This window comes from Moschus berezovskii, chromosome 6, assembly GCF_049115385.1.
Source record: "Moschus berezovskii isolate FMDL1 chromosome 6, NW_MosBer_1.0, whole genome shotgun sequence".
Lineage (NCBI taxonomy): Eukaryota > Metazoa > Chordata > Mammalia > Artiodactyla > Moschidae > Moschus > Moschus berezovskii.
In genome coordinates, this window is record NC_142465.1 from 61711662 (window position 1) to 61828116 (window position 116455).

Consider the following 116455-nt stretch of genomic DNA (forward strand, 5'->3'; position numbering starts at 1 on the left):
ACACAGAAGAACTGTACAAAAAAGATCTTCATGACCCAGATAATCACGATGGTGTGATCACTACCTAGAGCCAGACATCTTGGAATGTGAAGTCAAGTGGGCCTTAGAAAGCATCACTAAGAACAAAGCTAGTGGAAGTGATGGAATTCCAGTGGAGGTATTTCAAACCCTGAAAGATAATGCTGTGAAAGTGCTGCACTCAATATGCCAGCAAATTTGGAAAACTCAGCAGTGGCCACAGGACTGGAAAAGGTCAGTCTTCATTCCAATCCCAAAGAAAGGCAATGCCAAAAAATACTCAAGCTATTGCACAATTGCACTCATCTCACATGCTAGTAAAGTCATGCTCAAAATTCTCCAAGCCAGGCTTCAGCAATATGTGAACCGTGAACTCCCAGATGTTCAAGTTGGTTTTAGAAAAGGCAGAGGAACCAGAGATCAAATTGCCAACATCCACTGGATCATGGAGAAAGCAAGAGAGTTCCAGAAAAACATCATTTTCTGCTTCATTGACTATGCCAAAGCCTTTGACTGTGTGGATCACAATAAACTGTGGAAAATTCTGAAAGAGATGGGAATACCAGACCACCTGACCTGCCTCTTGAGAAACCTGTATGCAGGTCAGGAAACAACAGTCAGAACTGGACATGGAACAACAGACTGGTTCCAAATAAGAAAAGGAGTACGTCAAGGCTGTATATTGTCATCTTGCTTATTTAACTTCTATGCAGAGTACATCATGAGGAACGCTGGGCTGGAAGAAGCACAAGCTGGAATCAAGATTGCTGGGAGAAATATCAATAACTTCAGATATGAAGATGACACCACCCTTATGGCAGAAAGTGAAGAGGAACTCAAAAGCCTCTTGATGAAAGTGAAAGAGGAGAGTGAAAAGGTTGGCTTGAAGTTCAACATTCAGAAAACGAAGATCATGGCATCTGGTCCCATCACTTCATGGGAAATAGATGGGGAAACAGTGGAAACCATGTCAGACTTTATTTTTGGGGCTCCAAAATCACTGCGGATGCTGATTGCAGCCATGAAATTAAAAGACGCTTACTCCTTGGAAGGAAAGTTATGACCAACCTTGATAGCATATTAAAAAGCAGAGACATTACTTTGCCAGCAAAGGTCCGTCTAGTCAAGGCTATGGTTTTTCCCGTGGTCATGTATGGATGTGAGAGTTGGACTGTGAAGAAAGCTGATCGCCGAAGAATCGATGCTTTTGAACTGTGGTGTTGGAGAAGACTGTTGAGAGTCCCTTATACTGCAAGGAGATCCAACCAGTCCATTCTAAAGGAGATCAGTCCTGGGTGTTCATTGGAAGGACTGATGATAAAGCTGAAACTGCAATACTTTGGCCACCTCATGGGAAGAGTTGACTCACTGGAAAAGAGTCTGATGCTAGGAGGGATTGGGGGCAGGAGGAGAAGGGGATGACAGAGAACGAGATGGCTGGATGGCATCACCGACTCGATGGACGTGAGTTTGAGTGAACTCTGGGTGTTGGTGATGGACAGGGAGGCCTGGTGTGCTGTGATTCATGGGGTCGCAGAGAGTCAGACACGACTGAGCGACTGAACTGAACTGAAGCCCTAGCACACTCGTTGACCTGTGTACCAAGCAATCACTGCCTGCCTATTCCAGGTTCCTGTGGGTCCCCGCTCCTTCTAGTCCCTCCCAGGGGGGTGATCAGACCCCCTCTTCCTCCCTGCTGGCAGAAGACTCCCTCTTCCTCACCTGAGCGCTCAGTTCCCCTGCTGCCGTCCACTACCTGCTAACGTTAAATGTCTGGGCGTTGAGAAGCAGAATCCTTCCAGAAGGGTGAGGCGCCTTCCCCGCTCTAGAAGATTCAAGCTACAAAGCCTTGGGGTGGCCTCAAATGAGACCTGTCTCCTCAAAGCGAGGAGTTTCCCGGCCAATGCACCAAATGTTATAGCCACGCGTTCCGGGAAACAAACTCACTCAGAAGGACAATGCAGATAGTGGAGTGCAGTTTATTACACCAGCGGACTCAAGGCAGAGTCTCCTCTTAGCCAAAGACCCCAACTACCATTTGTGAAAATCTTTTATACCCTATGTGTACCTCGAACCCACCACCCCTATTTCCTTGAGACTTACATAAAACAAAGGAAGGGTAAATATAATCACAATAACCCCATCATTCATGTGTTAGGTGTTCAAACAGTTAATAATCAATAAGCCTGTGATTACATTCCAATAGACATGGAAAGAATTTATGACCTGTCTGGAGGCAGGGGTGATTAGAATATGTTTTCTCTTAGGCGATGAGTAACCTGGTTGTGATCTTCAAGATTCCCCTGTCTAGAGGGGTTCTTATCTTTCTATTGTAGTTTCCATAGGCACTAAGCACAGAGTTCAGAGTCCATTGGAGAGGTGGCCAATGAACAGGCCTAAGATGGAGTCCAGGCCCTATGAATTCCCTCTTCAGGAGTAGGGGTGGCGAGGGGAGTTGTGGCTGGAAGGAAATAAACAGGAGTAGGAAAACCTGGAAAATGAGATTGGGTAAACTATTGTCATGCTTAAAAGCTTGTTTTGCAAGTGCTAAGTCATGTGGTAGAAATGGGTCAAGTGTATTAAAAAAAATAAAAAATATGTGTTGGGGCCAGAATTTATATTAATAATAGTCACCAAAGAGAATGAACAAGATAAGCCTGAGGACTCCATGCCAGATGGCCTGGAGCCTGACTGGCCAACCAACATAATATGTGTTCTTAATTCCTCCTGTCTGAACACTAACCAGATTCTAGTTTCATCCCAGCCTCTGGAGGTCTGTCCCCTGCAAAGCCATGTGGCCGAACCTGGTGGTGTTGATGGCCTGTGCTACCTGCCCTGGTACCAGGAGAGACAGATGGTGAGCCAACTCCAGAACAAGTTCGTCTTCATCAAGGGCTGTAACTCGGGCTTCAGGAACCTGCTGGCCAGGCATTGGACCTGTGAGGCTTGAGGGTCCTGGCAGCATGTATCATGGAGTCTGGGGTCAAGCAGCTGAGGAACCTGACATCAGACAGGCCAGAGAAGGGGATCCACCACATTACAAAGACAGAAAGCAATGCTGCAGCAGCCCCGTGGGTGAAGGAATGTGTGTGGGACAGATGGTTCCTGTCTCTGTGAAGGGGAGTCCACTTGACAGCTTCCAGGAGAAGATTCCAAGGTGTTTCTCAGGATGTGAAGTCTTACCTGCCTTCTTCACCTCACTCAGCTGACCAGAGGAGCCTCTTCCTTCCCCCCCCCCCACCTTCTGCCCTGAAGTTTCTGTAGTTTGGGGGAGTTTTCCCTGATGGGAATGTGCCTTGCAGACTTCCTGTCTGGTGTCCCCTCCTCTCAGCAGAAGGTCTGAGTTTCTTGAAGCTGAGTGAGCAGGGTGAATCAGGGCAGACTTCCTGGAGGAGATTCTGGTTGGAAGGTGCATGACTGGCTGGGGGCAGGGCTGGAGCTGGGCTGTGTTCTCAGCACATGATCATGATCTTGCTGGTGACTCGTAATCATCCTACTTGTGTCTCAGTGTCACCCAATTTCAGTGATGACACTGAGCTCTCAAGTCTTCATTAAAGAAGGTCATAAAACTACTGTGGGGTCACTTTCTCTCTCTTTATGTTTTTTTCTTTGTGTGTGTATGTTTGCATTTTACCACAATTTTTACGTATCATAAGAGAGTGAGAAAGAACTATGATTTCTTTCATTCTAGAATACATGTTAAACATGATTACTGTGGAAAATGGGAAAAGTACACAGATTAAAAACTATGGTCACACCAATCACACCACGACAGATATGAACTGATATTGTTTTTCACGTCTATGTTACATTCTGCCTATAATGTGTAATCTAATTTTCCATGGAGAAAGTAAACAATTTTACACACCACAAAAATTTCTTCAAAACAAAGTAAATAATGATTAAGAATATTATGCACTTTAGAATAGCACTGCTTAGTCACAAGTACGTCATGGCATGAATGCAATTTGTTCCCACATGTTATTCACTGTATTCAACATAAATGATATCATGGTAAACTTCTTTATAACCATTTCCCTACACTCTAATCACAAGTATTAACTTGATCTTTGGTCAAATATGATAAGAGGATATACATTCCTCCAAGTGCAGGGTTGGAACTGAGCAGCAGAGAGACTACATCTGTGTGCTAATAATTCCAACAGATTGTACCCAACTCCCATGACTCTGCTCTTGGTTCTGAATTCTGTTAGTTGTTTAATCTTTAAGCTCTTGGTATTTGTCTTTGTGTCTCACAGACAGACACATCTGGGTGACCTGTGAACTGTGGGTAAAGGGGCAGAGTGGCCTCCTGTGGGTGGGAGGAGAGGGTGGATTTTTCTAGGGCAAAGTATAAATCAATTTTCGGGGAGGCAGGTTAATAGAGGCAAGTGTGCACCCCTGACAGATTACACTTAAATCCCCAGATTCCTATAGGAGTAAGCTCAGTTTTGATGTGGTTGTTTCAAGGCCAGGCCTAGAGGTCAATACCAGTCCTGTCAACAAGTTCCCCAAACCTGAGATGTCAGGTCTGCTCTACCAAGCCAATCTGCACTCAGCCTTTACTCATCTTTTGGTTTTGTCTTTTAGCCACTATTTCTTTTCTTCCTCTCCCTTCTTCATTGTCTCTCTCTGTTTTCCTCTCTTTCCCTCATATTAGGTGTTGTATACTCAGTACTGAAGGTTGTCAGATAATCTGAAAATGCAAGGTAATATTTATCAGGACTGCAAAGACAACATGAACTGCGAAAAGCCAGAACGTCACCCTCTGAGTGTCAGAATATGGACTCACTAGGTTTCCTCATCTTCATCCCCCACTTTCATCCTATTTGGGGTTCTTGCCCCTTGTCACCAAGCAGTGGGCTTGGCCTTGAAGACAGAGTCAGGAGGGAGGCACATCTTCTGTCTTCCCACTGTTCTCAAGGTCTGGTCTCCCCAAACCCTCAGGAGCATGGGGGTCTCTGCTCTAGCTGCTCCCTTTTCAGCCTCTCTTCTAAAGTCCTGTCTGGGTTGGAAGGTGATTTTGCACCAAGACTGGGTCCTCTCTCCTGGACCCAGCACAGTGTTCCCTCTCACCCTCACTCTTCCCAGGACTCTGGGATCTGTTGAATAATGCCATCATTTCCACGCCAACTGCACCCAACCAGTGGCTGATCAAATGGGACTTTGTGAAGATTCTGGACATGAACCTGTTGGGGATGATTGACATGACCCTGATGCAGAAAGTGAGGGGCCATGTGGTCGATTTCTATAGTATCCCAGTAAGAGAGTTAATACTTAGTTGGGTTGATGAGGAGTCCAGGGCTCTCAGGAAAGAAGAGGACAAAAATTTTTTTCTATAATGTTTTGTCTTAGTCACATGAAAATTATTTTCTTTAAGCCCAGAGCTAATGATTACAAAGTGCAACCAGAACATACCCAGAACTGGGGAAACAGACTCTTGGAGGGCACAGACAAAACCTTATGCACACCAGGACCCAGGAGAAAGGAGCAGTGACCCTACAAGAGACTGACCCAGACTTGTCTGTAAGTGTCCAAGAGGCTCTGGCAGAGGTGTGGGTCAGTGGTGAGCTGCTGCAGGGTCAGGAGCGCTGACTACAGCAGTGTGTGCATGGGACCTTTTGAAGGAAGTTGCCATTAACTTCATTACCTCCACCATACTTTGGTCTCAGGTCAAACAAAGGGAGGGAACAGAGCCCCACCCATCAACAGAAAATTAGATTAAAGATTTACTGGGCATGGCCCCACCCATCAGAACAAGACCCAGTTTTCCCCTCAGTCAGTCTCTCTCATCAGGAGGCTTCCATAAGCTTCTTATCGTCATCTCTCAGAGGGAAGACAGAATGAAAACCACAGTCACAGAAAACTAATCAAACTGATCACATGGACCACAGCCTTCTCTAACTCGATGAAACTATGACGCATGCCTGTGTAGGGCCACCCAAAACAGACAGGTCATGCTGGAGATTTCTGACAAAATGTGGTCCACTGGAGAAGGGAATGGCAGACCACTTCAGTATACTTGCCTTGAGAACCCCATGAATAGTATGAGAAGGCAAAAAGATAGGACACTGAAAGATGAACTCCCCAGGTCAGTAGGTGCCTAATATGCTACTGGAGATCAGTGGAGAAATAATTCCATAAAGAATGAAGAGACAGAGCCAAAGCAAAAACAATGCCCAGTTGTGGATGTGACTGGTGATGGAAATAAAGTCTGATGCTGTAAAGAACAATATTGCATAGGAACCTGGAATGTTAGGTCCATGAATCAAGGTAAATTGGAAGTGGTCAAACAGGAGATGGCAAAAGTGAACATCCACATTTTAGGAATCAATGAACTAAAATGGACTGGAATGGGTAAATTTAACTCAGATGAACATTGCATCTACTATTTGGGGCAAGAATCCTTTAGAAGAAATGGAGTAGCCCTCATAGTCAATAAGAGAGTCTGAAATGCTGTACTTGGGTGCAATCTCAAAAAACGACAGAATGAATTCTGTTCGTTTCCAAGGCAAACAATTCAATATCGCAGTAATCCAAGTCTATGCCCCAGCCAGAAATGCTAAAGAAGGTGAATTTGAATGGTTCTATGAAGACCTACAAGGCCTTCTAGAGTGAACACCCAAAAAGATGTCCTTTTCATCACAGGAGACTGGAATGCAAAAGTAGGAATTCAACAGATACATGGAATGACAGGCAAATTTGGCCTTGGACTACACAATGAAGCAGGGCAAAGCCTAACAGGGTTTTGCCAAGAGAATGCACTGGTCATAGCAACACCCTCTTCCAACAACACAAGAGAAGACTCTACACATGGACATCAACTATTGGTCAATACCGAAATCAGATTGATTATATTCTCTCAGTATATAGACAGTTGTGAACCATGAAACCAGAGATGTAAGGTTCTAATGTATAGAGGTGGGGGTGGAGAGGGGAGAATTGGGTAGAGGAATCCTGGAGGAGAGAGAGGACCAGGCTTAGGTGGTTGGGAAAGGTATTGTCATCCTTAAGAGATTGTGTTGAAAATACAATGGCATAGATTAGAAAAGGGGTAATTGTATCAAAGAGTGTTGTAGTGAGAAGGAAAAAAGAGGAATGGGTTTTTCTCTTTTCCTTTCCTGAGAACAAAGAAGATAAAGAAAACAGTGAGCAGACCTCAACATTCCTAGCTTTTTTATCACTTTAACTGTTTCTATCCCTCTATGTCTGTAACTAAGTTTGCTTTTCTGCCCCAGAACTCATGAGGAGCTACAATTCACATGTTCTCCTTTGACTCTATGCTAAACACATCCCCTACTTGCTGTTTACCCTTAAAACATCCTTTCCATTGCAGTTCCATATCAGAAAGAAGGTCGCAGAGCCATCGAACTGTTAGACTCAATTACTGGGATACTGACGCTAGTTTATGACTATCTTTGAAATAATGCAAGAGGAAGAAATCAAGATCCTATTACCTTTGTTCCTCATCACTGACTCCTGACTGTGAGCCTTTGCCTTATGTAAGCCCCTACACTCATCGGAGAAGGCAATGGCAACCCACTCCAGTACTCTTGCCTGGAAAATCCCATGGACGGAGGAGCCTGGTAGGCTGCAGTACATGGGGTTGCGAAGAGTTGGACACAACTGAGCGACTTCACTTTCACTCTTCACTTTCATGCATTAGAGAAGGAAATGGCAACCCACTCCAGTGTTCTTGCCTGGAGAATCCCAGGGACGGTGGAGCCTGGTGAGCTGCCTTCTATAGGGTCGCACAGAGTTGAACACAACTGAAGCGACTGAGCAGCAGCACACTCCTTATGGAGTGGGAGTGGGAGGGCACAGTACTTGAGGCATGAGCCTACTGTGTTCCCCTCTCCACTGGCTAAGAATAAAAACCACCTTTCTATTTCCTCTAAACTCTGTCCGAATTTTTCATTTGGCTTCTGTGGACAGAGAAGGGCAAGATTTTGGCTGGAGATGAGAGTATGCTTTGGGGTTCGAGTCAGTAATACTCACTGAAGAGGGTAAACAGGAAAATCTTGAAAACTCCATGCCAGAGAGCGTGGAAGCTGGTTGGCCAACCATAATCCTGTATGTTCTTAATTCCTCCTATCTGATCACTAGTCAGTCTATTCAGTCAGCCTGAACGACTAGTCAGTCAGCCTGCATGTATCTGTCCCCAGCAAAGCCATGTGGCTATATCTGGTGGTCCTCGTGGTCCTGTACTACATCCTGCGCTGGTACCGGGAGAGGAAGGTGGTGAGTCACCTCCAGGACAAGTTTGTCTTCATCACAGGCTGTGACTCGGGCCTTGGGAACCAGCTGGCCAGGCAGCTGGACCTGAGAGGCTTGAGGGTCCTGGCTGCATGTCTGACAGAGCAGGGGGCTGAGCAGCTGAGGAACCAGACATCAGACAGGCTGCAGACGGTGATCCTGGATGTCACCAAGACTGAGAATGTCGCTGCAACCACCAATTGGGTCAAGGAGAGTGTGGGGGACAGAGGTAACACCCAGATTTCTTGTTTGTTTACTTCTTCTCTCTGTGTGAGGGGCACTGGTTGTCAGCTCCGTGGGGAAGATTCCAAGGTGTTTTCCTGGATTTGAAGTCCCACCTGTCTTCTTCACCTCACCCAGCTGACCAGCCGACCTCCTCCACTCTCCACACCCACCTCCTGACCTTGAGGATCTGCAGTTTGGGGAGAGATTTCCCTGATGAGACCATGTCCTTGCAGACTACCTGTCTGGTGTCCCCTCCTCGCTCAGCAGAAAGTCTGGTTTCTTGCTGCTGAGTGAGCATGGTGATCAAGGTAGACTTTCTGGAGGAGGAGTGGAGGAGGAGTCTGGCTGAAAAGATGCTTGAGGTGGAGGAGGGGTGTGTGGATGAGGGGCTGGAACCCAGGATTGGAACTGGGCTGTGTTCTCAGCTGTTGATTATGTTCTTGCTGGTTACCCTTTGTCGTCTCACTTGGGTTTAAATGTCACCCATTTTGACGGATGACACTGTGCTCTCAACACTTGTCAGAAAAAGTCAGAAATCTACTATGGGGTCACTTCCTCTCGCTCTCCTTTTTCAGTTTTTCTTCTTCTGTATTTTCTTCTTTTTTTTTTTTAACATTTATTTTATTGGAGCCAAATTACCTTACATTAATATATTGGTTGGTTTTGCCATACATTGACATGAATCCGCCCCGGGTGTACATGTGTTCTCTTTCTTGAACCCCCCTCCCACCTCCCTCTTCCCCATATCCTCCCTCCATGTCATCCCCGTGCATCTTCTTATTATTACAATCATCCCAAGTTTTGCAAGGGAAGAAAATAACTTTAATTTCTCTCATCTTACTACATGATCATTGTGGAAACTCAGAAAAGTGTAGGGATTAAGACCAAACACTCTGAAACACGTTCATCTCCCAAAGATAAGTAATGCTAACATTTTGACTTACATAGTCTTCTGTTTTCATGTTTTAGTATCTTTTTCTTTCCTCTGAATAAGTATATGTAGATTTAGAACATTTCAAAAATTTCTTCAAAAACATCATAGGTTATGATTGAGAAAATACTATACTTTTAAATAGCATTACTTATGAAAAAGTACTTTGTGGTATGATACATAATCATTTCCTAACTTTTATTCACCATATTCAACATAAATGATATCTCAGTAAACTTTTTACCCAAGTCCCTACACTATAATCATGTATATTAATTGTGTCTCTGATAACAAGCGGTTGGAGAATATTCTTCTTACAAGGCAGGCGTGTTTCTGACCAGAGGAGGAACTCAGCTCTCTGTGTGGATATTTCTGGCAGTCCTACCCCAGCAACCCTGAATGCCTGTTCCTGCTGCCCTGAGGCTTATGGTTCTTAAGTGTTTACCCTAAATAAAACCTTGAGATTGTCTCGATTCGTCCCACCCTCTCCTTCCCCACTGTTTTCTCAAGTCTGTCCTCTCTGTCCCTGTCTCCATTGCTGCTGTGCTAATAGGCTGATCAGTACCAATATAAATTACCATATGTCAAGTGTGAAGCCAGTGGAAATTTGCTGTATGATGCAGGGAGCTCAGATCAGGTGCTTCGTGGCCACCTAGAGAGAGGGGATAGGATAGGATGTGGGAGGAAGCTTCAAGAGGAAGGGAACTTTTGTATACCCATGACTGATTCATATTGAAGTATCGCAGAAACCAGCACAATATTATCCTTTGATTAAAGAAATTATCCTTCAATTAAAACTTAAAAAAAAACAAACAAAGAGCAAAAAAGAAATCCTTAGGATTGTGTCTTTGATTCCAGCAGTGTAGTTTCCTTCCAGTTGATGAATCTTTCCTGAGGAGATAGGCTAGAGTGATCTCTTATATGAGTGGGAGGACAGGTGGGGTTTTCTGGGGTAGAGGGTGAACTCTGTGTCCTTTGGTTGATGGGTATAGAGAGGGAGTCCAGCCTCCCCTCCAAATACCCCATGTAACCCCCCAGATTCCTGCAGGGACATGACTCAGTATTGATGGGGGTGTTTCAAGCCCAGGCTCTAGAGGTCAACATCAGGCCTGTCCACAATTTCCCCCGAACCCAGGATTTCAAGTCTGATTTATCCACACAGTCTGCATCCATACGATACTCGTACTTCTTTCTGTCTTTTATCCAGTGTCTCTTCTTTGTCTCTCTTGCCCTCACTCTCTCACCATCTCACTCTGTTTCCCTCTCTTCCCCTCATAGTAGCTGCTAACCACTCAGTCCTGAAGGTGGCAGAAAATCTGAGCAGCTAGGGAATATTTATCATGTCTGCAAAGACAACAGGGACTGTGAAAGACACAACTTCACCCTCTGAGTTAGAGACTGTAGACACACAAGAGTTCCTTAAGCTCAATACTTGCCTTCGTCCGCTCTGGGGTGCTTGTTCCCTGTCACCAGGCAGTAGGCGGGGTGTGAACACTGAGTCAGGAGAGAGCACACCTTCTGTCCTCCCACTGCTCACAGGGTCCGGACTCCCCAAACCCCAGGAGCGCGTTGGTCTTTGTTCCAGTCTCTCCCGCTGCAGCCTCTCTCTTAAAGTCCTTCTGGGTTGGGAGGTGACTTGGCACCATGGCTCAGTCCTCTCTCCTGGGCCCAGCACATGTTGTCCTCTCATCCTCACTCTTCCCAGGACTCTGGGGTCTTGTGAATAATGCCGGCATTTGCACACCCACGGCACCCAACGAGTGGCTGACCAAACAGGACTTCGTGAAGATTCTGGACGTGAACCTGTTGGGGGTGATTGATGTGACCCTGAGTCTGCTGCCCCTGGTGCGGAAGGCGAGGGGCCGTGTGGTCAACGTCTCCAGTGTCTTAGGCCGGGTGGTCCTCAATGGTGGAGGCTACTCCATATCCAAGTATGGCGTGGAGGCCTTCTCAGACTCCCTCAGGTAATGGCCTGGGGTGGATACCCTTCTTCTCTTCTGCTTCTGTGCTCTGAGTCCGGGGCGGGGGGGGGGGGATGGGGATTGGCGGGGAGTGAGGCAGAGATTGTGCAGAGGTTTTCATACATCACAGACCTAATGGCTCTTCCTTCTAGGTCCCTCTTCCTTACTCTGTGTATGTCTTTCACTGGAAAGCTGGGAAGCACCTTCCAATGTTTCGCATACCCAGTTGTTTCTAGACCTGTAGAGTTTGATTCAACTTATTCCTGTCTTACAGGAGGGCCCATGGTCAGAAATTATTGGAGGCACAATAATGGGTAGATTTGACTGTGCAGGCCTTCCATGTACTCGGCTGCTGTGATATTTAGATTCAGGGAGCCCTAGGGGGAAGTGTACCCTTTGAAACAATTAGTTAAGGGAGCCACCTAGTCAAATCAGTGGTAGAGACCACTGGCTGAGGAGAGAGGGTGGCTCTGATGTGTAGAAGCTCTGTCCACAGGCAGGGGGATACGCCTTAGAGGACAGAGGGGTAACGGGTGGGTGAGGGGAGACAGGAGGTGTGCACTATGGAAAGACACTGTGCAAATGTGGTGATTGATTGGAGTGAGAGGAACAGGAGGAGGCAGCATTTCAGTGATGCTCTGCAGCACAGTTGGTAGGATGTAGAGCTGATAGGCATGGGGTGTTAAATACTTGGGAAAATGGTCAAACTCTATAGAGAAGAGGTAACATCACCATGAGCTTCTCTCTCTGGCTTCTGTGCCACTCAACTTCTGAGAGCTCCCAGCCCATCTCACCCAGTCCTTACTGGTGTCTGACCATTCTTTCATGTTCTACTTGCATGAACTCTCATTTCCTTGCCCCTCGTCCTGTCCACAGAAGGGAGCTCTCCTACTTTGGAGTGAAGGTGGCTATGATTGAGCCCGGTTACTTCGTTACCAATATGACCAAAGGTAAGGGTTTTATTGGATACCTCCAGGCATCGTGGAATCAGGCCAGCCCAGAGGTGAAAGAACTCTATGGAGACAATTTCGTTGCTGACTGTGAGTGAGTTGTGGACTTTGGGGAGAGAAACCAACTCTTGTCTGGAAGCCTGGGTCCATCATTAATGCCTTGTCCAGTCTCAGGTCCACCCTCTAGACTCTGAGTCCCCCCACACTGTGGGGACTTGAGCTCATCTCCAGGGTCCCATGTGGTCAACTGATGACAGAAGGAAAGGATCCAGGCTTGGCAGACCAGGAGACCAGTTTCTCTTACAATACTCTTTTATTTGGGAAGGTAACTGAAGTCACAGAGGGATGCCACCCATGGAAACATGGCAAGCTGGTGTTAGAACCACTTTGTTTCAGATGCCTCAATTTCTTATTTCTAGTGTTTGTAGAGATCTTCAGATTATGTTGTATACCTACAGGATGAGCTCTAGAATGGGCTTACTTAGTGTGGATAGAAATATGGGGGTGTTGGGACACTTTCCAATGAAATCGGTTGATTTAATTTGGAGGATGATTTGGGGAGAGAAAGGAATTTTTAGAAACTTTCAAGTTGATCTGGAAATGGGAGGGTTGGAAAATGGGAATAACTTAGATGTTGTCTCCTTCTGGGCAGTCTTGAAGACAATGAATTTAATGAAACCACCGTGGGCTCAGAATCTGTCCTTGGCAACCGACTGCATGGAGCACGCCCTGACCGCCTGCCACCCCCGCACCCGATATTCACCTGGCTGGGATGCCAAGTTCCTCTATCTCCCCATGAGCTACCTGCCCAGCTTCCTGGTGGATCTCTTGGTGTACTGGTGTTTCCCTCAGCCTGATAAGGCCCTATAACCCAAGACTGGGGTGCATGATAGGTAGTTGGGTACTGGGTGGGGAGAGGGTGCATGGGGGGAGGGAAATAGAGTGGACAGGAGGCTTCTCATATCACCAGGACACCCATCTCACCTCGCTCACCACCTCCACCCCAGGCTTCTCTTGGGACATTGCTTGGGATTCAGGGGTATTAGGAAGAAAGAGACAAGTTTTGTGGCTGAGTAGCTTGAGTCAGGAGTTCGGTCTCCATTCTGTTCCTTGTGCCTTATGACCCACATCCAGGTGTGCAAAGCCATATTTTGGGGAGGGTATGAGACACTGGGGATTCCAGTCCCCCTTGCTTTGCCTGTGTCCACCTCTTCACATGTATTTTTTCCTGTATCCAGTCTCCTTCTTCCCCAGGATAGAAATGGGCAGGGGAGATAAAGACCCTCTTGCCTGAAGGTGTCTGTTGACAATGGAGGGTGACCAAGCCCAACCCTTCAACCTAGTGCCAACTCAGTAGCCCTCAGCCGGAATAGGATCCTGAAGAGGAAATAAAAGCAAGAATTTCCATTGATTATTTTTTCCTCAAAATTATAGTCGAAAATTTCAACTACTTGAATGCATGCTAGAGCTTCATGCTTAATCTGAAGACTCCTGATTTTCAATTTATTATTGACACACACACATACATAGCCAGTCTCACAAAACCAACTGACATCAGATAAAGCATCATCGATTCACTTTATGCCTTGGGATATGTGTTCAGGAAGTTTGGACTCACCCCCAGAACTCCTCCCTGAAATGTAGAGAGCTTGTGAGGTTACCAGGCCCTGGTCATCCTGCTGGTCCTACAAGTGGTGGGGGCAGGGCTGCACTGAGATGGGTTCCATAGCCAACTGTGTGGACTGTCACTCAAGGGCCCTCTCTCAGACAAGGCAAAACAGCACATGCATCGAAAATGAAGTGCAGGCCTTTTCTGGTGGTGCCGTGGATAATAACCCATCTGCCAGTGCAGGTGACGGGTTCAAACCCCGATGAATCCACATGCCACAGAGTGACTAAGCCCATGTGCCACCACTACTGAGTATGGGTTCCTAGAGCCCTCGAGTCACAAATACAGAGCCCGTGTGCTATAATTACTGATGCCCATGGGCCTGGAGCCTGTGCTCCACAAGGGAAACCACAGCAGTGAGAAGCCCGTGCACCGCAACAACGAGTAGCCCCTGCTCCCTGCAACCAGAGAAAACCCATGGCAAGCAAGGAAACCCAGATCAGTGAGAAAAACAAGTGCAGTGCACACCAGCCAAGTCGTCAGCCTGGACCCTCAGAGATCACCAATCCTCCTCCTTCCGGGATGCCTTCCTTGGGGGCAGAGCCAGGTCTGGTCTGATGGACATGAGCAGCGGCTGGAACCCATGCCAGAGTCCACACAGCACTCTCCAGGCAGTTTCCCTCTCCTCCCTTGGCTGTCCTGGTGGTTTTGGAGAACAGGTTCAATGGCTCCCCACCACAAATATCACCTCTTCCCAGAATCAGACACTTAGGCCCTGAAGGCAGACTTTGTCTGTCCATTCTGGACACTCACTCCAGTAGGGGGACAGCAGACAGGTAGGGCTGGAAACAAGGTTGCACAATTAGCCCTCACTCGTGGCCCCTTCCAGCCCTGTTTGTTACTGAAGCCTGTCTCTCTTCAGAGGACTCATCCTGGGAGGAGATGAGGGGATGGGTGTGGAATGCCCTGGGTCTTGACTGCGGTCCTCCTGAGACTGGGAGAGCACCACCAGGGTGAGACTGCCCCACTCCTGAGCATGTAGGCTTGACAGCTGCTGACTTGGAATGTGGCCCCCCTGCAGCCCCCAGGAAAAGGATGCAGAGATTTTTGTCAGTGAGTCTCCCTGAAAGATTTCTAGTTCTGGGCCTTGCAGCTCCCAGGTGAGTGAGAGTCACTCCAGCCTCCTGTCTCTTCCTACTCTCTTCCTACCTTCCTGTGGTTGTTTCCACCTGGAATGTAGCCTGAAGCTCCTGAGACCCCCACAACCATCATACTACTTTCAGGATTCACGAAAGGAAAGCTAATCATGTGGGGGCTGGGACATGTCTGCTGCATGGCCCCTTGGGAATTTATGGTTGAAGAAATTCGTGTTCACTAAGAAAAAAATCTCCTGTTTCTTTCAAGTAATAAAGTCATGACTCTACCCCTGAGTAGGGTTTGTGTTTGTCTAAGACTTTCACGGCTCCCTGGCTTCCTGCCAGTTTCCAGGGCATATCCTTCATCCTTGATTGTTTCTGCATTACTATTTTCAACTCCCACCCTAGGGACAAAAATTTCAGGAAGACTCTCTGCCCCTTGCAGGTGGCAAAAATCACTAAATGCTGAATCTGTCTTCCTCTCAGAGTTTGTTGGTTGCTGGGATGGGCTCCAGGGGCATCTGAGCCTCTGTGTCTTTGGGGAAGCCTCTCCTTCCACCCAGTTCCCATCATCTTTCCTGACTTGGCAGTTGGAGCTGTGATAAACGTGGGCAGTGAGTGTGATAAACGCACTGACCCCAACTCCTTCTTCCCTGCCTCTCTCACCAGGTCCACACCCCTGGTGGCCCACTCCCGTTCCTGGATGGTATCCTCCCTTCATGCACAGATGTTCTGGGGTCCAGTCTCGGGTCCTTTCTTCAGTCCTCTGAGGGGTCAGCTCCTTTCTCCTCTCCACCATCCCTTATAGAATTTCACTTAATTTCAAATTTTGGGGGTTTACAGCCTTCCCTGCTTAAGAGAGGTGAACACTCCCCATCCCGTGGTCCCTGTAAAAGTTTGTCTTTACTGTCAGTCTTTTCTCAGTGTCTGAGAGTATGGATTCTGGGTGTGTGCTGGGGAGGGCAGGGTCTGAGCACCCGAGGTGCAAAGGGCAATGGAGCCATGCACCGGGTCTGTGAGCAGGGCATTTTCATGGAATAAAAGGGCCACAACTGTTACAGCACTTTGTGTGAGTCCTTCCACCATCCGTCCCAGCATCTGGAAGTCTCACCATTGCCTGTGTCCCCTCCTTCCCTTCGAGTTCCCTCTCTTTGCCTCAGACACTCCCCTGCTCTTCTGAACACCTTTCTGGGCCAGAGAACCACTTCATCAGGAGAGAATTATTCTCTTTTGCATTTTCCTTCTAATCCTAGAGAGGTTGAGGGGACTTAGTCTTTCAGGAGAAAATTCTGTGAACAGGCTTCAGCAATATGTGAACCGTGAACTCCCAGATGTTCAAGCTGGTTTTAGAAAAGGAAGAGGCACCAGAGATCAAATTGCCAACATCCACTGGATCATGGAGAAAGCAAGAGAGTTCCAGAAAAACATCTATTCTGCTTCATTGACTATGCCAAAGCCTTTGACTGTGTGGATCACAATAAACTGTGGAACATTCTGAAAGAGATGGGAATACCAGACCACCTGACCTGCCTCTTGAGAAACCTGTATGCAGGTCAGGAAGCAACAGTCAGAACTGTACATGGAACAACAGACTGGTTCCAAATAGGAAAAGGAGTACGTCAAGGCTGTATATTGTCACCTTGCTTATCTAACTTCTATGCAGAGTACATCATGAGGAACGCTGGGCTGGAAGAAGCACAAGCTGGAATCAAGATTGCTGGGAGAAATATCAATAACCTCAGATATGCAGATGACACTACCCTTATGGCAGAAAGTGAAGAGGAACTCAAAAGCCTCTTGATGAAAGTGAAAGAGGAGAGTGAAAAGGTTGGCTTGAAGCTCCACATTCAGAAAACTAAGATCATGGCATCTGGTCCCATCACTTCATGGGAAATAGATGGAAAAACAGTGGAAACAGTGTCAGACTTTATTTTTTGGGGCTCCAAAATTACTGCAGATGCTGATTGCAGCCATGAAATTAAAAGATGCTTACTCCTTGGAAGGAAAGTTATGACCAACCTAGATAGCATATTAAAAAGCAGAGACATTACTTTGCCAACCAAGGTCCATCTAGTCAAGGCTATGGTTTTTCTAGTGGTCATGTATGGATGTGAGAGTTGGACTGTGAAGAAAGCTGATGGCCGAAGAATTGATGCTTTTGAACTGTGGTGCTGGAGAAGACTCTTGAGAGTCCCTTGGACTGCAAGGAGATCCAATCAGTCCATTCTAAAGGAGATCAATCCTGGGTGTTCATTGGAAGGACTGATGCTAAAGCTGAAACTGCAATACTTTGGCCACCTCATGAGATGAGTTGACTCACTGGAAAAGACTGATGCTGGGAAAGGTTGGGGGCGGGAGGAGAAGGGGATGACAGAGAATGAGATGGCTGGATGGCATCACCGACTCGATGGACATGAGTTTGAGTGAATTCCGGGAGTTGGTGATGGACAGGCAGGCCTGGTGTGCTGTGATTCATGGAGTCACGGAGAGTCAGACACGACTGAGCGACTGAACTGTACTGAACTGAATAATGAATGATGTTGAGCATATTTTCATGTGTTTGTTAGCCATCTGTATGTCTTCTTTGGAGAAATATCTGTTTAGGTCTTTTTCCCACTTTTTCATTGGGTTGTTTGTTTTTCTGGTATTGAGTTATATGTGTTGATTCTATATTTTGGAAATTAATTCTTTGTCTTTTTTTTTTTTTTGCCATTATTTTCTCCCATTCTGAGGGTTGTCTTTTCACCTTCCTTATAGTTTCCTTTGCTGTGCAAAGCTTTTAAGTTTAATCAGGTCCCACTTGTTTACTTTTGTTTTTATTTACATTACTTTAGAAAGTGGGTCATAGAGGATCTTGCTTTGATCTATGTCATCGAGTATTCTGCCTATGTTTTCCTCTAAGAGGTTTATCCTTTTTGGTCTTACATTTATGTCTTTAATCCATCTTGAGTTTTTGTTTGTGTACGCTGGGCTGGAAGAAGCACAAGCTGGAATCAAGATTGCCGGAAGAAATATCAATAACCTCAGATATGCAGGTGACACCACCCTTATGGCAGAAAGTGAAGAGAAACTCAAAAGCCTCTTGATGAAAGTGAAAGAGGAGAGTGAAAAGGTTGGCTTGAAGCTGAACATTCAGAAAACAAAGATCATGGCATCTGGTCCCATCACTTCATGGGAAATAGATGGAAAAACAGTGGAAACAGTGTCAGAGTTTATTTTTTTGGGCTCCAAAATCACTGCAGATGCTGATTGCAGCCATGAAATTAAAAGACGCTTACTCCTTGGAAGGAAAGTTATGACCACCCTAGATAGCATATTAAAAAGCAGAGACATTACTTTGCCAACAAAGGTTCATCTAGTCAAGTCTATGGTTTTTCCCGTAGTCATGTATGGATGTGAGAGTTGGACTGTGAAGAAAGCTGATCGCCGAAGAATTGATGCTTTTGAACTGTGGTGTTGGAGAAGACTCTTGAGAGTCCCTTGGACTGCGAGGAGATCCAATCAGTCCATTCTAAAGGAGATCAATCCTGGATGTTCATTGGAAGGACTGATGCTGAGGCTGAAACTGCAATACTTTGGCCACCTCATGCGACGAGTTGACTCACTGGAAAAGAGTCTGATGCTAGGAGGGGTTGGGGGTGGGAGGAGATGGGGACTACAGAGAATGAGATGGCTGGATGGCATCACCGACTCGATGGACACGAGTTTGTGTGAACTCTGGGAGTTGGTGATGGACAGGGAGGCCTGGCGTGCTGTGTTTCATGGGGTCACAAAAAGTCAGACACGACTGAGCAACTGAACTGAACTGAACTGAACTGAACTGATGGTGTTAGGAGGTGTTCTAAACTCATTATTTTACATGTAGCTCTCCAGTTTTCCCAGCAGCATTTATTGAAGAGGCTGTCTTTGCCCCATTGTATATTCTTGCCTCCTTTGTCAAAAATAAGGTACCCATAGGTGGATGGGTTTGTTTCTGGGTTTCTGTCTTGTTCCATTGGTCTGTATTCTGTTTTTGTGCCAGTACCATATTGTCTTGATGACTGTAGCTTTGTAGTATAATCTGAAGTGAGGAAGGTTGATTCCTCCAGCTCCATTCCTCTTTTTCAAGACTGCTTTGGCTATTCGGGAATTTTTGTGTTTCCATATGAATCGTGAAATCTTTTGTTCTAGTTCTGTGAGAAATGCCATTCATAATTTGATAGGGATTGCACTGAAACTGTAGATTGCATTTGGTAGTATAGTTTTTTTCACAATATTGATTTTTCCCACCCAGGAGCACGGAATATCTCTCCATCTGTTTATATCATCATTGATTTCTTTCATTAGTGTCTTATTATTTTCTGTGTACAGTTCTTTTGTCTCCTTAGGTAAGATTATTCCTAGATATTTAATTCTTTTTTGTTGCAATGGTGAATGGGATTGATTCCTTAATTGCTCTTTCTGATTTTTCATTGTTAGTATATAGAAATGCCAGTGACTTCTGTGTATTCCTTTTGTATCCTGAAACTTTGCTAAATTCACCGATAAGCTCTAGTAATTTTCTGATGCTATCTTTAGGGTATTCTATGTACAGTATCATGTCATCTGCAAACAGTGAAAGCTTTACTTCTTCTTTTCCCATCTGGGTTATTTTATTTCTTTTTCTTCTCTGATTGATGTAGCTAGGACTTCCAGAACTATGTTGAATAATAGTGGCAAAAGTGGACACCCTTGTCTTGTTCTTGATCTTAGAGGGAACGCTTTTAGATTTTCACCATTGAGAATAATGTTTGCTGTAGGCTTATCGTATGCTGCCTTTGCTATGTTGAGGTAGGTTCCTTCTATGCCCATTTCTTGAAGAACTTTAATCACAAATGGGTGCTGTATTTTGTCAAAGGTTTTTCTGCATCTATTGAGAGTATCATATGGTTATTATTGAAGGAGGAAATAGAACAGGCTCCATCTTGAAAGCAGGACTCCATCTTGGTGCGGACTGTGGACTTTGAGCTATATGCCCAGTATCTATGGAAACAACATACTGACTGGAAAACCAGAACCCCCGTCCCCCCACTCCGGATGGAAGAGTCCCAGGGCTTGTACCTAGACTCTCCTTGCCTAAAAGAATACCCTAATTATCTGTGTAACCGAATAGAATCATAAATTCTATTATGCTTATTGGGGTATGACCCCCGGCCTATTGATAATTGTCTCCTGTTAACTACCTAGGCTTTAGGCATATGAATCACAGGTTAACTTTGATTGTATCCTTTTTTTTTCCTTTGTTCAGACTAGTTTCAGAGAATTTGGGGAGGTGGGTTTGAGCACGTACCCTTGGGGTATATAACGTTTCCACAAAAACTGATCGGAGTCCTTGGCTAGGAGGAGACTCTGCCTTGGGCCCACCGGTGTAATAAACTGCACTCCACTATCTGCATTGTCCTTCTGAGTGAGTTTGTTTCCCAGAACGCATGGCTACAATATTTGATGCACTGGCCAGGAAACTTCTCATTTTGAGGCGACAAGTTCCATTTGGGATTACTCTGAGGCCTTGTGGCTTGAATTTTCTAGAGGGGGGAAGGCGCCTCGCCCTTCTGGAAGGATTCTGTTTCTCAATGCCCAGACCTTGCACGTTAGCAGGCTGTGGGGCAGGTAGCAGGTAGTGGGGAACTGAGCACTCAGGTGAGGAGGAACCCACCCATCAGGGTGGAAGAGGGGGCCTGATCACCCCTCTGGGAAGGACTAGAAGGGGCATGGACCCACAGGAGCCTGAAATAGGCAGGTGGCAGCGATTGCTTGGTACACAGGTTGACGAGCATGTTAGGGCTTAGGAAGGAAATTTGTGAAGGTCATTTAGGAGATGATATCCACGCCCTCTTGAGGAAAATTATTACCAAACAATTGCCAGGGGATTTTTAGGAAAAGAAACTTGGTCTTTGCGTGCTCGTATTCTGCCCTCCTCAAGGAGGTGTCCCATCTGCTGTGAAATTCTTGGTCCCCTTGGAATTGTCAGGCTAGAAGAAGGGGAATACATAAGTGAGTATGAACTGGCTTTTCCGGAGATGGCCTGGACGTGGGATATTTAACCCATCTGTGTCTTCATCTGCACCTGATCAAGCCCTCCAAGGCAGAACGGACTTTAAAAGTTAAGGGAGAAACAGTCTTGGACCACGTGGTGTTCTGGTTCGGCTGTGCTGACTGGCAGGTGAAGACATGCCAATCCCCCTTCTCCCTCTGTGATCTGGCAGGTAAGGCTCTTCTCACCCCAATTAGGAAGGAGGTAGAATGGCAATTTAATTGTTTCATTGGTTGGAAATATCAGAAATTCATAGGGTACTGAGAACTTCGTAGACAGAATGAAAAGGAAAAGTAGAAGAAGGTCCAAGAAGGTAAGCCAGATGGGGGGAAGTGAATCTAAGGCAACTGTATTGGAATGCATGATTAAAATTTTAAAGAAGGGATTTGGAGGAGACTATGGGGTGAAGATGACGCCTAACCACCTCCACATACTCTATGAGGTCAAATGTCCCCCTGTGGGAGTAGGATGGCCACCAGAGAACACCATGAATTTAAAAATAGTGGAAGCAGCCTATACAGTAGTCACAGGAGAGGCAGGACACCCAGATCAATATCCATATATTGACTCATGGCTAGGGTTAGTGCAAGACCCTACTACTGGACAAGGTTCTGTATCCAGAAGGGAAAGGGAAAAATATTAATGGCACAAAAATTGACTGATGATAAAAAAGGAAATTCTACAGGATTTGGACGGGGATGACCTGACCCCCTCCCCCATACTGGATAATGACGCACCTGCCTCCCAGTACCACACCAGGACCGGAGGCTGCCTTAATGCCTGATCCAGGGCCAGGTGAAGTTCCTGCAGCAGCTGCTGCTCTTCACCAGCTCGCCCAGAGATCGTAGAGCCGCTGTCCCGGCAGGCTCTGATCCCAGCAATGGAGACCTCTGGTCAATGCCCAGAATTCCACCTGAGCCTAGATTGTATACACCTCTCCCGGTGAGTACTGATGGGAAGGGGGAAGAAAACACAGGAATTCGACAGAGGCTGCACTCTGCCAAGGAACAGGGGGAAAGAACCCCACTACACATGCCCCCCAGAGAGCTACAACAGCCTCCGGTTCAGGACACATTGGGCACCACCATCAGCCCCCTGTAGCCTATTATTACCAGACACTTTCCTCTATGTATATATTAAACTGGCCGAGACACACTCCATCATACTCTGGGGAGCCACAAGCCATGATTAGACTAATGGAGACTATTTTCCAAACACACCACCCTACATGGGATAACATAATCCAACTACTAGTCTCCCTCTTCAGCACTGAGGAAAGATGCAGGATCCTAACTGAGGCCAGAAAAATGGTTAAGAGAAATGGCACCTGAGGGTACTGCAAACCTGCAGCGGTGGGCAGAACTAGCCACCCCTGTTGAGAGCCCCAATTGGGACTGTAACACAGGGGAACGGAGGGGCCACCTGGAGAGATATCAGGCGGCTATTTTACAAAGTCTCGAGAAGGGAGCCCAAAAACCTATGAGTATGGCAAAACCCTCCGTAGTAACTCAAAGGGGAAGCAAATCACCCTCTGAGTTCTACAAAAGGCTGTGCGAGGCCTATAGACTTTATACGCCAATAGATCCAGAGGCTACTGGGTCTCAGATGGTGATAAATGCAGCCTTTGCGTCTCAAGCCTACCCTGAAAGTGTCAGATGTTGGGGGGGGGGGCACCAAGTGACTCATGAATTGTTATACATCCCTCAATGCCCAGTACCTTTGTTTGGAAGAAAGAGACTTACTGTCTAAATTGGGGGCACAAGTGATCTTTCCCCCTCACGAAAGACCCACTCTTCAAGTGGGCTCAACCACCTATTTACTCTTCCTCTTGGTAACCCCTCAAGATGGATGGAGGTTACACGATTTCCTGGAAGGGAAACTGGTTGGGCTACACAGTCTAGAGAGAGAGTTAACTCAACAATTCCCTGAGGTCTGGGCAGAAGACAACCCCCTCCCAGGATTGCAAAACAAGTCCCACTGGTAATAGAACTCAGTTCAGTTCAGTTCAGTTGCTCAGTCGTGTCCGAATCTTTGCGACCCCATGAAACACAGCACGCCAGGCCTCCCTATCCATCACCAACTCCCGGAGTTCACTCAAACTCACGTCCACCGAGTCAGTGATGCCATCCAGCCATCTCATTCTCTGTCGTCCTCTTCTCCTCCCGCCCCCAATCCTTCCCAGCATCAGAGTCTTTTCCAGTGAGTCAACTCGTCACATGAGGTGGCCAAAGTATTGGAGTTTTAGCTTTAGCATTAGTCCTTCCAATGAATACTCAGGACTGATCTCCTTTAGAATGGACTGGCTGGATCTTCTTGCAGTTCAAGGGACTCTCAAGAGTCTTCTCCAACACCACAGTTTAAAAACATCATTTCTCAAACCCAGTACAATTACATCAGCACCTTAGGCCTGCCAGACCTTGCAAGCCACTTACTCTTTACGTGACTAAAAATGACAAGGTGGCTATGGGAGTGTTGTCCCAGACTATGGGGACATGGGACAGACTCGAGGCTTATCTCCTGAAACGGCTGGACAATGTTGCCACTGGGTGGCTGTAGGGCAGTTGCCACAGTTGCCTTATTGGTCCGGGAGGTAACCAAGCTGACTTTGGTCCAAGATTTGATTGTAAAAGTCCCTCATGAGGTCAAAACTCTCCTGTGAGCGGACCCCGGTAAATGGCTGTCAACATCCCAGATTACTCAATACCAGGACTGTTATGTGAGAACCCCCATGTTACTACTGAGCCTTGTCAGGCCCTGAATCCAGCCACTCTCCTTCCTGTGGGAAAAGGTGGGCCTCACATGATTGTAAGGAAAAGTGCCAGCAGACCTGACTTGAGAGACCAGCTAATCCCAGACCCAGATTTGGTCCTGTACACCAATGGCACCAGCCTGGTGAAATGAGGACAACTTTTGGGATATGCAATAGTCATGGAAGAAGCTATCATTGAAGCTAGCTCTCTGCCATCACACTGGTCTGCTCAGTGGGCCGAACTATATGCTCTAATCTGGGTCCTCCAGCTGTCAAAGGTAAGATGGAAAATATTTATACAGAATCCAGGTATGGTATGTTTTTGCCACACTACATGTACACAGGGCTCTGTATAAGGAGAGAGGCATTTTGACAGCTAGTGAAAAAGATATTAAAAATAAGAAAGAAATTAAGACCCTATTAGATGCTGCCTGAGGAGAAGGCAATGGCAACCCACTCCAGTACTCTTGCCTGGAAAATCCCATGAATGGAGGAGCCTGGTTGGCTGCAGTCCATGGGGTCGCGAAGAGTCAGACATGACTGAACGACTTCACTTTCATGCATTGGAGAAGAAAATGGCAACCCACTCCAGTGTTCTAGCCTGGGGAATCCCAGGGATGGCGGACCCTGATGGGCTGCCATCTATGGGGTCACACAGAGTCAGTCACAACTGAAGCGACTTAGCAGCAGCAGCAGCAGCAGCAGATGTTGCCTGGGAATCAGAAAGGGTTGCGGTCATACACTGCTGAGGACATTAAAAAGAGAATACCCCCCGGGCTTGGGGAACAAACTGGCAGATAAGACCACTAAATAAGCAGCTGAGGGCTTGGGGTTGACAAGTGAAGCCCCTAATTAAAGCTCTCGTATTGGCAGAGCTGCCTGAGCCAATGCTGGACTCTCCAAAATACACTAAGCCCAAAACCAACTAGCCAAAGCAGAAGGGGCATCAAGACTGAAACAGGATGGTGGGAACTTCCAGGTGGCAAATTATTGGTACCAGAGGAGCTGGCACCCACTCTGGTAAGCCAAACACACCAAACATCCCACCTAGGCCATGATAAACTGGAAGAGCTCATTCGAAAATATTTCTTGGTTCCCCGCCTCTCTTCCCTATGCAGGACAAAATCTCAGAACTGCACTGCCTGCTCACAGGTCAATGCCACCTCTCGGCACAGACAGAAACCTCCAGGGATTCAGCAAAAAGATATGCTGCCCTCTGAACACCTGGAAGTGGACTTCACTGAAATGAAGTCCACTCACTGACACTACCGTTACCTGCTGGTCATGGTATGTACATTCTCGGGATGGGTAAAAGCTTTTCCTACCCGGGCTGAAAGAGCATCAAAAGTAGCCCAGTGCCTGCTTCAGGAGATAGGTCCCAGATTTGGATTTCTTACTAGCATCAGAAGTGAAAAGCAAAGGAGAAAAGGAAAAATATAAGCATCTGAATGCAGAGTTCCAAAGAATAGCAAGGAGAGATAAGAAAGCCTTCCTCAGCGATCAATGCAAAGAAATAGAGGAAAACAACAGAATAGGAAAGACTAGAGATCTCTTCAAGAAAATTAGAGATACCAAGGGAACATTTCAGCAAAGATGGGCTCAATAAAGGACAGAAATGGTATGGACCTAACAGAAGCAGAAGATATTAAGAAGAGGTGGCAAGAATACACAGAGGAACTGTACAAAAAACACCTTCACGACCCAGAAATCACGATGGTGTGATCACTGACCTAGAGCCAGACCTCTTGGAATGTGAAGTCAAGTGGGCCTTAGAAAGCATCACTAAGAACAAAGCTAGTGGAGTGATGGAATTCCAGTGGAGCTATTTCAAATCCTGAAAGATGATGCTGTGAAAGTGTTGCACTCAATATGCCAGCAAATTTGGAAAACTCAGCAGTGGCCACAGGACTGGAAAAGGTCAGTTTTCATTCCAATCCCAAAGAAAGGCAATGCCAAAGAATGCTCAAACTACCGCACAATTGCACTCATCTCACATGCTAGTAAAGTCATGCTCAAAATTCTCCAAGCCAGGCTTCAGCAATATGTGAACCGTGAACTTCCAGATGTTCAAGCTGGTTTTAGAAAAGGCAGAGGAACCAGAGATCAAGTAGCCAACATCCGCTGGATCATGGAGAAAGCAAGAGAGTTCCAGAAAAACATCTGTTTCTGCTTCATTGACTATGCCAAAGCCTTTGACTGTGTGGATCACAATAAACCGTGGAACATTCTGAAAGAGATGGGAATCCCAGACCACCTGACCTGCCTCTTGAGAAACCTGTATGCATGTCAGGAAGCAACAGTTAGAACTGGACATGGAGCAACAGACTGGTTCCAAATAGGAAAAGGAGTACGTCAAGGTTGTATATTGTCACCCTGCTTATTTAACTTATATGCAGAGTACATCATGAGGAACGCTGGGCTGGAAGAAGCACAAGCTGGAATCAAGATTGCTGGGAGAAATATCAATAACCTCAGATATGCAGATGACACCACCCTTATTGGCAGAAAGTGAAGAGGAACTCAAAAGCCTCTTGATGAAAGTGGAAGAAGAGAGTGAAAAGGTTGGCTTGAAGCTCAACATTCAGAAAACAAAGATCATGGCATCTGGTCCCTTCACTTCATGGGAAATAGACGGGGAAACAGTGGAAGCAGTGTCAGACTTTATTTTTTGGGGCTCCAAAATCACTGCAGATGCTGATTGCAGCCATGAAATTAAAAGACGCTTACTCCTTGGAGGGAAAGTTATGACCAACCTAGATAGCATATTAAAAAGCAGAGACATTACTTTGCCAACCAAGGTCCATCTAGTCAAGGCTATGGTTTTTCCCGTGGTCATGTATGGATGTGAGAGTTGGACTGTGAAGAAAGCTGATCGCCGAAGAATTGATGCTTTTGAACTGTGGTGTTGGAGAGGACTCTTGAGAGTCCCTTGGACTGCAAGGAGATCCAACCAGTCCATTCTGAAGGAGATCAGTCCTGGGTATTCATTGGAAGGACTGATGCTAAAGCTGAAACTCCCATACTTTGGCCACCTCATGTGATGAGTTGACTCACTGGAAAAGACTCTGATGCTGGGAGGGATTAGGGGCAGGAGGAGAAGGGGGCGTCAGAGAATGAGATGGCTGGATGGCATCACGTACTCGATTGATGTGAGTTTGAGTGAACTCCAGGAGTTGGTGACGATTAGGGAGGCCTGGTGTGCTGTGATTCATGGGGTCACAAAGAGTCAGACATGACTGAGTGGCTGAACTGAACTAAACTGACTGACTAGCATTGGATGGGACAATGCCCAGCTTTTGTATCTGATTTAGTATAACAAGTAAGCAAAACTTTCAACATTAAGTGGAAATTACATACAGCATATAGGCCCCAGATTTCTGGGATGGTGGAAGGAACCAACCGGACACTTAAAGAGACTCTCCAAGTGGATCATAGAGACTGACTACTCCTGGGTGGACTTGTTTCTGATGGCTCTGCTCAGACTCAGGATGACCCCACAGTCCCATGGCTATTCTCTGTACAAAATTGTATATGGATGGCCCCCTCCCATAATAAAACAGGTGTCAACAAATTTGCCTCAGGTAAGGGGAGATGAGATTTCACAGCAGATGGAACAACTGGATAAGGTAATAAATCGGGTAACTAAGTTTGTACAAGAAAGGTGCCATTCCCCCTTGGGGAACAGATTCACCAATTTGTGCCCAGGGATCAGGTGTGGGTCAAGGACTAGAAACATGACTCCTTGGCCCCACATTGGAAGGGTACATATACTGTTGTTCTAACCACCCCTTCTGCAGTTAAGTTGCAGGTGTCACTCCCTGGATCCACCACATAAGGATGAAGAGAACATACCATGCAGACCCAGAAAACGCTGAGTGGAGTGTGCAGAGGGACCCCACTGACCCCTGAGAGACCAAGATCATCCTTAAGAAGGAAAAAAAGATCCCAGTCGAGCTTCTTCAGGATGAAGCCGCATGAGCAACTCCTTCTGCTTGGCCTCATCAACGTGATTTTGAATTTAATTTCCGTTTCAACTCAGGACAATGTTTTCATCTCATGGGCACATTCCTACACGGACTTCCACAACACCTCCAACTGCTGGGTGTGTGGGGCTATGCCTCTGTCTGTGATGGATGGACTTCCTTGGTGGGTGTCCCTGCTCCGTCAAGGAGATTTTTAAACCACTCTGCTCTTTTCTGGGATGACAAAAACAGACTTTCCTTTCTCTTTTCAATCATAATCTCTTCCTGCTTTCTTGGTGTAAGCCAAGTCTACAGTCAATAGACTCTGGTTATGGGGTTACATTTGATGTAAACACCAGTTTCATAGGAGTAACAAAAGCCTATACTTCATATTTAAAGAACAAAAGGAAAAAAGCTCCCTGGCCAGCAAGGGAGGACAGGTCTTTAGGTTTATTGAACAATTCTACCAAGTCTGGGATGAATATTTCTGGATAATCCCAGAAAAGGGTCAATTAATTACTCCCACTGCTAAATGCTGGGAACAAAGTGTAGGGTTTGGTAACCTCCATTAGACCCAAAAGAACTAAAATAAGTGGGATACCTGCTGCTGCTGCTGCTGCTAAGTCACTTCAGTCATGTCCGACTCTGTGTGACCCCATAGACGGAAGCCCACCAGGCTCCCGCATCCCTGGGATTCTCCAGGCAAGAACACTGGAGTGGGTTGCCATTTCTTTCTCCAGTGTGTGAAAGTGAAAAGTGAAAGTGAAGTCGCTCAGTCGTGTCTGACCCTCCCCCCAAAAATGTAAATGAACATTCGAGGTTACATACCACCCCAAACAGTCCATCCACTGGCCAGGCTCTGATTGGAAATATGACCCTGGAATCCACTGGACGGTGTCCAAGGGAACCCAATGGTTTTGTGGGCCTAAGCTTTGGCCTTGGTTACCAATCAGCTGGGTAGGCTGCTGCACACTGAGATTCACTTCTGTCCATGGCTGCTAAAGCCTAACCTACAACAAGCCCTGGTAAATCTACCTTATTTACATGCTAGGTGGACAAAGTCTGTGTTTCAATGGTATGGTATGGTATATTTCTGCCTTATTCGTACCTTCTATAGGGACAACAGATATTATGATTAAAGTAGAGGCCTTGAGAGATGGCCCTAAGATGGTGGAGGAAGAGAACGAGGAGACCACTTTCTCCCCCACAAATTCATCAAAATATCATTTGAACGCTGAGCAAATACCACAAAACAATTTATGAACACTGGCAGAGGACACCAGGCACCCAGAAAGGCATCCCATTGTCTTTGAAAGGAGGTAGGACAAAATATAAAAGATAAAAAGAGAGACAAAAGAGTTAGGGACAGAGAACCATCCTGGGGAGGGAGTCTTAAAAGAGAAGTTTCCAAACACTAGGAGACACTCTCTCCAGCGGGTCTCTGGGGAGTTTTGGAATCTCAGAGGGCAACATAACTGGGAGGAAAAAATAAAACCAACAGATTACAGGTCCAACTACAATCCTAGTGGAGAAGTAGCCCAGACGCTCGCCTCCACCACCAGCAAGCAGGAGCTGAACAGGGAGGCGTGGGCTGCACCGCTTAGGGTAAGGACCAGGCCTGAATGCCCTGAGGGCAATCTGAGGGAGCTAATGTGAGACAGCAAACCAAACTGTGGGATAAACAGAGATGGGGGGAGAAAAGAGGCAAGAGAGAGAGAGAACTTTCCTGTGAAAAACTCTAAACTAAGGCACAGCCAGCCCGATCACAAAACAAAGGACTGAGCAAATACCAGAGGACAGCTAGCTGGCTGCGGGCTGGCTCATCCCCCTCCAGAGGCAGGGAGGCAGGCAAGCGCCACCCAGAGCCGGAAGGAAAGGGGCAAACTCAACCCAGAGACAGCATCCCCTACCAAACTGTGAGCAGGCTCTCAGTCGCTAACCAAGTTTTCCTGGGATCTTGGACGGTTAACATCCATCAGGAGGGTCGCAGCCAGAGATCAGCTCCCCAGAAGAGACACAAGGCACACCTGAGACGCAGCTGCACACCCAGGAAACAGACAGGCTGGGACGGGGAAGTGATAAGATGCACTGAACCTGGGGAGTGTGCGCTCGCCAAGCACCTGGTCGCCTGAGCTGCTTGGACCTGGGAAGGGCACAAAACAAAACGCAGGCCCAACTGAGTCTGTGCCTTTGTGTAGTACCCAAGAACCTGAACCTGAACAGTGTAGATCTGGGAAATGCATGCAACCCAGGGCCCGCCTCAGACAATTCCCAGCAGAACAACCCAAAACCTAAGCATTGTAGACCGGGAAAGCACACACACCATGAGCAGGGACAAACCCAGTGTGATCCAGATACTGTGAGCAGTCCCCACACACGCCAGTGATATTTCTATGCAGTGTTCCTCCCTCCCCGCAGCACAATTGAACAAGTGAGCCAAAATAAATGACCACCTTCACCCGCTTGTTTCAGGGTGGAAGTTAGATACTGAAGAGACTTGCAAACAGAGGAAGCCAAAATAAACAAAGAAGAGGGAATGCTCTTGAAGTGACAGGTGCAACAGATTAAAACACTGTAGTTAACACTGACTACATTGGAAGGGACCTATAGATCTCGAGAAGAAGTATAAGGTGGAACAAGGAACTGTCTGAAACTGAACTGATGACACACTGCCCTCAACAGCTTCAGAGAAATTCCTAAATATATTTTACTATTATCATTCTTAATTTTTTTTTATATTTTTTATTTTTAAGTTCTTTATTAATCCTTTAATTTTCATTTTTAAAACCTACTATTACCTTGGGAAAAAAGATCCTATTTTTAAAGCAAATTTCATATTTTTATATAACTTTTGCGATTTTGCTTTGTTTTTTATATTGTATTTTTGAGAGTCTAACCTCTACTCTAGATTTTTAATCTTTGCTTTTTGGTATTTGTTATCAATTTTGTACCTTTAAGAATTCAATCTTCAGTACCCATTTTTACTTAGGAGTGTGATTACTGGCTTGATTGCTCTCTCACCTTTTGACTCTCCTTTTTCTCCCCCAGGTTACCTCTATCCCATCCCTCCCCCTCTCTTCTCTACTTAACTCTGTGAATCTCTTTGGGTGTTCCGGGCTGTGGAGAAAACATAGGGAACTGTTCACAGGCTAGATTGGTCTCTCTCCTTTTCACTCCCCCTCCTCTCCTCCTGGTCACCTCTATCTCCTTCCTCCCTTTTCTCTTCTCTATGGAATTCTGTGAACCTCTCTGAGTGTTCCAGACTGTGGAGAGCAAATAGGAAATTGATTACTGACTAGACTGCTCTCTCCCCTTTTGATTCCCCCCCCTTTCTCCTCCTGGTCACCTCTATCTCCCTCCTCCCTCTTCTCTTCTTCATGTAACTCCATGAACATCTCTGGGTGTCCCTCACTGTGGAGAATCTTTTCACCATTAACCTAGTTGTTTTGTCATCAGTGCTGCATGGATGGAGAAGTGTTGAGGCTACTACAATAATAAGACTGAAAGCCAGAGGCAGGAGGCCTAAAACCAAAATTTGAGATCATCAGAAATCTCCTGACTCTAGGGACCATTAATCAACAAAAGCTCATCCAAAAGCCTCCATACCTACACTGAAACCAAGCTCCACCCAAGAGCCAACAAGTGTCAGACCAAGGCATATCAAGCTAATTCTCCAACAAAGCAGGAACATAACCCTGAGCACAAAAACACAGGCGGCCAGAAGTCACACCAAACCTACAGACACTTTAAAACTCACTATTGACACTTCACTATTCACTCCAGAGAGAAGAAATCCAGCTCCACCAACCAGAACACTGACGCAAGCTTCCCTAACCAGGAAACCTTGACAAGCCACTCATCCAACCCCACCCAAAGGGAGGAACCTCCACAATAAAGAGGAACCACAAACTTCCAGCATACATAAAGGCTACCCCAAACACAGCAACCTAAACAAGATGAAAAGGCAGAGAAATATTCAGCAGGTAAAGGGACATGATAAAAACCCACCAAACCAAACAAAAGAGGAGATATAGGGAGTCTAACTGAAAAAGAATTCAGAATAATGATAGTAAAAATGATCCAAAAATTTGAAAACAAAATGAAGTTACAGATAAATAGTCTGGAGACATGGATTGAGAAGATGCAAGAAAAGTTTAACAAGGACCCAGAAGAAATAAGAAAGAGTCTATCAATAATGAATAATGCAATAGCTGAGATCAAAAGCACTCTGGAGGGAACCAACAGTAGAATAACTGGGGCAGAAGATAGGATAAGTGAGGTGGAAGATAGAATGGTGGAAATAAATGAAATAGAGAGGAAAAAAAGAAAAAAGAATTAAAAGAAGTGAGGACAACCTCAGAGACCTCTGGGACAATGTCAAACACCCCAACATTCGAATCATAGGAGTCCCAGAAGAAGAAGACAAAAAGAAAGGCCATGAGAAAATTTTTGAGGAGATAATAGTTGAAAACTTCCCTAAAATGGGGAAGGAAATAGCCACCCAAGTCCAGGAAACCCAGAGAGTCCCAAACAGGATAAACCCAAGGCAAAACACCCCAAGACACATATTAATCAAATTAACAAAGATCAAACACAAAGAACAAATATTAAAAGCAGCAAGGGAAAAACAACAATTAACCCACAGGGGATCCCCATAAGGATAACAGCTGATAGTTCAATAGAAACTCTTCAAGCCAGAAGGGAATGGAAGGACATACTTAAAGTGATGAGAGAGAAAAAAAAAATCCCAGATTACTGTACCCAGCAAGGATCTCATTCAAATATGAAGGAGAAATCAAAAGCTTTACAGACAAGCAAAAGCTGAGAGAATTCAGCACCACCAAACCAGTTCTACAACAAATGCTAAAGGATCTTCTCTAGACAGGAAACACAGAAAGGGTGTATAAACTCGAACCCAAAGCAATAAAGTAAATGGCAATGGGATCATACTTTCAATAATTACCTTAAATGCAAATGGGTTCAATGCCCCAACCAAAAGACAAAGACTGACTGAATAGATTAAAAAAAACAAGACCCCTATATATGCTGTCTACAAGAGACCCACCTCAAACCTAGGGACACATACAGACTGAAAGTGAAGGGCTGGAAAAAGATATTTCACGCAAATGGAGACCAAAAGAAAGCAGGAGTAGCAATACTAATATCAGATAAAATAGACTTTAAAATAAAAGCTGTGAAAAGAGACAAAGAAGGACACCACATAATGATCAAAGGATCGATCCAAGAAGAAGATATAACAATTATAAATACATATGCACCCAACATAGGAGCACCACAATATGTAAGGCTGCTGCTGCTAAGTTGCTTCAGTCGTGTCCAACTCTGTGCGATCCCATAAATGGCAGCCCACCAGGCTCCCCCGTCCCTGGGATTCTCCAGGCAAGAACACTGGAGTGGGTTGCCATTTCCTTCTCTAGTGCATAAAAGTGAAAAGTGAAAGTGAAGTCACTCAGTCATGTCTGACTCTTTGCGACCCCATGGACTGCAGCCTACCAGGCTCCTCTGTTCATGAGATTTTCCAGGCAAGAGTACTGGAGTGGGGTGCCATTGTCTTCTCCAAATATGTAAGGCAAATGCTAACAAATATGAAAGGGGGAATTAACAGTAACACAATAGTGGGAGACTTTAATACCCCACTCACACCTATGGATAGATCAACTAAACAGAAAATTAGCAAGGAAACACAAACTTTAAATGATACAATGAACCAGTTAGACCTAATTGATATCTATAGGACATTTTACCCCAAAGCAATGAGTTTCACCTTTTCTTCAAGTGCACACAGAACCTTCTCCAGGATAGATCACATCTGGGCCATAAATCTAGCCTTGGTAAATTCAGAAAAATCGTAATCATCTCAAGCATTACTTCTGATCACAATGTGGTAAGATTAGATGTCAACTACAGGAAAAAAGACTATGAAAAATACAAACATATGGAAGCTAAACAACACTCTTCTGAATAACCAGCAAATCACAGAAGAAATCAAAAAAAGAAATCAAAGTATGCATAGAAACAAATGAAAATGAAAACACAACAACCCAAAACCTATGGGATACAGTAAAAGCAGTGCTAAGGGGAAGATTCATAGTAATACAAGCCTACCTCAATAAACAGGAGCGAAATCAAATAAATAATCTAACTCTACACCTAAAACAACTAGAAAAGGAAGAAATGAAGAATCTCAGGGTTAGTAGAAGGAAAGAAATCACAAAAATTAGGGCAGAAATAAATGCAAAAGAAACAAAAGAGACCATAGCAAAAATCAACAAAGCTAAAAGCTGGTTCTTTGAGAAGATAAATAAAATTGACAAACCATTAGCCAGACACATCAAGAAACAAAGGGAGAAGAATCAAATCAACAAAATTAGAAATGAAAATGGAGAAATCACAACAGACAATACAGAAATACAAAGGATCATCAGTTCAGTTCAGTCGCTCAGTCGTGTCCGACTCTCCGCGACCCCATGAATCACAGCACGCCAGGCCTCCCTGTCCATCACCAACTCCCGGAGTACACTCAAACTCATGTCCACAGAGTCGGTGATGCCATCCAGCCATCTCATTCTCCGTCGTCCCCTTCTCCTCCCGCCCCCAACCTTTCCCAGCATCAGAGTCTTTTCCAGTGAGTCAACTCGTCGCATGAGGTGGCCAAAGTATTGCAGTTTCAGCTTTAGCATCAGTCCCTCCAATGAACATCCAGGATTGATCTCCTTTAGAATGGACTGGTTGGATCTCCTTGCAGTATAAGGGACTCTCAAGAGTCTTCTCCAACACCACAGTTCAAAAGCATCGATTCTTCGGCGATCAGCTTTCTTCACAGTCCAACTCTCACAACCATACATGACCACGGGAAAAACCATTGCCTTGACTAGACGGACCTTGGTTGGCAAAGTAATGTCTCTGCTTTTTAATATACTATCAAGGTTGGTCATAACTTTCCTTCCAAGGAGCAAGCGTCTTTTAATTTCATGGCTGCAATCAGCATCTGCAGTGATTTTGGAGCCCAAAAAAACAAAGTCTGACACTGTTTCCACTGTTTTTCCATCTATTTCCCATGAAGTGATGGGACCAGATGCCATGATCTTTGTTTTCTGAATGTTGAGCTTCAAACCAACCTTTTCACTCTCCTCTTTCACTTTCATCAAGAGGCTTTTGAGTTCCTCTTCACTTTCTGCCATGAGGGTAGTGTCATCTGCATATCTGAGGTTATTGATATTTCTCCCAGCAATCTTGACTCCAGCTTGTGCTTCTTCCAGCCCAGCGTTCCTCATGATGTACTCTGCATATAAGTTAAATAAGCAAGGTGACAATATACAACCTTGACGTACACCTTTTCCTATTTGGAACCAGTCTGTTGTTCCATGTCCAGTTCTAACTGTTGCTTCCTGACCTGCATACAGGTTTCTCAAGAGGCAGGTCAGGTGGTCTGGGATTCCCATCTCTTTCAGAATGTTCCACAGTTTATTGTGATCCACACAGTCAAAGGCTTTGGCATAGTCAATGAAGCAGAAATAGATGTTTTTCTGAAACTCTCTTGCTTTCTCCATGATCCAGCGGATGTTGGCAATTTGATCTCTGGTGCCTCTGCCTTTTCTAAAACCTGCTTGAACATCTGGGAGTTCACGGTTTACATATTGCTGAAGCCTGGCTTGGAGAATTTTGAGCATGACTTTGCTAGCGTGTGAGATGAGGGCAATTGTGCGGTAGTTTGAGCATTCTTTGGCATTGCCTTTCTTTGGGATTGGAATGAAGACTGACCTCTTCCAGTCCTGTGGCCACTGCTGAGTTTTCCAAATCTGCTGGCATATTGAGTGCAGCACTTTCACAGCATCATCTTTCAAGACTCGTAATAGCTCAACTGGAATTCCATCACCTCCACTAGCTTTGTTAGTAGTGATGCTTTCTAAGGCCCACTTGACTTCACATTCCAAGATGTCTGGCTCTAGGTCAGTGATCACGTTATCGTGACTATCTTGGTCGGGAAGATCTTTTTTGTAAAGTTCTTCTGTGTATTCTTGCCACCTCTTCTTAATATCTTCTGCTTCTGTTAGGTCCATACCATTTCTGTCCTTTATCGAGCCCATCTTTGCATGAAATGTTCCCTTGGAATCTCTAATTTTCTTGAAGAGGTCTCTTGTTTTTCCTATTTTGTTGTTTTCCTCTATTTCTTTGCATTGATCACTGAGGAAGTCTTTCTTATCTCTCCTTGCTATTCTTTGGAACTCTGCATTCAGATGCTTATATCTTTCCTTTTCTCCTTTGCTTTTCGCTTCTCTTCTTTTCACAGCTATTTGTAAGGCCTCCTCAGACAGCCATTTCGCTCTTTTGCATTTCTTTTCCATGGGGATGGTCTTGGTCCCTGTCTCCTGTACAATGTCACGAACCTCCATCCAGAGTTCATCAGGCACTCTATCTATCAGATCTAGTCCCTTAAATCTATTTCTCACTTCCACTGTATAATCATAAGGGATTTGATTGAGGTCATATCTGAATGGTCTAGTGGTTTTCCCTACTTTCTTCAATTTAAGTCTGAACTTCGCAATAAGGAGTTCATGATCTGAGCCACAGTCAGCTCCTGGTCTTGTTTTTGCTAACTGTATACAGCTTCTCCATCTTTGGCTACAAAGAATATAATCAATCTGATTTCGGTGTTGACCATCTGGTGATGTCCATGTGTAGAGTCTTCTCTTGTGTTGTTGGAAGAGGGTGTTTGCTATGACCAGTGAATTCTCATGACAAAACTCTATTAGCCTTTGCCCTGCTTCATTCCGTGCTCCAAGGCCAAATTTGCCAATTACTCCAGGTGTTTCTTGACTTCCTACTTTTGCATTCCAGTCCCCTAGAATGAAAAGGACATCTTTTTTGGGTGTTAGTTCTAAAAGGTCTTGTAGGTCTTCATAGAACCGATTAACTTCAGCTTCTTCAGCATTACTGGTTGGGGCATAGGCCTGGATTACTGTAATATTGAATGGTTTGCCTTGGAAACGAACAGAAATCATCCTGTCATTTTTAAGATTGCATCCAAGTACTGCATTTCGGACTCTTTTGTTCACCATGATGGCTACTCCATTTCTTCTAAGGGATTCCTGCCCACAGTAGTAGATGTAATGGTCATCTGAGTTAAATTCACCCATTCCAGTCCATTTTAGTTCACTGATTCCTAGAATGTCGACGTTCACTCTTGCCATCTCCTGTTTGACCACTTCCAATTTGCCTTGATTCATGGACCTAACATTCCAGGTTCCTATGCAATATTGCTCTTTACAGCACCGGACCTTGCTTCTATCACTGGTCACATCCACAACTGGGTATTGGTTTTGCTTTTGCTCCATCCCTTTATTCCTTCTATAGTTATTTCTCCACTGAGCTCCAGTAGCATACTGGGCACCTACCGACCTGGGGAATTCCTCATTCATTATCCTATCATTTTGCCCTTTGTCACTGTTCATGGGGTTCTCAAGGCAAGTATACTGAAGTGGTTTGCCATTTCCTTCTCCAGTGGACCACATTCGGCTGTGGTCCATGTGATCAGATCGGCTAATAAGAGACTACTATCAGCAACTATATGCCAATAAAATGGACAACTTGGAAGAAACTGACAAATTCTTAGAAAAGTATAACTTTCCAAAACTGAACCAGGAAAAAATAGAAAATATTAACAGATCCATCACAAGCACAGAAATCGAAACCATAATCAGAAATCTTCCAACAAACAAAAGCCCAGAACCAGATAGCTTCACAGCTGAATTCTACCAAAAATTTAGAGAAGAGCTAACATCTATCCTCGGAGAAGGCAATGGCAAGCCACTCCAGTACTCTTGCCTAGAAAATCGCATGGACAGGGGAGCCTGGTGGGCTGCAGTCCATGGGGTCGCTACTAGTCAGACACGACTGAGCGACTTCACTTTCACTTTTCACTTTCACACATTGGAGAAGGAAATGGCAACCCACTCCAGTGTTCTTGCCTGGAGAATCCCAGGGACGGGGGAGCCTGGTTGGCTTCCGTCTATGGGGTCACACAGAGTCGGACACGACTGAAGTGACTTAGCAGCAGCAGCAGCAGCAACACCTATCCTACTCAAACTCTTCCAGAAAATTGCAGAGGAAGGTAAACTTCCAAACTCATTCTATGAGGCCACCATCACCCTAATCCCAAAACCTGGTAAAGATCCCACAAAAAAAGAAAACTACAGGCCAATATCACTGATGAACATAAATGCAAAAATCCTTAACAAAATTCTAGCAAACAGAATCCAACAACATATTGAAAAGATCATACATCATGACCAAGTGGGCTTTATCCCAGTGATGCAAGGATTCTTCCATATTTGCAAATCAATCAATGTGATACACCACATTAACAAATTAAAAGATAAAAACCACATGATTATCTCAATAGATGCAGAGAAAGCCTTTGACAAAATTCAACATCCATTTATGATATTAAAAAAAAAAACCTCCAGAAAGCAGGCATAGAAGGAACATACTTCAACATAATAAAAGCCATATATGATAAACCCAAAGCAAACATTATCCTCAATGGTGAAAAATTGAAAGCATTTCCCCTAAAGTCAGGAACAAGACAAGGGTGCCCACTCTTACAACTACTATTCAACATAGTATTGGACGTTTTGGCCACAGCAATCAGAGCAGAAAAAGAAATCCAGATTGGAAAAGAGGAAGTAAAACTCTCACTGTTTGCAGATGACACGATCCTCTACATAGAAAACCCTAAAGACTCCACCAGAAAATTTTGAGAGCTAATTAATGAATACAGTAAAGTTGCAGGATATAAAATTAACAAGATATAAAATTAAAATTAACAAGAAATCCCTTGCATTCCTATAAACTAGCAATAAGAAAACAAAAAGAGAAATTAAGGAAACAATTCCATTCACCATTGCAACGAAAAGAATAAAATACTTAGGAATAAATCTACCTAAAGAAACAAAAGACCTATATATAGAAAACTTAAAACACTGATGAAAGAAATCAAGATGACACAAATAGATGGATAAATATACCATGTTCATGGATCAGAAGAATCAATATAGTGAAAATGAGTATACTACCCAAAGCAATCTATAGATTCAATGCAATCCCTATCAAGCTACCAAGGGTATTTTTCAGAGAATTAGAACAAATAATTTCACAATTTGTACGGAATTACAAAAAACCTCGAATAGTCAAAGCAGTCTTGAGAAAGAAGAATGGAACTGGAGGAATCAATTTGCCTGACTTCAGGTTATACTACATAGCAACAGTCATCAAGACAGTATGGTACTGGCACAAAGACAGAAATATAGATCAGTTAAGTTCAGTTGCTCAATAGTGTCTGACTCTTTGCGACCCCATGAACCGCAGCACATCAGGCCTCTCTGTCTATCTCCAACTCCTGGAGTTCCAAACTCATGTCCATTAAGTCGGTGATGCCATCCAATCATCTCATCCTCTGTCGTCCCAATGGAACAAAATAGAAAGCCCAGAGATAAATCCACGCACCTATGGACACCTTATCTTTGACAAAGAAGGCAAGAATACACAATGGAGAAAAGACAAGCTCTTTAACAAATAGTGCTGGGAAAACTGGTCAACCACTTGTAAAAGAATGAAACTAGAACACTTTCTAACACCATAAACAAAATTAAACTCAAAATGGATTAAAGATCTAAATGTAAGACCAGAAACCATAAAACTCCTAGAGGAAAACATAGGCAAAACACTCTCTGACATAAATCACAGCAGGATCCTCTATGACCCACCTCCCAGAGTAATGAAAATAAAACCAAAAATAAGCAAATGAGACCTAATTAAACTTCAAAGCTGTTGCACAACGAAGGAAACTATAAGCAAGGTGAAAAGACAGTCTTCAGAATGGGGGGAAATAATAGCAAATGAAGCAACTGACAAAGGATTAATCTCAAAACTATATAAGCAGCTCATGCAGCTCAATTCCAGAAAAATAAGCAACCCAATAAAAAAATGGGCCAAAAAACTAAACAGACATTTCTCCAAAGAAGACATACAAATGTCTAACAAACACACGAAAAGATTCTCAACATCACTCATTATCAGAGCAATGCAAATTAAAACCACAGTGAGGTATACCATCTCATGCTGGTCAGAATGGCTGCTATCAAAAAGTCTAAAAACAATAAATGCTGGAGATGGTGCAGAGAAAAAGGAACCCTCTTACACTGTTGGTGGGAATGAAAACTAGTACAGCCACTATGGAGAACAGTGTGGAGATTCCTTAAAAAACTGGAAATAGAAATGCCATATGACACAGCAATCCCACTGCTGGGCATACACACCAAGGAAACCAGAATTGAAAGAGACACATGTACCCCAATGTTCATCGCAGCACTGTTTATAATAGCCAGGACATGGAAGCAATGCAGATGTCCATCTGCAGACAAATGGATAAGAAAGCTGTGGTACATATACACAATGGAATATTACTCAGCTATTAAGAATGCATTTGAATCAGTTCTAATGAGTTGGAGAAAACTGGAGTCTATTATACAGAGTGAAGTAAGTCAGAAAGAAAAACAGCAATACAGTTTATTAACACATATATATGGAATTAGAAAGATGGTAATGATGACCCTATATGTGAGACAGCAAAAGAGACACAGATATAAAGAACAGACTGTTGGACTCTGTGGGAGAAGGTGAGGGTGGGGTGATTTGAGAGAATAGCATTGGAACATGTATATTATCATATATGAAATAGATCGCCAGTCCAGGTTCGATGCATGAGTCAGGGTGCTCAGGGCTGGCACACTGGGATGACCCTGAGAGATGGGATGGGGAGGGAGGTGGGAGGGAGGGTCTGGATGGGGAACACATGTACACCCATGGCTGATTCATATAAATGTATGGCAAAAAGTATCACAATATTGTAAAGTAATTAGCCTCCAATTAACATTAAAAATAAATAAATAAAGTAGAAGCCTTGACTAATTTCACAAAACAGGCCCTCCAAATGGTGCTAAAGCCATCCAAGCCTTAAATGAAGAACAAATCCAAATGAGAACAGCAGTAACTCAAAATAAAGTGGTTTTGGACGTGCTCACAGCTGCTCAAGGAGGGACCTGTGCTATAATTAAGGTTGAATGTTGTGTATATATTCCTGATTTATCTGGCAATGTATCAGCTGCTTTAGATGACATGAAAAACCAGCTAAAAGCAATGTCAAATGAAAACATTCCTTTCTGGACTTCAGTCCTGTCTTGGGTGAAGGGTGATTGGCGGAAAACTATTTACCATTGTTACAGTTGCCTCGATAGTTCTGCTTTGCGGATCACAATGTATTATGAACTTTGTAAACCGAAGGTTGGTGTCGTTCTCCCAAATTGGCAGTCAGAGGGCCAGGGTGCAATATATCCCTATGAGTGATGCTCATACTATAAGTTAAGAGCATCAGGAATGGAGAATGAAGGAGGAAAGAGACAGAACAGGCTCCATCTTGAAAGCAGGACTCCATCTTGGCCTGGACCACGGACTTTGAGCTATATGTCCAGTATCTATGGAAACAATATACCAACTGGAAAACCAGACCCCACTCCCACCATGGAAGAGTCCCAGGCTCATACCTAGGCTCTCCCTCGCCTAAAAGAATACCCTAATTATCTGTGTTACGGAATAGAATCATACATTCTGTTATGCTTATTGGGGTATGACCACAGGCCTATTGATAATTGTCCACTGTTAACTACCTAGGTTTAAGGCATATGAATCATGAGTTAACTTTGATTGTATCTTTCTTTTCCTTTGTTCAGACTAACTTCAGATAATCTGGGGAGACGGGTTTGAGCATGTACCCTTAGGGTATATAAGGTTTTCACAAAAACTGGTCGGGGTCCTTGGCTAAGAGGAGACTCTGGCTTGGGCCCACTGGTGTAATAAACGGCACTCCACTATCTGCATTGTCCTCTCAGTGAGTTTGTTTCCTGGAACTCGTGGCTACAACATTATCTTTCAATTTGTTAATATGGTGTATCACATTGATTGATTTGCATATATTGAAGAATCCTTGCATGCCTGGAATAAACCCAACTTGATCATGGTGTATGAGCTTTTTGATATGTTGCTGAATTCTGTTTGCTAAAATTTTGTTGATGATTTTTGCATCTATGTTCATCGTTGATATTGGCCTGTAATTTTCTTTTTTGTTGTTGTTGTCTTTGTCTGGTTTTGCTGTCAGGGTGATGGTGGCCTCATAGAAGGAGTTTGGAAGTGTTCCTTCCTCTGCAATTTTTTGATAGAGTTTTAGAAGGATAGGCATTAGCTCTACTATAAATGGAAAATACTGTATTCTTTACAACAGCACTAGTTAGTAAAAGGTACTAATGGTGTGAATATAATAGCTTCCCACATTTTATTCATTGTAATCAACATAAATGATGTCTTGGTAAACTTCTTTCTACCCAATTCCTTCCTCTCTACTCATGTATATTAATCTGATCTTTGGTCAAATACGGAGAGAGGATGACCATTTCTACAAGGGCAGACTTGCTGCTGAGCATTGGAGGGACTAATTATGTGTGTTAATAATTCCGACACCCTGTTCCCAACTGCCCTGACCCTGCTTTTCTGCCCTGAGTTCTGTTAGTTGGTACATCTTTACATTATTGGTATTCATCTTTGTTTCTCCTAGACAGGTTTCCATGAAGCTGGGAAACTGTGATCAGAGGGGACTGATCAGCACTTGAAGGAGGGAACTGAAGCCTGAGTGGCTTCTGATGGTGGGAAGGAGGGTGGATTTTCCTAGCGCAAAGTGTAAATTCCAGTTTTGGTGATGGTGGTTAATAGAGGCATGTCTGCCTTCCTCTGAAACACTACCCCTTGAAGGAATTCCTCAGATTCCTTCAGGAATGTAGTTTAGTGTTGATGAGAGTGTTTCAAGCCCAGGTCCAAGAAGTCAATACCAGGCTTGTCAACATGTTCCCCCAAACCTGGATTTCAGGTGTATTTTACTGAACCAACCTACACCCGGACTTTACTCACCTTTGGTTTTTTTTTGCTTTTATTCAATATTCTTTCTCTCATCCCCTCTTACCTTATTGTCTCTCTATGTTTTCCTCTCTTCCCTCTTACTAGCTGTTGAGCATCATCCTGAAGCTGTTTGAGAATCTGACTATGTAATGGGATATTTATAATGTCCAGGAGGACAACATGGACTATAAAGTTTCTCACACCGACTTCCTGACTATGGATCTATCTTATTTCATTTTTGTCCATCCTTGCTTTCATCAACTCTGGGATGCTAGTTTCTTGTCACCAGGCAGTGGACTGTGCTGTAAAGACTGAGTCAGGACGGAGGCACACCTTCCGTCCTCCCACTGCTCACAGGGTCCAGGGACTTATCTCCCCAAACCAGCTGGATCATGGTGGCCTCTGTTCTGGCCATTCCCCCTGCAACCTGTCTCCTAAAGTCCTCCCTGGGTTGGAAGGAACTTGGCATCACAGCTGGGTCCTCTTTCCTGGGCCCAGTACAGTGTTGTCCTCTCATCCTCACTCTTCCCAGAACTCTGGGGTCTGGTGAATAATGCCAGCATCTCCACGTCCACCCCCACTGAATGAGTGGCTGATACTTCATGAAGATTCTGTACATAAACCTATTAGGGGTGATAGAGGTGACCCAAAGTCTGCTGCCCCTAGTGTGGAAGGTAAGGGGGCCGTGTGGTCAATGTCTCCAGTGTCATGGGCTGGGTGAACCTTGGAAGCTACTTCATGTCCAAGTACAACGTGGAGACCTTCTCAGACTCCCTCAGGTAACGGCCTGAATGGATGTCCTCTTCATCCTCCTGCTTCTGTGCTTGCAGGGCACTGTTTTTCAGGGGTTTCCTCTCTCTGGAAACTGTTCCTTCCAAGTGTCTCTCTCTTGCTCTGTGTAGGTCTTTCACTGGGAAGAAACTTTTTATCTATTTAGTGTCCAGTTGGGTCTAGGACTAAGGAGTTTGATTAAACATAATACTGCCTACATGAAGGCCCACAGTCACAGTTTTGGAGGCAGAATTGGAAATGAAATGATTTCAGTGTGCAGTCCTTCCATGTGCTTAATTGCTACATATATAGGTTCCAGGAGCCCTGTGGGGAGGGTCCCCATGAAATAACTAATCAAGGGAGCTGCTGCATCACAACTGTGGGTGAGATTCCAGAGGCTGCACTGAGAGGGCGCTTCTAAATGTGTGGGAGTTGTGTCCATGGGCAGGGGGATGTTTCTAGAGGAGAGATGGCCAGGGCATTACCAGGGGAGGACAGCAGAGAGAGGATATGTTTGAAGTGTCTGAGTTCTGAGTGTTTGGTGTCAGACAGGGGAATGCTGAAGAGTCAGCATGAATAAGAAGATTCTCAAGAGTCTCTGAGTCCTCCAAGGCTGCGGTGTCAGGCCCTCACATCACTCCATGTCCCCTACTCAGATGCAGACCTAGAAATTCATGCTTGATCTGAAGACTCCAGATTTTCATATTGTTATTTACACACACACACACACACACACACACACACAGAATGCCAGACATATCAAACCAACTGAAGTCAAATAATCATTGATTCACTTTATAACTTGAAGGTATGTGTTCAGGACCTTGGGACTAACCCCCAGGAATCCTGTTCAGATCATAGAGAGCTTGTGATGTTAAACCACATGACCCTCCTTGCTGATCCTACAGAGGGGCCAGGGTGGGGGGTGATGGCTGCACTGAGATGGATGTCATGGTGGACAGAGTGGACTGTGACTCAAGGGCCCCAGTTCAGACAAGGCAGAATAACAGATGCATTAAAAGGAAGTGCAGTGAACACCATTGCACATTCTCAGCCTGGATCCTCGGAAGAGCCCTGTTCCTCCTCTTTCCTGGCCGCGTTCCTGGGGAGGGAAGCAGGTCTGGTCTAATGGACGTGTGCAGGGGGAGGGACCCATGCTATGAACATCCACAATAGTGCCATAGGAAGCTGTGGTCACTTTTTCCTTGTGCTGTCCTGGCCCACTGTGAGTGGAATGTGGTCAGTAACTCCCCACTCCCAATCCTCAACTGCAGAAATTCAGCACAGGAAGGCAGTGTTATGTCTCCAGGTAGAGGGACAGCATCCATGGGGCGAGAAATAAATTGCACAATTAACTCTCACTCCAGTCCTACCACCTCCCATTGTTACGGATGCCTTCCCTTCTTCACAGGACCCTTCCTGGGTGGATGGAGGAATTGTGTGTGGCCCTGACTCTGGACCAGTGCATCTCATGACACCCTGCAGGGTGTCACCAGGGGGCAAGCCACATCTATCCAATTCACAAGAAGCTCAAACATGTGCTGCCTTAGTACCCAGTGCAGCTGTCCCTTGTGGGACTTCCTGCAGAGATTTATGTCAGTGAGTCTCCCAGCAGGGTTCACGATTCAGAGATTTCTTGTTCTGCCCTTTGCAGCTCTCAGGTGAGTGAGTGTCACCAAAACTCCTTCTCTCCTCTCGCCTGACTTTTTTGTGGCTGTCCCACCCAGAATGTTGTCTGAAGTTCCTGAGACCACAGTGTGTCATCACATTACTCTCAGATTCACAAAAAGGAAGCAGATGGGGTGAAGGCTGGGATATGTCTGCTGAATGACTCCTTGGTAAGTTATGGTGGTGGGATTCGTAATTATTGAGAAAAAAATCTCATTTCTTCCAGTAAAGAAACTGCAAGCTTCTCCCTTAGCAGGGTTAGTGTTTGTATAAACTTGCATGTCCCCACAACGTCCTGACAGTTTCCAAGACACCACCCTACATCTTGACTTTCTTCCTCCTCCCTCTTTGGGGAGCCCTGTAGGAGGGTCCTGCTGGTGACCAAGGAAGCATGCACAGGCTGGTTTCTGCAGGACTATCCTTTCCATTACTGCTGCCGACTCCCACCTGAGGGACAACCCCTTTCAGGATGACAGTCAGCTCCCTGCAGGTGGCAATGGCTGATCTGTCATCTCCTCTGTGTTTGTTGGCTGCTGGGGTGGGTTCTAGGAGCATCTGAGCCTGTGTGCTTGGGGAAGCCTCTCCTTCTTCCCAGTGTCTGTTTTCTTTCCTTACATGGAGTCGGCGCTGTGATAAACGTGGTTGGTGAGATGCCCAGGGCACTGACCCTGGCTCCTTCTGTCCCTGCCCCTCTCTCCAGCCCCACGACCCTGGTGGTCCACGCCTGTTACTGGATGGTATCCTCCACCTCTCCATGAACTCCTCCATGCACAGCTGTTCTGGGGTCCAGTCTCAGATCCTTTCTTTAGTCTCCTGAGGGGTCAGCTCCCTTCTCTTCTCCACTGTCACACCAATACAAACTGCAATTATTCCATTCCATCATTGTGATTTATAGATCTTCCTGCTTGGGAGAGTTAGAACTCCAGTTAATGCTTGCCACGGTTCAAATCAGTCTCTTCTCAGTGTCTGATTGGTCAGGATTCTGGGTGTGGTGCTGGGCTGGGAAGGGGCTGAGCACAGAAGGGAGAGGCCAATGGAGCCGGGCACCCAGGGCTGTGGGCAGGGCATCTTCATGGAGTAAAAGGGGAATGACTATTAGAGCAGCTTTGTGTGAGTCCTCCCAAGAACCATCCCAGCATCTGGGAGAAGTCTCACCATTGCCTGTGTCCCTCATTCCCTTTGTGTTCCTTCTCATTGCCTCAGACACCCCCACTGCTCTTCTGAACACGTTTCTGGTCCAGGGAACCAGGTGAGACCTTATTCTCCTTTGCCTTCTCCTTCTAAACCTAGAGAAGCAGAGGGTACTTAGTCTTTTAGGAGGGAATCCTGTGAGCTGAGCCAGAGGAGGAAACCAGGTCAGAGTCTCAGCCATTTGCCTAAGGTCACACAGCTAGTTGGCAGACGAACTGGGTTTTGAAGCCATGTGTTTCATGAATCTAAGTATATTCCCCTCTGAAGAAAATTCTTTAGATCTGGGAGACTCAGGTCCCAGACTTGAAAGGGACAAAGGGAAGAAGATAGTTGTGAGCCATGGAACCATGCCATGTGTGGGTTCCGATGTGTGGGGTGGGGGTGGAAGGGAGAGGTGGGCAGAGGCAAACAGGGAGGAGTGAGAGGACCAGACGGAGGTGGTTGGGAAACCTGTTGTCATCCCTAAGAGACTGTGTCGTAATTACATTGACATCTATTAGAAATGGGTGAAATGTACCAAAAAGCACACATTGGGATTAGAGTAAGTCATACTCACTGAAGAAGGTGAGCAGGACAATCTTGAGAACTCCATGCGAGAGAGCTTGGAACCTGGTTTGCCAACAGTAATCCTGTGTGTTCTTAATTTGTCCTGTCTGATCACTAGCCAGACTCTATTTCACCCTAGTCTGTGTGTGTCCGTCCCCTGCAAAGCATGTGGCTGTACCTGGCAGTCCTCCTGGTCCTCTACTACCTCCTGTGCTGGTACCGGGAGAGGCAGATGGTGAGCCACCTCCAGGACAAGTTCGTCTTCATCACAGGCTGTGACTCGGGCTTTGGGAAACTGCTGGCCCGGCAGCTGGACCTGCGAGGCTTGAGGGTCCTGGCTGCGTGTCTGACGGAAGAGGGGGCTGAGCTGCTAAAGAACCAGACGTGCGACAGGCTGCAGACAGTGATTCTGGATGTCACCAAGACAGACAATGTTGCTGCGGCCTCCGAGTGGGTGAAGGAGTGTGTGGGGGACAGAGGTACCAACCAGATTTCTTGTTAATTTCTTCTCTCTGTGTGAGGGCACACTGGTTGTCAGCTCCTTGGGGAACATTATAAGGTGTTTCCATGACTTGAAGTCCCACCTGCCTTCTTCACCTCACCCAGCTGACCAGCCAAACCTCTGCCACCACATAACCCCACCTCCTGAACTTGAGGCTCTGCAGTTTAGGGGAGAGTTTTCCCTGATGATACTGTGTCTTTGCAGACTACCTGTCTGGTGTCCCCTCATCTCTCAGCGAAAGTCTGGTTCTTGCTGTTGTGTGAGCAGGGTAATCAGCGCTGACTTTCTCGAGGAGGGGTGGAGAGGGGGACTCTAGCTGGAAGGCTGCATGGGTGGCTGGGAGCAGGGCTGGAGCTGGGCTGTGTTCTCAGCACCTGAACATGGTCTTGCTGGAGACCCATAGCCAGGCTATGAAGGTTTCAGTTCAGTTCAGTTCAGTCGCTCATTCGTGTCCGAATCTTTGCGACCCCATGAAACACAGCACGCCAGGCCTCCCTGTCCATCACCAACTCCCGGAGTTCACTCAAACTCATGTCCATTGAGTTGGTGATGCCATCCAGCCATCTCATTCTCTGTCATCCCTGTCTCCTCCTGCCCCCAATCCCTCCCAGCATTAGAGTCTTTTCCAGTGAGTCAACTCATCGCATGAGGTGGCCAAAGTATTGGAGTTTCAGTTTTAGCATCTGTCCTTCCAATGAACACCCAGGATTGACCTCCTCTAGAATGGACTGGTTGGATCTCCTTTCAGTCCAAGGAACTCTCAAGAGTCTTCTCCAGCACCACAGTTCAAAAGCATCCATTCTTCGGCGATCAGCTTTCTTCACAGTCCAACTCTCACATCCATACATGACCATTGGAAAAACGATATCCTTGACTAGCTGGACCTTTGTTGGCAAAGTAATGTCTCTGCTTTTTAATATGCTTTCTAGGTTGGTCATAACTTTCCTTCCAAGGAGTAAGCATCTTTTAATTTCATGGCTGAAAAAAAAATAATAATAATTTCATGGCTGCAATCAGCACCTGTAATGATTTTGGAGTCCCCAAAAACAAAGTCTGACACTGTTTCCACTGTTTCCCCATCTATTTCCCATGAAGTGATGGGACCAGATGCCATGATCTTTGTTTTCTGAATGTTGAGCTTCAAGCCAACCTTTTCACTCTCCTCTTTCACTTTCATCAAGAGGCTTTTGAGTTCCTCTTCACTTTCTGCCATAAGGGTGGTGTCATCTACATATCTGAGGTTATTGATATTTCTCCCGGCAATCTTGATTCCAGCTGGTGCTTCTTCCAGCCCAGCGTTCCTCATGATGTACTCTGCATATAAGTTAAATAAGCAGGGTGACAATATACAGCCTTGACGTACTCCTTTTCCTATTTGGAACCAGTCTGTTGTTCCATGTCCAGTTCTAACTGTTGCTTCCTGACCAGCATACAGGTTTCTCAAGAGGCAGGTCAGGTGGTCTGGTATTCACATCTCTTTCAGAATTTTCCACAGTTTATTGTGATCCACACAGTCAAAGGCTTTGGCATAGTCAATGAAGCAGAAATAGATGTTTTTCTGCAACTCTCTTGCTTTCTCCATGATCCAGCGGATGTTGGCAATTTGATCTCTGGTGCCTCTGCCTTTTCTAAAACCTGCTTGAACATCTGGAAGTTCAAAGTTCACATATTGCTGAAGCCTGGCTTGGAGAATTTTGAGCTTGACTTTACTAGCATGTGAGATGAGTGCAATTGTGTGGTAACTTGAGCATTCTTTGGCATTGTCTTTCTTTGGGATTGGAATGAAGACTGACCTTTTCCAGTCCTGTGGCCACTGCTGAGTTTTCCAAATTTGCTGGCATATTGAGTGTAGCACTTTCACAGCATCATCTTTCAGGATTTGAAATAGCTCAATTGGAATTCCATCACCTCCACTAGCTTTGTTCGTAGTGATGCTAAGGTCCACTTGACTTCACATTCCAAGATGTCTGGCTCCAGGTGAGTGGTCATGCCATCGTGATTATCTGGGTCATGAAGATCTCATTTGCACAGTTCTGTGTATTCTTGCCACCTCTTCTTAATATCTTCTGTTTCTGTTAGGTCCATGCCATTTCTGTCCTTTATCGAGCCCATCTTTGCATGAAATGTTCCCTTGGAATCTCTAATTTTCTTGAAAAGATCTCTTGTTTTTCCTATTCTGTTGTTTTCCTCTATTTCTTTGCATTGATCGCTGAGGAAGGCTTTCTTATCTCTCCTTGCAATTCTTTGGAACTCTGCATTCAGATGCTTATATCTTTCCTTTTCTCCTTTGCTTTTTGCTTCTCTTCTTTTCACAGCTATTTGTAAGGCCTCCTCAGACAGCCATTTTGCTTTTTTGCATTTCTTTTCCATGGGGATAGTCTTGGTCCCTGTCTCCTGTACAATGTCATGAACCTCCGTCCAGAGTTCATCAGGCACTCTATCTATCAGATCTAGTCCCTTAAATCTATTTCTCACTTCCACTGTATAATCATAAGGGATTTGATTTAGGTCCTATCTGAATGGTCTAGTGGTTTTCCCTACTTTCTTCAGTTCAAGTCTGAATTTGGCAATAAGGAGTTCATGATCTGAGCCACAGTCAGCTCCTGATCTTGTTTTTGCTATCTGTATAGAGCTTCTCCATCTTTGGCTGCAAAGAATATAATCAATCTGATTTCGGTGTTGACCATCTGGTGATGTCCATGTGTAGAGTCTTCTCTTGTGTTGTTGGAAGAGGGTGTTTGCTATGACCAGTGCGTTCTCTTGGCAAAACTCTATGTCACCCATTTTCGGTGCTGACACTGAACTCTCAGGAGTTATCTAAGGAAGGCCTAAAAACTACTGTGGGGTCACATTCTCTTTTTTTTTGTTTGTTTTTCTCTATGTGTGATGTGTCTCTTTGTGGTACTACAGTTGTGCCTGTGTTTTATGGGAGAAGGAAAGAACTTTAATTTCTCTAAATACAGCTTTAAACATGACATGGTGGACAGTGAGAAAAGTAGGTCGATGAAAACCAAATCACCCCTACCACCCACAGATAAGTACTGATAAAATTTTGACATACATGATATTACATTTGTGACATAGTCTCTTTCCTAATTTTCCAGTGAAAGAAGGTGAACAATTTTGCAGGTAACAAAAAAGTGTTCAAAAACATAATAAATAATGATTGAGAATATTATATTCTTTAGAATAGCTCTACTTCATGAAAATTACCTCATGGTATGAATGTAATTGGTTCCCATATTTTATTCATTGCCTTGAACATAAATGATGTCTAGGTAAACTTCTTTCTACCCATTTCCTAAGCTCTAATCACTGGTGTTAATTTGGTTCTCAAATTCCAGCTATGGGCACATTAGATCTCCTGAAACTCAATACCCGCCTTCATCAAAACTGGTTCCTTATCACTGGGTTCCTTGTCACCAGGCAGTGGGTGGGTTGTGAGGACTGAATCAGGAGGGAGGCTTGCCTTCTGTCCTTCCACTGTTCACAGGGTTTGGTCTCCCCAAACCCCCAGGAGCATGGTAGTCTCTTCTCTAGCTGCTCCCACTGTGGCCTCTGTCCTAAAGTCTTCACGGGTCGGAAGGAGACTTGTCACCATGACAGGGTCCTCACTGCTGGGCCCAGCACAGTGTTGCCCTCTTGCCTTCACTGTTCCCAGGGCTCTGGGGTCTGGTGAATAATGCTGGCATCTCCACGCCCACTGCACCCAACGAGTGACTGACCAAAGAGGACTTCGTGAAGATTCTGGACGTGAACCTGTTGGGGGTGATTGAGGTGACCCTGAGTGTGCTGTCCCTGGTGCGGAAGGCGAGGGGCCGTGTGGTCAATGTCTCCAGCATCATGGGCCGGGTGGCCCTCTTTAGTGAGGCTATTTCATGTCCAAGTATGGTGTGGAGGCCCTCTCAGACTCCCTCAGGTAATGGCCTGGGACAGACTGCCCTCCTTGGTCCTCCTGCTTCTGTGCTTCTGGGGGAGTCTTTCACAGTGTTCTTTTCATCATTGACTGGAGCTCTTTTTTCTGTAACTGTCTCTCTTACTTTACCAGGCATTCCTTGGGAAGCTCCTTCCTAAGTTCTTGATGTCAGGATGGGCTCCATGACTGTAGAGTTTGAATGAACTTACTTTGCCCTGGATGATGTCCTACTGTCTGAAAGTGAGGCAGAATTGTCACTAATACAATTGGCTACAGCATGTTCCACATTTATTGATGCTATAATATTAGATACGGGGAAACTTGTAGGCAGTGTAACCTCATGGAAGCAATTAATCAAGGGAATCAATTAATCATATCAGCAGTAGAGACTCTACCTTCTGCAGGGCTTAGATAGCTCCAAATGTGGGGGAAGGGTGTACTCAGATAACGAGATGATATTTAAGGGATATATAAGTTAGAACAGTCCAGATGATAGATGGCCAGGAAATAGACCAGTTAGGAGAGGAAGAGAGGAAATTGAGGAGTATGGAGCAGATTAAACAGAAAAAGGTTGGTGATCAATTGGATGTGAGGGGAATATGAGGAGATGGTACTTAAGCGGTACCTTGGAACACAACTGGTAGGATTTAGAGGTGTAGGCACATGTGTACAAAATATTTGGAAAAATATTCAAACTCTATTCAGAATAACAGCATCATTAGATTTCTCCCTTTGGCTTTCTGTACTTCATAACCTCCCAGCATTTCCTGCTTATCCCATTGCATTCTTTCTTGGTATCATACTAATTTTGGGTGTGTTTTTGTGTTTATGTTGGAAGACCTCTGAAGTCCTTGCCCTTCTGCCTGTTTGCCTTGCAGGAGGGAGCTCTCCTACTTTGGGGTGAAGGTGGTTATGATAGAGCCTGGTTATTTCAAGACCACTGTGACCAGCCCTAAGGCACTTCTCAGGGCCTCCAGGCATCATGGAATCAGGCCAGCCAGAGATCAAGAAACTCTATGGAGAGAAGTTCATGGTTAACCATGAATGAGCTGTGGACCATGGGGAGAGAAGTAAACCCTGTCTGGAAGCCTGGGTTGGTCATTAGCGCTTCCTTCAGTATCATGTCCATCCTCCAGGCTCTGAGTCATCCACACAGTGGGGACATGAGCTCTGTCCCCAGGGTTCCATGTAGTCACCTGGTGATCTAGAGAAAGTCTCCAGGCTTAGTACACATGGGGACCAGTGTCTCCCTGAACCCCTTATTATTTTGGGAGGACACTGAAGCTAGAGAGGGAAGACCCTGTGTAGTCATGGCAAGCTGGTATTAGAACAGCTGTTTTTCATGTCCTCAGGTTTATTGTTTGTAGACACCTACAGTTTCTGTAATCCTGATTTTCTCAGAAATGGCGTTAGAGATGACTTCATGTGGAACTATTGCTCCTGGTGTAAGAATTGGGGCACTCGTTTGAGAATATAGGTTGATTCAAGTTAGGTGGTCTAGGGATTCTTAGGAACATTGCTCCATAAGTTGATCCCTAAGTCAGGATGGACGGAGGTGGAAATATATCTGGATTCTTTCTCATTCTGGACAGTCATGAAATCATTTGACTTGTTGGAGACAAGCTGCTGCCAGGATCTGTCCTTGGTGACCGACTGCATGGAGCACCCTCTGACCTCCTGCCACCCCCACAACCAATACTCACCTGGCTGGGATGCCAAGTTCATCTACCTCCCCATGAGCTACCTGCCCATCTTCCTGGTGGATCTCATGGTGTACTGGAGTAACCCCCAGCCTGCTAAAGCCCTGTAACCCAAGACTGGGGTGCATTGTAAGGGGGAGTTGCATACAGAGTAGGGAGAGGATATGTCAGTGGAGGGAAATATAGTGGAGAGCAGAGTTCTCATTTCACCAGGATTCCCTTCCACCTCACTGCCACATCCTCCCCAGTCTCCTCTTGGGACATTACTTAGCTCTCGGGGATAGTAGGAAGAAACATGTTTTGTTTCATTCAGTAGCTCTCATCCATGTTCTATCCCGTGATTAGCCTCTCAGGGCTCTGAGCCTCATGGCCTCCTGCTACCCTGAGGAACCCACACTCAGGGAAGGGCTGAGCACCTGGGAGGGTCCCGGCCCCCACCCTTTGCCCCTGTCCCCCTCTCCCAGCAGTGCCTTGGCCCTGGCCAGCCTCCCCTCCCACTGCAATGCACACGGGAGAGAAAAGCCCTTCTTCCCTAAAGATACTTAGTCAGGGCTGTGTGTGGAGGGTGACCACCAGCCTAACACACCAGCCCAGGTGCCAACTCAGCCAATCTTGGCTGGAAAGTGGTATCTTCAGTGGAGGTCCTGACAGAGAACACAGAACCCAATTCTTGTTTTGTCTTGAAATCATGAATTTCCATTGGTTATATTCCCTTAAAATAAAAATTGAGCCTAGCCAGGCCCAGTGACTGTGACCATGGCCTTGGGCAGTGATGGGTGTGTGTCTATGAGAGAAAGAGTCAGGTGACCTTGTGGAGGTGTAGGGGTGAGTGGGGTGACCTGAGGAGGATTTGAAGAAGGAAGTGAGGTCATCCCTTTATCTGCAGAAGCGAGGGGCTAATGTGTCTTTCTGGGGCTTATCATGTGACCTGGGGTCCCAGCATTAACACAAGGACGGACAAACAAGGAGAGGTCTGTAAGGGAGAGGCAGGGTCTGAACCCTTCCCTGGGGACATGTAGCCTCTCTCACCAGAACCCTCCCTGCCGTCCTCCCTGTGTCCCCTCCTATAGAGTCACTACCCTCCCTCCTTTGCCACCTGCCAGGTCCTCCAGCCCAGATCCCCTTCCCCCACCCTCCAGTGGAGGAGAGTGGGAGTCACTTCTGGAGCCTGGTCTTATGTTTTCTACTAATGCTTACTGAGCACCTCCTGTGTGCAGGGCAGGAATTCCTCTGATGTCCCAGTGCTTCCAGAGGCCCTGGCTCTCTGTGTCCTCTGCTGTCATGATGATCTGAGTATGGACTCAGTGGAGAAGGCATTTGTACAGAATCATACAGATTTCTTGACTGAGTGCAAAATGAAGTGGGAGGTATCTCCCAGTCATCTTAGTTCACCTTCCTGATTATAAAAATGAGGTTATAGAGACTTTGGGGGATTTTATCCCATTGAACAATATATTTTAACTAAGTCATATCTATATCATAACTAAAAAGGGCTTCCCTGGTGGCTCAGAGGTTAAAGCGTCTGCCTCCAATGCGGGAGACCCGGGTTCGATCCCTGGGTCGGGAAGATCCCCTGGAGAAGGAAACGGTAACCCACTCCGGTATTCTTGCCTGGAGAATCCCGTGGACGGAGAAGCCTGGTAGACTACAGTCCACGGGGTCGCGAAGAGTCGGACACGACTGAGCGACGGAACGGAACAGAACGGAACTTAAAAAAGCATTGAATTCGGATTTCCCTGGTGTTTCAGTGGTTAAGAATCTGCCTTGCAATGCAGGGGACGCGGGTCCAATCCCTGATTGGGGAACTAAGATTCCACATGCTGTGGAGCACTGAGCCTGAGGGCCACAGCTACTGAAGGCCACATGACACATCTACAGGTCCATGTTCCCACTGAAAGACCTCACACAATGCAACGAAGATCCTGCATGTTGCAACTAAGACCTGACACAGCCAAATAAATAAATAAATACTTTTTTTTAAGATGCATTGACTTATTGAATCATTTGGAATGTAACAGAAGTAAACATTTACTGAGTGGAGTTGACATAAGCACAGACAGTTTGAGCTATAAGATCTAGATCAGAAGGGACTCCAGTATGAATAGGAGGATATCTGAGCACTCCATAGCAGAGAGTGCTGGAACTCTAGTTCAACTGTAGCCTTTAGGCACTGTCCCCTGCAAAGCCTTGTGGATGTACCTGGCAGTTCTTGTGGGCCTGTGCTACCTCCGGCACTGGTTCTGGGAGAGGCAGGTGGTGAGCCACCTCCAGGACAAGTTCATCTTCATCATGGGGCGTGACTTGGGCTTCAGGAACTTGCTGGCCCAGCAGCTGGACCTGCGAGGCTTGAGGGTCCTGGATGCGTGTCTGACAGAGCAGGAGCTGAGCAGCTGAGGAACCAGACATCAGACAGACTGCAGACAGTGATCCTGGACGTCACCAAGACAGAGAGCATGACTATGACCACCCAGTGGGTGAAGGAGGGTGTGAGGGACAGAGACACCACCCACATTTCTTTGTGTTTGTTCATTTACTTGGGAAGGTCCCCAAGGTGTTTTGTTTTTCAAAGCCTTGATATTGCCTAGGAATTGGTGCAGATTGTTGCAAAGCTTGTCTCCTGATGCGCAATGCAGGCCTGTTCTCTAAATTCTCCTGTCCTGGGTTTTCAAGTGTGTCTTTCCCAACCAGCTTGCAGAAAGTGATTATTCATGTTTTTTTTTTTTCTTTTTGGCATTTCTTTTTTCATTCATTTCCTTTATCTTTTCTCTTTTCTAATTTCCCCTTAATTTCTGTTTCTTACCATTCCTCTCTCCTAGTCTCTGTCTCTCTCCTCTGATATCTGTGAGCATCACTCTATTTTTCCAAACTCTGTCTGTGACCTTAATAAAGGGGCTTATTGCCTACTGATGGGCAGAAAAATGAGTAGGACCATCCCTGCCTTCTAACAGCTCAAAGAATATCCAAACCCTGACAGCCCTGCAGCCACCACACCCTTTTACTCTCCTGAACTCTTTCCCCCTCCTGAACTCTTTTCCCTCCTGCCTCATGGCACGTTGTTGTTGACTCAATTAAAACACTCAGTTGGAAGATCATTTGACACCATGGCTGAGTCCTCTCTCCTGGGCCCAGCACAGTGTTGTCCTCTTGTCCTCACTCTTCCCAGGACTCTGAGGTCTGGTGAATAATGCCAGCATTCACACACCCACCACACCTAATGAGTAGCTGACCGAACGGCTTTGCATGGTTGCTAGAGGTGAACATGTTGGGGGTGATCGAGGTAACCCTGAGCCTGCTGGCCCTGGTGTGGAAGGCAGAGGGACATGTGGTCAACACCTCCAGTGTCATGGACCGGTTGAGCCTTTTGGCTGGAGGCTCCTCCATGTTCAAGTACAGCATGGAGGCCTTCTCAGACTCCCTCAGGAATTGGCTTGACACGGAGACCCTCCCTTGTTCCTCTTACTTCTGTCTTACACTGGGTGTAAGACACCACTTACACCCAGTGGTGCCCGACTTTTATAGGGGTTTCTTTTCTTCACGGACCTTCCAACCCCTCTTTCTTGCTCTGTGCATTGGGAAGCACCTCTCTAAGTTTCGGGTGTCAGAATGTGCTCCAGGACTATAGAGTTTGCTTCAACCACTCCCCACCTTTGATGTGGACCCACTCTTAGAAAGTATCTGAGGCATAACTGGAATCTGGATTACTTGGCTGCAGAGCCCATGTCCATAACCCCTGAGATATTCAGCTTCAGGGAGCCCTTGAAGCGGGGCATGGAACACTTAAATCAACAGATACTTCTTGGGCACTTCTGTGAGTCCTCAAAAACTGTTCCCGGTTCAAGAAGATTTGGTCCTTTACCTAAAGTGTCTGACAGCTGAGAAAGGAAAAAGAGATACAGTAATGCCATTGTCATCACTTTTGCTGCTTGTGACTAAGTTAACGAAGGTAGGTAGCCTTGGTAGCCAGTGAAATGAGGTGAGGGTTCAGGAGATAAGGGTCTGAACTGAGGACTGAAGTACTGAACTTGAGACCCTGGCAACCGGGCAAAGTAGGGCAGGAAGGCTTCAGGACATGGGAATGGTACCAGCTCAATGAGTGACTGTGGATGGCCTAACCTGTGGGGCCCACCAGGGACAGGTAGGCATTGGTGGGCTTGAAGAAAGATATAGGCCCTGGAAAGGTTGGGGACCATCTTTCTGATGGCAATGGAACCCCACGGAAGAGATTTAATCAGGGGAGTTAAAATAGTCAAATCAGCCTCTAGAGCAAGGGGTGGCTTTGAATGTGAGAGAGCTGAGACCACAGGCTGGGAGGTGCTCCTTAGAGGACAGTTAAAATAACCCAGCTGACAGATGGCCAGGTTGTTGGCTAGAGAGAGGGAGAGAGGGAACTGAGGAGTATGAGGGAGTATGAAGGAGGTGATATGGGCAAATTCTGATAATTGAATACATGTGCAGAGAATAGGAGGATATAGCTTGTAAGTGGTGCCTTGCACCACTGTTGGTAGGATTTAGAGTTGATAAGGGACTTCCCTGGTGGCTCAGCCCATAAAGAATCCACCTGCAATGCAGGAGACCCAGGTTCAATCCCTGGGTTGGGAAGATCCCCTGGAGAAGAGAAAGGCAACCCACCCCAGTATCCTTGCCTGGAGAATTCCATGGACAGAAGAGCCTGGTGGGCTACAGTCCATGGAATCGCAAAGGGTCAGACATGACTGAGCAACTAACACACACACACAGAGTTGATAAGCCCATATAAATAAACTATTTCAAAAATTATTCAAGCTCTATACAAAAACAGTACCGTCATCATAAATTTTCTCTCCCTGGCTGCTACACTTTACAACTCCTCAAACTTTCAATCTTATCCCACTCCACTCTGAACTGAGATTCTATTGTTTTCTGTTTATTTCCTGAGGTTCTGAGTGCCTTGCCTCTCTGCCTCTTGGCCTTGAGCAGGGAACTCTCCTACCACCTTTGGGGTAAAGGTGGCTAGGATCGAGCACAGTTACTTCAAGACCAGCATGATGTCAATGGACAGCAAAACCAATACAATATTGTAAAGTAATTAGCCTCCAATTAAAATAAATAAATTTTAAAAAAAAGAAAATGGACAAAACAAAAATAAAAGATACTTAAAACATTAAAAAAAAAAAAAAAAAAAAGACCAGCATGAGTAATCCTGAGGTTCTAGATGGGAGCTTCCGGAAGGCATGGGTTTGGGCAATTCCATAGGTCAAAGAACTCTGTGGGGAGCCATTCCTGGCATCAGGTAAGTGAGCTGTGGACCTTGGAGTGAGACGCAAACCCTTGTCTGGAAGCCTGGGTTCATCATTAGCACCTCCCCTAGTCTTAGCTCCATCCTCCAGGCTCTGAGTCATCCACACAGTGAGGACATTAGCTCTATCCTCAGGGTACCATGTGGTCAATTGGTGACAGAGGAAAGGATTCAGGCTTGGTAGACCTGGGGACCACTGTCTCATCTGAATCCCTTGTTGCTTGGGGAAGAAACTGAATCTAGGGAGGACAGAGACTTGTGGACTTAAGACAAACTGACATTAGAGCAGATGGTTTTCATGTGCTTAGATTTCAGCGTTTACTGTTGTTTAGTCACCAAGTTGTGTCCAACTGTTTGTGACTTCATGGACTGTAACCCTCCAGACTCCTCTGTCCATGGGATTTTCCAGGCAAGAATACTGAAGTGGGTTGCCATTTCTTCCTCCAGGGGATGCTCCCCACCCAGGGATCGAACACAAGTCTTGTGCATTGGCAGGCAGATTCTTTACCAGTGAGCCCAAAGAAGCCCACTCTAGTGTTTAGAAATATCCAATTTGTGTATTGGATATTCTCAGGAATAGAGCCAGAGGTTGCTTAGTGTGGAACAGTTATTCCTGGGATAAGAGTTTGGGTGCTTCTTGGGGAATTTGAATGATTAATTTGAGGTATGGGTTTACAGGGGAGGGAAGGGCAGGAATTCTTAGAAATTTTCTCCCTGTGTTAGAGCCATGAGTTGGAATGGAGGGAGGTGGAAACTTTCCATATATATATATATACAGAAACTTTCTCATCCTGAATAGACATCGAAATAACTGAAAATATAAAAGCTGAATCTCTGTGCTTGGTCTGAACTGCATGGACACACCCTGACTGTCTGCCACCCACACACCCGATACTCACCTGACTGGGATGCCAAGCTCATCTACTTCCCATGAGCTACCTGCCCTCCTTCCTGATGGATGCCATGGTCTACCAGAGCTCCCCAAGGGCCAGGGCCCTATCAAGTCAAGACTGGGGGATACAGGGGTCTAGTTGGGGTGCTGTGTGAGGGATGATGCTTCAAGAGGAAGGAAAGAAGGTGGAAGGAGGGAGCTCCCCATTTCTAAGGTCAGGTAGCTCATCCTCCTCCTCATCTCTGCCCCAGGCTTCTTCTGAGGCTCTGGGATATTGGGAAGGAAGGACAAAGTTTTGTGGCTGAGGAACAGGGATCCAATAGCACACATCTGTGCCCTGTTTCTTGGGCAGCATCTCAAAGCTCTGAGCCTCACGGCCCTCTTGCCACCCTGAGGAATCTGCACTGTCTGAAGGGTGAGCTTCTGGGAAGGGGCTCAGCCCCACGTGCTCTGTCTCTGGTCACCTTCTCAGGGCGTGCCTTGGTTTTCCCATCCCATGGGATGGAAATGACCTGGAGGAGTAAAGGGTCCTGTCTACACTGAAAATACCTATGGGCAGGAGTCAAGGATGCACAGGGCACCCAGCAGCCTCATCTGAGTAGGAGGGCTGCTCATCAGAGGGGGCAGCATTCTCAGTCCTGGGAGAAGAGCTCTTTGTGTTGTCCTGCAGCCCCCCAATCTCCCATTCCACAACGTGCCTTTTCTGATGTTGGAAGTTTGAGTCCAGGGAAGCGCTATGTGTGCTGGAAATCAGAAGACAGGCCCGTGAGATGGTAAGTCATGCCCAGGCCTGTGTTGGGGCAGTTCCAACTCATTCTTTTTCAGGTTTAGAGACAAAACCCTGGATTTCACCATCTGGGACTGTCTCAAGAACTGGGACATTCCTGGGCCTGCTCAGCCCTTGAGTGACATTGTCTGACTTCCCTGAGCCAAAACTTCCTTGTTCACTCAACGAGGAGGCAGACAGAATTCTGAGATTCCTCCCACATCAGTTGTAGGCGGTGCCTTGGGGTGAGTAGGAAGTAAGTGAGGTTTGCCTCCACCTCCAATCTTCCATCTCCATATCCTATAGGCTTTGGGTCTGCTCCCCAGGACCGGGTCCATGAACTGTTGCCCCCCCCACCAAATCCCAGCACGCTTTGTATAGAATGCCCAAACTCCCTGTGATTTCCCAAGATGACACCTGCTTTATCTGATTCTACAGCTAACCAACCTTGGTAGAGAGTGCAGCATACCAGCATCCTTGTCCTTCACTCTAGGGGACTTCATGGCCTCATTTCTATGTCAGACTCTGTAGACAAGGAAGGCGTAGGCAGTTGGTCCTGGGTCCTTCAGGCTGGTCACCAGGATGGTCCTGAGGAATGATGACCCTAGAGGTTTGTCCAGAGGACCAATACAGACTCCAGCATCATTCTGTCCCCATATTTTTGCAATCCTGGTGTGGGATTACTCACACCTCTGTCTCATTTCCTTGCTTCCTTTGCTTTACTGACTTCCCTTCTACCTCTCTGTGAGTTCTTTGCCCCATAGCCTAGAATGTCTCCTTTCCCTCAAAGACCTGACACAGAGAGTTTCCCAAGCCCCTGACCTGCATCCTCAGTTCTTCCTACGTCACCCCCCTCTCAGAGCGAAGGATCTGGCCCCAGGTCCTTCCTACAACTGCCCAGGGCACCCCTCCTCATCATCTGGCTGAGCCTCGGTCTCAGTGACGCTTCTCTCAGAACTCTCTGTTCTCCTGCCTCCCCTCCCTGTGCCCCAAGCATCTCCTCCTAACTTTTCTTGCCACCTGTGGTTGGACATGTTATCAGCCTCATGCTCTACAATCACTTTGGTTCCTGGCCTCCCTTCCCTCTGCACTTTCCATTAAGCACTGTGTCAGCTGACTTTATAGTCATTTGCTACCACTTTATAGTCCCTTGCTTCCCCTGACATCACCCCCTCTTCAGGATACTCAACTCAGCCTACCAGGTGCCTGGACCTGGGGGTAGAAGAAAATGCCCACTGGGGGCCCTGCCTGGGGAAGTTGATGTGTCCTCGATCCTTGAAGCCCTCTGCTTGTCCAGTTGCTGGAGGGGTGCTAGGCTTGCTTGGAGTGAAGTGGGGACTCCTCATTGATGACTCAAGATTCATCTCCCAAGGGTCCAGGCCCTGAGCCCCTCAGGAGTTTCTGCTTTCTGGGAGTTGGGGGTCTCACATAACCAGTTTCCCTTAAGGAGGCCCTGCTGACTCTGACCTCCAGACAATGGAGGTGCATCCACCCTGGAGCAAACCCTTTATTTCTCATCCTCTCTCATCAGGGGAGACTCACCTAAGAACAGAGAATTCCAAAGAGCTGATACACGAACTCATTTCCCTTGGGGTTTGAAGGGCACAAAACCAGTTCTGTTTGTTTTGCAATAACAGATTTGTCTTCATCTTTCCACTCAAAATAACAATTACATTTCTTTACATGCCTGCATTCATAACAAATGATTTTGATCCCTGGGCTTGAGGTGGGGGATTGCCAGGATGGGTCTTCTGGGCTTAGTCCTCCTTGCTCCTTCCCCTGCTCAGGCCACCCAAGTAAGCCACCTTTCAGCACCAGCATCACCACTGTGGTTTGTCCCATCCCTGGCACCTTCGCCCATTAGGGCTGGAGGAAAGAGAGAGGCGGCCACCAGGGCGGTCGGAAGTAACAAAGCTTCAGGTTGAACTTGAATTTCTTGCCTCTGGCTAATTGGTGTGGTGATGCATCCACCTATACAAATTACACAGTGGCTCATGCAGGGGCTGTGCATCTGTTGCTGGCAGCCGAAGGGAGGAGAGCTCTTCTCAGCAGGCTCCAGCAGGTTGTGACTCAGAGGGCACGCCTCTCCTGCTGTCCCCTGACTCCGATACTTTTTGGCCATCACTTCTCATCACTGGCCCCCCCATACAAACCATGGCAGCTATCTCAGACCTCTCCTTTATGTACCGCTGGTTCAAGAACTGCAATCTGGTCCGCAACCTCTCAGACAAGTACGTCTTCATCACAGGCTGTGACTCGGGCTTCGGGAACCTCCTGGCCAGGCAGCTGGTTGATCGGGGCATGCGGGTGTTGGCTGCTTGCTTCACTGAGGAGGGGGCCCAGAAGCTTCAGCAAGACACTTCCTATCGGCTGCAGACCACCCTATTGGACGTCACCAAGACGGAGAGCATCAAAGCGGCAGCCCAGTGGGTGAGAGACCAAGTGGGTGAACAAGGTGGGACAGATTGCATTCTTTGGTTTTCTCAGTGTATCCCTCCTTTTCTCTCTGTCTCCCACAGGCATTTGCCAGCTATCAGGGACCCTGTTCAGGTAGGGTGGGAGAGAAAGGGACTGAGGCTGTAGCTTAGTGGGATTGGAAACTGCTGTGTGGTTTGGACTGTTCACATGCATACATGCTAAGTCGTTTCAGTAGTGCCTGATTCTTTGAGACTCTATGGACTGTAGCCCTGTGGATAGGCTCCTCTGTCCATGGGATTCTCCAGACAAGAATACTGGAGTGCATTGACATGACCCTCTCCAGGGGATCTTCCCTGGAGACTCAAGGATCAAACCCACATCTCTTGTGTCTTCTGCATCAGCAGGGGGGTTCTTTACCACTAGCGCCACCGGAGAAGCGCACTGGACTGTCCACATGAAGAGATGATTTTCCAAGGAAGTTTTCTCTCCCAGAAACTCAGAGGGGTGGCAGGGTTTGGTGGGTAGCTGCACTAGAAGATCAGGAAGGGAACATGTGTTCCGAATGTCCAAACCTTTAAATGTCTCACTGGGACTTCGGTTGTTCTAATCATCAGCTCCTGTAGAAATGTAAGCATATTACTTGTTGGGATCAGGCTGGAGGGAGGGGAGAGGGAACATGAGGTTGGACTCCCTGAGTCAGGGCATTTGTTATCCTTGACTATATCAGGCTAGATTGCAGGGTAAGGAGGGAGACCTGTCCTCTTTCTCATATCATGATGGATACTGGGTTGACTTGAGGGTCAGTGTCTATGTCAGGAGGGCTGCTCTTATTGAGAAAGGAGTCTGTGGGATAGGGCTAGACTAGGACTGCATGAGGACCAGCCCAGGGAGTTTCCCACACACAACACGTGGGTGTAGGAATGGGAGGAAAGCATGGCCCAGTTGTAGAAGCAGCAGTCTGGAGGAAGTCCTGCCTCCTGAGGGAACTAAACTGGGGACTATGCACACAAGTCAGAGCAGAGACCTCTGGGGTCCAGCAGGGGCAGACAGTGACTCTTGCTTGATTTCCCTCTTTGGCATTTACCACAATTCAATACTCAATGTTTTATTTACTTAGTTTTCTTACTTATCTATTTCTCCTGCTAGAATAAAACTTCTGGGGTTGGTGTGTATGTTGGCGGGGTGTTGTTCCTTTTATTTACTATATATCCTGAATACTTACTTGTGTCTGGCATCTAGTAAGGTGCTCAGTAAATATTTGTGAAAAGAACTAAGTAATGAATAATTCAGCAAAAGTGAATTTCTTTCTTCAACATGCTGTCTCGCCCCAGTACCCTACATTCAATTTAAGCCCCTTGTGTTAATGATTCACCAGGTAATACTAGTTTCCTATGGTTTCCCAGGCAACTCAGTGGTAAGACTCTGCCGGCAATGCATAGATGCAGAGGGTTTGATCTCTGGGTCAGGAAGATCCCGTGGAGAAAGAAATGGCACCCCACTCCAGTATTCTTGCTGGGATAATCCCAAGGTCAGAGGAGACTGGGCTATAGTTCATGAGGTCACAAAGAGTTGGACATGACCTGAAGCAATTGAGCACACATAATAAATGCTATAATAAATGCACACAAACTTAGAGGCTTAAGGGAGCACATACTTATTATCTTATAGTTCCGGAAGTCAGAAGTCCAAAACGGGTCTCCCCAGGCTAAAATCAACGTGTTGACAGAGCTTTAGGGAAGACTGCTTTCGTTGCCTTTTCCAGCTTCTAGAGGCCGCCTGCACAATTTGGCTCATGACTTCTTCAGCACCAAGGCCAGAAAGGCTGGGCACAGTACCTTTCATGCTGCCGTCTCTCTGGCTCTCTGTCTTCTGGCTCCCTCTTCCATTTAGAAGGACCATTGTGATTATATTGGGCTCAGCAGGCTAATCCAGAATATATTCCCCATTTTAAGGTCAATTCTAGTCAAGGCTATGGTTTTTCCCGTGGTCATGTATGGATGTGAGAGTTGGATTGTGAAGAAGGCTGATCGCCGAAGAATTGATGCTTTTGAACTGTGGTGTTGGAGAAGACTCTTGAGAGTCCCTTGTACTGCAAGGAGATCCAACCAGTCCACTCTAAAGGAGATCAATCCTGGATGTTCATTGGAAGGACTGATGCTAAAGCTGAAACTGCAATACTTTGGCCACCTCATGCGATGAGTTGACTCACTGGAAAAGACTCTGATGCTAGGAAAGGTTGGGGGCGGGAGGAGAAGAGGACGACAGAGAATGAGATGGCTGGATGGCATCACCGACTCTGTGGACATGAGTTTGAGTGTACTCCAGGAGTTGGTGATGGACAGGGAGGCCTGGCGTGCTGTGATTCATGGGGTCACGGAGAGTCGGACACGACTGAGCGACTGAACTGAACTGAACTGAGTTAAATTTTATCTGCTACTTTAATTTCTCTTTCCCATGTAATCCACCTCACACAGCTTCCCGGAATTGGTACAGGGTCTAAGCAGCACTGGGAAATGAGGGGAAGGGGTCTTCATATGCTTTCTTGTTGCCCCTTAGAGTCTCTGGACATGACAAGTTGACCCAACCCTGAAGTTGTTCACAGAGTTATGAAAGTTCTCTAGACATTTTTACCACTATTCAATAGAGAAAACAAAAGTGTAAGGCTGTGTGAAGAAGGCTGATCGCCGAAGAATCGATGCTTTTGAACTGTGGTGTTGGAGAAGACTCTTGAGAGTCCCTTATACTGCAAGGAGATCCAACCAGTCCATTCTAAAGGAGATCAATCCTGGATGTTCATTGGAGGGACTGATGCTAAAGCTGAAACTGCAATACTTTGGCCACCTCATGCGACGAGTTGACTCACTGGAAAAGACTCTGATGCTGGGAAAGGTTGGGGGCGGGAGGAGAAGGGGACGACGGAGAATGAGATGGCTGGATGGCATCACCGACTCTGTGGACATGAGTTTGAGTGTACTCCGGGAGTTGGTAATGGACAGGGAGGCCTGGCGTGCTGTGATTCATGGGGTCGCGGAGAATCGGACACGACTGAGCGACTGAACTAAACTGAAGGCTGTCCTGGTTTACTAGCAGGCAGAGCTTTTTATCAGAACTGCTCGGGTTTTAAATCTTTGGGTCTCAGGGGCTCATGTTGTTCACTGCAAGGCAAGAGAGTCTCCTCTAGCTGGGAATTTCTGAGTGCTGCCAGCCAGGGGTCTCCTGTGGTCTCTACTTGGAGGAAAGCAGAAAGAGAGGGTGGGAACACAGCTTGTGTGGGGAAGGGGTGAAACAGGATTGGTTTGTACATCCAGACCTGCCCATGTGTGCATGGAAGACTGTCTTGAGTCTACATAGCCCAAGTAGGGTAGTGAGACAGGGGGAGGGGAAGGGAAGGAACCCCAAGCCCCTCCCCAGGTGGAATTTTACCTGGAACCTCAGTATGTAAAACAAATGAAAACTAACATTCTCCTTAGAACGTTTTCATTTCAAACTCAGACCACTGCTGAGTTTTCCAAGTTTGCTGGCATCTCCCTTCTTTAGCACGTTATGGGATTCAGCCTGAAATCTCTCAGGACTGCAAACCATAGGCTGGAAACGACTGTCCTAATCCAGCCAGCAATGAACCTGAGGCCCAGGAAAAGGAAGTGATTTCAAGGCTGGAGTTAGAACCAGGACTGGAACTTGAGGCTCTTCAAGTCTGGCCCCTGCAGAGCTAAATGATAATACCTAGCATTATTTCTCTCCATTTATATTAATACCAACTCATTGAAATATTTCAAAGAGAGCTCTTTTCATATTTTTCCAAAATTATTTAAATGTTTTATGTATTTGTTTATAAATCTTATTTCTTTTCTGGTTTGTGAACTCCTAGAAAAATAAGACCCTGTTTTGTTCATGCTGTGCCTCTAGTACCTTCCTCTGTAACTGACAGATGCCTGAAATGAATGAATGTGTGAACAGATGAATGAATGGAGCAATTTCGGTAATGTGTGAAGTAGAATTGGTTTCTTATACTCAGATGAATAGAGAGGGGGAAGTATGATGGGGGAAGGAATTGAAACATTAATTCACTGGTATGAAAATGAGATCTCTTTTTCTTTGAGCTAATAGCTTAGATCCTATTAAGCCTGGATCATAGCTGGTACAGCACACAACTAAGCTGGTTGACTGTGTGAATCAGAAAAAGTGCCCCTCTAGGTATATGTTCCTCTGGGCTGTCATAGCTCCCCACCCCACACCCCAGTCTGGCTGTCGTGTGCTTTGTGAACATGCTTAACCATCCTCAGAAGACCAAAGCCGATGGGTAGTGGACCCTGGTGATATTCCAGAGACACTGCTGATTTCTGTCTGGTTCTCTCTCCCTCCATCTTACCCCTAGGCCTCTGGGCCCTGGTGAACAATGCTGGTGTGGGCCTGCCCAGTGGTCCCAATGAATGGCTGACCAAGGAGGACTTTGTGAAGGTGATCAACGTGAACCTGGTGGGACTGATTGAAGTGACCCTCCATATGCTGCCCATGGTCAAGAAAGCCCGGGGCAGGGTTGTCAACATGTCCAGCTGTGGGGGCCGTGTGGCTGTCATTGGTGGAGGCTACTGCGTCTCCAAGTTTGGTGTTGAGGCTTTCTCTGACAGCATCAGGTGACTGGGCCCAAGTGCCAAACCACTAGGGGTGGGAGTTCCGGGGGGGTTCACCCCAGGAAAAGAGAGCTGGGTGGAGGCAGTTATGGAGGGAAGATGCTAAAACAGTAGCAAGAAGACGACTAGCCCACCAGCGGCCTTCCCCAGGGACCTAGAAAAAAAAAGGATGAAAAGAGGTGGGGTGGTGATGGGCAGCCTTCCCCTGGACTGCTTTGGGCCTGTGTGAGTAGGAGGGAGAGTCCCCCAAAGAGACAGAAAGGCCTGGAGGCAGATGCACTGTGGGCGACCTTCCAAGGATAATGCAAGCCTTGTATAGACCCTGCATTCCTTTGCCACCTGGGTGTTGGGGGTGGTTCCGAGTGGGAGGGACCTGGTGGGAGCAAGGCGTGGTCTAGATTCCTCCGGGCTGGACTGGCCTAATATGAATTGCCCAGAGGCAGGCTTGGTAAAGGGCTTATTTGCGAGAAAGCAGCGCTGGGCCTGGGGCAGGGGTGGGGGTCGCACCCCCAGGTTCCTGATCTCCCGGGGAGATCAGCTCCTCTGGAGGTGTCAGAGGTGATTCTCTCTGATGACCGTTGGTCATCGTGGGGTGCCAGACTGAGTCCAAGCTCATCTTTCCCAGGCGTGAGCTCCACTACTTCGGGGTGAAAGTCAGCATCATCGAGCCGGGGAACTACCGAACAGCCATTCTGGGCAAGGAGGGCCTGGAGAAGCGCATGCGCCAGCTGTGGGAGCGTCTGCCTCCGGAGACCCGCGAGAGCTACGGAGAAGAGTACTTCCGGACCTGTGAGCTCCCCAGAAGGGAAAGGGGTCTCTGAGAGGGGTGGAGAGGTCTTGGGAGTCACCGACCCGATTTCATTTTACAGATATTGGGATGAAGGCTCAGAGCGGTTATGAGCCTCAGGCCACACCGCTGGTGGCAGAGCTGGGGTTAGAACTGCTGGGAGTGCCAGAACCATAGCTGCGGGGAGATGGGGTGGTTAGGAGAGATCTCCCCACCTCGGCCTCTCCCCGCGGCGTCCGCCCACCATCACCACCCCACCCCCCGCGCCAAACATCCCTATGCCGGTGAATCCGTCCTGGGTACAGAGAAGTTATTAAGAGCACAGCTGCTTGGGCCAGATTGCCTGGGTTTGAATCCCGGTCCTGCCACTTCCCAGCTAAAAGATTTTGGGAATGCTACCGAGTCACCGTAAGCCTCAATTTTCTCATTTAGAGAATGGAGTTAATGATAGTGCCCACCTCCCAGGGCTTCTGTGAGGACTGATACCTATGAAGTATCTCACACGCACTAAGTGCTTGTTAGGTCAGTAAAGAGAAAAAGCACCCAGTATTTAAAAGGAAGGTACTCTAGGCAGCTCTGTTTCTCCCTGAGCTAAGGGAATCCTGTGAATCTCAGGTCTCTTTGGAGAGTGGAGAGGGGCCCTCACAGCCAACCAAATAGCCTCCTGGCTTGTGAATCCCAGGATCAGGCCAGATATCTTGGAATGATTTGTGTGGGTGCGTGTGTGTGTGTGTGTGTGTGTGTACACGCGCGCCCACTCAGTCTTTGCAATCCCATGGGCTGGAGCCAGTCAGGCTCCTCTGTCCATGGAATGTTCCAGGCAAGAATCCTGGAGCAGGTCTCCATTTTCTACTCCAGGGAATCTTAGACCCAAGGACTGAACCATTATCTCTTGCATTTCCTGCACTGGCAGGCGGATTCTTTACCACTAACACCATTCAGTTCAGTTCAGTTCAGTTCAGTCGCTCAGTCGTGTCCGACTCTCTGCGACCCCATGAATCACAGCATGCCAGGCCTCCCTGTCCATCACCAACTCCCGGAGTTCACTCAAACTCATGTCCACAGAGTCGGTGATGCCATCCAGCCATCTCATTCTCTGTCGTCCCCTTCTCCTGCCCCCAACCTTTCCTAGCATCAGAGTCTTTTCCAGTGAGTCAACTCATCGCATGAGGTGGCCAAAGTATTGCAGTTTCAGCTTCAGCATCAGTCCTTCCAATGAACACCCAGGATTGATCTCCTTTCGAATGGACTGGTTGGATCTCCTTGCAGCCATTAGCCATACCCAAAATAGAACTGTATTGGAAATGGCAGTTAATTGCAATCTAACCTAGGCACATTCCTGAGGAGCAGCACACAGAGTCCCTGGAACAGGCATGTGAACAGGACAGTGTTCTGGTCCTCACGGGCCTGGAACTAAGCCACAGCCTGGCTTAGTTAGCATGCTTCAGAACAACATAGCCACCTGCCAAGTTTCTTCATCTCAACTTTGCCGGGGAAGCCACCCAAAATTGCCCTTTTAGTCCCCTTTCTTCCTAGGGAGGGAAGGACTGTTGGGTCCATACTAAGTGCCAAAGCCTCATCCCTGCTATTTTATAGATTTTGTGTGTGTGCTTAGTTGCTTCAGTCATGTCCAACTCTTTGCAACCCTATGGACTATAGTCTGCCAAGCTCCTCTGTCCACGGGATTCTCCAGGCGTGAGTACTGGAGTGGATTGCCATGCCCTCCTCCAGGGGATCTTCCCGACCCAGGGCTTGACCAGTCTTCCCAACCAGTCTCTTATGTCTCCTGCATTGGCAGTCTTGTTCTTTACCATTAGCACCACCTGGGAAGCCCCTTTATAGACTATTTTGCTTAATTCTCACAATACCACAAATGTTTCCTGGATGTCTGAATGCGAAGTTCGTGTTCTTTCTCACTGTCCAGGAGACTGACAGGGGCTAAAGGGTACCTCTGTCTCCCTTCCAATCTGTGTCAAGCTAGATGCTGAGCACAAAGCAGGAGCACAGTAAATATTTGAAAGACATGGAAAGAATGTGCCATAGACTATTTCCAGGTCTTAGATAGCTTCTTCCACCCCACTGCTTCTGTGGATCCTCCCTTCTTTCAGAACCTGATTCCAAAGCCATCTCATCCCACCATCCTGCCTCCCTTGATGATGGCATAGCCTTCCCTGCCTCTGAGGGAGCCATGACCCTGAGCTTCTTGGGTGAGGCCTTTGACACTCACCTGCCTGCCCGGGCCCGGTTGTGGTGGACTCTGTGTCAGATCCATGGACAGAGCACGGAGTGTTGGATTCCTAGGACATTATATCACCATAGACCTTCTGGCTTTAAGTCAGCATGGCTATTTTGGGGGACCCCATTTGGGCTTAGCTCAGATTGTAAAGAATCTATCTGCAATGCAGGCAACCCCATTGTTACAGTTCAATCCCTGTATTGGGAAGATCCCCTGGAGAAGGGAATTGCAACCCACTCCAGTATTCTTGCCTAGAGAATGGGGTGGCAAAGAGTCAGACACGGCTGAGGGACTTTCACTCTCAAAATGTAGTTTGCCTCTTTTCACTGCAGTTTTTTCCCTAGGAAAGAGAAAGGGAGTTCCTTGGAGTCGGGGTGAGGGGTGAAGGATACTTGAACAACTCTGTTCTGCCCTTATCAACCACCCACCAGTGTCCTGCATGGAAGAGGTGACTTCTCTGCTTCCTGGACCATGCCCAAAATCAGGACAGCTTTTGCTCTCTCTTTATTTTCAAGTTCTAAGTCCTTATCAGGGCTTCCCTGGTGGCTCAGAGGTTAAAGCGTCTGCCTCCAATGCGGGAGACCCGGGTTCGATCCCTGGGTCGGGAAGATCCCCTGGAGAAGGAAACGGTAACCCGCTCCAGTATTCTTGCCTGGAGAATCCCATGGATGGAGAAGCCTGGTAGGCTACAGTCCACGGGGTCGCATAGAGTCGGACACGACTGAGCGACGGAACGGAACGGAAGTCCTTATCATGAATCCTGGCTCTCAGGCATCACTTCCTCCTGAGTTCTTGGGGGCACGCAGTGAAGTATGAGTCCCATTGAGCTGTTCCTGTCTCAGCAGGGATGAGGGTGCAGATCAGGGCTACATAAGCTTATCATGTGGCTTGTCTCCTGTCTGTGTTGTGAGTAGGGCGGACTTGGACCATCTCCATATCCATGTCCAGCAGGCTAACAGAATGGCCCTCACATTCATCAGTGCCTTAGCTCATCAGAGCCCCATAATGACCTTATAACCAAAGCAAAGGCAGTGTTACTATTTTTTAATAACATCTTTTTTTTTTTCCCCTGCAGGCTTTTGTAGAAAATTTGGAAACTCCAGGAAGTACATAGGAGGAAAAAAGCCCTCTAGTGACTAGGAATTTCACCAGACCATGTTTTAATTTCACCAGACCATGTTTTTCCTTATTTCCTTCCAATTTTTCTGTGCACTTATATTCACCCGTTTTCTATCCTCTTCTTCTCCACTGTCTATCCTGCTATTAGTCGTCTTCATTATTTTCTAGGGCATGGTATTATCATCCCCATTTTACAAATGATAACAGTTTAAGCTCAAGGTCACACAGCTAAAAGTCTCATTGCTAGTCTAACACAATAGTAGGAATTCAGTATATAATTGCTGAATTGGGGAAGGGAAATAAGATTATTTATAGTTTGTTTAAGGAATGGCATGGAACTTGTGAGATCTGCCTGAAATGTTAGATCTGTAATCTAATGGAAAAGGAGCTTGGATAGAATTCAGAAGACATGATCTTTAATGAAGAATAATAGAGCCTTTGTTTTTTTTCCTGTCTTGTACCCTCAAACAGATACTGACAACTTAAAGAGCACAATGCAATTGGCAGAGCCAAGGATCAGCGAAGTCACTAACAGCATGGAGCACGCCATTGTTTCCCGGAGCCCTCGCATCCGTTATAACCCTGGCCTGGATGCCAAACTCCTGTACCTCCCCTTGGCTAAGTTTCCCACCCCTGTGACAGATTTCATCCTGAGCCGGTACCTTCCAAGGCCAGCAGACAGTGTCTGAGCTGGGGAAGCTCAGGGGGTGCTCAGTGGGGTGTAGGGGAGGGGGTGAGAGAAGTCACCATCAGGTCACAAGAAAAGGGATCAGATGTTCTGGGGGCACTTTGCTTAGCTGACACCCTGCCTGCTTCTGGCAAATTTATGGGTAACTTCTAACAGAAGATACATTCCTCTTCTCAATCACTGGGGCCCACAGAAACTTGAGGTGGCCTTTGCAGGTTCAAAGAGCTATATAGCATGAGGACTTCCTGGTGGTTAAAACTGCACTTTCAATGCAGGGAGTGCAGGCTCGATCCCTGGTCAGGGAGCTAAGATCCCACATGCCACACAATGTGGCCAAAAAGTAAAAAAATTTTTTAAATTACTTAAAAGATCTATAGTATATCTCCAAGAACATCTATTTCCCAGTCAGGATATGACTTTTCTTGACCTAGAAGTGTCAGGGAAAGGAAAACTAGCTCCTGCTGAATCATGAGCCTCCCTCAGTTATCACCACCACTGGGAAACTTTGTGGGATACTGTAGCCCACAGGAAAACCCAACCACTTCCCTTTTGTGTCTCTAAATATGCATTAGCCTTATTCACATAGCGCTTTATTTAAAGTATGTATTAGGACAGACATGGAGTGCAAGATTATATCACATAAAATTTATCATAGTATTTTCTCTCTCTTTTATGGATTTCTGTATCCATAGGTGATTAGGACTCACATAAAATAACAATTATTTATTTAATTGCCATGGATTAATTCTTCAAATATTTATTGAGGGCCTGCTGCAAACTAGCACTGTGTAGGAGCTGGAAGGATACAGTTCAGTTCAGTTCAGTCGTTCAGTCGTGTCCAACTCTTTGTGATACCATGAACTGCAGCCCGCCAGGCCTCCCTGTCCATCACCAACCTCCCTGTCCATCACCAAGGAAGGATACAAATCTGATTAAATCATGATCTTGATTTTTCACTCTTTATTTTGCAGTTTTGTTTTTTCTGTTTTAGCATAGCATCTAGTAGCAGAGATAGGACAACAATAGAAGAAACAGAAATCAGTAAGTCAAATTTTTGGAGCTGTGAGGAACCCCTAAGTGAAAGTCACTCAGTTGTGCCCGACTCTTTGCGACCCCATGGACTATTCAGTCCATGGGATTCTCCAGGCTAGAATACTGGAGTAGGTTGCCTTTCTCTTCTCCAGGGGAACTTCCCAACCCAGGGATCGAACCCAGGTCTCAAACATTGCAGGCTGATTCTTTACCAGCTGAGCCATAAAGGAAGCCCAAGGATACTGGAGTGGGTAGCCTATCCTTTCTCCAGCGGATCTTCCCAACCCAGGAATTGAACCAGTGTCTCCTGCATTGCAGGTGGAGGACCCAGGCCTCCCACATTGCAGGCGGATTCTTTACCAGCTGACCCACAAGGGAAGCCCAAGGGTACTGGAATAGGTAGCCAATCCCTTCCCCAGCAGATCTTCCCAACCCAAGAATTGAACCAAGGTCTCCTGCATTGCAGGCAGATTCTTTACCAACTAATCTATCAGGGAAGCCCAAAGGAACCCTCAGTTCAGTCGCTCAGTCATGTCTGACTCTTTGTGACCCCATGAACTGCAGTACTCCAGGCCTCCCTGTCCGTCACCAACTCCCAGAGTTTACTTAAACTCCTGTCTATTGAGTCAGTGATGCCATCCAATCATCTTATCCTCTATCGTCACCTTCTCCTCCTGCCTTCAATCTTTCCCAGCATCGGGGTCTTTTCAAATGAGTCCGTTCTTTGCATCTGGTGGCCAAAGTATTGGAGTTTCAGCTTCAGCATCAGTCCTTCCACTGAATATTCAGGACTGATTTCCTTAAGGATGGTCTGGTTGGATCTCCTTGCTGTCCAAGGGACTCTCAAGAGTCTTCTCCAGCACCACAGTTCAAAAGTATCAATTCTTCGGAACTCAAATTTCTTTATTGTCCAACTCTCACATCCACACATGACCACTGGAAAAACCATTGCTTTGACTGAATGGACCTTTGTTGGCAAAGTAATGTCTCTGCTCTTTAATATACTGTTTAGGTTGGTCATAACTTTTCTTCCAAGGAACAAACATCTTTTAATTTCATGGCTGCAGTCACCATCTTCAGTGATTTTGGAGCCCCCAAAAATAAACTCTGCCACTGTTTCCATTGTTTCCCATCTATTTGCCATGAAGTGATGGGACCAGATGCCATGATCTTAGTTTTCTGAATGTTGAGTTTTAGCCAACTTTTTCACTCTTCTGTTTCACTTTCATCAAGAGGCTCTTTAGTTCTTTGCTTTCTGCCATAAGAGTGATGTCATCTGCATATCTGAGGTTATTGAGATTTCTCCCGGCAATCTTGATTCCAGCTTGTGCTTCATCCAGCCCAGGATTTCTCATGATGCACTCTGCATATAAGTTAAATAAGCAGGGTGACAATTTACAGCTTTGACATACTCCTTTCCTGATTTGGAACCAATCTGTTGTTGCATGTCCAGTCCTAACTGCTGCTTCCTGACCTGCATACACATTTCTCAGGAGGCAGGTAAGGTGGTCTGGTGTTCCCATCTCTTTAAGAATATTCCAGTTTGTTGTGATCCATGCAGTCAAAGGCTTTGGCATAGTCAATAAAGCAGAAATAGATGTTTTTCTGGAACTTTCTTGCTTTTTCGATGACCCAGCGAATGTTGGCAATTTGATCTCTGGTTCCTCTGCCTTTTCTAAATCCAGCTTGAACATCTGGAAGTTCACAGTTCACGTACTGTTGAAGCCTGGCTTGGAGAATTTTCAGCATTACTTTACTAGTGTGTGAGATGAGTGCACTTGTGCAGTAGTTCGAGCATTCTTTGGCATTGCCTTTCTTTGGAATTGGTATGAAAACTGACCTTTTCCAGTCCTGTGACCACTGCTGAGTTTTCCAAGTTTGCTGGCATATTGAATACAGCACTGTCTCCCCTTGCTGTTCTTCGAAACTCTGCATTCAAATGGGTATATTTTTCCTTTTCTCCTTTTTGCTTCTCACTTTTCTTCTTTTCACAGCTGTTTGTAAGCCCTCCTCAGAAAACCATTTTGCCTTTTGGCATTTCTTTTTCTTGGGAATAGTCTTGATCCCTGCCTCCTGAACAGTGTCATGAACCTCCATCCATAGTTCTTCAGGCACTCTGTCTGTCAGATCTCATCCCTTGAATCTCTCTGTCACTTCCACTGTATAATCATAAGGGATTTTATTTAGGTCATGCCTAAAGGCAATGCCAAAGAATGCTCAAACTACTGCAAAATTGCACTCATCTCACATGCTAGTAAAGTCATGCTCAAAATTCTCCAAGCCAGGCTTCAGCAATATGTGAACTGTGAACTTCCAGATATTCAAGCAGGTTTTAGAAAAGGCAGAGGCACCAGAGATCAAATTACCAACATCCGCTGGATCATGGAGAAAGCAAGAAAGTTCCAGAAAAACATCTATTTCTGCTTCATTGACTATGCCAAAGCCTTTGACTGTGTGGATCACAATAAACTGTGGAAATGAGACAGAATGGGAACGTTAGTCACAGTGCCTATCACCTTGGAAAATTCAAACCTCAGACTCCATGCTATTGAGAGGGTTAAATCTAGGTCAAAAATAAATTTTCTTGTTGAAGACACAAAAATTTATGAGGGGGATTGGCCGTTCTACCTATAGCTAGGTAATAACTTTTGAGATATCAATTTATAGATTTTCATTGCTCCTTGGTTTCTCATTTCCCCCTTCCCCACTCAAGTAAGGAGCCAATTTCGTACATCTTTACTTAGGATGAGATATTTAATGGAATAAAACAAATACATTTCTTGTACTTTCTCCAGATTTAGTTTCCCTCAACCTTAATCTCTTTAAAGAAATTATAGAACTTAGAGAAAGAAGCAACAGGAATGTATCTTGTGGGTGAGAAATGGAATATTCCTGCCATATCAATAAACAAGGATGTCACAGTCATCACTGATTTTTGGCCCTCCAAATGTGAATTTCTGAGCCCTAAGGGCAACCAGGAAAGAAAACAAAACCTGAGATCCAGCAGCCATCAGGCTCCCAAACAGCTCAACTTTCAAGTTGTAACTATTTTTAAAGTTGACAAAGAATTTATACCATGCCTCAGAAAAGCAGAGCATTTCCCCTAAGACTAGAAGATTCACTCTGGTGAATTCTGATGTGGAAAGAAGTGAGGTTTGAAGCTTCCAGAGCAGGAGGGACCAGGGTTCACTTTCTGAAAGTATGATGGGGAGGTGGCAAGACTCAAGAGTCCCAGTTGCATTGTGTTTAGGCCTGTGAGACTCTGGGTGACCTCACTGTTGACTTAAAATAATGCACAACATAAGCATTGTGAGTTAAATTTTATTTGGGGCAAAATGAGACTGCAGCCCAGGAGACAGCATCCCAGATAACTCTGAGAAACTGCTCCAAAGAGACACAATAGATTCATTCTGAGGCTACATAGTTTTAAAGAAGATCAATTTTGCTACCACTGAAGAATGAGAATTTTAATGCCAAACTTGAAACAGTAACATAGTGTTACTTTTGGAATTTCTTACAGAAGAACAGGAGGAGCAGGATTTTTTTTTTTAATTGTTCATGTTTGTTTAGTCAGGGACAAGTTTCATCCATGAGATGAATATGAACTGCAACTATAAATTTTCAAATGCAGAACTGAAACTCTACATAGGAAACATTTCAGAGGGCTTTGTAGGTAAGGAGAGAAATGCCAGTTCTTCCAAGGTTGCCAGGGAAAGAGAGATCTGAATTTCCTTCTGCCAAAGAAGGAGGAGAAAGAGCCCCCCTGGCTTGTTCTCTCATCCTCTGCACTGGTATCTGAGAGGCCAGTGATGGGTGAGCCACCTCCAAGACAACTATGACTCAATTGTGACAGGTTGAGAGAACTAATCCTTAGGTAGGTTGATAAGGAGTCCAGGGCCTTCAAGGAGGAAGGGATCTGGGGCTCTCGAGATAGGGGTCTGAAGTTCTCAAGGAAATGAAAAGGACAAACTTTTTCCTACATTCCTTAGTTTTAGTCACATAAAATGTTTTTTTCTTTAAGCCCAGAGCTGATGATTACACAAAAAAAAACAACTCAGCTTAAAGTCTGTAATAAGGATTATATAACAACAATGTATCCTGCTTGAGGACATGTTTCTCCTTGAGAACCTTCTGACTAATCCAGTTATCTTAAAATGTATATTGTGGGAGGAGTCTGGTAAGACTTTTACAACCTTGAGACATTCTTTTGATTTACTGTAATAACCAATTGAGAAAGTATATAGCTCCCTTGTTAAGTGAGGGGGGCACTCTCCATCCCCTCTCTGATGTTTGTGTCAGAAGGTTTATCTGTCCCCTTTCACAAGAATAAAACTCTGCTACACCAAAGCTCTTGAGTGATCAAGCCTGGTCCCTGGTCCTGAAGCAAAACCTTCTTCAGAGATCATGAATCTGACGTGGTTCACCATAAGCTGACAATGTGATGTAGGCTTTGTGAACCTGCTGGCCAGGAAGGTGGACCTGTGAAGCTTGAAGGTGCGGGTTGGGTTGATGGGCAAGGGAGTCCAGCAGCTGAGGAGCCAAACATCAGACAGTCTGGAGACGGTGATCCTGGATGTCACCAAGACAGCATTGTTGCAGCCGCCCAATGGGTAATGGAGTGTGTGGAGGACAGAGATATGATTTAGATGTGTGTGCGTAGCCTGCTAAGTCGCCTCAATTGTGTCTGACTTTTTGCCACCCTATGGACTGTAGCCTGACAGGCTCCTCTGTCCATGGGATTCTCCAGGTAAGAATACTGGAGAGGGTTGCCATGGTCTCCTCTAGGGGATCTTCCCAACCCAGGGATCAAACCTCCTTCTCTTACATCTCCTGCATTTGGAGGCAGGTTCTTTACTTCTAGCACCACTTAGGAAGCCCATGACTTAGATATACTTCTTTTAATCTAGATGTCCTCTTATTCCAAGCAGTGGTCCCATGAGATGACGCCAGCCCACTAAATAAGAGAGAGATACTATCAAGTTATAAAATGTACTCAATGATTTACTTTGAGAGAAAAGAACAGTCATGTGGGTCCAAGACAGCAGCTGATTCTACTTAGTCATACTCCGTGGCATGTGGCCAAAGGCATCCAAACACACTTCAAATAAGTGCAAACTAACAACAAGTTATCTTTGTATAGCACTTCGCAATTTTACAAAATTCTTGTATGTACATTACTCCATGTCCAGTTTAAAGATCTTTGATTTCAAAAGGAAGACGCATAGCAGAGGTCATTGCTCATTGTTCCTGCACATGCTGGTGCAATGAGACGTGAGAGCTGAAGTCTAGATCGTTGTTGTTCAGCCATTCAGGTGTGTCTGAGTCAGCAACCCACAGCAGTACTCCAGGCTTCCCTGTCTTTCACTATCTCCCAGGGTTTACTCAAACTCATGTCCATTGAATCAGCAATGCCATCCAATCATCTCATCCTCTGCCTCTCCCTTCTTCTCCTGCCCTCAATAGTTTCCAGCATCAGTCTTTTCCAATGAGTCAGCTCTTTGCTTCAGGTGGCCATAGTATTGGAGCTTCAGCTTCACCATCAGTCAGTCCAATGAATGTTCAGGATTGATTCCCTTTAGGATTGACTGGTTTGATCTCCTTGCTGTCCAAGGGACTCTCAAGAGTCTTCTCCAGCACCACAGCTCAAAAGCATCAATTCTTCAGCCCTCAACCTTCTTTATGGTCCAACTCTCACATCTGTACATAACTACTGGGAAAACCATAGCTTTGACTTTGTCAGCAAAGTGATGTCTCTGCTTTTTAATATGCTGTCTAGGTTTGTCATGGCTTTTCTTCCAAGGAGCAAGTTTCTTTTAATTTCATGGCTACAGTCACCATCCACAGTGATTTTGGAGCCCAAGAAAATAAAAACGGTCGCTGTTTGCAATTTCCCCCATATGTTTGCCATGAAGTGATGGGACAGGATGCCTGATCTTAGTTTTTTGCATGTTGAGTTTTAGGCCAGTGTTTTCATTATCCTCTTTCAAACCCTCATCAACAGGCTCCTCAGTTCCTTTTTGCTTTCTGCCATGAGAGTCGAATCATCTGCATATCTGATATGCAAATAGTTGTTGATATTCCTCCCATCAACTTTGATTCCAGCTTATGATTCATCTAACTCAGCATTTCACATGATGTACTCTGCATATAAGTTAAATAAACAGGGTGATAATATACAGCTTTTATGTACTCCTTTCCCAATTTGGAACTAGTCCATTGTTCCATGTCCAGTTCTAACTTTCGCTTCTTGACCTGCATACATATCTCTCAGGTAAGATGGTCTGGTATTCCCATCTCTTTAAGAATTTTCCACAGTTTGTTGTGATGCACACAGTCAAAGGCTTTAGTGTAGTCAATGAAGCAGATGTTTTTCTGGAATTCTCCTGCTTTTTCTGTGATCCAATGGATATTAGCAATTTGATCTCTGATTATTCTGCCTTTTCTAAGTGCAGCTGGTATATATGGAATTTCTTAATTCACATACTGTTGAAGCCTAATTTGAAGGATTTTGAGCATTAACTTGCTAGCATGTGAGATACCTGTGATAAAATTCTCCACTCTGTGTGACCTTAGGTAAGTCATCTAATTGTCTTTCCCAGTCACATGGGAATAATAATGCCTCCCCTCAAAAGTTCCAGTAAAGCTTACATGGTGTAATGTATATAAAAAACTTTGTAAAGGAGAGATGGAGCCTATGATGGCTACTCCATTTCTTCTAAGGGATTCCTGCCCACAGTAGTAGGTATAATGGAGGAGGTCCTCTTGGAGGAGGTTGCCACTAACCTCACCATAGAGCCACCAGAACTTTCACAGGACTGGGGAAACAGACTCTTGGAGGGCACAAACAGAACCTTGTGCACACTAGGACCCAGGAGAAAGGAGCAGTGACCCCACAAGAGACTGGCCCAGACTTGCCCATGAGTGTCCAGGAGTTTCCGGTGGAGGCGTGGGTCGACAGTGGCCTGCTGCAGGGTTGGAGGCACTCAGTGTAGCAGTAAGTGCATGGGACCTTTTGAAGGAGGTCACCATTATCTTCATTAACTCCACCATAGTTTGGCCTCAGGTAAATAACACAGAGGGAACACAGCTTCACCCATCAAAAGAAAATTGGATTAAAGATTTACTGAGCATGGCTCTGCCAACCAGAACAAGACTCAGTTCCCCCCTCAGTCAGTCTCTCCCATCAGGAAGCTTCCATAAGCCTCTTATCCTTCTCCATCAGAGGGCTGCTGCTCTGCTGCTCAGTCACTTCAGTCGTGTCCGACTCTGCGTGACCCCATAGACGGAAGCCCACCAGGCTCCCCCGTCCCTGGGATTCTCCAGGCAAGAACACTGGAGTGGGTTGCCATTGCCTTCTCCAATGTGTGAAAGTAAAAAGTGAAAGTGAAGTCGCTCAGTCGTGTCCGACCCTTAGCGACCCCATGGACTGCAGCCTACCAGGCTCCTCCATCCATGGAATTTTCTAGGCAAGAGTACTGGAGTGGCTTGCCATTGCCTTGCAGACAGACTGAAAACCACAATCACAGAAAACTAACCAATCTGATCACATGGGCCACAGCCTTGTCTAAGTCAATGAAACTATGAACCACGCCCAAGGTTGGGTAGGGCCACCCAAGATGGATGGGTCATGGTGGAGAGTTCTGACAAAACGTGGTCCACTGGAGAAAGGAATGGCAAACTACTTCAGTAATCTTGCCTTGAGAACCCCATGAACAGTATGAAAAGGCAAAAAGATAGGACACTGAAAGATGAACTCCCCAGGTCGGTAGGTGCCCAATATGCTACTGGAGATCAGTGGAGAAATAACTCCAGAAAGAATGAAGAGATGGAGCCAAAGCAAAGCAAAAAATCAACCAGTTGTGGATGTGACTGGTGATGGAAGTAAAGTCCGATGCTGTAAAGAGCAATATTACGTAGGAACCTGGAATGTCAGGTCCATAAATTAAGGCAAATTGGAAGTGGTCAAACAGGAGATGGTAAGAGTGAACATCGACATTTTAGGAATCAGCGAACTAAAATGGGGTGAAGTGGGTGAATTTAACTCAGTCCCACCTGGCAAGCTCAACAAAACACTAGATTATTGCAGTCATTCTTGTTTTACTTGGCATTCTTTTAACCACTGAGGAGATTAAGTTTCTTTTCATATGTGTACTGATGCTTTTCTCCTTACTCAGTGTAAAGCCCCAAAGATCTGTTACTTATTTTTATTTTATATTGTACTATATTTTATTTACAGTGTTGTGTTTGTTTCAGGTGTATAGCAAAGTGATACAGTCATATATATATATATATATGAATTAACAAAAGCAGTTCCCATCTTTTGATGGGGAGCTCGTGGTTTATAATATAAAAGAGGGTTCTTATTTATTGCTTATTTTTCAAGAGCAATTTGAGTGCCTCGTTTCATTTGAGAATTAGGTCAGTCCCAGGATTCCTGGGACTCAAAGCCCTTTCTGTAATGATAGGTATTTAACTAGATTTTGTGTGTGTGCATGTGAGTAAGTGTGTATCCTTGAGCAAGGCATTACTGAGATTTCCTGAGGCTACTTTGATTATTAAAATTAATGTTTAATTTACTAATGTTGTAACTAAGAATGGGCTTCCTTGATAGATCAGTTGGTAAAGAATCTGCCTGCAATGCAGGAGACCCCGGTTCAATTCCTGGGTCAGGAAGATCCCCTAGAGAAGGGATAGGCTACCCACTCCAGTATCCTTGGGCTTCCCTTATGGCTCAGCTGACAAAGAATCTGCCTCCATTGGGGGAGACCTGGGTTCAATCCCTGGGTTGGGAAGATTCCCTGGAGAAGGGAACAGCTACCCACTCCAGTATTCTGGCCTGGAGAATTCCATGGACTGTTTAGTCCATGGAGTTGCATATTTTTTCTTTACCAACTGGTTCATTTTATAGATCTATTGCATCCATAAAATTTAGCAAGTTTTTTCAGTTTTTAAGGGGGTGTTGGATTAATGGTTGGTTTGCTAATTAAACTCCTTTCAAAAATTTAAAGTACATTTGTAAATGTAATGTATTTAATTTTCTTTGAAAATACATCAATTGTGTGATAAATAAACCTCAAATAATAAGCTTTATAAATCAAATAACAACTTATAAATATGGCAAAATCAAGTTATCTTAAACTTTCTAATATGGTTTATGAATTTAGCACAATTTTCTCTTATCTAAAATCACAAAGCCAATGCTCATTATGCATTTTAAAATCAAGGTGCCTTCTTGATGGTCCAGTGGTTAAGACTTCACCTTCCAATGCAGGAGGTGCGGTTTCAAACCTTGGTTGGGGGCCTAAGATCCCCCATGCCTCTCTGCCAAAAAACCAGGACATAAACAACAGAAACAATATTGTAACAAATTCAACAAAGACTTTAAAAATGGCCCACATAAAAAAAAAAATCTTGAAAATAATGTAATTATAAGGCAAATCTGTTAGTCTGTTTGTCTTTTAATATAACAAATTCTCTTCCTTATTTTAAGTATAGGAAAACCTTGTTTTATTGTGCTTCACTTTAAAGTGAAGCTTGCGGACACTAAGTTTTTTTACAAATTGAAGGTTTGTGGTGCTTTCCTCAGGTGCCGCTAAGGTGCTAGGTCCTTTCTTCTGAGGAAGCTAAGGACATATTGGGATTGGCCCTCACTCTCTCCAGGGAACTAGCCCCGAACCTGGCAGCCCCAACCTAGCACTCGCCTGCACTTTGGTGTCTGTCTCTCCATGATGATAAGATTACCGTCCTCATTAAAGCGCTTGGCCAATGTCAGCAATGGGAACATCACCTGCAATGTGGGATTGGTGGACCTGCCCCAGCCACTGGTGCTGTGCCAGCAGAGATCTTGCCCTCTCCATCACCGTTGCCCCAGTTTTTTATAAACATATAAGAGAATTTAAGCCTCATTAATCAGGGGAATACAACATGGACACAGTATGATATCACTAGTCCCCCATCAGAATAGGTAAAGTGAAAAAGATGGAAAACACTCAGAGAAGATGAGGATGTGCAGAAGCTGGAATCTTCATATACTGCTGGGGACAGATAGACCACAAGCACTGTGGGAAACAGCCTGGCCTTCCCTATGAGCTGGCAATTCAACTCCTTGAAAATAAATAAACCACAGCTATAGGGTCGCGGAGAGTCGGACACGACTGAGCGACTGAACTGAACTGAACTGATATACCGCAACATGGATGACTCTCGCAGACAGAATGCAGAGCATGAAACAATCTATGCTGTATAATTCCACTTAAATACAACTGAAAAGAGTCTTCATAACTATCTACGGTATTTAAGGATTCATGAATAAGCTGAAAAGCTATAATGAAATACAAAGAATAGTTATCATAGGAGTCAGGGTAATGGTTATTTTTGGGGGGAAAGATAGACATAGGAAAAATGAGGGTGACTTCTAAGGTCCAAGCAATATTCCATTTCTCAGACTGTCTGGTGGTTACATGGATGTTTGATGATAAACTGTTTAGCAGCACATTCATGCTGTGTGTATGCTCTAGTAAGTGCACTCTATTTGATAACTAAGAAAATTAAGAATTAAATTTGAAGATTCCTTATAGACCGGAAGCCAGGACCTTAGTTCTCTTTCCCATCTTGCAAGATGGCGGGTGAAAAGGCTGAGAAGCCAGATACTAAGAAAAACCTGAAGCCAAGAAGGCTGATGCTGGCAACAAGGCTAAAAAGGTGGAAAAAGTGAAGCAAGTGAAGAAGGGGAAGCCCCACTGCAGCCGAAATCCTGTCCTGGTCAGAGGAATTGGCAGATATTCCCGATCAGCCATGTACTCCAGAAAGGCCCTGTACGAGAGAAAGTATTCAGCAGCTAAATCCAAGGTCGAAAAGAAAAAGAAGGTTCGGGTTCTTGCTACTGTCACAAAACCAGTTGGTGGTGACAAGAATGGTGGTACCCGAGTGGTCAAACTTCGCAAAATGCCTAGGTATTACCCTACTGAAGATGTGCCTCAGAAACTGTTGAGTCACGGCAAAAAACCCTTCAGTAAGCATGTGAGGAAGCAGCATGCCAGCATCACTCCTGGGACCATTCTGATCATCCTCACTGGGCACCACAGAGGCAAGAGGGTCGTTTTCTTGAAGCAGCTGGGCAGTGGCTTGCTACTTGTGACCGGGCCTCTATCTCTCAATCGAGTTCCTCTGCGTAGAACACACCAGAAATTTGTCATTGCCACCTCCATCAAAATCGATATCAGTGGTGTGAAAATCCCAGAACATCTCACTGACACTTATTTTAAGAAGAAGAAGCTTCGTAAACCCAGACACCAGGAGGGTGAGATCTTCGACACAGAGAGAGAGAAATAGAAGATCACAGAGCAGCGCAAGGTTGATCAGAAAACTGTGGACTCACAAATTCTGTAAAGAATCAAAGCTGTCCCTCAGCTCCAGGGCTACCTCCGCTCTGTTTGCTCTCACAAATGGAATTTATCCTCACAAAGTAGTATTCTGAACTTCTTGCAAAGAACCTAATTAAATAACTTGTCCATTAAAAAAAAAAAAATTTGAAGCCAAGAGAGAAGAATCTGAAGAGTCTGATGATGACATAGGCCTTGGTCTTTTTTTTTTAATTGGAATATAACTGCTTTATAATTTTGTTGCTTTCTGCTGTATGACAATGTGAATCAGCTATATGTATATATACATTGCCTTCCTCTTGAGCCTCCTTCCCACCCCCCACGCCCCCATCCAAGCCCTCTAGGTCATCACAGAGCAATGAGCTGAGCTCCCTGTGCTATACAGCAGCTTCCCACTAGAACTTCGGTCTTTTTTATTAAACCTCTATAGTAACACATTTAATAAAAAGCTGAGCTCTTTGCTGGAGAAAAAAAAAAGATCATGGCATCATGTGTCAAGCAAGTCTATCAATGCCATTTTCCAACAGCATTTGCTCACTTAATGTCTCTTAATGTGACATTTATGTGTTACATTATTTATTTATTTTTATTACTATTGTATTCATTATGGTGATCTGTGACCAGTGATCTTTGATGTTACTACTACCACTTATTGAAGGTTCACATGATCGTTAGCAATACATTTTTAGCAATAAATTATTTTAAAATTAAAGTATGTGCATTATTTTTTAGACTTCATGCTACTGCACAGTTAACAGACTACAGCATAGTATAAATGTAACTTTTATATGCACTAAGAAACCCAAAAATTCGTGTTTGCTTTACTGCAATACCCACTTTGTTGTGGTGGTCTGGAACCAAACCTGAAGTATCTCTGAGCTGTGCCTATACTTAAAATACTTGATAGCTATAGACTATTCCAAAATTTAACTCAAAATAGTAATAAATCAGAGTTTGGTTAATTTTACCATCTCTATACTTAACTCTAAATCTCTTCAGACATTTACCCATGAATGAGGAAATTATTTCCTCCCAAGTAATTTGTCATTGCCCTGTTGGATAGCTGAGGTTGTGTGTAGACTTGACACTTTGGGTGGGATAAGAATATTTATCACTGTTCAGTTGAATTCAGTTCAGTCACTCAGTCCTGTCCAACTCTTTGCAACCCCATGAATCACAGCACGCCAGGCCTCCCTGTCCATCACCAACTCCGGAGTTCACTCAAACTCATGTCCATTGAGTTGGTGATGCCATCCAGCCATCTCATCCTCTGTCGTCCCCTTCTCTTCCTGCCCCCAATCCCTCCCAGCGTCAGAGTCTTTTCCAGTGAGTCAACTCTTCACATGAGGTGGCCAAAGTATTGGAGTTTCAGCTTTAGCATCAGTCCTTCCAATGAACACCCAGGACTCATCTCCTTTAGAATGGACTGGTTGGAACTCCTTGCAGTCACTGTAGACCTTGTCAAATGACAAATTAAACAATTTAGTGATGAGTTTAATTCCCTTTATTCAAGGAAAAAAAATCCATGGGTTGGGGGCATACTGTGCCTCACAAACAGTGGAACACCTTTCCTGAGGTGTTTTGGTTAATGGTGAGTTTTGCAAAGCTTTACAAGTTCCAACGTGGAAAGAAGGCATGGTTGATTAGGACTGTATATCTGACCTTATTTAGAAAGATCAAGGAACAAGGAAATTAGTTCAGAGTCCACAGCTGGTCCAATATGTGGAACTGTCTGATTTGATACATGATGTTTCTGATCACATGAAACATTTACAGAAACAGGAAAGTTTGCTGATGTAACACTCCAGACAGGAGCCGCTCCATCTTGAGTCTGGAAGTTTATTTCAACAACGTCTAGGATGAGTTTTCTCACAATAATGGAGCACTAGTCTTACTCAGTTCAGTTCAGTTCAGTCGCTCAGTCATGTCCGACTCTTTGTGACACCATGAACAGCAGCATGCCAGGCCTCCCTGTCCATCACCAACTCCCGGAGTCCACCCAAACCCATGTCCATCGAGTTGGTGATGCCATCCCACCACCCCATCCTCTGTCGTCCCCTTATCCTCCTGCCCTCAATCTTTCCCAGCATCAGGGTCTTTTCAAATGAGTCAACTCTTTGCATCAGGTAGCCAAAGTATTGGAGTTTCAGCTTCAACATCAGTCCTTCCAATGAACACCCAGGACTGATCTGATCTCCTTTAGGATGGACTGGTTGGATCTCCTTGCAGTCCAAGGGACTCTTGAGAGTCTTCTCCAACACCACAGTTCAAAAGCATCAATTCTTCGGCGATCAGCTTTCTTCACAGTCCAACTCTCACATCCATACATGACCACTGGAAAAACCATAGCCTTGACTAGATGGACCTTTGTTGACAAAGTAATGTCTCTTCCTTTTACTATGCTGTCTAGGTTGGTCATAAATTTCCTTCCAAGGAGTAAGCGTCTTTTAATTTCATGGCTGCAGTCACCATCTGCAGTGATTTTGGAGCCCAGAAAAATAAAGTCAGCCACTGTTTCCACTGTTTCCGCATGCCATGATCTTAGTTTTCTGAATGTTGAGCTTTAAGCCAACTTTTTCACTCTCCTCTTTCAGTTTCATCAAGAAGCTCTTTAGTTCTTCTACACTTTCTGCCATAAGCATGGTGTCATCTGCATATCTGAGGTTATTGATATTTCTCCTGGCAATCTTGATTCCAGCTTGTGCTTCCTCCAGCCCAGGGTTTCTCATGGTGTACTCTGCATATAAGTTAAATAAGCAGGGTAACAAATATACAGCCTTGACTTACTCTTTTTCTTATTTGGAACCAATCTGTTGTTCCATGTCGAGTTCTAACTGTTGCTTCCTGACCTGCATACAGGTTTCTCAAGAGGCAGGTCAGGTGATCTGGTATTCCCATCTTTTTCAGAATTTTCCACAGTTTATTGTGATCCACACAGTCAAAGGCTCTGGCATAGTCATACCAGAAGTCTCTTTACTGTCCCTATGCCAGATAAGGGGATCTCAAACAAACCACTGACCTAGGATCAGAGTGTATGAGCCCTAATTTTCACATATGATTTAACCCCGCAATCCTCATCCACATTGCTTCACTAACTGTTTGGATCCAATGGGTCATATCTAATTACATTCTAGGCTGAAGGCTTTTTATATTCTTCCTATCTGTACTGCTATAAGTCTTACAGTATTTAAATGACATCCGTTTGGATCCTGTAAAATCTATGTCTGTCTGATTCAAAGGTCAGAATTCTAACATCATTCTTGTGATAATAGATAACAGTTTTTTAAAAGGCAAATAAAACAGGATAAGTACAAAGTTTAAAAGTCACTGCAATAAATAATCACTAGCAATCAACCAGGTTTAGTTCAACCGTGTGAGCTGCCCTGGTGGCTCAGGTAAAGAATCTGCCTGCCAATGCAGAAGACATGAATTCAATCCCTGGGTCAGGGAGATCACCTGGTGAAGAAAATGGCAACCCACTCCAGTATTCTTGCCTGGGAAATGTCATGGACCTAGAGGCCTGGAAAGCTACAACATATAGGGTCACAGAGAGTCAGACACAACTGAGCGACTAAACAAATTCAATCATAGAGTCCTCTTTTCTTTCTTCCTTCCTCCCATCTTCTGCAAATCACCACAATCATATATTATCACTTCACTTGTAAATTGTGAATGACCGATGTGTGGCTTTATTGATTCTAGCATAAGACAGTTTTATAGTAAAACTTTTCCATAGTGGTCTAATGTTTAACTCATGTGCCCCAAATATAAAATGACAATTTTCATAAATTGTCATTTGACAATACAATCACTTCACAGAGGCCTTAACAAATGCTATTTTGAAAATGCTGATTTTTTTCTCCCTCATCACACTATAGCCACTAGAGCAAGTTGAAGAGCAATCATTGCAAAAAAGAGGGATAACACTTGCTACAAAATTATCTGAATTCCACAAAATCACTCTACTTCTGCTGAATGGTCTAACTTGGAACATTCTAAAACTTTTGATATTTGCTACTTAGTGTGTGTCTACATTCAAGACAAAAATAAATGAACAAGTACCAAGTGAATTTTAGTAAATATTAGTATATAAGCTCAAAAATAAGCAATCATGCTTACTTTGACAGTTTTTAAATTAAATTCTTGGACCAGTACAAAGATATCTGTGATTTTAATATGCATACCTATAATACAGTGATATTCTCTGCTAAAACTATTTCTAGTCCTTATGATGAAGTTAATTTTTTCTGGGTTTGAAGCAAAGTGCATTGTGAGTAAGAAATAAGAAATACTGGCCTAAAATTAATTACATGGGAACTTCTTATTATTTCCGCTTTCTGGCAACTTTTCATCTCAAATATAGAACTTTGGGTAATTTCCCAGAAGTTTTTCCTTGTCTGTTTAATACATGATCATATACATATACACACAGATATATATGTACATGCACACATCCATATAAACACTTATAAATGTTGAATCCCTAAATGTTTAATCGGCTAGAGATCGGTTCTGTGCGGGGAACTGATCTCAGAATTTGGAAATAAAGATAGAAATAACTTCCCTCTCTAAATGTGGGTGAGTCATTGTAGAAGTAACCCTACCCAAGAAATGGTTTGCTAGTGTCACCCTGAAGTGTCATAAGCAACTCCTCAGTTTTGTTTGGGCAAGGCTATTCCCCAAGAAGGAAAGACAGACCTGTGAGGTGTGTACCTTACATGCATGCACTTGCACTGCAACAAGTGTGGTATGGGAGGATCATGACAGAGGGGTGACAGGTAACATGGAGCCTAGGAGAAGGTAGCCAAAGAAGAGAGCCATGCCAGATGGTCTGCTGCCCTAACCCAAGAGAGAGGCTGTTCTGGCCCTAAGGGTTACTACTGATCCTCAGGACCCCAAAGTCCTAGTGTGGAGAGAGAAGTTCACTGATTTGTTGGTTTGGTGCTAAACCTGTCCTCTCTATAAACAACTCTCTGATCAATAGTAGGGGCTCTGGAGTTCTTGGTCTCACCCAGATAAATAAGTCCTATGAAAATACCCTAAGTGTAAGTAAGTGTTAGTCACTCAGTCGTGCTCGACTCTGCGACCCCATGGACTGCAGCTCACCAGGCTCCCCTGTCCATGAGGTTTTCCAGGCAATGATGCTGGAGTGGGTTGCCATTTCCTTCTCCAGGGGATCTTCCCAACCAAGAGATCAAACCCAGGTCTCCTGCACTGCAGGCAGATTCTTTACTGACTGAGCTACAAGGGAATACCCTAGATAGCTTTTATACCCAGAAGCAGTCTCTCCTGTAAATGGGGTTCTTGGTTTACAGATCAGTTTCCCACCACAGTTTGATCTTCTTGAGTAATGGTTGGAATTAGATGTAAGGACCAGCAAAGCTAAAATACAGAATTAGCTAAGGGACTGTTTACCATCAGAGCCCAGTAGTAGAGTTCAGCCTGAGGCAAATGGCCAACTCACTTCCCTGCTGACTTTTCTTTAGCTATACTTTGCTATGAATCTGGTGAATGTAGAATTCAAAATCAGTAGGTTCTGATCTTTCAGTGGAATACAACTAATTTTTATGAAAGTGGAAAGAAAAGTTCAGATAGGAAAGAAGTTGGTGCTTTGTGGCAAATGAAAACAGGGAACTGGTGAGTTTTGTTGAGGCTTTGGGAATAACTGGCTTCTATTCACAGCAGAGACAAAACAAAGATCAGTAGCATTTAATGTTGCATGTTATTCCTAACAGAGCATTTTGTAGCCTATTGTCATGTGAAACACATGGTCCCTGCAGCCAGCTTGTTTAGGACTGAATCTTGGCTCCAACACTTGCCAACTGTGCAACCTTGGGCAAGCAACTTAATTTCTCTGTGCCTTGGTTTCCTTATCTCTAAAATGAATTGTTGTAAAGATTAACTGAGATGGTGTACACAAAATGATTAAAATTGTATCTGACATATAGTAAGATATTTTTATAATCTAATGATTGTGGAGTAGCTTATTTCTCATGAATTAGATGGAGAAGAAAGCCAACCAACAGGTTGGTAAGAAGCTGGTATAAAGAATGGAAGAAATGGTTAGCTAAACTCTTAAGTCTGTAATCTTTTCTGACTAGTAAAGATCACAGACTACTTTTTTTTTAATTAGAGGAAAAGTTCTTTACAATGTTGTGTTGGTTTCTCCCAGCAACATAAGTCAGCTATAAGTAAACATATGTCCCCACCCTGTTGAACCTCCCTCCCAGCCACCCTTCTAGGTTGTCACAGAGGACTGGTAGAGCTCTCTATGTTATACAGCAATTTCCCACCATCTATTTTACATATGGTAATGTGTACATTCCAATGCTACTCTCTCAATTCATCGCACCCTCTTCTTCCCTCACTGGGGCACAGACTTTTGACCCCAATCACACAGGATTTATTTCCATTAAACAGGAAATGCTTACATAGTACCTGTTAGGTGCCAGACACTGGTCTATGTGCCTTACAAATACAAAGAATTGATGCTTTTAAATTGTGGTGCTGAAGAAGACTCTTGAGAGTCCCTTGGACTACAAGGAGATCAAACCAGTCAGTACTAAAGGAAATTAACCCTGAATATTCATTGGAAGGACTGATGCTAAAGTTGAAGCTCCAATATTTTGGCCACTGATGCAAAGAGTCAACTCACTTGGGGGAAAAAAAAAAGAAACCTGATGCTGGGAAAGATCAGGTAAGAGGGTGGTAGAGGATGAGATGGTTAGATAGCAACACCAACTCAGTGAACATGAATTTGAGCAGCTCTGGGAGACAGAGGAGCCTGGCATGCTGCAGTCCATAGGGACACAAAGAGTTGAACGTGACTTTGGGACTGAACAACAACAAAATTTGATGTTATGAACAGGCCCATTCTATAGATGAGGAACCAAGTGGGAGGAGAATAGGGTTTCAATCAGATTCCAGAGACATGTGGGATGCTGCCAATCCCTGTTTTCAGACAGGATTGCAACTGCCGAGAAAGTAGACTAAAGAAGCTGGAGCCCAGCACCAACAAATAGTTCTGGTATAAAACATTTTCTTATCTGTTTGCCTTGTTTATTTTTTTCCTTCATCAAGTTGGGATAAGAGAAGTTATGGCTTTGAGATGAATTGGGCTTAAAAGGTGCAGAATTTAATTTTCTTATTAAAAGCATAAAGCTGGGAGAAATAAACACCAGGCCTGGTCACCAGGCCACTGCCCTGCCCAGCTTTGTAGCAAAGCTGTTAACTGACTTTCAGTTGGCACAACAAAGGTCCTTTTGCTCAGTGTCTTTCAGTTCAGTTCAGTCGCTCAGTCGTGTCTGACTCTCCGCAACCCCATGAATCATAGCACGCCAGGCCTCCCTGTCCATCACCAACTCCCGGAGTTCACTCAAACTCACGTCCACAGAGTCGGTGATGCCATCCAGCCATCTCATTCTCTGTTGTCCCCTTCTCCTCCCGCCCCCAACCTTTCCCAGCATCAGAGTCTTTTCCAGTGAGTCAACTCGTCACATGAGGTGGCCAAAGTATTGCAGTTTCAGCTTTAGCATCAGTCCTTCCAATGAACAACCAGGATTGATCTCCTTTAGAATGGACTGGTTGGATCTCCTTGCACTCCAAGGGACTCTCAACAGTCTTCTCCAACACCACAGCTCAAAAGCATCAATTCTTCGGCGATCAGCTTTCTTCACAGTCCAACTCTCACATCCATATATGACCACGGGGAAAACCATTGCCTTGACTAGACAGACCTTGGTTGGCAGTGTCTTTAGAGCCAATATAATAAGGCAGAGCAGTTCAGAAGCAAAGAAAAGTTTAATTCTTTGATCAAGAGCAGAGAGGTGTAGACCCTTACTGTAGAGTGAAGTTCTCCTCTATAGTCTATGAGCAAAACTGCTTTATAGGGTTCTCAGAAGTCAGTAGTCATGTATGGATGTGAGAGTTGGACCATAAAGAAGGCTGAGCACTTCAAACTGTGGTGCTGGAGAAGACTCTTGAGAGTCCCTTGGACAGCAAGGAGATCAAACCAATCAATGCTAAAGGAAATCAACCCTGAATATTCATTGGAAGAATTGATGCTGAAACTGAAGCTCCAATAGTATGGCCACCTGAAGCGAAGAGCCAACTCACTGGAAAAGACCCTGATGCTGGGAAAGATTGAGGACAGGAGAAGGGAGCAACAGAGGATGCAATGGTTTGATGGCATCACCGACTCCATGGACATAAGTTTGAGCAGGCTCCAGGAAATAGTGAAGGACAGGGAAGCCTGGCGTGTTGCAGTCCATGGGGTCACAAAGAGTCAGACATGATTTAGCAACTGAACAACAAGAACAACAGCAGCAGGGAGCGGGTGGAGTGTCCGCAGAGCAGCGCAGCTGTACTGAGGCTCTGGATCACAGTGCTGGGGGCAGCATCTCTGCACCTAGCCCACTGCTGCCATCTTGATTTGCAGGCTCATGTGCAGCTCTTCTCCACGTGGTCCACAGAGCTGAGGTGTCAGTCACAGCCATTCCACACGAATAACTTGGGTCTGAAGTGGCTGCTGCAAGGCCTCGCAATGGGCACCATATGAACAGGTGAAACAAGACAGACTCAAAGGAAAAGAAAAAGTTAGACCTTATTACCCAGATTCTTTTTTACTTTCTCAGGAATTGTTAATAGGCTTCACCAGTGCCAAAACAGTTAACATAAGTGTTTACTCTCAGTTACATCAGCCAAAGTAAGGGCTGCAAGCACTTACTATACTTGACATTTTGTGCTGGTAGTGAGTATGTAGGGTTTCCATGATAGCTCAGTGGTAAGAATCCCCCTACCAATGCAGGAGATGCAGGTTTGATTCCTGGGTTGGAAGGAACCCTTGGAGGAGGAAATGGCAACCCACTCCAGTATCCTTGCCTGGGAAATCCCATGGACAGAGAAGCCTAATGGGCTACAGTACAGGCGGTCACAAAGAGTTAGATGCAACTGAACATGCAGTGAGTATATAGGAATTAAATTCGGTTGTGAAGAAGGCTGATCGCCAAAGAATTGATGCTTTTGAACTGTAGTGTTGGAGAAGACTCTTGAGAGTCCCTTGGACTGCAAGGAGATCCAACCAGTCCATTCTAGGGGAGATCAATCCTGGGTGTTCATTGGAAGGACTGATGCTAAAGCTGAAACTCCAATACTTTGGCCACCTCATGCGGTACGAGTTGACTCACTGGAAAAGACTCTGATGCTGGGAATGGTTGGGGGCGGGAGGAGAAGGGGACGATAGAGAATGAAATGGCTGGATGGCATCACCGACTCTGTGGACATGAGTTTGAGTGAACTCCGGGAGTTGGTGATGGACAGGGAGGCCTGGCGTGCTGTGATTCATGGGGTCGCGGAGAGTCGGACGACTGAGCGACTGAACTGAACTGAACTGACTGAATTCCTGATTAGCCTGTTTAGTTCAGTTCAATTCAGTCACTCAGTCGTGTCCGACTCTTTGTGACCCCATGAACCACAGCACCCCAGGCCTCCCTGTCCATCACCAACTCCCGGAGTTCACTCAAGCTCATGTCCATAGAGTCGGTGATGCCATCCAGCCATCTCATTCTCTGTCATCCCCGTCTCCTCCTACCCCCAATCCTTCCTAGCATCAGACTCTTTTCCAGTGAGTCAATTCGTCGCATGAGGTGACCAAAGTATTGGAGTTTCAGCTTTAGCATAAGTCCTTCCAATGATTAGCCTGTAGTATGCTTCATTTTATTACTGGCCTTGCAGGGTTTCTTCTCCTTTTATAACTTTTGCGGCTACAGAGTTTAGTAAGTTCAGTGTTGGTTTGTTAATAAGAAATGGAAGCAGGGGACTTCTCCAGGTAATGAAAATTCCATATTCCTTTTACCTCTGTTAGAGTAAGTCTAACCTGTAACAGAATTAGAGGACAGGGACTACGTATATTTGTCTCAATCTTCTTAGCACCTAACACAATACCTGGCATGCACGTGCTTATTCCATTCAACTGAATCTTGGAGTGAAACAGAAATGTGCTAAGTTAAATTCTCTGCTCATAGGAAATACACTGAATCTTAGCTGAAATTCTAACAGCAATCATCTTTGGGTAGTGAGATTCTTGTGCTTTTTTATTTCCTTCCTCATCCTTTTGCTACTTTCCAAAACCACCACTGTAGACTACAACAGATGACTGCTTATAGGAAAGAGTTCCCTTCTCCTTATCTCACTCATTTCTCATATGTGGGTTTTATTTTTACAAAATTGGTAATTTTGCAAAAATTTTATGGGCACAGATAGTCAAATAGTTCTACGAAGAGCAAACGAAGACACTCTTTAGATTCTTTTAGTCAATTATTGTGGTATTTACTTCTACATATCTAAACAACATGCTCATGTTGTTTGTTTTTTATTTTTGAATCGCCCATTGGTTACTCTGTGGGGTGATCAGACTAACCTGTTTCACCACTCTTACACCAGTGCCAGGTACATTTCAATCACCCCATCCTTGCAGAAATTTGGCCAGATTGATGTTCAGTGTTGGCATTAAGCTAACTTGGTAAATATTTTTGATTCTGTGAACATTTTATTTTCTATCCAGTTAATAATTACTTTTATTGGCTTAGTTTTTTATATTTTACCACTAAATTGACCTTCTTCCCTTCATCCTCCTTACCCCATCATTTTATAAACCACTTCTCAGTACATTCAAGTATCTTAGATATTCTCTGATTTCATCTTCTAAAGCCTCTGGGCTTGCTCCAATCTGGGCTGGCTTCTTGAGGCCTGCTGCACAGCCTGGGATTCCTCTTCACTGGCCTCTTAGGACTTCCTTTGCCTTTTTTCCACGTTGGACCCGCTGTTGCCTGGATCTTTATGCCTTCCTCTTTGTTGATTAATTCTCTCATTTTAGAGTATCTTTCTAACAAAAGGTCTATGGGAGACAATACTTTTGAGAATTTCTATGTGAAAATACCTTTACTTCATGTTCATCTTTAATTAATACTGGCTGGGGTTCCATTCTGGAACCCCAGAATGGAAATTGCTTTCTTTCTGAAATTTTAAGGCATAACTCCCTTCTCTCATGACTTCTATCATTACTATAAAGGAACCTGATGCCACTCCTGACCCTTTACAAGAATCATGTTTCCCTCTCTGGAAGTCTATAGGATCTTGTCCTTATCTTCACTGTTCCTGACTTTCACTCTAATATGCCCCAGTGCCAGAGCCAGGGTCTGCTTTCACCCATTGTGCTTGGTGCTCCCCATCAATCTGGAAATTCATGTCCTTTATTTTTAGAAATCTTACTAAATTTTTCCTTGAAAAATTTTGATTGTATACATCACTATTTGTGTGCCCTCTTTCTAGAATTTCAAGTATTTGGAAGTCACATTTTTATGGTTTTCTTTTCTGCATTCCATTTCTTTGCCTTAGCCCATCCACTGAGTTTTCGTTTTTGCTATTATAATTTCCAAAAGCTCTTTTTTGTTCTCTGATTGTCCCTTTTTAAATAATATCCTCTTCTTGTTTCATGCATGTAGCGTTTCTCTTATCTCTGTGAAGATACTGAGAATGTTTTATGTACATTTTCCCATTTGCATTTTATGCTTCCTTCAGGTGGCTTTATTCTGTCAGCCCCTTTTGGTCTTTACTTTTCATACTTAATGTTTTCTTCTAAAGTTTGTTGATCCTTAGCTATTTGCTCACATTTAAATGGGTAAATAAAGAACTGCAAGTTGGTGGGGCTTGTCGCTATTTTGCTCTGACTGGATTGTTTCAGTGAATACCTGATATCAGTGTCCTAGGCTGGTTTTTTTTCCCTTCTCTCTCGGATTTGTCATATTCCCTAGAGAAGCTTCTCTAGTCTCTCACCTGGAGAGTATCTCGGGCTGCCACCATTTTGGTTGCCAAATGCAGGAAGAAAGCTTGGCCCATGGTTTCAGTGCTCATTATGGACATTTCATTCCATCCCATTTTTCAGGACAATATCCACGTCTTCAACTCTGCCAAATGCCCAACCCCATTCTCATCTAGATACTCTTTGTTGTATCTTTATATTGACTACACCACTTCCTCCCAGGTGTGAGAAGGACAGTTGCTATACAACGTATTTGAGAGGGGATCCAATCGTCTGTTTCTTAAACAGGTTTTCAGACAATTCTTTTCTCTGTCCCTTCTCTACCCCTAGATCTATTCATGTTGCTGCAAATGGCATTATTTTATTCTTTTTATGACTGAGTAATATTCCACTGTATATGTATAAAGTGCATCTTCTTTATCCATTCATCAGTAATTGGACATTTAGGTTTCTTCCACGTCTTGGCTATCGAAAATAGTGCTGCAATGAACATTGAGGTGCATGTATCTTTCCAAATTATAGTTTTCTCTGGTATATGCCCAAGAGTAGGATTGCAGGATCATACAGTACTATATTTTTAGTTTTTTAAGGAACTACCATACCATTCTCCATGGGCTTCCCAGGTGGCTCAGTGGTAAAGAATTCACCTGCCAATGCAGGAGACACAGGAGATGTGGGTTTCATCCCTGGGCCAGGAAAATCCCCTGGAGAAGGGAATGGCAACCCACTCCAGTACTCTTGCCAGGAAAATCCTATAGACACAAGAGCCTGGCAGACTATAGTCCATGAGGTCACAAAGAGTTGGACACAACTGAGCACACTGAGCATACTGTTCTCCATAGTGGCTATAGCAATCTATATCTCACCAACAGTGTAGGAGGGTTCCTTATTCTCCACACGCTCTCTACCATTCATTTGTAGACTTTTTGATGATGGCCTTTCTGACTGGTGTGAGGTGATACCTCACTCTAATTTGCAGTTTTGAGTTGTATTTCTCTAATAATTAACAAAAGTGTGAAAGTGTTAGTCACTCAGTCATATCTGATTATTTGCAACATCATAGACTGTATGGCCTCTGTCCATGGAATTCTCCAGGCAAGAATATTGAAATGGATAGTCATTGTCTTCTCCAAAAGATCTTCCCAATCCAGTAATCAAACCTGGGCGTCCCACATTGCAGGCAAATTTTTTACCATCTGAACCACCAGGAAGTGTTTTTCCAGTAATCGTGTACAGATGTGAGAGTTTGATCATAAAGAAGACTGAGTGCTAAAGAATTGGTGCTTTTGAACTATGGTGCTGGAGAAGACTCTTGAGAGTCACTTGACAGCAAGGAGATCAAACCAGTCAGTCCTAAAGGAAATCAACCCTGAATACTCACTGGAATGCTGAAGCTGAAACTCCAGTACTTTGACCATCTAATGCAAAGAACCAACTCATTGGAAAAGACCTTGACACTGGGAAAGATTGAGAGCAGGAGAAGAAGGGGGCAATAGAGGATGAGATGGTTGGATGGCATCACTGACTCAATGGACATGAGTTTGAGCAAACTCCAGGAGATAGTGAAAGATAGGGAAGCCTGGCATGCTGCAGTCCATGTGGTTGGAAAGAGTTGGACATGACTTAGCAACTGAACAACAACAATATTTAGTGATGTTGAACATCTTTTCATGTGTCTTTGAGCCATCTGTATGTTTCCTTTTTCTTTTTGTGGGGAACAAGCCATGTGGCATGTGGGATCTTAGCTCCCCAAAAAGGGATTGAACCTGTGACCCCTGCAATGGAAATGTGGAGTCCTAAACCCTGGAACAACGAAGGAATTCCAATCTATATGTCTTCTTTGGAGAAATGTCTATTTAGATCTTCTGCCTATTTTTTGATTGGGTTGTCTGCTTTTTTAATATTGAGCTGTATGAGCTGTTGGTCTATTTTGGAGATTAATCTCTTGCCAGCTGTTTGCAAATATTTTCTTCCATTTCTGTAAGTTGTCTTTTTGTTTTGTTTATGGTTTCTTTTGCTGTGTAAAATATTTTAAATTTAATTAGATCTCATTTCTTTACTTTTGTTTTTATTCCCATTTCTCTAGGATATGGATCCAAAAATATACTACTGTGTTTTATGTCAAAGAGTGGTTTGTCTATGTTTTCCTCTAGGAGTTTTATAACCATTTTTGTTTTGTAACCATTTTTACATTTAAATCTTTAACGTATTTTGAGGGGGGCTTTTTTGTGTGGTGTTAGAGAATGTTCTAATTTCATTCTTTTACATGTAGCTGTCCAGCTTTTCTGGAAACCTGCTTTTGAAAGTGTCACAACACCTACCCCGAGCTTGCTGAAAAGTCAAGAGAAGCCACTTATCACACAATCTAGAACCATGCTATTTAAAATAGCTCTGGTAGCCCAGTATCACCTGGAAATTTATTTTAAAATGTAAAAACTCAGCCTCCACCCCTGCCAAATTTACTGAATCAGAATCCACATTTTAACAAGATCTCCAGCTAATTCATGGCCAAATAAAAAATCAAGACACACTAATCCATAGCAATAGCCCTTAATGTTCCATTCAGCAGTATTAAATTAGGTTTGGAGATAAGGATCTTTCAAATCAATTCACACAACTATCCTTAGGGGTATGACCTACAAGAAAAAAACAGTGGTTAGTAACACAAATTGAGTGGTGATCCAGAACAGATCCTGGGACTTCAAGCTCTGAAAGTAGTTATGGCAATTTTCAGAGTAAAGATTCAAAAGAATGCCAAATACAGACACAGTTTACTTTACTGGAAAAACATGTAAAGTGTATCTCTTATGCATCTAATTGGGAACCAGATTTTCAAAGGAAAGAATTTATTCTTATTATAAATGCCTAATAAATATGTGATATTGACAAAGATTCAGTTCAGTTCAGTTCAGTTCAGTTCAGTCGCTCAGTCGTGTCCGACTCTCTGCGACCCCATGAATCACAGCACGCCAGGCCTCCCTGTCCATCACCAACTCCCGGAGTTCACTCAAACTCATGTCCACAGAGTCCGTGATGCCATCCAGCCATCTCATTCTCCGTCGTCCCCTTCTCCTCCCGCCCCCAACCTTTCCCAGCATCAGAGTCTTTTCCAGTGAGTCAACTCGTCGCATGAGGTGGACAAAGTATTGCAGTTTCAGCTTCAGCATCAGTCCCTCCAATGAACATCCAGGATTGATCTCCTCCAGAATGGACTGGTTGGATCTCCTTGCAGTATAAGGGACTCTCAAGAGTCTTCTCCAACACCACAGTTCAAAAGCATCGATTCTTCGGCGGTCAGCCTTCTTCACAGTCCAACTCTCACATCCATACATGACCACGGGAAAAACCATTGCCTTGACTAGACGGACCTTGGTTGGCAAAGTAATGTCTCTGCTTTTTAATATACTATCAAGGTTGGTCATAACTTTCCTTCCAAGGAGCAAGCGTCTTTTAATTTCATGGCTGCAATCAGCATCTGTAGTGATTTTGGAGCCCAAAAAAATAAAGTCTGACACTGTTTCCACTGTTTTTCCATCTATTTCCCATGAAGTGATGGGACCAGATGCCATGATCTTTGTTTTCTGAATGTTGAGCTTCAAGCCAACCTTTTCACTCTCCTCTTTCACTTTCATCAAGAGGCTTTTGAGTTCCTCTTCACTTTCTGCCATAAGGGTAGTGTCATCTGCATATCTGAGGTTATTGATATTTCTCCCGGCAATCTTGATTCCAGCTTGTGCTTCAGACGCGACGCGAGAGACGCCGGCCCCGGCGCAACGAGCCACGCAAAGAGGTGTGGCCGTGAGGGGCTACCCCACGCCTGAGGCCAGGGCCGGCGGCCGAGAGGAGCTACCCCATGTCCAACAGGCGGTGGCTGCGCGGGCGCAGGAGGGCCGAGAGGAGCTACTCCGCGTTCAAGGTCAGGAGGGGCGGCCTCGAGGAGATACCCCTCACCCAAGGTAAGGTACAGCGGCTGCACTTTGCTGGAACGGCTGCACTTTGCTGGAGCGTCTGTGAAGAGATTTTCCACTACCGAGGTAAGAGAAACCCAAATAAGACGGTAGGTATTGCTAGGGGGCACCAGAGGGCGGACAGACTGATATCATAATCACAGGAAACTAGCCAATCTGATCACATGGACCACAGCCGAATGTGGTCCTCTGGAGAAGGGAATGGCAAACCACTTCAGTATACTTGCCTTGAGAACCCCATGAACAGTAACAAAGGGCAAAATGATAGGATACTGAATGAGGAATTCCCCAGGTCAGTAGGTGCCCAGTATGCTACTGGAGCTCAGTGGAGAAATAACTATAGAAGGAATAAAGGGATGGAGCAAAAGCAAAACCAGAACCCAGTTGTGGATGTGACCAGTGATAGAAGCAAGGTCCGGTGCTGTAAAGAGCAGTATTGCATAGGAACCTGGAATGTTAGGTCCATGAATCAAGGCAAATTGGAAGTGGTCAAACAGGAGATGGCAAGAGTGAACGTTGACATTCTAGGAATCAGTGAATTAAAATGGACTGGAATGGGTGAATTTAACTCAGACGACCATTATATCTACTACTGTGGGCAGGAATCCCTTAGAAGAAATGGAGTAGCCATCATGGTCAACAAAAGAATCCGAAATGCAGTACTTGGATGCAATCTTAAAAATGACAGGATGATTTCTGTTCGTTTCCAAGGCAAACCATTCAATATTACAGTAATCCAGGCCTATGCCCCAACGAGTAATGCTGAAGAAGCTGAAGTTAATCGGTTCTATGAAGACCTACAAGACCTTTTAGAACTAACACCCAAAAAAGATGTCCTTTTCATTATAGGGGACTGGAATGCAAAAGTAGGAAGTCAAGAAACACCTGGAGTAACTGGCAAATTTGGCCTTGGAGCACGGAATGAAGCAGGGCAAAGGCTAATAGAGTTTTGTCAAGAGAATGCACTGGTCATAGCAAACACCCTCTTCCAACAACACAAGAGAAGACTCTACACATGGACATCACCAGATGGTCAACACCGAAATCAGATTGATTATATTCTTTGCAACCAAAGATGGAGAAGCTGTATACAGTTAGCGAAAACAAGACCAGGAGCTGACTGTGGCTCAGATCATGAACTCCTTATTGCGAAGTTCAGACTTAAATTGAAGAAAGTAGGGAAAACCACTAGACCATTCAGATATGACCTCAGTCAAATCCCTTATGATTATACAGTGGAAGTGAGAAATAGATTTAAGGGACTAGATCTGATTGATAGAGTGCCTGATGAACTCTGGATGGAGGTTCGTGACATTGTACAGGAGACAGGGACCAAGACCATCCCCATGGAAAAGAAATGCAAAAGAGCGAAATGGCTGTCTGAGGAGGCCTTACAAATAGCTGTGAAAAGAAGAGAGGCGAAAAGCAAAGGAGAAAAGGAAAGATATAAGCATCTGAATGCAGAGTTCCAAAGAATAGCAAGGAGAAATAAGAAAGACTTCCTCAGTGATCAATGCAAAGAAATAGAGGAAAACAACAGAATAGGAAAAACAAGAGAGCTCTTCAAGAAAATTAGAGATTCCAAGGGAACATTTCATGCAAAGATGGGCTCGATAAAGGACAGAAATGGTATGGACCTAACAGAAGCAGAAGATATTAAAAAGAGGTGGCAGGAATACACAGAAGAACTGTACAAAAAAGATCTTCACGATCAAGATAGTCACGATAACGTGATCACTGACCTAGAGCCAGACATCTTGGAATGTGAAGTCAAGTGGGCCTTAGAAAGCATCACTAAGAACAAAGCTAGTGGAGGTGATGGAATTCCAGTTGAGCTATTTCAAGTCTTGAAAGATGATGCTGTGAAAGTGCTACACTCAATATGCCAGCAGATTTGGAAAACTCAGCAGTGGCCACAGGACTGGAAGAGGTCAGTCTTCATTCCAATCCCAAAGAAAGGCAATGCCAAAGAATGCTCAAACTACCGCACAATTGCACTCATCTCACATGCTAGTAAAGTCATGCTCAAAATTCTCCAAGCCAGGCTTCAGCAATATGTGAACCGTGAACTCCCAGATGTTCAAGCAGGTTTTAGAAAAGGCAGAGGCACCAGAGATCAAATTGCCAACATCCGCTGGATCATGACAAAGATTACAGCAGTCAATTAACCCTTTGCCAACCTTTTGCCAAATTTTGACTTTGAAGAACTAGAAGGAAGTACCTGCTGCCTTGAAAATAAGGCCATCTGTTCTCTCCAATCCAGGTCCTTGACAGATCCAGGATATTAAATCTCCAGAAGAAAAGCTCACAGAATGAAATTTGGTCACTTGGCTCAAGGTGTGAGAAAGAGTATGCTCTATGAAATCTCATAGGACTGGAACAATGTAGCTATTAGCTTTATGTCACTTGGGATTATCAAATTATAGTTACAGATTGAGTGCACTGACCTTAAATAAACAAGCCTAACACCAGCAGGCCAAAGGCTAATAAGATTAGCCAACTGTCTGAGATTATGAAACTGGTCAGGTTTGCAGAAGAAGTAAATGCCATGACAGCAGAGTTCATAAGAGAGTCAGCTGACTCAGGTGAATTATTGCAAACCATAGCTGCAACGGAAAGTAGAAATAACCTTTTGTGTAGAGTCTGCCTTGGAAATACAAACAAGGAAAGTTAGTGAGCAGAAGTGTAATCGTACAATTACAGGGACCTTGTCAGTGCCTGGTCCTGCTGAATCAGTTGGATGCATCCTGGGCTGCGCTCAGCAAGAAGAACGTTTACTTGAGAGGTTACATAGAAAAAGAACCATTTGTAAAAGCATGCTTAGGCTGGTGTTGGTGCCAATTGTTAAGTCAAAATAATGATTCAGAAGTGCAGCTGAGTAGATGAGGTGAAAGTGAGCACAAGGCAGTTTTCAAGGATGTCAGACTTGTTGGATCAGGTGTGAGGAGCAGATTAGAGAATGGTACAGAACAAGACCAGGAACGAGTTCCTTTGACTCCTGCATTTCCTGCAGTAGCTACTTCAAAGACCTCCATGGGGTCAGATGTTAGCTCTGGAGATTCCAACTGTACAACTTCTGGTGTAGGAGAGAATGTTCTCTTAGATAGGATCTCTAATTTGGATAAACAGAAGTTTGGTAAACATAGTGTTATCACTGTAAACTAACACCTGAAGCTCAATGAAACTATATTTCAGAGACACTCTCTCAAAATGGAATCTTTTCCTCTCTTGGGAAACAAAAAATGAGTTGAGTCCTCACTTTAATGAAGTATAGGATAGGATAAGAGTGGGTTTTATTTTAACCAGCTATATGTCTATCTTCCCTGGTGGCTTAGATGGTAAAAAATCTGCCTGCAATGTGGAAGACTTGGGTTCAATCCCTGGGTGGGGAAGATGCCTTGGAGAAGGGAATGGCAACCCACTCCAGTATTCTTGACTGAAAAATCACATGGACAGAGGAACCTAGCGGGCTACAGTCCATGGAGTCACAAAGAGTCAGACACGACTGAGAGACTAGCACTGACACACACACACACCTATCTTCCAGAGAAAGATACTATGATAGTTAACAGAGATGGATCAAAATGTGTTAGGATTTTGTGTCTTTGTGTTCGGGGAGAGAATGAGACTGTGTTCATTTATATAAAAGAAAGTTATGTCTTGCCATTAAAGGCATAAATTTGTTTTGTTCTTGTACAGAAGTTCAATATGATTAGAAGGGTTTGGTGGATGCTAAGTAGCCAAAGGGAAGGAATGTGCTGGTTATGAAGCTGTTTTTTTTAAGCTTCTGCCTTGCTTTGCTCTGTTTTATGCTGCTGTGCCTTAGACCCTGCAAGCTTCTCTAGCAGCTCTCCCTGTTAGGATCTTCTAGTAGAGGTTCTACAAGGAGCCTAGAAGGCTAGGTGGTGAGAGATTTACAGCCTCCTGTTTGCTTTCTGTTCCTATCATTGTCCCCCTAGTGACTGGTCCTCACTCCCATATCAGCACTTGGTTTCAGTAGCAATACTTGACTGCAGTCCATATTCATTGGAAGGACTGATGCTGAAACTCCTACTTTGGCCATCTGATTCAAAGATCCAACTCATTAGAAAAGACCCTGATGCTGGGAAAGATTGAAGGCAGGAGGAGAAGGGGATGACAGAGGATGAGCTGATTGGATGGCATCACCAACTTAATGGACATGAATTTAATCAAGCTCTGGGAGATGGTGAAGGACAGGGAAGCCTGGCATGCAGCAATCCACGGGGTTGCAAAAAGTTGGACACGACTGAGCAATAACAACAACTTGACAGCAGGTTGCAGATCTTTCCTCTACTCCCCAAACTGGCATCATTATGCCTCTTCAGAGATACCAACACCACCTGCTGACACCTCCTCCCTAGAGGTCTGAGGCTCAGCTCTGCAGAGACTTTCTCCAAGCTCCAAGGGCACTGGCACCTTCCAGCCAGTGCCTCATCCTCAGGGATCTGAGTTTTAGCTCCTTGAGAGTCTCTCTTTGGAGCACAGAAATTCAAATAATCCCCCAATCTTTTCTTTCCCAGCCCTAGGAGTGGCAGTTACTTCTTGCAGTTCTACCACCAGAAAACTTCTGTGTTCCCTCTTTGTCTTTTCAGTCCTCTCAATCACAGATTAATGATGCTTTATGTTAAATTATCTCTCTTAAAATAGCTGGTGTGTTTTATGTTTTTATGTACTTAGGCCCTGATGGATACTCATACCCCGAACTATTCTGACATACTCCTACACCCTTTTAGGAGATGAAGCCGTCTCCCCAGTTGAAAATCACTGCTGTAATTTGGGCACCTATTATGTCCCAGTTTGTCTGGAACTATACTGATTCATGCCTGTTGTCCTGACATAATTATTAATAGTGTAATGAAATAATAGTTCCCTTAGATATTAGGAGCCACTTGTGGGAATGTTTTATATCTTTCAAATATACTGTAGAACAAGAAAATCAGAACCACTGCTATAAAGGTATAGTAATCAAAGCAGTATGACACTAGTATAAAAACAGACACATAGATCAGTGGAATAGAATTGAGAGCTCAGAAATAAATCCAACTAATGTTTGACACGGAAGCCAAGAATACTCAAAGGGAAAAGGATAGTCTCTTCAGTAAAGATGATGATGATAAGAAAACTAGATATTTACATGCAAAAGACTGAAATTGACTATCTTATCCCATTCACAAAAGTTAATTTGAAATGGATCAAAAGCTTAAATATAAGACCTGAAACTGTAAAATGCCTGGATGAAAATATAGCAGAAAAGCTACTTGATATTGATTTTGGCAACAATTTTTAGACTATGACACCAAAATAAACAAATGCAAAAGCAAAATAAACAAGCTCCTTGAGATTGGTTTGGCAATGATTTCTTGGGATATGATACCAAAAGGAACAAATGCAAAACCAAAAATAAACTGAAACATTAAAAACTTCTACACAGCAGAAGACTCAGTGAACAAAATAAAGAGGCATCCTACAGAATGAGGGAAAATATTTGAAAACCATATATCTGATAAGAGGTTAATATCCAAAAATATAAGAAACTCATACAACTCAATAACAAAGCCAAAACAAAGTAACACAATTTAAAAATGGGCAGAGGACTGAAATAGACATTTTTCAAAAGAAGATATATGAATTGTCAACAGGTGCATGAGTAGATGCCCAACATCGCCAGTCATCAGAGAAATTCAAATCAGAACTACAGTGTACCCATCTATTAGAATGGCTACTATCAAAAAGACAAGAGATTGGCAAAGATGTGGAGAAAAAGGAATCGCACTCTATGAGTAGGAATGTAAATTGGTACAGCTACTATGGAAAAGCAGTATGGAGGTTCCTAGAGAAATTAAAAACAGAACTACCATGTGATCCAGCAATCCCACTCTGAGTATGTATCCAGAGGAAATGAAATCACTATATCGAAGAGACATCTGTGTCTCCATGTTCGTTGCAATATTACTCACAGTGGCCAAGAGGTGAAACAGCTTCAGTGTCTGTTGATGGATGAATGGATAAAGAAAATGTGATATGTATACACACACACATATACATGTATATCGTATTATGAAATATTATTAAGTTGTTTAAAAATGGAAGTCCTGTCATTTATGACAACATGGGTGGACTGTGAGGGCATTACGCTAAGTGAAATAGTCAGAGAACGACATTTACTGTATGATATCACTTAAATGTGGACTTTAAAAGAAGCTGAATGCATAGAAACAGTGGAATGGCTGCTGCTGATGGCTGGGAGGGTGAGGAAAATGGGGAGATATTTGTCAAAGGATACAAACTTCCAATTATAAGATGAATAAATTGAGGAAATCTAATATACAACAATATACCAGGGCTTCCCTGGTAGTTCAGTTGGTAAAGAATCCACCTGCAATGCAGGAGACCCCAGTTGGATTTCTGGGTCAGGAAGATCCCCTGGAGAAGGGATAGGCTAGCCAGTCCAGTATTCTTGGGCTTCCCTTGTGGCTCAGCTGGCAAACAATCTGCCTGCAATGGGAGATACCTGGGTTTGATCCCTGGGTTGGGAAGATCCCTTGGAGAAGGGAAAGGCCACCCACTTCAGTATTCTGGCCTGGAGAATTCCATGGACTATACAGTCCATGGGGTCACAAAGAGTCGGACATGACAGAGCAACTTTCACTTTCAATACACAACAGGCTAACTATAGTTAGAAGTACAATATCGTATACTTAAAAGTTGCTGCAAGTAGATCTTAAATAGTCTCACCACACACAAAAAGATTTTAATTATGTGTGAGGTAACAGAGGTGTTAATTAATCCTATTCTGTTAATCATTTCATATTATATATATAATAAAAACATCACATTATGTACCTAAACTTCCACAGTTATATGTAATGAGTTCCATCTCATTAAGCTGGAAAAATTTGACATTAAAAACCAACACCATTGCTTAACAGTAAGTAATAAAATTAATTAAAAATAAATTTGCTTGATACCAACAGCTAAAAGATTAAGAAATCATAAAACTGATAAAGTAAGTCAAGGAGTCTTGAATTAAAATAGAAAATACTCTGAATAATAAAGATAAAGTGAGGTTAAAAGAGAATTAAAATTATAAAAATTATGTTTTAAATTAGGGAAAAATAAAATATAAAAGATTATATATATAGAAGTCAAGGTTTAACATGCTGATTACAATTATAATAAATAAAATAAAAAGATAAATATAAGATTATTGAATTCAGAGAACAACAAATTTAGATAGGAGGAAAAAACAATTAAAATGAAATTAGTCTTCAGTTCAGTTCAGTCGCTCAGTAGTGTCCGACTCTTTGCGACCCCATGAATCACAGCACGCCAGGCCTCCCTGTCCATCACCAACTCCCAGAGTTCACTCAAACTCATGTCCATCGAGTTGGTGATGCCATCGAAATTAGTCTTAATAAGAAGTAAATTCCAGTTGATTAGACATAAAATATACAGTACAATAAGAAATATAAAAATTGAGTAGACAAAAAGACAAAACACGTTTAAGCAATGCAAAAAACAGATGAACAATTTTGGAGTGTAAGAAATTTAAAATGTAAATTTTACTGAATTAAAAGAGATAGCATCTTAAGTGCTTAAGGTTAACACCTTGCTTCAGGGCAAGGTTTCTGGGTAAAACCAGGTTCCTTAGTTGGGATTGAGCAAAGAAGTCATAACATTCATCTTCCCCTAAATGACAGCTTTCAGTACCTTCATCTCAAAGATTCTGAAATACTGCCAAAAGGCCTGGCAAAGAGGTTACACCAAGAGCTGAGCCTCCATGAGCAGCCCAGACATGCTGTGTTCCAGAATGTAATTGATAGATAAGACTCCTGGTTGGCTGGGAGGCTAGCTGGTAAAGATATCTCTGTTCTTTATCACTTCTGGAAATAAGTTCAAAGGTTGCTTAGATAATAAAAATCAGTTACAGAAACAAAATATTGGGTTGACCCAAAGTTCATTTGGGTTTTCCATAATGTCTGTGGAATGAACTTTGTGGCCAACCCAGTATGATGATGATGACTTTTAAATCTTTGATGCTGACATGGAAAAACATCTTGTCTCATTTAGACAAGACTGTTCTCTCGTGTTACAAGGAAAATGAGTGTTATGTGCAATACAGAAACTACATAGCTGAACGGAAAGAGCAAACAATCGTAAAACTGGAGGGTAGAAAGAATACCTCTCAAATAGAGCGTTAAATTCTCATGTAAAAAGAAGAGTTACCAGGAATATTTTTAAGAGATTCAATAATTTCCTGACAATAAGACTCACATTTTAAAAGATGCTAACTGAGAACTTCCAGATGTACAAACTGGTAGAGGAATCAGAGATCAAATTGCCAACATACACTGAATCATAGAAAAAGCAAGGGAATTCCAGAGAAACATCTACTTCTGCTTCATTGACTATGCTAAAGCCTTTGATTGTGTGGATCACAACAAACTGTGGAAAATTCTTAAAGAGATGGGAATACCAGACCATCTTACCTGCCTCCTGAGAAACCTGTATGCAGGTCAAGAAGCAACAGTTAGAACCAGACATGGAACAATGGACTGGTTCCAAATTGGGAAAGGAGTGCGTCAAGGCTGTATATTGTCACCTTGTTTATTTAACTTATATGTAGAGTACATCGTGTGAAATGCCAGGCTGGAGTCAAGGTTGCTGGGAGAAGTATCAACAACTTCACATATCCATGGGGTCACAAAGAGTCAGACATGACTTACTGACTGAACTGCAACAATGCTGTGCCTATTAAGTTTGATTGTACTAGTTTATCTCTGATTTATTAGCATGGAGTATTTACATTAATTTTTTTTTTACTACTATCCCAGGTGAAAAAATGATAACCTCAGTGCTTAAATTCACATATTTTGAACATTCTCCAAGTTTGTCATTTTTATTTTTTGTTCGTGATTTTTTCTGTTCTCTTAAGAGATGGATTGTTGATACTATTCTAATTAAAGTTACAATCTTTTAATATAGTTTATGGATTAAAAAAATGAACCTGTATGGGCTCTTGACTCCTCCTAGCCCTTCGCCTGGCCAATCAAAGCCCAGACCCAAAACTATTGCTCTGAAACTCCTACAGCAAATATCTTCCATACTCTGGCACCATCTGCCAAGTAAAACCTCAATTCTGGCTTAACCCAATGGTCCTCTTCTCTGCTATCATCCTCATTGCTGAGCTCTGCCAGAATAAAATTATGTGTGGGGTTAGTGACATTAAAACTCCTCAGTTGGGGCCTCAGCTGTCCAATAATACTCCATGTCCCTACTTAGCTTCCTACCACATTTCCAAACACATATTTCACACATTCACATGAAAGAGTAAAACTTCAGTATGAGTTCCAGAAAAACATCTATTTCTGCTTTATTGACTATGCCAAAGCCTTTGACTGTGTGGATCACAATAAACTCTGGAAAATTCTGAAAGAGATGGGAATACCAGACCACCTGACCTGCTTCTTGAGAAACCTGTATGCAGGTCAGGAAGCAACAGTTAGAACTGGACATGGAACAACAGACTGGTTCCAAATAGGAAAGGAGTACATCAAGGCTGTATATTGTCACCCTGCTTATTTAACTTATACGCAGAATACATCATGAGAAACATTGGGCTGGAAGAAGCCCAAACTGGAATCAAGATTGCTGGGAGAAATATCAATAACCTCAGATATGCAGATGACACCACCCTTATGGCAGAAAGTGAAGAGGAGCTAAAGAGCCTCTTGATGAAAGTGAAAGAGGAGAGTGAAAAAGTTGGCTTAAAGCTCAACATTCAGAAAACTAAGATCATGGCATCTGGTCCCATCACTTCATGGCAATTAGATAGGGAAACAGTGGAAACAGTGGCTGACTTTATTTTTCTGGGCTCCAAAAATCACTGCAGATGGTGACTGCAGCCATGAAATTAAAAGACACTTACTCCTTGGAAGGAAAGTTATGACCAACCTAGATAGCATATTAAAAAGCAGAGACATTACTTTGCCAACAAAGGTCCTTCTAGTCAAGGCTATGGTTTTTCCAGTGGTCATGTGTGGATGTGAGAGTTGGACTATAAAGAAAGCTGAGCGCTGAAGAATTGATGCTTTTGAACTGTGGTGTTGGAGAAGACTCTTGAGAGTCCCTTGAACTGCAAGGAGATCCAACCAGTCCATCCTAAAGGAGATCAGTCCTGGGTGTTCATTGGAAGGACTGATGCTAAAGCTGAAACTCCAATACTTTGGCCACCTGACGCGAAGAGCTGACTCATTGGAAAAGAACCTGATGCTGGGAAAGATTGAGGGCAGGAGGAGAAAGGGACAACAGAGGATGAGATGGCTGGATGGCATCACCGACTCAATGGACATGGGTTTGGGTGGACTCCGGGAGTTGGTGATGGACAGGGAGGCCTGGCGTGCTGTGATTCATGGGGTCGCAAAGAGTCAGACACGACTGAGCGACTGAACTGAACTGATAAGAGGTATGCAATAAAAAGTACTCTTTCCCTTATAACTATCTCTTAGTTCTCCAGTTCTCTTCCCTAGAAACAAGAGCTATTGCTAGTTTCTTAGGAAACATAAATATTGCTTTCTGGAACATTCTGTTATGTGCTTTGTTTTTTCTACATTGAAACAATCTCAAAAACGCTGAAAAGCTTCACCTATAGTAAAAAAAAAAACTATTTTTTCCCTGAATTATTTGAGAACAAGTTGCTAACATAATGCCACATCACCCTTGGTTGCATTTCCCACTAACAGGATCATTCTACATAACCACCAAGCAGTCATCAAAAACAGGAAATTAACAGTGTTACAGGACTACCATCTAATCTTAGGCCCTGTTTAAGTGTTGCCAGTTGTCCTAATACTGCTCTTTGAAGGCAAAGATCCAGTTAAGAATTATAGGTTGTATTCATTTGTTATATCTTTTTATCTCCTTCAGTCTGAAGCAGTTTCTCAGTCTTTTCTTGGCTTTCATGACCTAAACACTTTTGAAGATTACAGACCAGTTATGTTGTAGAATGTACCTCAGTTTGGGCGTGTCTGCCATTTCCTGAAGGTTGGATTTAGGCTATGTGTGAGTGTCACACAGGTGAAGCTATGTTTCTCTCATTGCATCCTCTCAGGTGGCACACAATTTCAGTTTGTCTCGTTACTGACAAAGTTCACTTTCATCACTTGATTCAAGTGGTGCCTGACAAATTTCTCTACTGTAAAATTTATTTCTCTTGGTAATTAGTGTTTTGTGAAATGATTGTGAAACTATTTAAGTATATTACTCATTACCTAATTAACTCATATCAGTATGAACTTACAATTTGCTACTTTATTCAATTGGTTATTTTCTATTAAATTTAATATTATTTTGATGCTCAACTTGTCACCCATTTAGCAAGTGGAACCCCTTCAAAGCAGCTTCTGTACCCAGTTATCATGTCCCCATCATTCTTTTAGCATTTTCCTTATTTTCTGGCACAAATATGTGTTCCAGGCTCTATTTCTACTTTCGCTGCATCAGCCCTGACGTCACTATCTTATTTCTTTTTAGTGGAGAATGATGTTTAAAAGCCAAGATCTGGATGCTAGGTGTTCTCATTGATACTAGCAGGTTGCTGTAACCCTTTCAGTGAGAGCGTTACAGAACATACATATGTGTTCACATACACCCACAAACATATTCCCTTTTGAATCAATTTATCAATCGAAAATATCCTGTCTTCACACAGATATCTCCATTTCCAACCTAATATCTCAGGTTTCATTCTAGTTTTCTCCTTTTCCTTATTTCTTACTACTTTCTCAGTGAGAACTCTGGTTTCAGTTTTCCTTAGTAGATTTACTTATTTTAGCAAAATGCCTATACATAACAAATATCCATTGCCCTCTCTTGTGTGCATACTTTTTCATACTCCACATGAAAACACTCCCCACCAGCAGCCTTTTCTTTGTGGGCTACCTCTTCAACCTGCTTGGGTTCTGACATTTCTGGCCACTATGGCTCCTGCCGTACACTACAACCTTCACCAGAATGAACACTTGCCTTGCATTAGAACTGAATTATTCAGGAATGAACTGGCAAAACTGGAAGAGGAAAAGTGAAGCTTGCTCTTTAAAACTGCTATTTTATGACTAATCTAAATATCACAAGTATGTCTACACATTTGTTTTTTTAAAGTAGAGCGTTACAGATAAAACCATAACCTCGGGACTTCCCTGATATTCTAGTAACTAAGACTCTGAGCTCCCAATGCAGGGGGCCTGAGTTCCATCCCTGGTTAGGGGACTAGATCGCACATGCCACAACTAAGATCTGGTGCAGCCAAATAAATAAATAATATATTTTTAAAAAAGAAAAAAAAATATATATCTGGGAGAGTGGCATTGAAACGTGTATATTATCATATGTGAAACAAATCACCAGTCCAGGTTCAATGCATGATATAGGATGCTCTGGGCTGGTGTACTGGCATGAACCAGAAGGGAGGGAAGTGGGAGGGGGGCTCAAAATGGGGAAAACATGTACACCCGGGGCGGATTCATGTCAATGTATGGCAAAACCAATACAATATTATAAAGTAATTATCTCCAATTAAAATTTAAAAAATTTTTTTAAATTATAGCCTCTTTTGATCACTATCCCCAATTCTGCTCTGCTTATTCTGTCTCCAGAAGTAATTCACTGGTACTAGTTTGATGTATATCTTTCTAAGCTTTTAAGAAAAATTTACATTCATATATATGTTCCAAAAGAAAAAAATACAAATTTTTTCTTTAAATAATACAAATTTAATCTTTAAAATGTTGCCCTCCACTTTAAGAAAAGCTGTTGAGACCAGAATACTTAGAAGTCTTGCAAAATGTCTCCTCTTCCTTGAACAAGACTTACTGGGAGCATTAGCCAGGAGGTTCAGTGGTAAAGAACTCTCCTTCCAATGAAGGAGACATTGGTTCGATCCCTGGGTTAGGAAGAGCCCCTGGAGAAGGAAATGGCAACCAATGCCAGTATTCTAGCCTAGAGAATCCCATGGAGAGAGGAGCCTGACAGACTAATATTCATGGAGCCACCAAGAGTCAGACACAACTGAGCGTTGAAACAATAAAATAATTTCTGTCTGCCAGTGATAGAAATCCAGCTCAAAGTAGCTTAGGCAAGAAGCAAATGCACTGTCTCATAAAACTGGGAAATTCAAGGTATAAGGACATTGGGCAAATAGCAAGGACCCAGATGGTGTCATCATGTGTATTTAAGTCAGCAGTCAATGCAAGTCTACCAGAGCAGTGGGGATGAAAACAGCTATAATAGTAAGATATCCCTCTACTGGCAATGTACAATCATATGGAAGGAGGATGTTATAACATCTATTAAGAACAGATTTTTTTGAAAAAAAAAAAAAAAGATATTCTAGCTAGTATCCCACAGAACAAGTTTTTGGTTTGCTGAGTAAGGCTACCATGTTGTGCAATTCTAGGTGGCAAATCAAAAGGATGTGTTCCCAACTCTGTCCTGGAACATTCCAGGGCACTTTGAAAAGGGTGAATTTTGTAGTATGTGAATTAAATCAATAAAAAAGTAAACAAAAAATTTGACCAAATAGCTACTTTAGAAATAAAGACAGAAAAATAATGAATAAGAATTTGAAATCTAAGCCTAGAATATGAGAGAATTCAAAATTGCAAGTGGAAGTGGCAAATGGAAGCATTCTCAACTATATAGTGCACAGATGAATTTGATGATCAAATAGAGAAGGTTAATTACCTATCCTAACCAGTATTTAGTAGTTGCAGCGTTCAAGGGTAGAATAGGTTGCAAGACAGGTATCTAAAGTATCATTCTGTAGCTTAATTAAAAATAGCTTTTTCCCCCTCTGCAGTAGTTTGAGCATGAACAGTCCAAGGTGGTGTGACAGGTCTAAGATGTCAGGAATCCTGCCCTTAGACCTTGTTGCTTTACCATATCTAACTGTGGTCCTTGTTCACATAGTCCAGTATGACTTGTCATCAACCCTTCATGAGAACCAAAGTGTACAGTTCAGTGATTTTTAAGTTGATGCTTTTGAACTGTGGTGTTGGAGAAGACTCTTGAGAGTCCCTTGGACTGCAAGGAGATCCAACCAGTCCATTCTAAAGGAGATCAGTCCTGGGTGTTCATTGGAAGGACTGATGGTAAAGCTGAAACTCCAATACTTTGGCCACCTCATGTGAAGAGTTGACTCACTGGAAAAGACTCTGATGCTGGGAGGGATTGAGGGTAAGAAGAGAAGGGGCGACAGAGAATGAGATGGCTGGATGGCATCACCTACTCGATGGACATGAGCTTGAGTGAACTCCAGGAGTTGGTGATGGAAAGGGAGGCCTGGCGTGCTGCGATTCATGGGGTCACAAAGAGTCTGACATGACTGAGCGACTGAACTGAACTGAACCATTAACTACTATCTAGGACATGTCATTCCAAGTCATGTCCTTCCTAAGAAAAGAAACCCTGTACCCATCAAACAGTCACTTGCCATTCTTCTGTCCCTCAGCCCCTGTCAATCATTAATTTACTTTCTGTCACTATGGCTTCTTATTCTGAATATTTCATATAAATGGAATTATACAGTGGGTGATCTTTTGTGTCCTATCTCTTTCATTTAGCATATTTTCAAGGTCCATCCATGTTGTTGCATGTACAGTACTTCATTCATTTTTATGGATGAATAATATTCCATTACATATCTTATCCCTCACTTAAGAATCCATTCATCGATTGATGGATATTTGGGGTATTTCCACATTTTAGTTATTATAAATAATGCTGATATAAACATTTGTATGTAAGTTTTTGTGGCTTCCCTGGTGGCTCAGAGGTTAAAGCATCTGCCTGCAATGCAGGAGACCTGGGTTCGATCCCTGGGTTGGGAAGATCCCCTGGAGAAGGAAATGGCAACCCACTCCAGTATTCTTGCCTGGAAAATCCCACGGACAGAGGAGCCTGGTGGGCTATACTCCACGGGGTAGCAAAGAGTCGGACATGACTGAACAACTTCACTTCACTTTTGTGTGAACATGTTTTCAGTTCTCTTGGATATATATCTAGGAGGGGAATTGTGGGTCATATGGTAACTCTGGATCATATGTCAAATTTTTGGGAGAACAACTCAACTGATTTTTGAAACAGTTGCACCACTTGGTGTGATTAACCTTACTATATGTTCTGTTTGGCCCAAATTTCCTAAAATTGCATATGTTTGTGGTATTTAATTTTCTTAGCAACTAAAGAATTATTTCACTTTGAATTTCACCCTTGATCTAGATAATAGTCAATAGAATATTTTAATGTATTTTCCATGTTGGGCATTTTCTTATTCTGCTTGTTGTTCACTTTAAGATGTTGTACAAGTAAAATATCCTGCCTTTAAATTTTTTGACATGCATCTTTGTGTCCTAGTATACAATCAAATTTGTGACATTCATTTATTCTTGAAAAGAAATAACTACCTTTATCCTATTTGTCAGTTACTTATTTTCATATATAACTTGTAGGCATAAGACAAAACCCTAGAGTATATAATAGACTCATTAAAAATTTTGCTTACTAAATATCATATTTTGATAGTCAAACATTGTCTTTAATTCTATTTCTACCTATTTCTGATTTCTTATCAATCCTTTCCTCTTTAAAAATTATATTTTGGGTCTAGATGCTCATGATCATTAATTTTTAAAGCTATTTTTATCATTATTGAGTGTTCCTGTTTATCTTCTTAATGAGTTTGCTCTGAAATTTGATATTATATTGATAACACTTGATTTTCTTAAATTATACTGATTATCTTAGATCTCCTAATTCTTCTTTTTGTTCCATCATTAAGTTGTGTCCAACTCTTTGTGACCCTATGGATTGCAACACGACAGGCTTCCTTGTCCTTCACTATCTCCCAGAGTTTGCTCAAACTCATGTCCATGGAGTCGGTGATGCCCTCCAACCATCTCATCCTCTATCGCCCTCTTCTCCTCCTGCCCTCAATTTTTCCCAACACCAGGGTCTTTTCCAATGAGTCAGCTCTTTGCATCAGGTGGCCAAAGTATTGGAGCTTCAGCTTCAGCATCAGTCCTCCCAATGAATATTTAGGGTAGATTTCCTTTAGGATTGACTGCTTTGGTCTCCTTGCTGCCCAAAGAATTCTCAAGAGTCTTCTCTAACACCACAGTTCAAAAGCATCAGTTCTTCATTGTTTAGCCTTCTTTATGGTCCAACTTTCACAACCATAAATGACTACTGGAAAAACTATA

The 116455-nt window shown here is 44.2% G+C and overlaps 2 protein-coding genes and 4 pseudogenes across 3 annotated transcripts; all 6 read left to right on the top strand.

The window, feature by feature from the left end:
• The first annotated feature begins 8108 nt into the window (after nt 1-8108).
• LOC129535858 (retinol dehydrogenase 16-like) lies at nt 8109-15380 on the top strand. The gene is made up of 4 exons (XM_055394529.2): nt 8109-8503; nt 11136-11394; nt 12268-12431; nt 12994-15380. The coding sequence occupies exons 1-4, from the start codon at nt 8191-8193 to the stop codon at nt 13209-13211; spliced, it is 954 nt and encodes a 317-aa protein (XP_055250504.1). The 5' UTR covers nt 8109-8190; the 3' UTR covers nt 13212-15380.
• Nucleotides 15381-15528: 148 nt separating this feature from the next.
• Nucleotides 15529-28458, top strand: LOC148777627 (endogenous retrovirus group PABLB member 1 Env polyprotein-like; annotated as a pseudogene). The gene is made up of 2 exons (XR_016037614.1): nt 15529-25174; nt 27685-28458. The product of XR_016037614.1 is annotated as an endogenous retrovirus group PABLB member 1 Env polyprotein-like (transcript).
• An 18757-nt stretch (nt 28459-47215) lies between these two features.
• Nucleotides 47216-53277, top strand: LOC129536497 (retinol dehydrogenase 16-like; annotated as a pseudogene).
• A 2083-nt stretch (nt 53278-55360) lies between these two features.
• On the top strand, nt 55361-58227 carry LOC129536049 (retinol dehydrogenase 16-like; annotated as a pseudogene).
• A 3897-nt stretch (nt 58228-62124) lies between these two features.
• Nucleotides 62125-72940, top strand: SDR9C7 (short chain dehydrogenase/reductase family 9C member 7). Its single transcript, XM_055396006.2, has 4 exons — nt 62125-62555; nt 66894-67152; nt 67775-67938; nt 71763-72940. The coding sequence occupies exons 1-4, from the start codon at nt 62255-62257 to the stop codon at nt 71978-71980; spliced, it is 942 nt and encodes a 313-aa protein (XP_055251981.1). The 5' UTR covers nt 62125-62254; the 3' UTR covers nt 71981-72940.
• A 10674-nt stretch (nt 72941-83614) lies between these two features.
• On the top strand, nt 83615-84502 carry LOC129536854 (large ribosomal subunit protein eL6 pseudogene; annotated as a pseudogene).
• Nucleotides 84503-116455: the final 31953 nt, after the last annotated feature.

Coding starts and splice junctions, on each gene's coding strand:
- LOC129535858 (XM_055394529.2), top strand. CDS start 8,191: ATGTGGCTATATCTGGTGGTCCTCGTGGTCCTGTACTACATCCTGCGC. Junction 8,504..11,135: donor GGAGAGTGTGGGGGACAGAG/GTAACACCCAGA, acceptor CACTCTTCCCAG/GACTCTGGGGTCTTGTGAAT. Junction 12,432..12,993: donor AGACAATTTCGTTGCTGACT/GTGAGTGAGTTG, acceptor CCTTCTGGGCAG/TCTTGAAGACAATGAATTTA.
- SDR9C7 (XM_055396006.2), top strand. CDS start 62,255: ATGGCAGCTATCTCAGACCTCTCCTTTATGTACCGCTGGTTCAAGAAC. Junction 62,556..66,893: donor AGACCAAGTGGGTGAACAAG/GTGGGACAGATT, acceptor TCTTACCCCTAG/GCCTCTGGGCCCTGGTGAAC. Junction 67,153..67,774: donor GCTTTCTCTGACAGCATCAG/GTGACTGGGCCC, acceptor CATCTTTCCCAG/GCGTGAGCTCCACTACTTCG.